The 144,179-nt window shown below is 45.1% G+C and overlaps 1 protein-coding gene across 1 annotated transcript; it reads left to right on the forward strand.

Moving 5' to 3' along the window:
* The first annotated feature begins 25,262 nt into the window (after positions 1–25,262).
* Positions 25,263–94,449, forward strand: PGM2L1 (phosphoglucomutase 2 like 1). The gene is made up of 14 exons (XM_065407950.1): positions 25,263–25,361; positions 51,789–51,956; positions 68,352–68,458; positions 75,032–75,116; positions 77,676–77,759; positions 78,784–78,977; positions 79,606–79,795; positions 79,972–80,069; positions 80,867–81,047; positions 84,841–84,934; positions 87,086–87,215; positions 89,633–89,822; positions 91,511–91,644; positions 94,347–94,449. The coding sequence occupies exons 1-14, from the start codon at positions 25,263–25,265 to the stop codon at positions 94,447–94,449; spliced, it is 1,857 nt and encodes a 618-aa protein (XP_065264022.1).
* The last annotated feature ends 49,730 nt before the right edge of the window (positions 94,450–144,179 follow it).

Consider the following 144,179-nt stretch of genomic DNA (forward strand, 5'->3'; position numbering starts at 1 on the left):
GCTAAAACCCACTTCATCAGATGCATGGAGTGGAAAATACAGTAGGAAGATATATACCGGTATACACAGAGGACATGAAAAAATGGGTGTTGCCATACTAACTATAACAAGCCCACCTTAACTGATTACTCTCATTATAGTTAGTACGGCAACACCCATTTTTCATGTCCTCTGTGTATATATATCTTCCTACTGTATTTTCCACTGCATGCATCCGATGAAGTGGGTTTTAGCCCACGAAAGCTTATCTTTCTGCAAGAAACTCAATGGACTGGTTAGAATCATGCGGTGCAACATTGAAAGACTCAGCAGTTGAAGAAGTGAAGAACTCTCTCACCACATTCAAAACATTTGCATACATGTCTGATGAACGCACCAGTGCAAATGGGCATCGAGTATTAAGTCCTTGCATGTATTATCTTGATGTCAGGGGTAGACCAGCAGATGCATTTCTAGATGTTCAGGTTATAGAAGACACATCGGCTGCATCTGTGACAACCCACGACTTAGAAGAGTTAAATGCTTGTAAATTGGACCCCAAGATGTCTGCTTGTGCGTTTGATGGAGCTGCAAATTTCTCTTGAAGACATAGTGGAGTACAAGCTTTGCTCAGAAAAAAGTATAACCCTAATCTCTCCTATATGCAAACACTTGGAAGGTGGTAAGGTGATAGGGAACAGCCAGCATGGATTTTTAAAGAACAAATCATGTCAAACTAATCTGATAGCTTTCTTCGATAGGATAACGAGTCTTGTGGATAAGGGAGAAGCTGTGGATGTGGTATACCTAGACTTTAGTAAGGCATTTGATACGGTCTCGCATGATATTCTTATCGATAAACTAGGCAAATACAATTTAGATGGGGCTACTATAAGGTGGGTGCATAACTGGCTGGATAACCGTACTCAGAGAGTTGTTATTAATGGTTCCCAATCCTGCTGGAAAGGCATAACGAGTGGGGTTCCGCAGGGGTCTGTTTTGGGACCGGCTCTGTTCAATATCTTCATTAACGACTTAGATATTGGCATAGAAAGTACGCTTATTAAGTTTGCGGATGATACCAAACTGGGAGGGATTGCAACTGCTTTGGAGGACAGGGTCATAATTCAAAATGATCTGGACAAATTGGAGAAATGGTCTGAGTTAAACAGGATGAAGTTTAACAAAGACAAATGCAAAGTGCTCCACTTAGGAAGAAAAAATCAGTTTCACACATACAGAATGGGAAGAGACTGTCTAGGAAGGAGTACGGCAGAAAGGGATCTAGGGGTTATAGTGGACCACAAGCTAAATATGAGTCAACAGTGTGATGCTGTTGCAAAAAAAGCAAACATGATTCTGGGATGTATTAACAGGTGTGTTGTGAGCAAGACACGAGAAGTCATTCTTCCGCTCTACTCTGCTCTGGTTAGGCCTCAGCTGGAGTATTGTGTCCAGTTCTGGGCACCGCATTTCAAGAAAGATGTGGAGAAATTGGAAAGGGTCCAGAGAAGAGCAACAAGAATGATTAAAGGTCTTGAGAACATGACCTATGAAGGAAGGCTGAAAGAATTGGGTTTGTTTAGTTTGGAAAAGAGAAGACTGAGAGGGGACATGATAGCAGTTTCCAGGTATCTAAAAGGGTGTCATAAGGAGGAGGGAGAAAACGTGTTCACCTTAGCCTCTGAGGATAGAACAAGAAGCAATGGGCTTAAACTGCAGCAAGGGAGGTCTAGGTTGGACATTAGGAAAAAGTTCCTAACTGTCAGGGTGGTTAAACACTGGAATAAATTGCCTAGGGAGGTTGTGGAATCTCCATCTCTGGAGATATTTAAGAGTAGGTTAGATAAATGTCTATCAGGGATGGTCTAGTAGACAGTATTTGGTCCTGCCATGCGGGCAGGGGACTGGACTCGATGACCTCTCGAGGTCCCTTCCAGTCCTAGAATCTATGAATCTATGAAAAATACACACTGCAGAGGCCATCTTAAGTTCAGTACCCAGAAAGATAAATGGAGCAAATAATTAAGCATGTTGTATGGGGGGAGGGGAGGAGGGAGGAAGAGCAAAGCCAAGATTCCACCCATTTCCTACCCCTCTCCACCCCCTCCCATCCACCTGCATGGGCTGGGGGTGGAGGTGAAATGCCAGGTGTGCAACTCTTCTCCTTCTCCCATGCCTGCAACTGCAATGTGGAGAGGCAGCAGAGCGGAGTGGGAGTGTGACCAGGGTCTTGCTTCCCAGTACATCCCTGCATAGCCATGTAAGGGTGGGCTACAGTCTGGTCTGTAGTGATCAAATGAAATATTAAAGCAGCCGAAAGGCAGTATTTCTCGATGGATGCAAAATTCTGTTTGCTGAGAATCTCAGACTTCAGCTTTTGTCTTTCAGAAGCTCAGCTCTGTAGAGTACCTCTAGGTGGCACTACAAGCTGGAAGGTGGCACCAGGCACACCCCTGGTGCAACAGAGCATTTCACCTTACAGTGATATCACTCTGTGCCCACAGGCTATATCAGCTGGGTTTCTCAGGCCTGGCCAAAGAGCTGAGCTCAACTTTTGACCAAAGACCACTAAAAAACCTCCCTGGGATAGGGCTGGTTTTATGGCAAAGCATGTGCAGGAGTTAGGAGATGCAGCTTCTATTCCTGAGTCTGCCTCACATTTGCGAGGAGACCATAGGTAAGTCACAAAGTGTCTCTGTGCCTTAGATGCCCCATCTGTGACTTAGGGATAATACAGTAACTCCTCACTTAAAGTCATCCCGGTTAATGTTGTTTCGCTGTTACGTTGCTGATCAATTAGGGAACATGCTCGTTTAAAGTTGTGCAATGCTCCCTTCTAACGTCGTTTGGCAGCCGCCTGGTTTGTCGACTGCTTGCAGGAAGAGCAGCCCGTTGCAGCAAGCTGATCTAATTAACAAGGCAGTGCACTTAAAGGGGAAATGCACATCTCTCTCTCTCTCTCTCTCACATACACAGTGTGTGTCTCTGTCTCTGTCTGTGATGCTGTCTCCCCTCCCTCCATTCCTGCTGCCTTGTAGACTGTGAGAGTTAACCCTTGAGGGCTCAGCCAATTGCTAGTTCATCATTTAGCAGTAAGGCATTCCCTGGAAAATATCCCACCCTCTGACTCCTCCACCTCAACCAAGCTTCACAATCATCATCACTGTGTACCAGTATTAAATTGTTGTTTAAAACTTATATTGTGTGTGTGTGTGTGTATATATAATATAGCCTTTTGTCTGGTGAAAAAAAATTCCCTGGAACCTAACCCCCTCATTTACGTTAATTCTTATGGGGAAATTGGATTCACTTTACATCGTTTCGCTTAAAGTTGCATTTTTCAGGAACATAACTACAACGTTAAGTGAGGAGTTACTGTACTTTGCTGTGTCACATGGGGCCCTGTGCGGCTGCATTCCATGCTGATTGTAAACCGGCAGGCGGAAGTTGCTATAGAAGTTCAAAAGAGTATTTATGTTATTTGTGTTTTATTTATTATCTTCCCCAGGAGCGAGTGGAGAGAACCCATCTCTAGGAGCAGCTCAGTCAGTACTTCTCAGAAATAATCAGATCGGCCAGTCACTTTCAATGCTTCTGTGACGGGGAGCTCGACTCACCACTAGAATGACACCTCCTCTGGCCTTTCTGGGCATTAGCTTCACAAGGTCAATGCCCCTTCCCGCGGTTGCATGTGGTCTCTCCGCCTCTCTGGCCCCCCTCTAGTTCCACAAGCTGCAGCCTGCTCTTGGTGACTTAGCACTCCGGCCAGGTCACTCAGCAGTTTTCCCCTACAGGGTACCAAAGTTCTTCCACACAAACAGTCTCAGCAGTCTTCTCTGGCACTTCCCTGAAGGTGCCACTTCCCCCGTGGCTAGCAGGGGAACCCAGGCCTGCCCACTACTCCAGGTTCCAGTCCAGGAACCTTGCACTGGGCAACTGCGGTCTGCTTTCCCTCAGACCCCGTTGCTCCTCCCCTGGACTCCTTTCTACAGTTTCTGGTTCCTCCCACTGTGGGTGTAACAGCTCAAACTCCCTCCACCCAGGGAGTAACTACAGACTACTGAACCCTGTGACAGACCTCCCGATTCCCAGGGATTCCTTCCCTGTAGCCACGTTCGGCTGCCAACTTCCTGGCTTTATAAACCTGGACCAGCTCCTCCCCCAGCTGGACTTTATCAGCAAATTAGGCCGCAGCACTCCCTGACTCTCCTCCAGATGTGGCCTATGGGTTAATTGGCCTAATTTACCCCTTCAGGCCTTGTAGGGGGCAGACACCTTGTGACGCTCTATACCTCGGGGGAACACCCTGCACCCCCATGTTCATCCTTATAATATGATTGTGTGGTATCCAATGCAAAGTTTGTCATGTTGGGTATTTTCAGAAGGCTCATGATGCACGGAGCATTGTTGTTATAGTAATGTTATAGGTTGTAATTTCATGTATATAGTTATGAGGCTGAAAATGTGTTCTCGTGGCTTAAAAAAAGCCCAGGCAAAACCCTCCAGGAGCAGAGGCCCAAACAAAAACTCTCCAAGAGCAGAGGGGCAGTTCACACCTCATCAGGGCATGTATGGGACAAACCAGCCCAGCCTCAGAGGATCAAAGGACACTAGCCTAGGCAGCAAGGAAGGAGCTGTTGGACTCTCGAGTGAATCAACCCCCCTTCCCTTGGTCAGTTTGGGACTACGATGAGGTAATGCTCACCTGACTCTGAAGTGTGTGCTTTTATTTCATTTGACCAAATCTGACTTGTTGTGCTTTGACTTATAATCACTCAAAATCTCTTTTGTAGTTAATAAATTTATTTGTTCTACCTGAAGCAGTGTGTTTGGTTTGAAGTGTGTCAGAGACAAGCCTGGTACATATCAATTTCTTTGTTAAATTGATGAACGCATATAAGCTTGCAGCGTCCAGTGGGCATAACTGGAAATTGCAAGACAGAGGTTCCTAGGGTTGGGTCTGGGGCTGGAGATATTGGCTAGTGTCATTCGGTTGCACGATCCAAGCAGCAGCTGGCCAGAAGTGCTCACTCATGTAGCTGGGAGCAACTTACATGCTAGAGGTTGTGTGTGAACAGTCCATGAGTGGGGGTTCTCACAGCAGAGCAGGGTAAGGCTGGTTCCCAGAGTTGAGGACTGGAGTGACCTAGCAGATCACTGGTCCAGATAACACCAGGGGAACGTTACACACCCCATCACAGCTTCTATAAAAACATATCACATAGAACTAAATAAGATAATTATTACAAAAGACAGAGAGAAAACAAGTTATTGCAATACTAGATTGTATCTTCATCTAATATTTATTATATAACAGATGCATGTGTGCTGTATGAGTGCCGCATACAAACATAAACAGCTCTATTCATCTTTGATATAACTGATAAGTTAATGGACTCACCGTGTTAAGCATCTCTATATAGCTGGGTTTTCCTTGAAAATATAGAAGACCCTCCACACATCTCTGGAGATATATGGCAATACAGGCCGTATATCAGAGGGGCGATTCAGGAGGGAGCTTAGTAGTGAAAATCCTAGCTGGTCTTCAGGCCAATTGTTTGGTTTTAAATCAGATCTTTCATTTTCCACCAGAAGTTTCCAGCATCCGCTGTAAGGAAAGTTTGGCCTTAACTATGGTCTAATTGTATAACCCTCACTCACGCTGATTATCTAGCTAACTATTGGTTTTACACTACTGCCCATCACCATAGTATCTGAGTAGCTTCCATGTAAAATCAATAGCAACTGCAGAGTCCCTAGAAGACATCATGAAGTCTCTGGATTAGTACCTCACTACGCAGAGTCCCACTTGTTTCAACAAGACAACTTGTTTAGTACAAAAACAATGAGGAGTCTGATGGCACCTTAAAGACTAACAGATTTATTTGGGCATAAGCTTTTGTGGTTAAAAATAAAATAAATCTGTTAGTCTTTAAGGTGCCACCGGACTCCTCATTGTTTTTGTGGATACAGACTAAAACGGCTACCCTCTGATACTTGTTTAGTACGACACTATCTCTGTGAGTAAGGGCAGCACAACTGGTCTCCTCATCGCAGTTTTATTTGTCTTTGGCTGAGAGTTCAGATCTTAGCTAAGTGCAATTGTTTCATATTTTTAACTCCTTGCTCAGACCCATCCTCACAGATCTCAGGTGGAGTCATGTTAATGGTCAAGATTAATATTTCTCATCAGTCATGGCCCTTGCTTCTCATCCTTTTCCCTGCCACTCATTCTTGCTGTTTTTCTGAAGTCTCCCAGGCCGATATCCATTATCCATGAGGTGCCTGCCCTCATGTTTCTTGATGTTGGCTGACACTTTGTCTTGGATGAACTGGTTATGATGCCAGCTTGTCTGGATGGCCCTTTAAATCAGTACTCCAACTCTAAAAAGTGCCAGACACACAGATGATGGAACAATATTAATAATATCCATTTTTCCTTTGTTGCGATGAATTCATCCCAACGTCCTGTCCTTTTGTTTATTTATATAGGTTGATCAAATGCACTCAGACTTCTGAGAGTACAAAATTGAAAGACATTAGCTAAAGTAGCAAATAACAAATTGATCCAATGTTAGTTAAAGGACTGATCTAAAAATCCTGTAAATGTCTCAATAAAATCTGCACCCACAATAAAGATCCTTTCCTCTGATCACCATCACTTCCAGCAAATAAGTCTGCAATTGAAAACAGATGGGGCTTGCAGTGTGCCTGGAAGGTCAACAAACTTGGGGTCTGTCAAACCCGCTGTGGGAGTGTTGCCCGCCTAGGGGCTCGAGGGGACAACAAAGGTCCGTGGCCCGGTGTGCTTAGCACCAATGAAGACACCGAGGGGAGAAAGCAAGCCAAGTTTATTTCAGAGCTCTGAAATGGCACTAGGAGACCAGCATGTCTCAAATCCAGTGCAACAAATACAAACAACGTTTACCTTTTATACTCCAAACTGTTTGCATACATCTCTTTGTCTGGCTGTTCCCCCTCACCCCTCCCTTCCAGACAACTGTTACAATAAGCTCTACATAAGCTTGTGAGAAAACTTTCCCAGTCTCTGTGACCTTGGGTTAGACGCCTGCAAACTAACTACCCCCCCCTCCCTTGCTCCTTATCTCTATTATTTCTGCTAGTGTGAGTGAAACTGCAGCCATCTGCTAGAAACGCTGACCAATACATTTCTGCTTCAGCCTACTTCAGAGCATGTAAGCAGTGAGCATAGAAGTAGGTGAGAGTTCACAAGATGGGGTTTGGGGGTTCAGGTAGGCCCAGAGCAAAAGAGTTTCATCGACACTTTTGGCCTTCCACTCTCCCGAGTTACCTGGTAGCTATGCCTAGTGGACTCCAACAATCCCTCCTTTGAGAACACTCAACAAACCTTTGTCAGAGTTTTCTCATACTCTAAAGACAAAATGCGATTAATCTCCATACAATCAGGATTATCAACGAGAGAATATAAAGGAACTTCTGGAAAGGGGGAGGTACAAATCTTACATATGAGCACTTTACAGCAGATGAGCAAAAGAAAAAAACAAAACATATCACCACACCTGTGAGCAAGATGCGAACAATGCTTCCCCCTATATCCCCTAGTTCCCCTAAACCAGGTATCCAACCCCAAAGGGAATCCAAAATAGTGGGTTCCCCTTTCCTGGGCCTTCCACTGGTTAAAGGCCCGTTCAGCTGACAAGATGTGCTTGTTAATGTCCTGTGAAAACTCTGGGACATAGGTACAACACTCTTCTCCAATAAGGGCACAGACCCCGCCTTGTGAGGCTAACACATAATCTAGGGCCTGGCGGTTCTGCAAAGCCAGCGGTCGAAGCTGGTACAGCTCAGAACTTATGCTTTTCTCTATGGCTAGGGTATCATTGGCAAACTGGGTGAGAAATTTAGAAAGTCTTCTGTAAAGTTGGGTTAGCCGTCCCACCCCATAGGAAGGGAGGGCTAACATCCCAAACCTGTCTCCTTCACTGATGGGTTCCAGGGTAGCTCTCAAGGACCGATGGTACCTGGGACGACCTGAGGGAGCCTTAGGTAGAACGCGGAGGGGAGGAGCAAGATAGCCTTTGTAACAGCTACCATGCCAACCATTAGGAAGCCATTTGTAGGCACTAGTACCACAAACCCAAATACCCAGAAGACAAGAATTGTTGACACTAAACAAATCAAAAAATAACAAGACCAAATACATAGGCCAAGTCGGCCTTCTGTGAGAAAATAAAACCAATGCTCAGGGTTCTCGCGGAGAATGCTGTGACTGTTCAGAAAGATCACAACGCATTCCCAGTGACCCTTACTGTCTTTTGAATAACAGCTTAAGTCCCAAATCGTCATTAGCAGTCTTCTCTGCAGGCTGGACAGTCCACTGTTCAGGAGCGGGCACTGCTTTCAGTCGAGAGTGATGAATCCAGTTCTTGTGTCCTTCGACCTTTGCCGCTGTATGGGTGACAAGCAGGACGGTGTGGGGTCCCTTTCCACTTCTCTTGGAGAGGCTCGTCCTTCCAGGTCGAGCACGAGAACGGAGTCACCAGGCTGCAGGGAGTGGACCGGAGTATCCAGCAGAAGAGGCTGTGAATCTTTGGTGTACCTGTGAAGAGAAGAAAGAACAGCAGACAGAGGGCACATGTACTGAGACAAGAAACCACACCCCACTTCCCATTCCCCTGCCAGAACTGGGGTACCATTCATAGGCCATGCTCTTCCAAACATAATCTCGAAGGGACTAAGCCCTATCCTACCCTTAGGGAGAGCACGAATGCGAAGTAACACAAGGGGCAAGGCATCAGGCCACTTAAGAGAGGCCTCCTGACAGACCTTTGAGAGGTGTCGCTTGAGTGTCTGATTTGTGCGTTCCACTACTCCACTGGCTTGTGGTCGCCAGGGTGTGTGGAGTTTCCAGGGGATTTGCAGAGCACTTGATATCTTTTGAACCACTTGAGATGTGAAGTGTGTTCCATTATCAGATTCCATCCACTGAGGAAGGCCGAAGCGAGGAATGATTTCCTTGACAAACTTAAGAGCCACTGTCTTGGCAGTGTTGTTGCGACATGGGAAGGCTTCAGGCCATCCGCTAAATCGATCCACTAAGACAAGAAGATACCTGTACCCTTGGGTCCTGGGAAACTCAGTAAAGTCTATTTGCCACACCAATCCTGGGCCTGGGGTAGGTTCCAGGGTGGCTGGTGGCACTGCTACTCCTGGTCGAGGGTGATTCTTTTGGCAGATTAAACATTCAGCCTGTACCTGTGATGCTAGGGGTTTAAGTCTAGAGGTTAAAAAATATTTATTCATGAGCTGGGTAAGAGCCTCTCTGCCTGCATGTGTGGTTTGATGCAGTTCCTGCAACACCGGTTGAATCAGGCCCTTGGGCAGGAGGATTTTTCCCTCTGTGGAATAAAGCCATCCCTCCTTTTCCTGGAGACCGAGACTGTCAGCCAGGTTTCTGTCCTCTTGGGAGTACTGAGGGGCTGCAAGCTCCCCCACTGATGGGATAAGGGCATGCACTTGGGCATTCTCCTCAGTTGGTGACTTCAGGGTAGCAGCTCGCTTAGCTTCCCTGTCTGCTCTGGCATTGCCCTTGGTTACATCTTGATCTTCCCTTTGATGGGCTTTGCAATGCACCACTGCTACTGCTGAGGGGAGTTGTACTGCTTCTAAAAGCCAGAGAATTTGAGACCCATGCTTGACCGGAGAGCCTTGGGCTGTTAGCATTCCCCTTTGCTTCCACAAACCAGCGTGAGCATGCAATACCCCAAAAGCATACTTTGAGTCAGTAAAGATATTAACCCGTTTGTCTTTTGACTCAAGTACATGAGTCAGGGCCACTAGTTCAACAAGCTGGGCAGATGTTCCTGCTGGTAAACTCTCAGCTTCCACGGTATCATGAAGAGACACAATAGCATAACCAGCCCTCCTTTGCCCATCCACAACAGTACTACTTCCATCTGTATACCATTCCAAGTCAGCATTTGGGAGTGGCTGATCTTTTAAATCTGGGCGGCTAGAATACTGAACATCTATGATTTCTAGACAGTCATGTTCCTGCTTTTCAGTCTCTGGTAGCAGGGTAGCTGGATTAAGGGAGGGACAGATCTGCAGGGTGACTTCAGGATTCTCGAACAGCTTCCCCAAGCACCAGAGCAGTAGCTGCGACCGCCCTCAAACAGGCTGGCCATCCCTTTGAAACTTGATCCAGTTGTTTAGAAACGTATGCCACAGGACGCTTCCAGGCACCTAATAGCTGAAATGCTCTGTCCGCTTCTGGGGACCAGTGAAAGGGGTCATGATCCGCTCCCTTAACATCTAACTCTCTCCCTGCCTGATGTGAAATCCCAGATATTGAACCTCTGAAAGAGCAATTTGGGCTTTGCTTTGAGATACCCTGTATCCTCGCAGTCCAATAAAGTTTAGGAGACTCACAGTAGCTCTGAGACAAGGGATTAGACCCACAGCAGCAATCAACAAGTCATCTACATATTGCAGCAGGAGGGCTCTGTCTGAATTATCCCACTCCTCCAAGTCTCTGGCCAAAGCCTGTCCGAACAGAGTGCGGGAATTTTTAAATCCTTGAGCCAATACCATCCAGCAAACCTGCCTTTTAACCCTTCTGTTGTCCTCATTATGCCTGGCAGTATTTTGCAGATCTCACAGTTGCTTGGGCACATTCAGGCCCCCCTTTCTCTTGGTTGTCAGCCAAGTCTTAGCTGTGAACACTGTCCTTGGATGAGCCTGCTAGCTGTATTTTCCTCTCAGTTAACTCATTCTGTGCTTTTTCCTCTTCTCCCTTTCTCGGCTTCTTCTAACTTCCAAAGGAGCCTTCCACTCTTCACTCATACACCTTTTCTCCAACCATTAACACATACACATTGCCATCATACACCCTTCCAGTAACATAACTTCTGTGCAGAGCTTTGAAGCAACAAACCAGGACGAGCACACTCACTTCTGAGGATTCCACTCTGTACAACCTCTGGAGTCCAATAGCTTTCCCTTTAAACCTTAAATGCCTTCTCCGTCTTTCCTCCTTAGCCTTGGCTATAACCTGATTCCGCTCCACTTCAGACAACAAGGTTCTCGTAAGTATATTACAGTCATCCCAGTCAGGCTTATGGCTAGCTAGACAACCTTCAAAGATAGAAATGAACTTGCTTGGATTCGTTGAGAATTCTCCTGCCTCTGCCTTGAAAAGCAGCCAGACGTACAGGGTTAAAAGCAACATGAGAATACACAGACACTATCTGTGCTGCCCGTTCCTGGATTCCTGGACAGGCTACCACACTCTCAGTAATCAACGGATACAATCCCACGCGGGGGGGGGTGGGGTACTCTCTGAAGCCTGTGGGGGTGTAGGAGCCAAAGGGGACACCGATTCTGGCATTACAACAGTGGGAGGGTTCTGGGGTTTAGCAGCCAATACTACCGAGCCTGTCGGAGTCAAATGGCACTTGAACAAAATATCAGTCCTATTTCTTAATACCATAAACGTATACGCATAGAGATGTTCATTCCATTCACCTGTTCTCTGACAAAACAAAAGCAACTGAAGGATCATGCTGTAATTAAGTGATCCTTCCGGTGGCCACCTTTCTTGGCACTCCAGCTGATACTGAGGCCAATCAACTGTACAGAATCCTTTTCAATTTACTTTTAATCAACTGATCAGATCCAAACACTTTCCAGTTCACCAGAATGCATTCTAAGGGTGTACACTGTACCCTGCCGGCTGTACTCTGTCCCTGCCCCATACTGAGGGAGACTCTGGGCGTCCCCAGGTCAAAACAGGCAGACACTGGGCGTCCCCAGGTCAAGACAGATAAAGTCCCCACTGGACTGTTCCTACCTTATCCAAGGGTCCGGTTCTGCACCGTCGCCCTATCCACGGGACCGGTTCCCCACCGTTGCCCGCAGCTGCTTCTCCACTGTCTGTGTGCGTTGCACCGTTGTGCCCTCCGGGGTCGAGCAAATCACGTCTCTGCCGAGGCCCCCGATGAAGTCACCGGTGAGCTCTGGGCGTCGGTCGTCGTCGTAATCCGTCGGCCGCCAGGAGGGATCCGGGCAAGGCTAAATTTCAGCCTCGAGCCCACCCAGGGACGCCAAAACTGTTGCCCACCTAGGGGCTCGAGGGGACAACAAAGGTCCGTGGCCCGGTGTGCTTAGCACCAATGAAGACACCGAGGGGAGAAAGCAAGCCAAGTTTATTTCAGAGCTCTGAAATGGCACTAGGAGACCAGCATGTCTCAAATCCAGTGCAACAAATACAAACAAATTTTACCTTTTATACTCCAAACTGTTTGCATACATCTCTTTGTCTGGCTGTTCCCCCTCACCCCTCCCTTCCAGACAACTGTTACAATAAGCTCTACATAAGCTTGTGAGAAAACTTTCCCAGTCTCTGCGACCTTGGGTTAGACGCCTGCAAACTAACTACCCCTCTCTTCCCTTGCTCCTTATCTCTATTATTTCTGCTAGTGTGAGTGAAACTGCAGCCATCTGCTAGAAACGCTGACCAATACATTTCTGCTTCAGCCTACTTCAGAGCATGTAAGCAGTGAGCATAGAAGTAGGTGAGAGTTCACAAGATGGGGCTTGGGGGTTCAGGTAGGCCCAGAGCAAAAGAGTTTCATCGACACTTTTGGCCTTCCACTCTCCCGAGTTACCTGGTAGCTATGCCTAGTGGACTCCAACAGGAGGATCAGCCTGTTCACCCAGCACGGGGTGGTTCTTAGTGAGGCAGCCTATTCCAGTACACCAAGCATAGGACTAGGAGCCACCATGGTCCATCTGCATGACCCAAGTGTTCCCCTACACATGGAGAACCCTCAAGTGGCTGGTTAAACCAGTTTACAGCTGCTGTGTGCGGCTGGAATGGCACAACACTAAGGGTATGCCTACACTAAGGGTATGTCGAACCAGGAAGTGATCGCCGTCGACTGCGGTACTACAGCTAGACGAGAGGAGTACCGCGGCGTCGACGGGGGAACCGCGGCGTCGACGGGGGAGCCTGCCTGCCCTCGAAGGTAAGTTCGAACTAAGGTACTTCGAGGTAAGTTCGAGGTAAGTTCGAACTAAGGTACTTCGAACTTCAGCTACGTTATTCACGTAGCTGAAGTTGCGTACCTTAGTTCGAATTGGGGGGTAAGTGTAGACCAAGCCTCAGGGTATATGGGCATGTCTGACATTACGTGTCTAGTAGCCCCCTCAATGTACCAGACACTGTACAAACACCTGCAAAAAAGGCATGCTCCTGCCTAGGAGATTATGACTCATACCTTCAGATCAGTGCTGCTCCATTGAAGCTGAAGATGTGGCCCATTATTATTATTTTATTTCTGTTTCATATGTATTTTCCTTGTGTATCATTTTCTGCTCATATCAGGGCTTTCATCATCTCCTCTCCTCACAAAGAGCCCAATTATGCCACCCTCTACTACATCTGTCACATTAATTTACTACATTAAGTAGTAAATTACTCTGCAAGAGCCCTGGAGGGCCTGATTCAAAGCCCATTGAAGTAACTGGAAAGACTCCAAAATCATGTTGACTCTTCCCCAACAAATTATGTTCATCTGTGTGTCTGACAATTCTGTTCTTTACTAGAGTTTCAACCAGTTTGCCCGGTACTGAAGTCAGGCTTCCTGGCCTCTAATTGCCGGGATCACCTCTGAAGCCCTTTTTAAAAATTGGCGTCCATTAGCTATCCTCCAGTCATCTGGTACAGAAGCTGATTTAAATGCTAGGTTACAGACTACAGTTAGTAGTTCTGCAAATTCACATTTGAGTTCCTTCAGAACTCTTGGGTGAATACCATCTGGTCCTGGTGACTTATTACTGTTTAATTTATCAATTTGTTCCAAAACCTCCTCTAATGACACCTCAATCTGGGACAGTTCCTCAGATTTGTCACCTAAAAAGAATGGCTCAGGATTGGGAATCTCCCTCACATCCTCAGCCGTGAAGACCGATGCAAAGAATTCATTTAGTTTCTCCACAATGGCCTTATCGTCCTTGAGTGCTCCTTTAGCACCTCGATCGTCCAGTGGCCCCACTGATTGTTTAGCAGGCTTCCTGCTTCTGATGTACTTAAAAAAAAATTTTTTTTGCTATTACTTTTTGAGTCTTTGTCTAGCTGTTCTTCAAATTCTTTTTTGGCTTCCTAATTATATTTTGACACTTCACTTGACAGAGTTTATGCGTCTTTCTATTTTTCTCACTAGGATTTAACTTCCACTTTTTAAAGGATGTCTTGTTGCCTCTCACTGCTTCTTTTACTTTGTTGTTTAGCCACGGTGGAACTTTTTTGGTTCTCTTAGTATGTTTTTTTAATTTGGGGCATACATTTAAGTTGAGCCTCTATTATGGTGTCTTTAAAATGTTTCCATGCAGCTTGCAGTGATTTCACTTTTGGCCCTGCACCTTTTAATTTCTGTTTAATTAACTTCTTCATTTTTGTGTAGTGCCCTTTCTGAAATTAAATGCTACAGTGTTGGGATGCTGTGGTATTTTCCCCGCCAAAGGGATGTTAAATTTAATTATATTATGGTCACTATTACCAAGAGGTCCAGCTATATTCACCTCTTGGACCAGGTCCTGTGCTCCACTTAGGACTAAATCAAGAATTGCCTCCCCTCTTCTAGGTGCCAGGACTAGCTGCTCCAAGAAGCAGTCATTTAAAGTGTCAAGAAACTTTATCTCTGCATCCAGTCCTGAGGTGACATGTACCCAATCAATATGGGATAGTTGAAATTCCCCATTATTATTGAGTTTTTTTATTTTTATAGCCTCTCTAATCTCCCTGAGCATTTCAGTCACGATCACCATCTTGGTCAGGTGGTCAGTAATATACCCCTATTGCTATATTCTTATTATTAGAGCATGGAATTTCTATCCAAAAGAGATTCTATGGTACAGTTTGGTTCATTTTTTTTTTTACTTCATTTGACTATGCTTTCTTTCACATATAGTGCCACACCCCAACCAGCACGACCTGTTCTGTCCTTCTGATATATTTTGTATCCTGGTATTACTGTGTCCCATTGATTATCCTTATTCCACCAAGTTTCTGTGATGCCTGTTATATCACTATCCTCATACACGAGGCACTCTAGTTCGCCCATCTTATTATTTAGACTTCTAGCATTTGTATATAAGCACTTTAAAAAAACTGTCATTTTTTAGCTGTCTGCCATTACATGATGTCATTGAATGGGACTCTTTTTCAATTGACTGTTTCTCATCAGATCCTACCTGTATTTTATCATCTTCCATCCTCTCCTCCTTACGAAGACATAGAGAATCTCCATTAATAGATCCTACCCTAAGGAATGTCTCTGTCCGAACCATGTGCTCCTCCGCACCTGTCGGCTTTTCCCCAGCCCTTAAAATTAAAAAGGTCATAGAGCAGTTTTTAAACTAAGTGCCAGCAATCTGGTTTCATTTTGGTTTAGGTGGAACCCATCCTTCCTGTATTGGCTCCCCCTTTCCCAAAAGTTTCCCCAGTTCCTAATAAATCTAAACCTCTCCTCCCTATACCATCATCTCATCCACGCATTGAGACCCTGCAGTTCTGCCTGTCTAACTGGCCCTGCAGATGGAACTGAAAGCATTTCAGAGAATGCTACCATGGAGGTCCTGGACTTCAATCTCTTACACTAGCAGCCTAAATTTGGCCTCCAGGACCTCTCTCCTATTCTTCCCTATGTCATTGGTACCTACATGTACCACGACCACCATCTCCTCCCCAGCACTACACATAAGTCTATCTAGATGTCTCGAGAGATCTTCAACCTTCGCACCAGGCAGGCAAGTCACCGTGCGGTTCTCCCGGTCATCGCAAACCCAGCTATCTATGTTTCTAATGATCGAATCCTGCGTTACTATTACCGGTCTCTTCCTAATAACTGAAGTTCCCTTCCCTGGAGAGGTATCCTCAGTGCGAGAGGATATCACGACATCATCTGGAAGGAGGGATCGTTTCCCTCTGCTCCAGTTGAATGTTCTCCTTCCCTGAGACTTTCATCTTCCTCAACAGCACAGAGGCTGTCAGACCGGGGTGGGGCGGGACGGGACTGTTCTACTGTGTCCCGGAAAGTCTCATCTATGTACTTCTCTGTCTCCCTTAGTCCCTCCAGTTCAGCCACTCTGGTCTCCAAAGCCCGTACACGGTCTCTGAGGGCCAGGAGCTCCTTGCACCGAATGCACACATATGCCACCGGCCCATAGGGCAGGTAATCATACATGCTGCATTGAGTGCAATAAACTGGATAGCCCCCACTCTGTTGCTGGACTTCTGCCTGCATTCTCTTTCTACTCCTGCAGCTTGTCCCTTTGTTGTTGGTTTTTTTTAATCGGAGGGTATTTTTGGCCTTAAGTAAGTTTAAAGAATATTAGGTGTAAGTACGTCCTCACTCTCCCATGCCCCCTCTAAACTCCCTCGCAAAACTCCTGTTAGCTGCTCTTTTTCGTTAGCTCAGTAGGAACCTATGTGACACAGGAATGCCAGACTGGAGCAGACTCAAGGCCCATCGAATATCTTGTCTCAGGGGAAGGTGTAAGAACCCCACACTAGGCATATGTGGAATAATCTTTTCCCCATATTTAGGGTCCTACCAAATTCATGGCCCTGAAAAACACATCACAGACCGTGAAATCTGGTCTCCCCCTGTGAAATCTAGTTTTTTGTGTGCTTTTACCTATACGATACAGTTTCCATGGGGGAGACCAGCGTTTCTCAAATTGGGGGTCCTGCCAAAAAGGAGTTGCAGGGGGGTCACAAGGTTATTTTAGAGGGGTCGTGGTATTGCCACCCTTGCTTCTGCGCTGCCTTTAGAGCTGGATGGATGGAGAGCGGCGGCTGTTGGCCAGGCGCCCAGCTCTGAAGGTAGTGCCTCTGCCAGCAGCAGCACAGAAGTAAGGGTGGCAATACCATACCATGCCACACTTTCTTCTGTGCTGCTGCTGGCAGCAGCTCTGCCTTCAGAGCTGGGCTTGCGGCCAGCAGCCGCTGCTCTCCAGCTGCCCAGCTCTGAAGGCAACGCCGCCGCCAGCAGCAGTTCAGAAATAAGAGTAGCAGTACCACACTCCCACTACAATAACCTTCAATGCCCCCCCCCCCAACAAATCCTTTTTGGGTCAGGACCTGTACAATTATAACCCCATGAAATTTCAGATTTAAATAGCTGAAATAATTAAATTTATGATTTTTAAAATCCTATGACCATGAAATTGACAATAATGGCCTGTGAATTTGGTAGGGCCCTACCCAAATTAGGCCTTGTCTTGGTCTCTAATAGAGATTGCTTTAAACCCTGAATCGTGAAGTTTGCTATCCCCTCCAAAAATTATTATTAACCAAGATAACTCTGGCTATTCTTGTTATCCATATAAATGTCCAATCCTTTTTTGAATCCTGTTAAGTTCTTGGCCTCAATGACTTCCTGTGCCAAGGAGTTCCACAGTCTAATTACACAGTGTGTGCAAAAGTGTTTCCTTTTATCAACTTTAGATTTCCCATCTTTTAATTTCATTGAATGTCCCCTTGTCCTTGTGTCATAGAGATAGGGGAAAGGAGTTCCTGATCTACCTTCACTAGGCCATTCATTGTTTAATAGACTTTTATCATGCCCACTCATAGTAGTCTCCTTTCTAAGGTACCAAGCCCAGTGTTTTCAATCTGTCTTCATATGAGAGTTTTTCCAGGCCCTTGGTCCTTCTCCTCACCTTCCTCTGACCCCCCTCTAATCTAGGGCACAATCTTGCACTAATCTGGTCAAGCCACATCACAGCCAGGGCTGTCAAAGTGTTTCTAAATGCATGATGGAAAATATAATTATGAAAACTAAGCTTTCTATGCCTGTATGTAAGTGGTGTCTCCCCCGCCCTGCGGTGCGTAATATTGCCAGAAGCTTGTCCATGCAATAGCCTGCACTGGGAAACCAGTGACGCTGGAAATGCCTGACAGAGCATTCCTTCTGGCATCTAAAGCTGTCAAAGATACTTAGTGGAGCAGGCTTCCCCAGGGAGTCGATGCATGGAGTGGCTACGCTGAAGCTGAGTGTGCTTTCTCAGCGGCCTTTCTTGCCCCTCTTGACTTGGGCAGTGAGGGAAAGTATTTGGTTCCAAGCCATTATGCATTGCCACTATTCCAGCGGTGCAGCTCTGCCCCCTCATACACTCCTCTATGTGAATCTCTTACCACCTGGGTGGTTTCTTTTCTCCTTTACCTCATCTCCTCCAGTGACAAAAAGAGGAGCCTCGCTATGGAACCCAGAACACTTCCCATAAGTGGGGGATTGCGGGGAATCCCAGGAGGGAGCGCCTTCTGCCTCCCCACCCCATCTGATTGCCCTGGGAGAGGGGAAGACATTGGGCAACAATTCAGGTGAGGGAGGGTGTGAGGGTTATTGGTGATGACAAGGAGATGGGAGGGATTACGTGGCGAGCTGGGTTTTAAGGAGGAATTTGCAGAAGGAAAGAGATTTCTAGTCAGATGAATCCAAGGAGACTGCTTTGTGCACAGGGGCAGTCTGACAAAAGGCACAGTGCAAAGAGTGAGGGGAAGAAGATAAACGGAGCAGGAAGGAAAAAAGTATTGTATCACCTTTCCACATCATTGTGCCATGATCTGTAACAACCAGCTCTAAATATCCACCTTGCTACGTCTATGCACCTCAGTCATATAACCTACATTACCCCTCCCCCCGCCATTCCACTCCTAGGCCTCTTCAGCAGAGACTGGGCCTCATGCTGAACAGTGTGGTATTTGTGATGTGGACAAAATGGCCATTAAGAACTACATTGCTAGTAAGAGTGTGACTCATTTTTGTGACCTAAACCAAGTCTTCTTTCAGGTCTCCAGAGGTGAAAGGCTAGCACACTAGCCTACTGCACTATTTAGCTCCCTGTAAATACTTCTAGTCCACATATGTGGCCGCTGATTAAAGCCTAGATTAAATACTCAGTCACACTAACCTATAAAATGCGATTTCCTCTAATGGTTAGAGCACAGGATTAGGAGGCAGGGAGATCCTGGGTCCTAACTTCCCTTAACCTGAGGAGTCAGGGTTACATTCTGTTGCTGGAAGGGTTGCAGGTCTGTACGCGAGAGCAGAATGTAACTCATGGTGTTAAGCAAAAAGCAAAAAACCCCAGTTCTCCTGAGAAGTATTGGTATGAGCTGTCAGGAGACATCCTCTCTGGCAGGGTGATTACCAGTATCTAGAAAGCGGATGCGACTGACTCAGAGGCCGGGAAATCATCCCAACCTTCCTTGCAGTCTGGTGGCAGAATATTAACTGGTGGATTCAAACAGGACCTCATATATTCTGTTGGATCTGTGTATTTAGGGCCCAATCCTGCTTTCAGCAAAGTCAGTGGGTATTTTGTCATTAGCTGCAGTATGGGGGCAGGATTAGTTCTTTACTAGGCTGACATCAATAGCCCATCAGAATTAAGCTGCAGAAATCTAAAGCTGTTTCCTAATCCCTCTGCCCATTACTATAGAGTCCTTCACATTTCCCTGCCTCTTCCTTTTGTTTGTGATGCACCCTCCAGGCCTTTGCTGGTTCATTGAGACAAAGCACAGATGATCTGACCCCAGATCAGATTGGAAGCTTCATTCAGAAACCAAGTGACATCAGTCCTCCCTGCAGCATGCTAGTCATTTGGCTGAGATGCTGTTACAGTCTGGGATTAAGGTTGTACTGGGTTTCTGGAAACACATTACTGTTAGAGAGACAAAGAAAGGAACTGTGTTACCACAGTATCATTACCGTGTAAACTGAGAGGCACAGAATGAGCATGGGGCACGCAGGTTAAATAAATAATGATGAGACACAAAAGGAGCACTGCAGAACAAGGGCATGGGTATGTACAGTACTGCTGACCCTGCTGGCATGTAATCTCTCAAGAGACCCACTGTGCTTACCTTGCATGATCTTGATTGCTAAGAAAATCTGAAGGTGGGAAGGGAAGTAAATGGAAACATTATGGGAGGCCAATACTGAATAGGATTTAAAGGATCTGGAATAAACAATATACAGAGGGATTATAATGAAAACACTGGCCATAATAAAAAAAAAGTACCTAGTAAATTCAGGACCAGATTTTCAGCTGTAAATGTAAATCAGAGCAGCTTAATTAAAGTCAATGGTGCTATCCCAATTTACCCCAGATGATGTAGGGATCCAGCCCATAATAATGATTTCCTGGATTACACTAACTGATTTTGCATGTACAACTGAATTTTGACTAACGACCATATCACTGTGTTGTTAATATGTATTACACTTATCGAAAAGTAAAATACATTTTAAAAACTTAAAAAATGATGCATCACTATTCAGAGTGGTTAGTTATATGATACTGCCACCTTTTGGCCTGATTGTAGTCCCACTGAAGTCATGATAAAATTCCCATTGACTGAGGAACAGCAGTAAGCGCTTGTTCACTAGATCATATACTTGCAAATCCTGAAGTTTATTATTTTAAACGATATGTTAGCTTTCATTTTTCAAAAATATTATTTTCTCTGCATTTTAAAACAGACACGTTTTTTTGGCCTAAACGATGGTCACCTACCTCTTTGCAGCTGTCATTATGCTACACACCATGGCCACTCCTAGCTTCATGATGACAAGGCCAGACCTCACATCCTCCTATTGCGAAAATGCAAGCCACTTGCCACCAAGTGGAAGGAGAAGCTTTAAAGGCACTGAACATCCATACAAGGCTCCTTTCAGCCAGCCAGTCTCCCTTTTCATCAGAGTAGCTAGCAATAGGGTGCCTGGTACCAGAGTGATCCAAACCCACAGAAAGCAAGACGTCACACACACACTCTTTTTACAGTGGCTTTACTCCTTGGCAATTCCTGGTGAATGAGAGTTGGCAGCTGTATATTCTGCTCTGGGACAGAGAGTCAATTAACCTTTACTTTCCCAACTACCCAGGCAGGCTGTACATACCTTTTCACACCAATTAGTCTGTTCATGATTGTCTCTAGGGATGTTGCTTCCTTGGCCTTTCTCAGTTAATTGTCCCATTGGACAATTGACTTTACTGTTACATTTTCCCCTCATAGCTTGATTCAGCTCTACAAGTTTATCGTATTGCCAATCTCCAACATTCAGAACCATGTGTCTGACTCCAAAAACTGTAAGATTAGGTTAAAAATCATCAAATTTACAAAAATAATAAAAGCTGGGTTCTTTTTACTTGCCTTTTGGTTTCTGAGCATTTAGCGTTCACTTTTTCCAGCTAAAACCATGAGAGTTTGCAGCACTGGGTTAAAATGAGAGTCAGTTGCATCTCTCTGCACCACTGACCTCACCCACCACACTGGGGGAGGTGTCTGTGGGGAGGGGCAGGGGGTGTTCCTATTGCTGAAGCTCCATTGGTGGAGGCTGTAGCAGAGATATACTGACTCAGCATAATCCCAGCCCCCTCGGCCACCCTACCTGACCAGCATCGCCTTTTCTGGGCAGCACCAGTCCCCTCTGGCTGACCCCTCCCCCTCTTATAGGAATAATTCTTCCAGGGCTTCCAGGCTGCCTCTATTACACCTTTTTACAGGGTGCAGCATACGCTCTGCCTTGAATGGGGTCAGTCCCTGGCTAGCGTGGAGAAGGATCAGGAGCCATCTCTTCCCTGCTTTGGGAGGCTAATACCAATGTGGTCACTAGCCTGAGGCAGTGCTTGTCCTGTTTGAGTGCAAGGACTGTGATTGTGTCTGGCCCCTATGCAGGGCAAGCCAGACAGTGGAAATGCTACATCCTCTGTCTCTCTTGCACATCTACACAGGGACAGATGCAATCTAGCCTTAGGATAGCTTCTTTGCATTACTCCTCTTAACCAGCTTCAGCAATTCCTCCCCCTTTTGGTGCTATTAACCCTGACATATATCGGGCCAGTTGTCATATCCCACATTGTCTTCTTTTCTCTAGGATGAACATATAAAATCCCCATAATCCCTTCCAAGTGCTACAGCCTGAAAGCCTTTTATTTTATTGCCCTGCTTTGGAGTCCCTCCAGATGGCTTTCATCTGTTTTCTACCAGCGAGCCTCAAACTGTGCATGGTACTTCACATCCAAAGCTCTCGAAAAAGAAACCATTGCTCCATTAACAACGCCAAGGGCCATACTGTAGTATTGGAGACACTTGGACGGCTCCCAGGAGTTCCAGACATGACCCTAGATGTTGTGGCCAGTGCTGTAGGTAAGTGCTGTGAGACCCGGATGTCCACGGAGCAAATAAAAAGAAACCGGAGTTTTCCTCTTCCATTGAGTTGTTTTATTTATAAATGACATTCTGCTTTCCAGGTGTTTGTCACATGCAGGCGTGTCACCCCAGGCTCTGTGAGCAAGAAATCAAGGGAAAGGGACGGTCTAGATTTCTGGAGTTTCCTACAGTGGTATGTTTTATTATTATTATTTATATTATTGTAGCATCTTGGAGCCTGAGTCATATACCAGGGCCCTGTTGTACTAGGCAGAACAAATAGACGGTCCCTGCCCCAAGGAACTTACAGTCTAAGTACAAACCAAGAGACAACAGATAGATATAAACAGTGAGGAGCACAAGAAGTCAGAATGACAGGCAATGTTCTCAGCACACCAGCAGCCTAACTGTGTCAAGTTAGTTGTAGGGTGCGTGTGGTAGCTTCCCCCAGGATTTATAACTTCAGCTGACCAAAATCCTCCGGCCTGACTCTGTTGCCACAGAGTACCAACTCCCATTGCCTTGAATGGGAATCAGTTGTATCCAGCAGCCAGAAAACAGGGTGTCTCAGGAAGCTGACTCAAAATCCTTGAGACTGGTCCAAACCACTGTAAAATTAGGATAGCTCCCTCCTATATCTCAAGCTTTTAAATAGCTTCTGTTGTTATCCTGGTAGATATTATTTAACTGAAGCTGCCTGCCTCCCATTTGAGTTGTCTCACACATTTCTTTGGTCCTGTTCCCTTCTTCTTCCACCCACACTGCATCCCTCCATTGTCTCTCCTCCCTACTCCTCTCATTCTCTAGCCCCCCCACCCATGAATTTCTTACACCCACAACTGTGATATCCCCGTTCTTTTTTATCTCCCTTGATTTCAACCAGTCCCTAGACTGACATTACCAGGTCAGGCTTTTGTTTCCCTGTACAGCTCATAAACCGCAATCGTCGCCTCCTGCACGGATGGTTTGGGCAGAGACTGAAACCATCACATTTCTCTGCAGTCAGTGCCTCCTATCGCTATGGAAACAGAAGCAAGGATGTGCTGCAGAGATGTGATCACTACAATGGCTTAGTGGGGAATTGATAGGGCATGTGAGCAAATTCAACCTGAGCAGGGGGGTGGAGGGGACATCAGTTATACTTTTCTTTTTGTGGTGGTTTAACTCCAGCTGAGGCACAGCTGGAAATGCTGCTGAACAAAGGGTTTATTCCTTAGATGAAGGGCTTTTTCCTCACTTGCTGGGAGGCGGATGAGAACAGTCTATTTGGATCACAGAGCTGTTCTAGGGATTTGCAAGTAGAACAGATGACAGTGTAACTGGCAATAAATGCTCATTTTCCTTAGCTAGCAACTGGCTACTAAGTGTTCTGAGCCAACATAAAAGGAAGGAATGATGAAGCAACTGGAGAGGATTTTCTTTGCTCATAGATGTGGCTTTTCCGGACATAAGAATGGCCTACTGGGTCACACCCATGGTCCTGTATCCTGTCTTCCAACAGTTGCTGGTGCCGGATGGTCCAAAAGTAATGAACAGAACAGGGCAATTTATCAAGTGATCCAACCCATTGTCCAGTCCCAGCTTCTGGCAGTTGAAGGTTTAGGAACACCCACAGCGTGGGGTTACATCCCTGACTATTTTGGCTAATAGCCATTGAAGGCTCTATTCTCCAGAAATTTATCTAATTCTTTTTTGAACCTGATTCACTATTCACTATTCTTTTGGCTTTCACAACTTCCCCTGATGAGTTCCACATTTGGACTGTGCATTGTATGAAGTACTTCCTTATGTTAGTTTTAAACCTGCTGCCTATTAACTTCATTGGGTGACCCCTGGTTCTTGTGTTATGCCAAGGGGTAAATAACTTTCCTATTCACTTTCTCAACATCATTTGTGATTTCATAGACCTCTATTATATCCCTCCTAGACACACACCTCGATACCCAGGCTCAGGGCACCTGCTGGGCAGGCATGCTTGTGAGAGGAACAGCTATGCTTTACTTATGGCAAACCCTTCTGCTTTCCTTCTTAAGTGGGATGGGCTCTTGGAATCCTGCCTGCCAAGCGCTGAGGCCACTCAGCTGCTCTGTGACCTGCACTTCCTGTCCTAAACTCTTGGCTAGTGCTCAGCAGCTGCTCCCTGCCCCAGAGGTGGCTGCCCATCATTGGTGGTGTGTGCACTTGATTTAGTTGGGGCTTGGTCCTGCTTTGAGCAGGGGGCTGGACTAGATACCTCCTGAGGTCCCTTCCAACCCTTCTATTCTATGATTCACTAGGCCCCATCCTGCTGCCATCAAGGTGGGGTTTGCCATTGGCGTCACTGGGAGCCGGAGAGGGCCATGGCTACGTGAGATGGTCTCTGACCAAGAGGGGAACACACACTTGGTGGGCACCCACAGTGGGTCAGCCCTAGCCACCTAAACACTGGCGGCGTCCAACTCCGAGAGAGAGAGCCGGGACTGCCGGGAACTGGAGTCCCTTACTCTCCCGATTCTCCTCCCACATCTCGAGCCACGAAGGGAGGGAGAACTACATTTCCCGTGGGGCACCGCGAGAGGGGCAGTCCAGGGACGGGCACTCAGCAGCGCCGGCCGGAGTCGGAGGCGGGCGGGGCGCGGGGCCAGGAGCGCACGTGCCGGGATGGTGCCGCTGGCTCTGGGTGGGCGTGGCCTGGAACGCTGCTGCGGCGACTGTTGGGGCGGGGGCGGGGCCGGCGAAGGGGCGGGGCTGCGGCTGGGGGTGTTGTTGATAGTGCTCGGCTCGCGGAGTGCGCAGCGGAGGGACCGTTACTCTGAGGCGACGCAGCCTGGCGACGGGAAGGCGCGTGAGGGCCGGGGACCGCACTGGGTGGGGTCTGTCCCCGCGCCCGCACAACCCCCCACTCCGCAGTGCCCGCCGCGTGAGCCCGGCTCGCGCCGGGGTCCGGGTCCCTGTCCCTGCGCCATCGCCGCCTCGTCCCCGGCTGAGGCACCGAGCAGCGCCCCCCCCCCCCTTCCCGGGCGATGCCCTGGGCCGTGCTGGGCGCCGGCAGGTGATTCCCCAGCGTCCGCCGCTCGTGCGATCCGCCGCCGCCGCCATGGGGGACGGGGATGTCAACTCCAACCTGCTCATCGCCCGCAGCACCGGGGACGCGCAGCTGGACAGGGCGGTCGGGCAATGGCTCAGCTGGGACAAGGTGGGTCTCCGATGGGCGGGGGTGTCTGCGTGCGTGTGCCCTGCCCGGGAGCGGCCGGGGCTGAGCCGGGGGGGGCGCGTGTCTGGGGGCTGCCGGGGGGGGGGGGCGTGTGTCTGGGGGCTGCCGGGGGGGGGCGTGTGTCTGGGGGCTGCCGGGGGGGGGGGGCGTGTGTCTGGGGGCTGCCGGGGGGGGGGGGCTTCATGCCAGAAGGCAGCACCAGATCCTCTCGTCTGACCCCCTGTAAATCAAAAGCCACAGATCCTCCCCCCCCCGTTAGCCCTGCACTAAACCCAGCCACCCGGAATTAGACCCGAGTATGACCGCCCGCAGGGGTAGACTGATTATGCGCTATAGGCAGCGTGTCTGCCTTTGGGAGTGACTGGATTGCGCCAAAGGGCATCATGCCGTGTTCTCAGATCGCTGGTTATCACATCATTGGCCGATAGCTCTCCGATGGAAGGTTACATCCCCCCACCCACCCTTTGCAGATTTTATCCCACTAAGGTGCACTTTGCTGTTCCTTAAAAAGTGTATTTTAGTCACCACTGGATACTGCTGTCTTGAGACATTTAAAAAACAAACAAACATGACCACTCGGTGTGGGTGTCTTTGTTCCCTCGGAGGACACATTAATTTGGCATTAGTTGGCTTTGCCCTTGGTAATGTATTTATCCTCCTCATCTCTCTTGTTTTTTGCCAATAAGTGTTAGATCTGGTCTCGGGACATCTCATTCCAGTTCTCCTTCTCCCTTGCCCAGTAACTGATGCTCCTTTTATGAGGTTGTCCGACTGCTCCGGCGGTGATGAGCTGAGCTCTCATGCAACAAGGGAGAAGGGTGAGAGCAGTCATTTGAAAAATATATGGGGGGAGGAATGTGGCATATGAAGATCCTGGAATCACAGATGGGAGTAAACACTATGTTCTGTTGTAATCTGTTTAGCACATAATGCAGCCTATAAGAAGATATTAAGGGGGATGTTGATGATTGGCAATAAATGCATTGATTGGCAGATAAATTACTGAATGCATTGCTTTATGTGGAGAAGCGAACACTTCAATGGTTTCTTTTTTCAGATAAATCCCAGAGAGAATTAATCTGGCCCTAATGTAGAAGGACGACATAAGAAACTCTTTGTGGTGATTTGACAGGTTCTGAGGGGGGCATTCAATATGAAAAAGGCAAAAAATTTAAATGGGCAAACATATTTTTAATGCAATGTGTAACTAACCTAAAGGAATACACTACCGTAGAATATAGTGTTGTAAATGCTAAAAAGGATTAGGCATCTATATAAATAGGGATAGCATTTACACTTACTCTGTCTAGCCTAAAAAAATAAAGGCTATAATACTTCATGGCACAAGCTCACCACCAGCTGGGGTCAATGAGCCAGAGTATCCAATGGTATTACATAATTAGATGCATTATGGTGTTGGAATGCTTTCATCTGAAGCATTGAGTATTAGCTGTTGTTCTTGATAACAGACTAGATGGCTTATTAATTTGTTTTGATATGAGCGTTCCATTGTTAGGCTTGATCCTGCAAAGACCTGTCTCCTGCTGAAGCCAAAATTGCATACATGTGATAAGCTTTTGTAGGATTTGGCTTGTTTTAGGATATCAAAGCTCTTATAAATTTCATTGATTGTAAGAACTCTTTGTAAAGAGACTATTTTGGCTAGTACTGAATGTAGTCACCTGAAACCTAGCAACTGCTTAATAGCACATGCACAGCTGCTTGGGACAAGAAGTGAAGAATACCTTGTATTGACATTAAAGGAGTTTAAAAACAATATGCCGGTAATTATCCATGTTCCTAAAGTATATTTACACTGAATTATGTGAGGCCATTGTAACTTTTTATTTGTCTTGACTTTCTGAATCGAGAAAACTAACGTGTAAACATAGACTTACGTCATTCTTTCAACATTAAACATGGAGATTGGAGTTCTAGCATGCTATTTTAAAAATAGAACGAGGCACCAAAAGGGCTGCACAACTATTCCAGTTTTCACAAAACACTAAAATTTAATTCTAGAATGTAGTCGGAATCCAATATTGTGGCTAATAATTTTTCATGTAGAGATTCATCAATTCTAAAACCAAAAGGGACCATTGTGATCATCTAATCTGACCTCCTGTATAACACAGGGCATAGAACTTCCACAAAGTAATTCCTAGGTACATTGTCAGGTTAAAAATTGTTTGCTTTTTAAAAAGCTTCCTGACCTGTGTTACTAAATACCTAAGATTAATAATGAATTTTTAAAACATCTAATTTGTGAAGTTTACACTTTTAATTTTAGACAGTGGGAATAAAGTGTCAAAATCACTTGGTTTACACTTGCTTTTTAGGTCAGTTTCACTTTGTGCTAGTGCCTGATTTCCAGAATTCTCATGCAACTGCAGCCCAAAGTGCAACATCTTAAAATCCAAACACCAGGCCTTATTCAACAAACATCTCCTTGAATGAATGTATTTGAACAAAGCATGAAGGTAAAATGTGCAGGATTTTTGGTTCTTGTCTCCTGAAATGATGCTAGATAGAAGAACATTAAAAACAGGTTTTTTAAATACTAAATTTTAATGGGAAAATATTTTGATAAGATTTTTTGCTATTGCAGCTACGTAGTATGATATCCTTATCAAAAACGAATATAGTGAATTAGATTTTTTAAATTAGAATCTTTATATGTATGGTCTCTTTTGTTGTTTTTGCTTTTAAACTTCTTAATTATGATAGCTTTCCTTTGGCCAAATGCCAAAGACAAAGCAAAACATGCCTTGCACATACATGATTAATTTACTTCTGCGAAGCTTTCATCCCATAGCATTGTCATTGTAAACAGATACTTGCTGTCTCCATTTTAAAACCAGTTTTTGGAGCCTAATTAATACACAACCCTCAGCCTTTTGGACTGTTATCATTTTAGGTTTTTAATGTACCTGCAACTGCCTGTGGCTAACAGAAACACCCACTTTAGCCATTAATCTGCAATGCCCAAGAGGAACAACAGGAAACCATTTGACTCCAGGCTAAATAGCACTAGCTTGCTAATATTGTCTTTTCCTTTTTTTCCTCTCAGATTAAGAGCTGTAGGATGCTTTCCAAAGAATAACATCACACGTAGGCATTTGTATAAAGGAAACTTTCACTAATCTAAATTCTGTTTCTATCATGGTTTTCCATTTGTTTCCTTTTCTGCTCATTTACTTTTTCCTCAGTTTCCTCTCTTTTGTCAGGTTTTTGTTGTTGTTGATCCCTGTCTCATATTTCTATTGCTGAGAAATTAGCTCTTTCAAGTTTACAAGGTACAACAGCATCCTGTTTCTCTTCCCCCCCCCCCCCCCAGGTCTTCACTCCTCCTCATCTGTAGACCACATACTTGACTAAATGAAACACTAGCCTATTCTGCTATGAGCATATCCCCCCCTCTTCTTGGTCCCATTTTTCATGTCTGAATTCTTTTTATTTTCTCTTTGCTCTCCCAAGATTGAGTTTGGGCATGTACAGACTTCTCAAAAAGGGGTCCCAGGACAGGGTTTTTTTGAGCAGAACATCTCCCACATGGAGTTCACTGTAGGGTCCCAACCTCAGTTGTGAGTAGGTGGGCTGCGTGTTTTCATTAGCTGACTTTATATAGTGTCGGAATATGCTTCTCGAGTGGTATGAAAACAAGATTCTTTCACTGAAGATCTGATATAATCCTCTTATAAGGCCCCTGTCACCATAGTGTCTGAGAACCTGTTGTGGAGAGCAATGCTCCAGCCGAGGAGTGGGGTTGGGTGCTTGCCCCGCTCCGTGCGGCTCCCGGAAGCAGCAGCATATCCCCCCTCCATCTCCTATGCATAGGGGCAGCCAGGGTGCTCTGCACACTACCCCCACAGCTCCCACTGGCCAGCAACCACAGCCAATGGGAGCTGCAGGGGCAATGCTCCAGCCGAGGAGTGGGGTTGGGTGCTTGCCCCGCTCCGTGCGGCTCCCGGAAGCAGCAGCATATCCCCCCTCCATCTCCTATGCATAGGGGCAGCCAGGGTGCTCTGCACACTACCCCCACAGCTCCCACTGGCCAGCAACCACAGCCAATGGGAGCTGCAGGGGCAGCGCCTGCGGACAGGGCAGCGCCTGCGGACAGGGCAGCGCCTGCGGACAGGGCAGCGCCTGCGGACAGGGCAGCGCCTGCGGACAGGGCAGCGCGCAGAGCTGCCTGGCTGTGCCTCCGCATAGGAGCCAGAGGGAGGACATGCCACTGCTTCCGGGAGCTGCTTGAGGTAAGCGCCGCCCAGAGCCTGCACCCCTCATCCTCTCCTGTGCCCCAACCCCCTACCCCAGCCCTGATCCCTCTCCCGCCCTCCAAATCCCTCAGTCCCAACCCTCCTGCACCCTCATCCCCAGCCCCACCACAGAACCCGCACCCCCAGCCGAAGCCCTCACCCCCTCCTGCACCCCAACCCCTAATTTCGTGCACATTCATGGCCTGCCATACGATTTCCATACCCAGATGTGGCCCTCGGGCCAAAAAAATTGCCCACCCCTGCTCTAATGGATGTCTGATTACTTGAGCATGCTCAGTGGAGTAGTCCTAACTTGATCAGTGTTGGCTATATGTGATCTTAAGTTCTGGGGGTGGGTAAATGGAGAGTGTCCATAATGGGAATATGGATCTCATTCTGTGCCTGAGAAGAGGGATTATTGTACTGGTGTCAAGCAGCACAAGACTGCAAAGCTGCTATCTGAACAGCAAGTGGCGAAAACTTGCTTGACTTGTGGTACTGCAGCAATTCTGGATGTGCAGCCCCCTGTGAGCAGTCCCATTGATTTCAGTGGGGCTCTGCCAGCACAGTGGTGAACTTGCCCCGAGCTTATTGCAGAATCGGGCCTTGGTTGGTGGCTATGATCCTTGATGTGGACTGGTAGTGGTGGCTGTGTGTACACGGAAGATTATGACAGATGAGCTGATTCACTTCGAATAGATGCTGCAGTGCAACTGTACTGTAGTTTTCTTCTTTTTGTTGTTGTAAAGTTGCATTTAAAGATGAAACTAAAATAGGGGCATTGATGAAATTGTCTTCTAAAGGCTGACAGTGTAACTAATATAAGATCTTTCTCCTTACAAAACCTTTAAAGCACGCTTCTCCAAGCAACAATGACAAATTGAGCACAACTAATTGTCAGAAGCCAAAGAGAAGAAATATTCTGAAATCACTCCATATGCGTTTCAGTGGCCAAAGAAGATTATTATAAAGTTGAAGGACAAAAATCCTAGCCATAACTCGCTGCAGGTGTATTTTGGGGATAGCAAAAGCATCTCAAAGTGCAAATAAGGCCATAGGGAATTAGCAGCTCAATTAAATAAGAGGCTGTAAGGTAAGGCAATACTTTGGTATTAGTTTCTTAAAACTGAACCTAAGATGTACTGGCAACCAAGCTTCAAAAAATTAAAACCGCTACACTGTTAGTATTTGTTAGTGAAGAATCCTTGGTGCTATTTAAGCCAGACTTGTGGAGAGGCTTGAAAAATGCATTACTATGGTCTATTGCACACTGGAGTGTACAAGTCAACAGATGTCTGCCATGTCAACTTAGGCAAACATGTTGATGCTTTGAATTATTTCTGAGGTAAAAAGGACAAATGTCAAATGATATGTAACAGAGTCCATAAGGATCCCTGGTTAAAAGAACTGCTGTTCTGTGTAGATTCAGGTGATGTAGTGAACTAAATAGCACTTCATCTCTGAGGACATCTTGTAACAGAAATAGAAAATTTATATTTTTTCTGGGAATGGCTGAGCCATTACAGACATTGAATCTATCTCCCCTTGTAAGTATTCTCACACTTCTTATCAAACTGTCTGTACTGGGCTACCTTGATTATCACTTCAAAAGTTTTTTTTTTCTCTTACTTAATTGGCCTCTCAGAGTTGGTAAGACAACTCCCACCTGTTCATGCTCTCTGTATGTGTGTGTATATATATCTCCTCAATATATGTTCCACTCTATATGCATCCGAAGAAGTGGGCTGTAGCCCACGAAAGCTTATGCTCTAATAAATTTGTTAGTCTCTAAGGTGCCACAAGTACTCCTGTTCTTTTTGAGAAATAGAAAAGGTCTACAAAGATCTTGTGTGCAAGGAGAAACTAAAAAGAGTAGAATAATTTAGCTTAAACAGAATAAGGAAGAGATGGAGGTATCAAGCTGACTAGAGTAACTTGAAATAAATGTAGGAGTTGAGATACTTTAGTTTTGATCGACTTAAACTGTGTATTATTTCTAACAGGTGAAAATACTAGAAAAAGCTAAAAAAAATTAAATATCTTATTTGCTTTTTAAGTCTTTATGCAACTTCCTTTTTCATTTCCTTCAGCTCTTTCAGTGAAAATCAGTGAAATCAATTTCCCTTTCATTGTTAATTTCATTTCCAGGTTCTCAATACAGCAATGTTTAGGTTTTGCTGAGATCCTAAGAATCCCTCTGGTAAAGGATTCATTGTTCTGTAACAGTACCTTCTGGCACATCTGACAAACTCACTACACCCGACATATTGCTCTCATAGTATTTATCCAAAGAAGGTAAAGTGTGAGGCATCTAATAAAAATTTGTCATACTGATTCTCGTATTCATTGCAAGATGTATGTACATGGGATATTTGAGTTGTGTATATGTACTCAAAAAAAGCTTTAAAATCTGCAGGCAAACAGGTTTTGCCAGACAAATGGATGTAGATTCAGCTATCGGCCTTGATTCATATGTAGATTAAGCATTGGAAGCTTTGTTTTGTATATGGTGTCAAAAGGAGGATGTGAAAACAACTTAAAGTCAGCACACCAGGAACGGAATCACTGGGGGTCATCCTGACCATGGGGACAAAAACAATGAGTTTTGGGAAATGCACAAAGTCATTTTGTTTTCATTCGCTGAGGAAGCAAAAAGAACAGTGCATTTTGCATTCATGAGATAAGCTGTTTTAAACAAAACTTTAGTAGGCTAAAAACCTAACTTTAGATCTTGTAGTATTGTGCAGGTGCAAATGCTAGTAAGTTGAGATGATTAATAAAGAATAAACAGGTCTTTGGATTTTTTTCTACAATAGAATTTAAAAATCAAGAGCGTGGTAAGTGGTACTACTATCAGGGCTTGGATTCTAACTATATGTTAGAGATTAATTAGTTGTTGTGTCACTGAAAATTCTAAATTTCCTGTCGCTCAGGAACATTTATAAAATACTTTCCATACTACAGTCATACTGGATTTTTAGGGGCTGATCCTGCTTCCATTTGAAAACATTAATAAAACATCCATTGACCTGCAATAATTGCAGGAATTAGCTCTACCTTCGTAGCAGGAATTGTAAGTTTTGTATAGGCTGGTGGCCATGGATTTATGTACTCTGAAATGCTGTGGCTGTGGAATTTATTGTAGAATTGTGTTCCAGAATGAGTATTTTTTTATTTAAAAAACAAAAAGCTTCCAGTCCTTTATGGATGGGAAGAAAACATAAATGCGAACAGTGTATCTAATGCAGTGTTTGCAGAAAGATAGGAACAATAGTTCTGAGGTGTGAACTATTATCTCAATTAGTGTTTGTTTTGAAACCTAATTATGGCAGTTAAAAAGGCAACTTTCACTGCTGATCATGTTGGCATCACTCACTTTCTCAGGTGCCAAAAGTCCCAACTGTCTCCTCTGCTTCCAAAACTTTCAGGTTTCCCCTGATTTTTATACTTCATCGATTTGTCTTCAGTACAAATTGTGCAGCACATTGAAAATTAAAAAATGGAGTAGCAGAAAACTGAATTCAACTGAGGGTATATTCTGATTGTACTATTCAATTTGATATTCAGTAAAATCTTACTTTGTTAATCTAGTTGAAGATGTCACAGAATTTCCAACCCTGGAACATCTCAGGGTTCTGTGGTTTTGCCATGGAATATGTGACTCTGCTTGGGGGGTTTCATAAGTGGGCACTTAAACCTGATATGTGTGTTAGGAGGGAGAAGGGATCTATACATCTACTGTCAATTGTAGAGTAACACTTCAAAATTAGTTCCACAATACCTACAATGTAAGCAAAAGTAATTTTGTATTGAAGAATGAAAACAGTAAGTCTGCTCCTCCTGATCATTAGTCTTGGAATAGTGCTTCAGAATGTCAGTCTAGAGCAGTATGCCATCTGCAAATGTTCTAACTTCCCTGGACAAAATCTGGATGTGTAGAGGATACAGAGGATTTAATATCTTCCTACATAGAGAACACTTTCAGGTAATGCATATCTTTCTTTTTGTAATACCTTCTTCAAATCCAGGAACAAGGTTGTATCCTGCCACTGATCCTCCTGCCCCATGGTTTTTTTTTTTTTTCCATTTCATGTGCTAATTCATTCCCCTGCGCTCTTCTGTTTACAACAGACCTGAAATTAATAATGGTCTGTTGAGAAGAAACTTCTGCAGCCTTTTTCACACTGTCAAGTAGCAAGCTTGGTGAAGATGCAAAATGCTTCTCTTTCCGGAGTTGACGTTGGAAGATTTTTCTGAGCATCCTTAGCCGAGTCCACTTGAAATGAGAGACTAAAAACACTATTGCTTAGTCAGTGAGGTGGAGTAAAAGGCCAGAATCCTCAATTTGCAGACCTCGGGGAGAGAATCTGATGAAATTTGCAAAGGATCCTGATGTCAGTAGACCTGAAAATTGTTTTGGAAGGGGTAAAACTTTGTAGATTCTAACAATGGTTGAATTATTGTCTTTGCTTTTACTCTCAGAATACCTGCTCTTGTAACAACTATTTTGTCTTTAATATTAAATCTTTGTCAGTGTCTGATAAGACCAATAACGTCATTTGAACTAGAAAGTGCCATGCAAACTGAATTGAATGTTAAATTCAATTAAAATTAGGTTTAGTTAAAATGGGTTTAAGACACTTTATCTGGTTTGTCCAGTCTGGTTTAGAAAACAATTTGAGACGAGATCCTTCTTAATATATATAAAAAAAAGATTCAGGGCTAGTCAACAGTGGGAACTTACATGGGCATAGCTACGTCTCTCAGGGGTGTGAAAAATCCACACCCTTAAGAGACATAGCTACACTGGCCTATCCCTCGATGTAGACCGAGTTAATTCGATGGAAGAATTCTTCTGTTGACCTAGCTACTACCTCTTGGCATAAGTAATCCACCTCCCCCAACTGGAGAACCTCTCCCATTGGCATAGTGTCTATGCCGACACACCACAGCAGCACAGCTGCAGCTGGGCCACTGTAGCAGTTTAAGTCTAGACAAGTCCTTAGAGTTAAAATGTTGCCAGCTGTGCGTACAATGGTGTAATGGTTTTTACCTTCAAGGTATGTGTAATGTTGACCATAAAATCATAGCTTTAATTGCCTTTGGATAAATTGATGTAGATGACTCATTAATATAACAAATCTTTCCATTTTTAAACCACAGTACGCTGGTCTAGTGGATGAGAGAAAGCAGTAGATGTGATTATATGTTGGTTTTAATAGGCTTTTGATACATTGCTTATGAGAATGTCATGTAGGAATCTGGGGAAATGTGATCTAGATGAAATTACTGTAAGGTGGGCACATATCTCTTTGAAGAATCCTATTCAGAGTAGTTTATTAATAGGACTTACCTAGTGGGCTCCCCTGGGGGTCTGTCCTGGGTCTGGTACTGGTCAGTATTTTCATTAATGACTTGAATAATGGAGCGGAGATTATGGTTATAACAGTTGCAAATGACACTAAGCTCTGAGGAGCTGCACCTTGAAGGACAGGATCAGAATTCAAAATGACCTTGACAAATTAGAGAATTGGTCTGAAATCAACAAGATGAAATTCAATAAAGACAAGCGCAAAGCACTATACATAGGAAGGAAAAATCAAATGCACAACTACAAAATGGGGAATAACTGTCAAGGTAGTAGTTCTGCAGAAAAGGATCTGGGACCTATAGTGGATCAGAAACTGAACATGAGCCAACAATGATGATTCAGTTGCAAAAAAGGTTAATGTAACAGGAGTGTTGTATGTAAGCTATGGGAGGTAATGGTCCCCCTCTGTTAGGCATTGGTGAGGTCTCAGCTGGCGTACTGTGTCCAGTTTGGGGCGCCAGACATCAAGAAAGCTGTGGACAAAGTAGAGAGAGCCCAGAAGAGATGGTAAAAGGTTTAGAAAACCTGACATATGAGGAAAGTTTGAAAAACAAACAAACAAAAAAACCCACCTGGGCATGTTTAGTCTCAAGAAAAGAAGGCTGAGGGGGGACTTGATAAGTTTTAAAATATGTTTATAAAGAGGACAGTGATTGATTGTTCATGTCCACTGAAGGTAGAACAAGAACTAAGGCTTAATCTGCGATAAGGGAGGTTTAGATTAGCTATTAGGAAAAATTGTGTAATTATAAGGGTAGTTAAGCACTGGAATAGGTTATGAAGGGAGGCTGTGGAATCCTCATCATTGGAGGTTTTAAAGAACAGCTTGGACAAACACCTGTCAGGGATGGTGTAGAACGGTTTACATGGCCCTGCCTCAGCGCAAGGGGCTGGATTAGATAAGCTCTTGAGGTCCCTTCCAGCCAGAGCCGTCCCTAGGGTATGGCAAATCGGGGCGACTGCCCCGGGCCCTGCACTTTGAGGGGCCCCATGCTTTGTGAGGAGGAGGCGGGGGGCAGGAGAGCGGGGGTGGGGGTGAGGAGGAGCCCCCCACCAAACTCCTCCTCTCCCCAGTGCTTCCTGCCTGCCAGCAGCCCCGCCAATCAGCGCCTCCCTCTCCCTGACTCCCAGCACCTACTGCTAATCAATTGTTTTGCAGTGTCTGGAGGTGCTAGGGGGGAGGAGCGAGGGTGCAACGTGCGAGGGGGCAGAACTGGTGGGGAAGAGGTGGGGTGGGGCCTTGGGTGGATCCGGGTGGGAGCACCCCCTGGCAGATAGGCCCAGAGTTTCTATGTCCTGGGCCCCGTACCCCCCTAGGGCTACGATAAACATCTGTTGAAAGCTTTGGGATTTTCTAATTTTTGGCTCATAACTGGTAAATTAAAAAATATTCTCGTAATCGCCTAGCTATTGAACAAGACCCTAACAAATTTAGAATTCATTTTGGAAATTCTTGGCTGCTTTTCTTTCTGTGTAATACACATCGGATAATTCCTTTTTGGTGCACCAGCATTATTGGTTTGAGCACGCTTTTGTGGGAATGGCACACTTGTATTGGTAAAATATGCATTCGTGCTATGGTTTAAGTTGCAATACTAAAACCTAATTAATTTTACAGAATGTACTTGTGACTGTAAGAGCACCCTAGTGCCAGATAGCAAAGGGCTCTCTGGTATTTAACAGTGAATCTCAGCTGGCCTGGCCAGCTCAATGCACCTCACACTGTTGCCATGATATTCATTTAAAAGTTGTCTTGTAAAATATCATTTGAAAACTAATAACACATTGGTTGCTGATATCACTGGGAAATGTATGTAATAACATTGTGTGTGACATTATGGATGCTCTAATACTGTGTTTCGGAGACTGTAAACAGACAAAGGAGGCAAACCAGGCTTTTTTCCAGACAAAGGAGAAGGGCAAAAACCTCTGTCTCAATTGCAAACAGAGCCAGGTGTGACCAGGGACTGGAACAATGGGCTGTGCACTTGCTTGGGAGATTGCAGGAAGATATAAAGATCTGCTTGAAAGACTTTCGGGGGATCTACCAACTGAGAGAAGCAAAATGCTACGTTCTTTGACCTATGAAAGATGGGTTCTCCTGCTAATCCAGCTGGAGAATGCTGACCCCTTGATGTGAATAAAAGAAACTAGGTTAGGCAAAGATGTATCTTGCTAGAGTTAAGTTTTAGACACTAGAAATAATATTATTTTGTTTATAATCCATTCATATCTCTTGCACTTTAAAAAAAATCTCTTAAATTTGTTTGTTAATAAACCTATTCTTAGTTTTACTACAAATCCTCTCAGTGCTGTGTATTGGGGTGGAGTGTATAACTCCAGCTGAGTTAACAGGTTGGTGTGTGTACTGGCTTTTTGGAGGTAGTGAAATTGGTGTTACTGAGCCCTCCGAGGTAAGAGGGACTGGACGCTGCAGGGGAGACAGTTTTGGGGAGAATTGGGACCGGAGGAGGTGTTGGGGTCACCCTGCAAGGAGTAGCTGGTCTGGTGGAAGCAGGGGTGAAACCATTGTGCTGTGAGCATGCTGCTTGTGTCAGGATTCTGTGCCAAAGCTGCGCAGCCCAGAGGCACCCAGAGTTAGAAGGCAGGTGGGACAAAACCTCTGACTGGTCAGGGTGAACTCCCAAACTGTCTCAGTACTACAGTACATTTACTAGTATACTGTAAAGTTTTATGATAAAACTAAAGTATTTATCAGAATAAATGACTAAATAGTATTATGTGATGTAGCGTCTTTCATCTTCTTAGGGTTGACTGGCTTGCAGAACCTTAAGCAAGCAAAAATGTGGTAATCTGCAATGAGTCTTTCAATTAGCATGAAATGAAATTCTCTTTTAGCTCAAAAGTAAAACCCTCTTCTTTGGTACACCTGCCGTTTGGCCAGTATTGGCTCTGTCCCGGCAACCAGTTCAAATAGGAAAAATGAATCTAAACTAGATTAAATTCCTTTTTGGTGCACTAGCATTATTGGTGTTGGCACACTTTCGAGGGGAACTAGCTGTTGCTGCACAGTCAGCTGAGAGAACTCGCGCACTCTGGCATTCGTCTTTTTGTGCATTTAAACTAAACGTTACATTATTCTCTACCGTTCAGGGCTTATTTCCCATTGGTTGAACAGTCTAATGAAGGATCATTAGTTTTGGTTGGAGAAAAATGTTAGGCTATTATTTTAATCCTCTCTACAGCATTTCTCTTAAGTGTGGCAGAAGCCGAGCAGTGCCAGGCAGTGCTAGCTCTAGCAACTGGCTGACCTTTGTGTGGTAAATGTCAGCGGTGCTCACTCAATCTTTCAGATTCCAGTTGCCTTTTTTTAACCTGTGCTTAGGACACTGCCTTAAGCTACTCTCTGAAGAACCGCTTCTCTAGTCTAAGCCATACTGTACCCAGTGTATACGTACCGTTGGGCTGTCTGATTATCACAAGACTTAATTGTGTTTATAGCTGTGTATTAATTGTATTACAGCTCAATCTGCATTGTTGGTGAGTCAGTTTTGAGTCTTGGGTTGTGTCTACACTACAAATGCTGCAGTGGCGCAGCTATGCTGCTGTATTACTGTCGTGTAGACCTTTACTACAGCGATGGGAAACCCCTTCCATTGCAGTAGTAATGAGTACCCTCCAGTACCTCTTGAGAAGTGGTAGCTAGGTTGATGGAAGAATTTTTTCCATCAACCTAGCAGTGTCTGCACCATGACTAAGGTTGGCTTAACTATGTCTCTTGGGTGTGAATTTTTCACACCCCCTAAGCAATATAGCTAGATTGACTGAAGTTTTAGGTAAACCAGACCTTGGATACAGCTTTCATAGATTGACATATTTCCAAGGCCAGAATGGATCCCTGTAATCATCTAATCTGACCTCCTGTATAATACAGACCATAGAACTTCCCCAAAATAATTTCTAGTGCAGATCTTTTAGAAAAACATCCAATTGTGACTTTAAAATCATCAGTGATGGAGAATCCACCACAATTCTTAGTAAGTTGTTCCAGTGGTTAACTGCTCCAGCCGTTAAAAGGTATGCCTTATTTCCAGTCTGTATTTATCTATCTTCAACTTCTAGCCCAGGGGTAGGCAACCTATGGCAAGTGTGCCAAAGGCGGCACGCGAGCTGATTTTCAGTGGCACTCACACTGCCCGGGTCCTTGCCACCGGTCCGGGGGGCTCTGCTTCTTAATTTAATTTTAACTGAAGCTTCTTAAACATTTTAAAAACCTTATTTACTTTACATACAACAATAGTTTAGTTATATATTATAGACTTATAGAAAGAGACCTTCTAAAATCGTTAAAATGTATTACTGGCACGCGAAACCTTAAATTAGAGTGAATAAATGAAGACTTGGCACACCACTTCTGAAAGGTTGCCGACCCCTGTTCTAGCCATTGGATCATGTTATACCTTTCTCTGATAGGTTGAGGAGCCCTCTATTAAATATTTATTCCCCATGTAGATTCTTATAGTCTGTAATCAAGTCTCTGAACCCTCTCCAGTGTATCAACATCCTTCTTGAATTGCGGGCATCAGAACTGGACACCGTATTCCAGGAGTGGTTGCACTGTTGCCAGCTATAGAGATAAAATAACCTCTCTACTCCTACTTGAGATTCCCCTGTTTGTGCATCCCAGGATTGCATTAGCTCTTTTGGCCACAGCATCACAGTGGGAACTCCATGTTCAGCTAACTGAAAAATGATTTGGAGGTTGTGGTGGACAATCACTGCTTCCAAAGATAGAATTCCCCATTCTGTACGTTTTTGGCTCACTTTCTCTCTCCCCCCCCCCCCCCCCCGTTTCTAGATGTACACATTTACATTTAGCCATATTAAAAACACTGTTTGCTTGCACCCAGTTTACCAAGCAATCCAAATCACTCTGTATCAGTGACCTGTCCTCTTCATTGTTTACCATCTGCACATTTTCAGTGACTATTGTTTTCTTCCAGCTTGAGAGAAATAACTGTCAAAAATTACACCACCACATCCAGTTCAGGGTGTTCACTGCTCAACTGTGTTGAAAGGGCTTCATTACTCCATGCTCTCTTTACAAGATGCCTGGAAGGAACTTTCATTTCTGTCTCTTGAACTGGTTCTCCTCTGTATTTGAGGGCTAAAAAGCTTTGCAAGGTGCCTCATAAAATAGAAGGATCCTTACAACACTGTATAAACTAAGAAGTCTGAACAGTGCTATAAAAGTCAGACGACCAGTTTTCTACTTTAAGTATTTTATAATCTAAGGGTCTGATGATCTGTAGTTTTGTTTGGGTAAATGCTAGACTCCAGGGGGTAGAACCTTTTCTAGGTAGTACCATACAAATCGGTGGTGCTATAATCAATATAACTTTATAAACTATTAAATCGTATATAATTAGTAATCGCAAACTAGGCGTTCCCCAGTGCGATATGAGGCACCACTTCTGAGTGGATGTTTAGCAATAGTAAGGGCCACTGTGGTGGCATGGCTCCTGTAGTGAGCTCTAGGAGGCAGTGCACAGGTACTGAGCCTCCTTGCTACCATTCATAAAATCTGTCGATTAAAGGACTGAGCCCCATTCTAGACTCTCAGGGAGGACAGTCCTGTCCTCTCCTTGCCCTGGCATATGAGTAGGTGAAAACTGGAAGTACAAACTCAGTTTCCTATAGCTTATGGAGGTCATTCTCATGTATGGGGCAATTCTGCCCTAAGTAAATGGGCAGGTGTCCTTTTCAGAGTCTCATCTTCTTACTCCTCAGATCTGCTTCCTGTGTTGTCACTATATCCACGTTTACAACAGTAGGAAACAGAATTTTGAACAGTTAATTTAAATAATGTTTTCAACCTTCTTTCTGCCCTGACTCTCCATATCCTGTTAATCCAAGGACACTCTAGGTGAGAATGCTCTGTGATCAGTTTGTCCTTCAACTTTCCCTTCAGCATATTTCTCTAAATACTTTACTTTTTTCAGATAGCTTTGTCCCCTGCTGATGTAAAAGAGGGAGTAGTACCAAGGGATATGGCGGCAGATTTTGCCACTTGCTGCTGCTGAATATGAGTTTTGTGGGACAGGGCTCTTAATACATACACATGAACATGTTGGGGGGGCCCCCCTCCTCCTCCAGCAAAAGATGTGGGGGAGGAGGAGTGCTTGAGCATCATATCCTTTGCCTCTTTGATCATCTGCCTCAACGCTGTCCTTATGCTGAGTTTCTGAATGGATGGGGCACCTCAAACAGCCCTGACTGTCCCTTGTTACCTGCAGTGTTGTTTGCAGAGGGCTGGAGAAGCAAGATTTTTAAAAAAATCCCCCTCCCAACCTACTTTCTGTAATAACTAAAATAATAAACTACAAGCAAGCACATTTCCATACTTCAAGCAAAAGGCCCCCCTGAAGCAGACTTCTGGCCATCCTGGCAACATATTCTATACAGTATCTCATTTCATAGAACAGAACGTGTCACTGGACTTTTAAATACAGTAGAACCTCAAAGATACGAACACCAGAGTTACGGACTGACCGGTCAACCGGACACTAAGTGAAGCCATAAGTAACCAATCAGGCAGCAGCAGAGACCCTCCCCCCTTAAAAAAAGAAAAAAAAGGCAGCAAATACTGTACTGTACCTGTATTACATCTTAAAGGTAGGCACATCTGGGCCATCTGTCTCCACCCCGCTCCCACCCCCACGCACGGGGCAGCCACTTACAGCAAGACACTGGGGTTGCCAGTCCAAGGCAGCCAGAGCCAGCCAGCCGAGCAGGAGCAGCGCTGGGTCTGCATTGCTTTCACCCCACCTCCCGCCGGGGAGGGGGACAGGCTGTTTTCAGACACACCTCTGCAGATGGGGGGACAAGCTTGCAAACTCATGCAGGGGCTGAGTAGGGAGCAGCTCAGCTGCTGCTGAAGCGTGGCCTGGAGTGTCAGCTGCTGGATCTGGAGCCTGTACTGTGCTTTATTCAGAGTTACAAACATTTCAAAGTTACGGACAACCTCCATTCCCAAGGTGTCCGTAACTCTGAGGTTCTACTGTAGGTATTCTGAGCAAGTTGAGGCTTTCCATAGCATCTGCGCCCTCCCTCCCCCCGCCCCAATCACATACCTTTCTATACCCAAAAAACTTGCAGAGACTCCTCCACGTATCAAATTAAGATTCAGCCTTCAAGAATGTTCAACTCTCCTTTCAAGGTACTTGTCCACTGATCTCAGTGTGGGGGCCACAGTGGATGGACAGCCAGAGGAGGCAAAGAATTCTTAACAGTGATCAGTGAAATAATGAGGGCTTAGATTGCCTAGCTTAATGTCATCAAGGGAGGATAGGGGAGGGCCATTATAGTTCATTTAAACTGGCCAATGTAATTGCAGCAAATTAAAATTCTTTTTTACATTTAAAAATGTACTCTGCACTGCATGCACACCCAGATATCTCAAATTCTTGAATACATGTGACATTCTGTACCTCGAGGGAACACCCTGTACCCCCATGTTCATCCTTATAATACGATAGTATGGTATGCAAAGTTTGTCATGTCGGGTGTCTTTGGAAGGCTCATGATGCACTGAGCATTGTTGTAATGTTATAGTAATTATTGTTATAGTAATGTTATAGGTTGTAATTTTATGTATATAGTTGAGACTGAAAATGTGTCCTCGTAGCTTAAAACAAGCCCAGACAAAAACTCTCCAAGAGCAGAGGGGCAGTTCATACCTCATCAGGGCACGTATGGGACAAACCCAGCCCAGCCTCACAGGAACAAAGGACACTGGCCTAGGTAGCAAGAAAGGATCTGTTGCACTCTCAAGTGAGTCACTGCCCTTTCCTTGGTTAGTTTGGGACTGCGATGAGGTAATGCTCACCTGACTCTCAAGGGGGGGGGGCAAAGCCAAGAGCTAAGAAAGAACATGATAAAAGGGAGAGACGTTTGCCATGCTCTTCCTCTCTCTTCCACCTCCATCTACAGACATCACCACCAAGCGACTGAAGCGCTGATCAAAGGGGAAAGCCTAGCTGAAGGGCAACCAGCCAGCCTGTGGTGAGAAGCATCTAAGTTTGTAAGGACACTGAAAGTGTTGAGATCAGCTTAGAATGCGTTTTGCTTTTATTTCATTTGACCAAATCCGACTTATGTTTTGACTTATAATCACTTAAAATTTATCTTTGTAGTTAATAAATCTGTTTATTCTACCTGAAGCAGTGCGCTTGGTTTGAAGCATGTCAGAGAGTCCCCTTGGGATAAAAGCCTGGTACATATCAATTTCTTTGTTAAATTGACGAACTCATATAAGCTTGCAGCGTCCAGTGGGCATAACTGGACACTGCAAGACGAAGGTTTCTAGGATTGTGTCTGGGACCGGAGATATTGGCTAGTGTCATTCGGTTGCACAATCCAAGGAGCAGTTTACATGCCAGAGGCTGTATGTGAACAGCCCAGGAGTGGGAGTTCTCACAGCAGACCAGGGTCAGGCTGGCCCCCAGAGTCAAGGTTTGGAGTGACCTAGCAGATCACCGGTCCGGATAACACCAGGGGAATGTCACACGTAAGGAGGCTTTGCAATACTACAGCTTGAGTGAGCACTAACCAGAGGTCAGTTAAAACCAGTGTTGGAGTTATGCCAGGTCTTGTCTGCCAACTGGTGTCTAGAGTTAAACAGCAATTATTAAGGCATCACACATGGTGGCTAGACTCACTAACTGTTTAGCTGAAATTTTATACTGAGATTCACCGTGGTGTGTTGACCGCAGCCATACTAAGTGAGACAAAATGGAACCTCCTTCTAGCCATGGGCTCTGTATTAAACTTGTCTCCACTGGAAGCTGGTCTTTGTATATGTTACACCCAGCAGGGCTGAGCCCTGACAGTTCAGTACTCTCTGGTCTCTGGTGATTTATCTGGTATCCTGAAAGGTGGTGGTAAAGAGGGTGAGACTAGTGCTGGCAGGTGAAATCCAATACTGATGTAACATTATTCATGGAATTCAGGGGTAAGCCCAGAAGCTCCTTGGTGTGAATTCATCCTTGGACCAGCACTACTGATTTCAGTGTACTTACAACTGGGATGGATTTAACCCTGCTGTCCAAAAATCAGAAATAGATGTACGGTACTGCATTTCCTGATACTCACACCGTCTTTGTAGAACCTTCAGTATAGGTGGGCTCTGAAGCACATCAGTTATTTTTATCCAGCCACTTCTCCCAAAATAACCTACTGTACTTGGATCACTTCCAGTCTGACTTCCACCCTTTCACAGCACTGGAACTGCCCTTCTAGTAGTGTTCATTGAGCTCTTTTTGTTTTGACCATGGCTCCCTCCTATTTTTTCCTTTTAACCCATTTTATTCACCTGTTTCCTTCACTTTGTGTATGTAATACTTTATCTGCAGTCTGTCCAAGATAGCATGATGGGGATGAATGTGACTCTGTCTTCTCTTAGTTTGTCTGATATAGATAACAAAGCTGAAACTGTCCAATCCTCACCTCCTTTCATACATGTATTTTGACTGTACCAAATGTACTGTAAGCACACTGACCCTGATTAAGAATTCCAGAGAATGTGCACTGAAGGACTATCCCTGAAGTGGACAGATGCCAATTCAAATACTGCTATATCCGATGAAGTGGGCTGTAGCCCATGAAAGCGTATGCTCAAATAAATTTGTTAGTCTCTAAGGTGCCACAAGTACTCCTGTTCTTTTTGCGGATACAGACTAACACGGCTGCTACTCTGAAACCTGCTATATCCTAGTGACCTAGAGGAAATCTACCACGGACAAGATCCTGATGATCTTGTAGAGCATATGACCTTGTGGGGAGAGGTGACTGATTAAACTCTTCTCTTGGGGAGAGCGAGAGAGAGAAAGGGGCAACCCCAAAGAATTTTCCGTATTCACCAACCATGGTATTTCTTCAGTGTCTTTGATGCCAAACCTCAGGAGGTGGGTGTGACGTTACTGATATAATCTGGGACCATATAGATCATTGTTGCAACCAAGGTCCTGTAGTGGCACCCAAATCTTGTATAAAGGGGGTCAAATGGGGTGTCTAAGACAAGGTTATGGATTACTGGTTATAATTATGCTGTCTATATGTGTGTATCAGTGTTATAGTTGAAGTTATGAATATTGGCTCTATACTGTCTGTGTTGCAAACTTATGCTATGCTTCTGGGTGACATCCCAGACAAGCTGGTGTTAGCTCTGCCTAGCCTGCTTGATGGCCCATTAAGAACCATCAGCTATACAATGGACTCATTGAGAAAAGGCAAATATGCCTTGAGACTCAGCAAAGTATGCAGGGACTGGCCCATGTGACTCCAGACTCCATTTTGCTGTAATTTTCCACAGTAAGAACAAAGGGGTGTTCTTACACCTGGAAAAGACTATATAAGGCTAATGCCTCATCTCCATTGGGTCTTCAATCCTGCTTCACACCTCTGGAGGAACTTTGCTACAAGCTGAAGCTTTGAACAAAGGACTGAGGACCCATCCCAGCGGGGGATGTACTCCAGAGACTTGATTGGAACCTGCAGTTTATTCTATCGCTGCTGCAAGCCTGAACCAAGAACTTTGCCATTACTGTATGTAATTGATTCCATTTAACCAATTCTAACTCCCATCCCTATCTTTTTCCTTTTATGAATAAACCTTTAGATTTTAGATTCTAAAGGATTGGCAACAGCGTGATTTGTGGGTAAGATCTGATTTGTATATTGACCTGGGTCTGGGGCTTGGTCCTTTGGGATCAGGAGAACCTTTTTCTTTTACTGGGGTCTTGATTTTCATAACCATTTGTCCCCATAACGAGTGGCACTGGTGGTAATCTGGGAAACTGGAGTGTCCAAGGAGATTGCTTATGAGACTTGCGGTTAGCCAGTGGGGTGAGACCGAAGTCCTCTTAGTCTGGTTGGTTTGGTTTGCCTTAGAGGTGGGAAAACCCCAGCCTTGGGCTGTAACTGCCCTGTTTGAGCAATTTGTCCTGAGTTGGCACTCTCAGTTGGGTTCCGCCAGAACCGCATTGTCACAGTGGGGAGAAATCTTTAAGAAAGTCTTGGGAAATGTCAAGGAAATAAACTAGCTGCTCTTTCAGCTGAAGTGTATTCAGAATGCCTTATTGACGTTCTTTAAAAGTCTGTTAAAGGGGCCCAAATTTTACATCAAGGTTCACCGAGGAAGTAACTTCTTGGCGTAAGTAAGTTTTTAAAGGTGTTCCAAGCACCTGCAGCTCCCATTGAAGTCAGTTGTAGCAGCTCTGAAAATGGGGCCATCCATATTTATCTTGTGCATAGAATAACTTTAAAGCAGTGTTTTTCAACCACTGTTCCGCGGCACACTAGTGTGCCGCGAGATGTTGCCTGGTGTGCCGTGGGAAAAAAATATTAAACCATGCTTGAATGTCGGAACTGGTTACTAAAATTTTTGAATCCCACCACTGATGTTAAGGACTATAAATAGCTCAGAATATCAGCTTTGTGTTCAGCCAAACAGGCCCAGGTTGCGCACTGAATAAAGTATTTTATAATTTTTCATATTTCTGTTTACTTACTATTTCATAATAAAGTAATTATAAAATACTTTCTTTGTGTTTATTTGATTCCTATTCAAGAGAATTACTTTATATATAGTCAATATAGGCACAGAGTTAAATTTTTTAACATTTTCTAATGGTGGTGTGCCTCGTGATTTTTTTTCATGAAACAAGTGTGCCTTTGCCCAAAAAAAGGTTGAAAAACACTGCTTTAAAGGACAAATGGTGTATGTGCGTTGCAGGGGAGAAGTGAAGGCCAAGAAAGGCCGGTGTAAGGCTGAGATGAAAACGGGGGGAGGGGAAGCATTGGAACAAATAGCCAGTTAGCACGGAGTGGAGAAGGTCCAGTCAAAACTAGAAAATTCTGATGCTATCAGCGTCTGTGGGTCCCTTCTTTGGTTACTTTTACTAGCTGGAGTCTCTGGCTGGCTCCTCCCTGTAGTTTGTTTAAAGTATAATGTACCCGGGTCACTGCATCCACTTTAATTTGAATTTAATGTTTCTGACCTTGAACATCTTTCTGAATTGTTTTAAATTCAGGTAGGTAGGGGGAAAAATCCAGTCTTAACTTGAAAATTCACTTTGCTAAATGCCTATTAAAAATTGTACCAAGCGTTAACAAAGTGTACTCTTGGTTGACAACTAATAAAAATGGAAGTCTCCAGTTAATTAATACCACACTACTTCTTGTTGTCAGAGTGCTTTGTCTGAACAGCTGCTCCAGGCAGAACATCAGTTTTTGAGAAAGATGTTGCTGTCTGTGAGAGTCCTGGTGAATGGGTGCTCTGTAGTAAACATGCTGTGTATCAAATGCTTAAAGGCAGCTAAGCTCAATGTAATTACTTGTAGGGTTTTTTCATGTTCAGTGCTATGGTTGATGCTGTGGGAAGATACAAGATCCCAATCATTTAGTCCCCTTGCATACATGTATATAACATCCATTGTTTGACTACAGGGGGGACAGTGAATCTAATTTTTGGATAATAGAGCGAATAGTCAATGTTATAGGTCATGTCCTATGATACCTATTTCAGAAAGCAGCATTTTGGGTAATCTTGGTAGCACTGCATTTGTATAGTTTACCCATTCATATCTGACTTGTGTTTAGTGCAGCTGAGTTATTGTTGAAGTTGGAACCATAACTTTGACTTTCCTCACTTCAGTTCTACCACAGCGATAATATTGCACAAGCATAACTTGTTTGTCTTTAAACCTTGGCTTAAAAACAAACAAAAAAATTGAGTCAAACCTAATTTGTGTAGTAAGTGACAGTTGGTCTCTGAGACTATGTGGAATATCTCAGTGAAAGTCATGAGCTTCCTCGTTCTGGAGAATGAAACAAGAGGTTGCTCTTTAACTGGGTGTCCTGAACCACAAATCGCAATGTTGCTATGAAGCTATTTAGGCACGTTGCGTGGCCGACTTCAGAATGTAGAGGATGTAGCAGATTTCTTCAAACTTCCCCCTGCCATCAAGGTCCATCATCCTGTAACTTAAGTCTTCCATTACTGTTACCCTGCTCTAATGTGCACAAATTAGAAAGCTTCTTGAGTAACAATTATGTTAGCTTTAGCCAACAGATCTGCTATCAGATCACTTTTAGAGTCCATTGAACTAGTAGGGCTCCAGGTGGGTAAAAGGGCCTGCCTGTGAGGATACAACTGCAGGTTAGGTACAGTATTTAAATTATGCTCTTGATAACTCCAAATTAATGCCTCTTTAAGAAAGAGGCTTTTGTTGCTGACTTCCATAGTAACAAGACAACAAACCTACTTCTGTGTCATCCAATTCACTTGTAATCATAGACGATTAGGGTTGGAAGAGACCTCAGGAGGTCAGTTAGTCCAACCCGCTGCTCAAAGCAGGACCAACCCCAACTGAATCAAACTTAAATTTAAAATAGTTAGTTGCAAAACATGCTGGGCAGCTGACTTCATCCAACTACTGTTTATTTAAAAGGAAGTTGTTTCTGTATTCTTGTGGTTTCTGTAGAAGTATGCTACCATAGATATTCACGTATTGACTCTGCATCCAGATAAAACTCATGGATACTTGGCCTCGTAGAGACTAGGCCATTTAAAAAAAATCAACTTTTAATCTGATTTGCCTTTAATTTTATTGCAAGCCTTTCTAGTTGACCTTGGAGAGTGTGTCTACACAGCTTCTGGGAGCAAGTCTTGTAGCCTGCGTGGACAGACTTGTTTTAGTGGGGCTTCCACTAGCATGCTTACAAATAGCAGAGTGGATGTTCGGGTTTGGCCTGTGGAGCCTAGGGAGCCCAAATGTCAAAGCAGTGCCTACACAGCTATTTTTAGCACACTAGCCCAAGCCCTGCAAGTGGGAGTCTGTCGAGACTCGCTCCCGGCAGCTGTGTAGACATACCATAGAGTCCTTGGTAAAATGCGCTGCATTTAATTTCACTCGTATCCCCAGTCATTTCAGCAGTTGGGTCTAATCTAATTCCATAATAAAGAAGCAACAAACTAGACATTGTTAGTTGCCATACAGATAATCCTAGCAGAGGCAGAAAAAGGTACTGCCAGCAGTTTAAAAACAGCAGTGGGGACCTTGACCAAATAAAAGCAGTTTCAGCTTTCCTGGGGTAGATTTGTACTGGCTTTGAGGAATCAGGTAGGGAATATATCTAAGCCCAGTTAAATTATTTAGATCTAACTGGATTTTTCTGTCATGGAAGGAAAGTATTTTGAAGGAAATATCCTCTCAGAATGTACGGAGGAATGAGGAGCATGTCAATTATTGTTCAATAGCCCTATTGATCATCAGCATGAATCTTTGAAATAATGGACCACTTGTTGGCAAGCATAATGATGAGTCAGTTCAGCCTCAATCAAATGGGATTTTTCCAAATAACAGGTTGGACAATGGATTGGAGGCTTTTGACCATGAGAGAGAGTTTGACACTGTCTTCAGTTGTATGATGGTTACATACAAGGACCTCTGAGTCATTCTTCTGGTTAAGTGTCAGTGCCCATACTAGAAAGACAAGGTGCGAGAGGTAATTGGACCAACTTCTGTGAGAGAAGTTTCAAGCTTACACAGAGATCTCCCATCTTGTCCGTCTTACATTATAAATGGCAAATATTTGCATAGTCTCTAATTCTGACCTGGATTTTCTGACCTATTTAAAAATATTAAATTGTCTGGGTACTGTTTGTATCTATTATAGTTCACTTGGTACATGGCCAGTGAGGAATGCTAATCTTATTTATTTTTTTCGATCTCTGAATTAAAAAAAACGCCACAAAATATCTCAGCACAATGATTTGGAGCTATTAAATTGTGCATATGGTTAGTCTGTGACCATATACCCTTATGATTATCTAGTTCATTCCTTTCTTTTATGCCCACTTGTTGCATCTTGTTTTAAGCTAGTTTGTAAGCTCCTCATTGCATGAACCACCTCTTCCTATATGTTCAGATAGCACCCTGATTCTTATTGGGGCCCCTGGATGCTACTATAATATAAATAATGGCTATGGGCCCAATTCTGCAAACACTTCAAGTCTGGTGGGACTACTCATTGGTAAAGTTAATCATGTGCATAAGTGTGTGGCTAGACTCTAAAGTTACATACTAGTTTCAATTACATCTTTTTTTATATATATAGAATTTTCTAATTGGCTTAAAGGGACATGATTTGAAAGATCATTTTCTGAATGTTGTACGTACTATAGTGACAGGTCACACCTAAAAGTACTGTAATTTAAAAGCTAGCAAAAAAATTCTCAATCTTTTTTATTTTGTGTCTAGTCAGTTTCATCATTCCTCTGCAAAACTTCTCCCTTGCAGAAAAGATTTGCATAAATGTAAACAGGGGAGAAGAAATACGCTATAAAAGGAATTGGAGACAAAATCAGAGCATGCTGTTTAAGTCTATTTTAGAGAATTTAAATTGGCAGCATTCTTGTAAACTTCCCATACTGGTCTCTACCCAAAGTCAAATTTAGTAGTAGTTTTGTCACTACTTAGAGACACTGAAGCTGCTTGTGCATTCATATTTACATTCCCCTACATAAAAACATCTTGTCCTAACCTTTTTTTGACTACTGTAGGTACTCACAGATCCAAACACATTTCTGAGGCTGAATGTAACTTGAATATCCCGCACATGTCCTGACTGTGACACCGACTCAATTGTTGCTTGACTCCTCTGCTTGTCTCTCTCACCAACAGAAGTTGGTCCAATAAACCAGTATCATTTCACCCACCTTGTCTCTCTAATATCCTGGGACCAACACAGCTACAACAACACGGCATATCCTCTGCTTGAGTAACTCAAAGCTAAACTGGACAAAGCACTAGGGAATGGTTCTGCATTAGCTGCTAGAAACAAATAAGATTACCTAATACTGTAGGGGGTAGTGTTTTGAAAGGCACCCTTGGAGCCCAACTCCCATTGACTAACGGTGCCTTTGAAAATTTACTCATAAGTCTTTTTTTAAATTCCCAATTCCTGGTGCAGCTGACAAGCAATTTTGTTGCAACTCTTTGAAATATAAACTACTCTAAGCTATCTGGTTCTGGGTCTTAACTTTGGAAAGGAACATCTTCTGGAGTACAGTTCACTTCCTTAATAATTAAGTCATGCATAATTAGACTTGGCAGAATTTGACTTTGTCAGTTTGATGGATAATATAAAAAATGTTTGTTTTTAAGCATTTTTCTGACTTTTATTTATAACTTTGCACAGCTGCAGGAAATTACGGGGTATTTCAGATAATAGGAAGGTCAGCGAATAATTATTAATCACAGTAGATGTTGAGATTCAGAAAGTCAAAGCTTTGTAACCGCTAAAACACAACTAGTCAACATCATGTGTCAAAATATACAGAGTAAATTTGAGCCTTGACTCAAATTCTAGCACGTTCTCAAGCAGCATTTTTCTTTCTTTGCCTATATGTACATTTTGATTATTATAGATGGGAATATTTGTGTTGATTTGTGTGTATATGGTGAAATTGACATTTACCAATAAAAATCTACTACTTCCAAGCCTATGCATAATTAAATATGTTTGAATAGAGAACATGTTAGAAGTGACAAAGGTTAGAGCAAAGAGTGATCCTTTCTTACACCAACATAGAACTTGTATTCTAAAAGAGCTTGGGTTGTGGATACGGTGACCACTTCTTCCTATCCTGTGAATTAGTGAGAATTATTTTAACACAAACTGCACTGCAGCAGTAATTGTTCCATCAGATCCTCCTTGAGCAGTGGGAACAGAACCTTTGTTTTTCTTTTGCAGAACCCTAAAACAAAGGAGCAGATTGAAAACCTGGTACGGAATGGGATGAACAAGGAGCTGCGGGATCGCCTCTGTTGCAGGCTGACCTTTGGGACTGCTGGACTTCGTTCTGCCATGGGGGCAGGCTTTTGCTACATTAATGACCTTACAGTGATCCAGTCAACACAGGTAACTTGGGTAGCACTATACAGTCAGACTTTTTGTTTATACTTTCATAGTAATCATCTTGATCACTTCAAATTATGCCTTTCATCTTCAAAATTCACAATGCATTTAAACTTACTTGAAGCTATATATATGAATTGCGTCACCCATCACTGAAATCCAGCCTCATGGGTGGAATGTGGCAACTGTTCAACAGTACGCAGCAACACCAAAAGGACAGGAAGTGTAAAAATACTCCTCCAGCTAAACCTGCCCAAGGCATCTTAGGTAGGCCAGATGTAATTACCTAAAGTGAAGTTTTGGCAGTGAGCTAAAGCTTTTTGTGTTAACTTCAGGGGACTCATCTGACATTACATGAGCAACCAAAATGCTCTTGTTTGCAAGTCTTTGAAAGATATAAATAATGAGAAGGAATTTTCTATATTCTCTATTTTCAGGGTTTCTATACCCCTCCTCCCCCATCATGTGAGCAGCAATCTAGGGAGGGAGGGAGGGCGCTTGCCCTTTTGAGAGGGTCTGAGTGTGATGAAGTGGGAATGTTTCTTAATATTTTGTATGATTACTGTGCATACCTCAGTTTCCCCTATGTGCTGCATATTGAACTAGGTGGTGGGAAGAGTTGTTTACTCTGGCAGAGTCTCAGCAGAATATGGCCACTCTGATGGCTGGACATGTGGTGCCTGGCAACTATTGACCCTGGACTGTCCCCAACCCCCGCAGGAAGCCAGCTGGTTTTGTCCAGGTGCGGGACAGAGAGCTAAGGTAGATAACCAGGTGACCTTGTTCAGACCAGGAAGAGGAACAAAGGATGGAGGAGAGACCCTTGGGGTTGTATAGTGTGGGCTGCTGGAAGCAGGAGACACACTTCTGGACTGGGGACAAAGGAGGAGGGGCAGGACTGACCCAGGTGGACTATGCTGTAACTTTTTCTATTCTCGATGCTAAGTAAGGACTTTCTATGCTGTGTTCCAGACATGTAATAAACCCTTCTATTTTTACAATGCTATCTGAGTCACTGAGGTTGGGGGTGCATTGCTTCCTTTGAATGTGCAAGTCTCCCCCCAGGTGGCCAATTCGAGTGGACTCACTGAGTGAAATGGATGCTGAAGGCTCTGAAGTTCGGACCCAGGAGGCAGTGAAGCTAAGGGGTTAACACTCTAAAGGGCTTCTCCCAGGGACTGTTCCAGAGCTGTGCAAGAGCACCAGACCTGTGGAGCCTTAACATTGAGGTTCTCTCCCTGCCCCTCATTTGAGCCAGCATCTGGAAAAGTCCTGCCCCTTTGGATGGGGAGCTGAGAACATGCATACTTCATGCATATCACAAACTGTAAAGCAGGAGGTGGATGGGAACACACATTGAGATGCATGGAGCAATTCACATGTCTCAGATCTATTGTTTTAGATTATATTCATCTCCGTGGGGTGTTTGCATGCTGAGAACATCACATTGAAACGAATGTGCCACTTCACACCTTTCAGACCCTCCTATGCTGTCAGTGGATGTGTAAAGGAGCCCTTCCCATCCTCCCTTCCTCTTTAAAGGACACTTCTGACTGCTCTAAAATCTGCATGCTTGCACTGGGTTTCTTGAAATTACCTATGACTCGTGGGAGTGCAGAGTAGGGTTGGTGACTCAAACTTGGGGTCATTTGAACTAGGGTTTCCAGAGATATAACCTGGGAGGGGAAAATAGCCATTTTTCAAAAAATTGGTGTGTTTTGGGTTTTTTTGTGCCGAGGTAGAGATCAAACTGTTGCTGTGATGCAGGTCAAAATGGTCTCAGTCAGTTTTGATCTCAGGTTTTGCATGGCACCTGCTAATTCTCTGGGGCACTCTGGGAAAATTGCTGCCCTAACAGACCCACTCCTTTGCTGTATTTGGCTCTGCATCAACTTCTGCCTTAATTTCCCCCACCTTCTTTTTGCCTCTTCTGTGTGTAGTAGTGTCCTGGCTACTTCCTGATCTCTGGACAGATGAATGTGGTGTTTCCAAAGACACACAGCATGGAAGTTGATCGCTGAGGGAAAAGAAATGTGTGCGCTGCCTGAGTTGGCAGCATGTAGATTCTTGGTGATTCCTGGATCATGAGGTTGCAGAAGTTTGCAGGAGAGCAAGAAGTACACCCTGGCATGGGGAATGCTGGCTACAGGCTGATCTGGGTGAAGAGAGTTGGCTTGCATTAGCATCATGTTTTACCCACCCTGCAGCATCTAACTGGTGACTTAAGAGGTTGTGATCTATTGGACCTCATGGTGATTCACTCAGGTGGAAATAATCTGTTTTTTTTTTTATTCCTGGTATACACCTCAAACCATGTCTGATAGCAGATTTGGACGGCATCAGAAATGTGTGTCCAGGAGCTGTGTAATAGTTTTCTCTGATTTGGCTGAACATTTGAATAATCAGTACAGTGACAATATGAAAGCTGTTAAGAGTCAGAACAATATTAATCAGCAAATGGGCAGGTGTGTGGCTACCCAGTAAATGTATATTGCAGGGGTCGGCAACCTTTCAGAAGTGGTGTGCCGAGTCTTCATTTATTCACTCTGATTTAAGGTTTTGCGTGCCAGTAATACACTTTAACGTTTTTAGAAGGTCTCTTTCTATACGTCTATAATATATAACTAAACTAATGTTGTATGTAAAGTAAATAAGGTTTTTAAAATGTTTAAGAAGCTTAATTTAAAATTAAATTAAAATGCAGAGCCCCTGGGACCGGTGGCCAGGACCCAGGCAGTGTGAGTGCCACTGAAAATCAGCTTGCGTGCTGCCTTTGGCACACGTGCCATAGGTTGTCTACCCCTGGTATATTGTATGACACAAAAACATTCTTCTTTGAGTGATTGCACATGTCCATTCCACTTTAGATCCGTGCATGCCTTGTGCATGGCTGTTGGAGAACTTTTCCCCTCCCTGGTACCGGTTGAAGCGGTTTGAGTGTTTTGTCGCTGCACGCCACTACATGCTGGTGTAAGAGGGCAGAGCTGCCCCTGACCCCTCCCAGTTTCTTCTTACCATCAGTGATGGTATTGGAAGTCTTGCTATTGTCAGTTTATTTCCCTCACTCTTTGCATAAAGTCTGTTTCTTGTTCAGTAGTTAGTTACAGTGTATAGTTAATGATAGGTTTTAGTTTTTGGTCTCTTTTGGACCAAATTTGATTCTCTGGTCTGGAACTGGTAGAGAGAGTCATACCTCTCTCTCTTTGGGGTTTAAGTCATAAAAACATAAAAATGGCCATACTGGATCAGACCATAGGTCCATCTAACCCAGGTTCCTGTCTTCCCACAGTGGCCAATGCCAGGTGCTTCAGACGGAATGACAGAACAGGTAATCATCAAGTGATCCATCCCCTGTTGCCCATTCCCAGATTCTGGCAAACAGAAGCCAGTTACACCGTCCCTGCCCATCTTGGCTAATAGCTATTGATGGACCTAGCCTCCATGAATTTATCTAGTTCTTTTTTTGAACCCTGTTATAGTCTTGGCCTTCACAGCATCCTCTGGCAAAGAGTTTCACAGGTTGACTGTGTGTTGTGTGAAGAAATAGTTCCTTTTGTTTGTTTTTAAACCTCCTGTTTTAAGTCCTGCTAGCCGTGTGCCAGGCCAGTGCCGGTCAGTGACCCACACCCCAGCTTCCTAAAATGTTGGGAGTTTCACATCAGTGAGAAGTATCACCTTTATAGATGGTTTTAAACCTCACTCAAAAAAAAATAGAGCTGTGAGACTTAAATATTTCCTTATGGAGGCAGCACTTGGTCCTCCATTGGAGCTGTTGGGTTCAGAGTGCACTCCAAGTGCGGCACCATCTGTACAGAGTGTACCTCCTGAGAGGCCTTGGCACTGTGTTCTGTATCTCTAGAACTGATGAAGAGACCCAAATCTGCCAAGGACATGGTATGTTGTCCAGAAAGACCTTCAGTACCCAGGCCATCTAAAAGCAAGAACTCTGAGAGGGACTCTGAAGGGAAGCATTCTCCAGCATACTCATCTGCTGCAAAGGGGGGGTTGTCAAGCCCAGAACCTGTGCCAGATCTGTTGAGGCCGATTCCTGAAGTGTCTGTGTTGGACCCAAGATCCAATTTTGATATTGACTACACCAGAAGGGTACACCGCCACTAGAGAATTACCGAACCTCTTGGTACCAGTGTCCCTTGTGGTTCAGGAAGGGTTTCAGCCCTCACTGGAAACTGTGGTCTCTACACCACCTCTGCAAGAGCATACAGTACTGATGCCACTTCTGGTGCCTAGGAGGCCTGTACATTTTAGGGGCTTGCCACTGTTAATATCCCTGTTGCCAGCATTTCTGGGTTTGGCTTACTGGTCTCCTGTCCACAGGGTTCTGCTCCACCATTATCGCACGACTGAGTCATCTTTGCTGGATTTGGAAATGGGTTCTATTGTCCCCCGTACCAGGTGGGAAGCTTTCCCTGCATCAGAGCAGTTGGGTCTGTGGATGTCCCAGCAGTGGGCACATCTCAAGGGGCAATGGCCTGTGTAACCATGGGGCTTTCCATCACCATGTCAGTGGCTGTTCTGGACATGGTGGGGTGTCTCTCCTGCTGCTAGGACTTCTCCTCACTTGTCTGAGCTGGCTTCATCAAAGATCATCTGCACTGCAGACAACATTCTATGACCAGGCCCAGGACTGAGCAACTGGAAGATGTTCAGACAGCTCCTCCGCTACAAGAGGCAGACTAGCCATTGCCTCAGTGTCCTGGTGTGTTTGTGTTCCTCATCACCAGATGAGGTGGTGAACTTTTCTTGACCACAAGAAGATTACAAGGCTCACTAAGAACTGCTTAAAAGGATGGCAGCAGTTTTACACATTCAAGGGAAGAGATCTGCAGACCCTCCACTTAACAGCGGAGATGCTTTGTGGATAACACCAGTAGAAATGACTTGCTTGAAAGATATGAAGGAGGTGCTTCTGAACAGCAGAAAGCTTCAATTAGGCATGCTTATCTGGCCAAATGGAAACGTTTCTCTATTTGATCTCAGCAGAGAAATGTGTCCCAGTGCATGCTTCCATTAACCACATTTTGGATTATTTGTTGCACCTAAAACATCAAGGCCTGACAGTTAGTTCCATTAAAGTACATTTGGCAGCCATTTCAGCATTCCACCCTCCAGTGGGTGAGTACTCACTTTTTTCCAACCCCATAACTATCAGATTTCTAAAAGGGTTGGACAGATTATAGCCTCAGGTGCAAGTATTTGTTTCCCCATTGGATCCTAACCTGGGCCTAACAAAATTAATGGGGCCTCCCTTTGAATCTTAACTGTGCATTTCCTGGTTCTCAGAAGTTTGAGTTTTGCTCATTTCAGTATTCTGTAAGGGGATGATATACTGCCAAGCAATCTTAACTCTGCATTAACATTTTTTTTGCCATTGAACCTTGAAAGTGTTACACAGTCTGGGCCCAGGGTATCGAAAAGATTGTCTAAAGCTCTAGGCCAAAGGCCATGGTTGGCACACCGGAATTCTCAACCGTAAGAGTATAAAGATTATCTGTGCGGGAGACGGAATCTTCTCCAGGAGTGGTCCAAGACTGGGAAATGAGCTCCCCCAGGAACTAAGAACCGTCACAAACTGCACAGCGTTTTGCGTGAAGTGCCAGGTGCATTTCTTGACCTTGTCTTCTCTAATGTAAATATATAGCAAAAGGTATATTTGGTTAATTTAAAAAAAACTCCTACCAAAACAACACTCCACTGCACACACTTCCTTCTGGGGAGAGAAAGAGCGAACAAATACATGACCGATGTATAGTCATGTTGCTTAACACACTTGCTGGAAGATGCTCAGATACTATGGCAATGAGCGCAGTATAAAAACTTCTGTAGAGCAGAATCCGTGTTGGCACTTGGTTTAGCTACAGTAGTGATAGGGATGATGGAACTTCTGAAGGAAAAAAGTCTAGTGGCCTTGTTTGCAAAGGAAGTTAATTAGTCACTTCACTTTTTGACCTGTGTGGTGTTGAGTTTGGAGCTGTTCACGCTCCAAAGGCCTGAAAACTGCATGCTGCCTTTGTGTTTTGCTCTGCTGAAAGTGAGAGTGAGCTTGGATTGGCTGACAGAATAAATGGTCTTGGCAGGAAGTGCAAAGTTTCATTTTATGCACTAGGGAATCAGTCTTTTTCTAGTGCTGTATCGTGTGAATTATGTTTTGTGTGTGGGTTATTGAAAGTCAAACTGGTTGGTATTTACTCTGTAAAGACTGTTTTTGGTTGTTTACTTTCTGTGGTTAGGTATGCTACTGTGATGATCTCGAGGAGCCAGCTAAAACTTACTTCTGAAGCAGAAAGGCTTTTGATTTAATCTCTGTTTGCGAAGTACTTTCAATCTTCTTTGCTTTGGGATTTTAACTACAGTACATTAGAGATAAGGTATAGTGGGAGTATGTTAAATGGGTAATCCTGATTTACTAAAAAATTTTAACTTCTTCATTCCCATAGCAGTACTTTAAATGGCTTTTAGTGTAATTAAATTTGTTTCCTTTTAAGGGTTCCATTGAAGTCTTTGTTCTAAGTATACCCTGTACTCCTTGGCACTGAGGTTTTGTGACTGAACTGGAGGTCATACAATCACACAAAGGCCTGATCCAGAGAGGTGCCTGGCACCCACTACTATTCGCTGTCTTGGGGGATTGTGAATGTTTATCACTTTTCTGAATTAGGCCCAGGAATGCAGTATAAATCTGCAACAAGCATTAGTTTCTAGGCATTATGATTACATTTAGTATGTTACTGAAATCTACATCCAAAGACTCTTCCAATAGTGCTAGAAACACTATTGCTCTTTTAAAACTAAGATCAGAAACACAAAATGCTGAGCCAAATTGGGGTTGCCTCAGAGTAGGAGAAAATTCTAGCCTGTGTATGTCTGGATAAACATTAGATACTCAGCAAATCGATATTTTCCAAAGCTACCTGCCCTCATGTATGATCAAATGGCTTTGGTGCTCTAAGGGCTTCAGTGGTCTCTGATCTTACACCACTTTGTGGTACACTGAGAACTGTAGTATCATAACTAAATGGTTAACGGTCCATATACGGTAATTATTATGGAAGTGTTTGAAAACGGTCAGCGGGGATGCTGGGAATGGAAAGCAGAGAGAAGTTCCAAAAGGGAATGGGATTTCAAATGATTCTTGTAGTTTAAATAGTGGCGATACTCTGGGCTCTCCCTGTCAGCTTTCTCCTGTAGCACTGGCACAAAGTACAAATGTTGACAAGGTAGGAGCGATTCAGTCAACTCAAATCTCAGACTTGGGGTCTCTTACTGGCTAAATGATATTTAAACAAGGTTGTGAAAAGACTTCCCTTATAGTGGATATTGTAACATGTCATAAGTGGCAGGTAAAACTCCCACCTGACTTGTAAAGATATAAAACAACTGTTGTTTTACCGCACAGTGAATGTGCTCCATATGAAAAGTTTTAGTAGGTAAACAGTTCTTGTAGGTTGAATCTCTAGTCTGTAGAAGTAGGTGCAGTATGAAAAACCTGCCACACTTTGGAGGAGAGTGTTATCATTTAGATTGTGGTAGTACCCAACCGTGCCAGGGACTTTCCAAAAACAGACGGAGATGAGCTCTCTGCCCTAGAGAGCTCATACTCTGCAAAGACTAAGGCCTGGTTTACACGGCCAAGTTTTTTTGCTAAAAGGCTGCTTTTGGCGATGAAACAGCAGAAGTGTACGTGCTGCAAAGCCACCTTTTGCGACGAAACTCCTCCGTTGCAGCGCTATAATCAAACCATCTCCATGAGAGTGATAAGGCTTTTTGCGCAAAGGTTTTATTGCCAAAGTGCCAGTGTAAACACCTTGTTTGCTTTTATCACTGTCATTGTCCTCTGGAGATGTCCCACAATGCCTGCAGTGACGGCGCTGCTCATTGTTTTGAACTCTGCAGTCTTGCAGGCATGTGTCTCTTCCCTTCTGACAGCTGGCGTGCTGTGCTGCTCCTGGAATCATAGAGCAAATCTTTAACGTGGAATGTTCCTGCTGTCTCCCACAGTACATACACAGAGGCAGGCGTAGGCGTGTGTGTGTGTGTGTGTGTGTGTGTGTGTGTGTGTGTGTGTGTGTGACATGCTGTGCAGAGCCAGAGAGGGAGCCAGGGGCTGGTATCAGGGGTTTCCCCCTGCCTCAGGACAGTTTGCTTTTGGCAGCTGTCTGAACTTAAGACACAACCATAGGTGCCAACTTTTCCAGGCGCCAGTGGGTGCTCACCCCCAGCCCCGCTCTGCCCCACCCCCATCACAACCCCTTCCCCAAATCCCGGCCCCGGCCCCGTCTCTTCCCCAAGCATGCCGCGTTCCCCCTCCCCTCCCAGTGCTTGCTGCCGTGAATCAGCTGTTTCGTGGCGGGAAGCGCTGGGAGGGAGGGGGGAGAAGCAGAGCCGCGGCACGCTCAGGGGAGGAGGTGGAGCGAAGGTGAGCTGGGGCGGGGGAGGACAGCCCCGGAGCACCCACGGAGTCGGCGCCTGTGGACACAACATTCCAACACACTCACTCTCCCCCAGCACACACTGTCTGTCTCTCCCCCTTCATGCACACACACTCCGTCACACCCTCTCTTCCTCCCCTCCCCCGCCCCCCCGCACTTCAGTTAAAAAGTGGCTGGCAATCTAGTAGGATGCCCATGGAACAATGGGATTGAGAAACCTGCATCATGAGATGCTGTACCTGCCCCATGAGGCATTGCAAACCGTTCCCAAAGCACCCTGCAGCCAGTTGCACAGTGGAATAGCTACCACAGTGCACTGCTTTCTTTGTCATTGCAAGAGCTGCTAGTGTGGATGCGCTCCAGCCAGGGCTGTCCCTAGGGGGGTGCGGGGCCTAGGACAAATCGGCCTCCTTGCCGGCCGCCGGGCCGTCCCTTGCCTCCTCACCTGCTGCTCTCCTCCTTGCTGTCCGCACACCCGCCTGCCGCTCGTCTCCTCACCCGCCTGTCTGACTCTCGCCTCCCCGTTAGTTTCCTCGCCACTTGTCCAGCACTCCACTAGTCCGCCGCTCTCCCCCTCGCCGTCCGGCCGCCCACCCCTCCCCCTCCTTACTCCTCTTCCACCTGCCTGCCTGCCACTCGCCTCCTCACCCCGCTCACCCTCCCACCTCACCTGAATATTGGGACAAATGGCGTCCCGATTGTACATCGGTCAGGACGTGGGACAAAGGGCTAAATATCGGGACAGTCCCTATTTTATCAGAGCACGGGGCCCCCCAAAACGCAGGGCCCGGGGCGGTTGCCCCGATTTGCCCTACTCAAGGGACGGCTCTGGCTCCAGCGACACAAGGAGCACAGTGTGGACATGCAACAGCAGTTTAATTAAAGCGGTTTAATAAAAGTGGTCTAACTTTTGGCGAAAAAACTTGGCAGTGTAGACATAGCCTGAGGCAGATGTGGGAGAGAGGAGAGGGGATGTAACATACCAGGCTAGTGATAGGCCCCCATCATTCTGCCATATGTGCAAAGAAGGATTTGAAAGCTGGGAGTGGCCTAAGGATGCTGGAGCTGGGCATTGCTGGGTGGAAGGAAGCAAAAGGGATAAATGGTGGCATGCAATATAGGGAGGGGAATTTAGGCCATGTCTAGGCTACCGCTTATGTCGGCAAAACCTATGTCACTCAGGAGTGTAGAAAAAAACCACCGCCCTGAACGACAAGTTTCACCAGTCTAAATGGTAGCATGCATCGCGCTGCGTCAGCAGGAGAGCTTCTCCAGCCAACATAGTTACTGAAACTCTTGGAAGTGGTTTTATTATGGTGACGGGAGAGCTCTTTCTCGTCGGCAAAGAGCAGCTACACGAACGATTTTACAGTGGCGCAGCTGCATTCGTACAGCTGTGCCGCTGTAAGCTTGCTAGTGTAGACATGGCCTAAGTGCAATTGTTAATGGCAAATTCAGTTAATTTAGAGATTACCTAAATGGAAGTGAGCAATTGCACCACTTCTCCTAGTGCCCAAAAATCGCCTAATACATATTCTCCCACTGCTATAGAGTAGCAGCACTGTCAATCCCAAGCATTCAAAAATGAATCAGTTCCCCAAAATCATAAGAAAAAAATTGCTTTCTGGGCTTTTGCAACTGTAGGGTTCACTTTTTAAAACTGTTACTTGCATGGAAGCTGAGATTCTCACAATCCCATGACTCCAGGAGCTGGGGCTTTAAGAAAACCCAGAACGTGGAGGTTCATCATAATCACAAGAGTTGGCAGCACTCAAATAGATGAATGCAATTGTCCCTTAACCAAAGCAATTTAAAAAACGAAACCCCTTTGTGAGAGAACATACATTCATAGTGCAGTCAAGAGCATGAGAAAGATAAAAGCTGTGTGAACAGAACATACTGAGCATCAGATAAGCATGTTAACTAGCCCGTCAGAAATCCCATGACTGAAATTTGTGCTGGCTGAACTATCCTGAGCTTGTCAGCATCTGTGCTGTGCCAGTTTCTGCATGGGGGAGGGAGGGCAGCTGATGTACAGAACCCTGAACATATCAGGGTTTTTTAAGAGTTCAAGGAAAATCTCAGTCCAAAGACTGCAGAGGCAAGGATCTCAGGATTTATAAGTGTGAAATGGAAATTATGTATCATTGTGTCAGTTATGCAAAGATGGGCATTTTACCTCTGAGTTTGACTAAAATAAATGTTAGACATTGTCTCTGCATTAATCTTCCAATCTGTTGGGTTCTGTAGGAGCTACTTTAATATAATGCAAGCAATAATACGTGGTGCTGCTGACCTGCCTATGCGATCTCGTTTGGGTGGATGGAGTCAGGTTTAAATTAGCTTTGCTCATTTCTCTGACAATTTCCAGTGGGTCATGATCACCCCCTTCACAGCTAAGTGAAAATCCTTTACGGAAGTCGAATGGGGCTCAATCTGGACACTGCTTCTATTCAGCCTTTGTGAAGCTTCAGAGGGTGACTCTGAGATGTCGTGGCCGACGATTCCATCAGTATGCAGAAAGACCATAACTTTCTTCTTCGCATATGTGTTTGTGTGAATCCCAGTCTAGGTGCACCTGCACATTATGTGCATGAGATTGGGATCTGTGAATAGCAGTGTCAATTGGGCCATGCCTGGCCATGAATGTTACTTTAAGGGCAGAGCGGCTGCAACTATCCCTCTCTTCTCTTACCACCTGTGGCGGTAAGATGGAACAAGCTGTGTCCGTCCAAAACCCCTTAGCAGAATTACTCTCATAAATTGGGATTAATTCCCTTCAAATAGCTCCCTCTTTGATGTGAGTTACCAAAAACCCCCACAAAAGATTTAAATTTAAAACTTTTCCTCAGCTCTTTGCATCCCTGTCTGGGCCTAAAATGGTACATTCAAAATCCTTTGGTTTCAAACAGTGTCTGTTCTGCCAAGGACTCATTCCTGTTACAGACTGCCACAGCAACTGTCTTTATCTTGGTGAGAGCCATGTGCCAGATTGTCCTGGTTGAAAAGGAACCGTGTTACACCGAGCAGCAAAGTCTCGGGACACTCAGCTTAAGCTATGCTTTCTCAAACAATCAATAAGGGAATTCAGACACGAGCAAGGATCAACCTCCAAATGGATCTGATCTCTTCTGTACCCTGATATGGGACCTCTGAAGACCACCTTGGTACCAACAGCCACTCAAGCATAGAGGACCAGTACCACCACCTCACCGAGGCAAGGGAAATCTGAACATCGGATAGATATGGCTCCTTGCACTGATCCCCCTCCCATTCTTCCCACAAGAAGTTCAAACCCTTGCTCTCCTCTGAGATACAGAGCACTAATCCCGCTTATTCAGTAGGGGCAGAGGATGCTGGCTCTATCTCCAGCTCACCATTGAAGAGGCACAAGTTACTTGGTGCCTACACTTGACAATACTAGTGGCAATTAGCCATTGGCACCTGCATAGACACTGTACTGTCACCAGTACAGACAATGGAAGCATGAATGGTACCGGCTAATTCAGTGTTAGAGGATGTTTGTCATGTCTCTGACATCGCCCTTAGCACCGATGACACTACACTTGCCTCTCCAGCATTATGATACAGAAGTCACCTCAAAGATTGGCACCACCTCTGGAGGAAGCTTATTGCTCATCTCCATCACCAGGGACACACCTTCTCTCTGCTGTCTAGCAGGGAGTCTTCTCTTCAATCCTAAAGCACAAGGGAAGGTCTCTGCCTAAATACAGGGACACTCCAGAGCCTCGACTCATCTGCCTTAGCCATGGTAATGGCCTGGTCAGCCTTACCAGAACCATCTTTATCCCTACAATGCTCCACCTTAGCCATAGGCATATACTGGGGATCTCAGTCTAGAGCAGCCAGGAGGCAGTCTCCCTCCTACCATGTCAGCAAATAGAGGTCACACTCCCCTTCTGCTGGAGGAACAGACAGGTCTAAAGCGTCCTGAGCAACACCCTTCTTAATCTTCTCCCAGAGACCCATCGCTGTCCTCTCCTGACAAGTTTCTTCAACTCCTGGACTGATTTCTGATGACTTTAGAGCATTCCATGAAGCTGCTACCCTCATGTTGCAGAGACACTCAGAATAGAGACCCAGTAATTGAAGCAAAAACTTGTGAGCTTTTTGAAATACTGTATTCTTCCACTCCTTCAAGAATAGCACTGTGAATTAATGAGGGCATCTTAGAACCAACCTAGACCCCTGTGGCAGATACCAGCAACTTTACCACCACCAACTAAGAGCAGAAATGAAGTATCAAATACCACAAAATGGTTGGAGCATCTGTCCAACACTGGATTCTTTAGAGGTCTCTGCAGTCCAGGACAAGACCAGTGTGCAGCCACCCAAAGAAATTAGCTGTCATTGAAAGAGAGGCTTATTTGTCAGCAACACTCAACTTGGTCATCAGTTATCAAGCCTTATTTACAAAATACCCTATCCTAAATCAGATAACTGTACCCCCTTCTTGGCTGAACTTCAGGAATCCAGAGTTAAAAACCATCATTGCTGAAGGCCAGCTTGTGGCAAGAGCATCTGTACAGGCAGCCATAGATCCTGGATCATGGTGGAGACTTTTATGTGCAGAGAATCATGGTTACAGGCCTCTGGAATCCCTTGGGAGCTGCAAAATACAGTTGAGGACTAACCCTTTAAGAGCACGGACCCTTACGTGTGCACATACAGATGAAGTTACATTTCTTAAAAGGCACCAGGGCTACACTTTGCTCATTGGGTATCTACATCTCTACCCCAAATTGCAAGCTTTTAAATACCAAGGGCAATCTATACAGAAGACACCTGCATACCCTTAGCAATGGTTTTCTGCATACCCACCTGGAAAGAAGTAGAGCTTCTCTTGGAGGAGACCATCTTTCTCAGTTTCTGGTTAACTTTCATCTGCTTTTCAGACTGCAGGCTTGATACCGATCAGACAAGCAATCCCCAAATCCTACCTTTTGGATATTGGCTTGCTTTCTTCCATCAGGCTGCAGTAAAAAGTGCTGAAAGTTGTCTCATAGGACTATTCCATCCAGTTTGTTCCTTGCCTCCTACCCATCTCTCTTCAGGGACCCTTCTGATGAAAATAAACTAAAAGTGGCTTCTCTGATTCCTCTAGGAGCCCTAGGAGAGGTACCTTTTTGGAATTCAGTGGACGTTTTCTGTTCTTGATATCTCCTTATTCCAAAGAAGAAAGGGGAGCCTTGTCTGATCCAGTTTTGTGATTCAGAATGGTACAGTTTTCCGCCATATGTTCTCTTCATACTCAAGACTGGTTTGTGGCTCTCTGCCTCCATGACACTCACTTTCATATCTCAATCCATCCAACCCATGGTAGATCATCTACAATTCACAGTAGGGCCCAGTCATTACCAATACGAAGTGCTGCCATATGGTCTCTCCACAGTAAATTTTTTTTATAAAATGCCTAATTGTTGTGGCAGCACATGTAAGGAGAGATGACCTTCACATTTTCCATATCTGGATGATTGGCTGAATTCAGACAGCTGAGCCACATGGTAAACTATGAAAAATCTCTCTGCGTATATCAGTTTTTAGAAACGTCAATCTATTCAAAATCAGCAAAAATATATTTTCCCAAGTATAGATTTTGCTCTATCCAGATGATTGACACCACAGAAAAAACCTGCCACAAACTTCTGAGCCACATGTTAGCTTGCACATATGTGACATTACTAAGCAGACTTCATCTATGTGCATTAAAGGCTGGCTAAAGTCAATGTATCACACTGCAAAACATCAAATAAGCATGCCAGTTCTACTCTGGGCTCCCAGTCTGTCAGCACCGAACAGGTGGTTAAACCAGCTGGTACCCTTCTCCACACTACTGCCTACAAAGACATTGATCACAGCTGCATCAGGAACAGGGTGCAGTGCATACCTGGACCACCTCCATATACAAGGACCTGCATCCCAAAAGGGCATGAGGCTACACATAAAACCTTCTTGTCATGACCTGCCCCTTCCTGGGCACACACCATATTTATCAGGGTCTGTGGATCACTAGTGCAGCCATTTAACCTCCCTAGTCTTCTCGGGATATGTGCCTATCTTGGCTGCTTACCCTAATTCTGTTTTCGAGGGCCTAGCAACTCCCTTCCAAAACCCACCAACTGACTACACTTCCAACTGCTTGGTTTGATAAACAGTAAATTTATTTAACCTGACTAGACATAACACAAACAGAACAATGGTCAGTAACCTTTCTAGTTCTTGCACTGAAAGGGACATTCTACGCTTTAGAGAACCTAGTGGAGCTTCCTCTCATCACAGAAACCAGCCAAAGAATCTTCTTTCCCTCTCTCAGGAGTCAACTGCTGATCCTTCAAATTAACCCCCCACCCCCCAGCACCGAATTACAAGCTGTCATGGCTGACCCTTCACACAATATTCTGTAAAGATAAGGTGGTTGTTGAGACCTCATCCCAAATTTATTTCTGAACTTGTCACACTTATTTGAACCAATCTACCTGTCTTCATTCCAAAACCCCATTCCTCTCCAGTGGAGAAGAAATTCTCCCACTTTAGATGTTTTTAGGCCTGTGATAGGACAGAGCCCTTCAGACACTTCCTGTCTTTTGTTGTTGTTGTTTTTGTTGTTGCCATTTCTCGTGCTTCTAAAGGACAAGAAGTTTCCGAGATAATATCTGAACCTAAGTGGATTACAGTGCATTTCAGGCTGCTATCACATGGCTGGTATTAAAGCTTATTCCACTAACGTGTGCTTTAGAAACATCCACATACCTGAATTTTGTAAGGCAGTTAGTGGCAAGCAGGACTCCTCAATTCCATCTTCCAAATGGGCCTCTGCTCATCGGTCATTTAGAATTGGAGATGCATCTTAGCTGACATCTTGAAGAACCACAGTTACTATAAGGTAAGTAACCATTCTGTCTTCTAGTGCAGGCAGTGCCCTCTCCCATATCCTCCACTGTTTGAAGGAAACTGGAAGTTTTGAGAAAAGCAGTTGGTTCAAGCTAGATCCAATAAGATGGTGACATTATAGAAAACACTTTGGAATTGGCAGCTTTTCATTTTCATTCTAAGAGAGGGCCTCTCACCACTGGGGATCAAAATGGTGCTTACTGGATGCATCAGTGCTCCTAGATACATTTGCTACATAGCAACAATTGCCATAAACAACTTCTAATATCTAAATAGTAAATAACTTAATATTCAGACCATGCTAGACATATTTTTAATGTTAGCATTATCAGTAGTAAATATCCTATTAAAGATAAACAGGGTGAACTAAATACACGTATGAGATAACTGCTTCACCATTGGGGTAGGTGTGTAAATTCACTTGTAATGAAAGACTGTTGTATACGGAGTCACATTTTCTAAAGTAATGTGCAGTGTTGAAAGGATAATTATCTTTAGATAAGAAGTGAGAACTAGTACATATTCTGTTCCGTAGATTGTGCTCTAAACACAAGCATGAAGACTTAAGTGAACTACTTATATAACAAAGGTAGCCCTTTTGTGTGTGTGAATTATTCAGATTTTTCTTTTATGAATTGGTTCATTATTTACAATTATCTGACAGATGGTTTGAGCATGTTTCATCCTGTGGATTAATCTCAAGTATTTGCTGCTTCAAGGATTTGTTACCTAATTTTCTGTCCATTCTGTCTGGTCATCTGTTTCTGCTCCCTGACTAGATTCTCATGGGTATTTGCAACCTTTCTCTTCCTGTGAACACTCTAGGAACAAAAATGTACTTGTACTGCAAACACCATTAAAGCAGATTTTCTGTCTATTTGAACCAATGCTTATTCATGCTCATTTTTTATCATTAACCCAGCTCTAGTGAAGCAAGTCTTATTCCCATTATTGTGGCATAATGAATTCTAAACAGAGTAATCTTTGAGCTGTGTGCACTATCATGGACCTAACTCTTCATGCTTCTGTTTTGCTGCAGGGAATGTACAAATACCTTGAGAGGTGTTTTTCAGACTTCAGGCAGAGAGGCTTCGTTGTTGGATATGACACGCGAGGTCAGGTGACCAGCAGCTGCAGCAGTAAAAGGTATGAGGATTGATTCCATTTGAAAGACTAGAATTTTAAGTGTGGCTTAGAATGTTTCTCTTCATATGGGGAATTTATCAGGAATTTAGTGTATTCTCTCTTTATATTTCCGTAGTGCCTAAGAGTCCTAGTCATGGACCCCTAGTGCTAGGCGCTGTACAGACCCATAACAAAGACAGTCCTTGCCCCAAAAGAGTATACCATGTAAATGCACAAGCACTCTAAACAGCAAGATAGTCACATGATGCAGAAATCACTATATGTGTGTGAGATTTAAGTGTGAAAGGAAACTTAAAATACTAAGCCCTTAACTTGAATACATCAAAAAATTGCACGACTGGTTATCAGTGTGTCTGTATTGAGTTTTATTGCAAAACTGTAGTCCTAACTCTGTCAAACTACACATCTGATTTAAACTTTCACGTGGAAAAGGAGTAATTCCTCCTTCAACCCTATGTAACTATTGTGATACCTCTTGTAGCATCATACACTGATTTGTCTCAGCAGTATGCAGGCATTAACACGGTCACACAAATGAGTCTTTTCTAATTTCATGCTTAAAAAAAATCCAAACTTCTACAAATATAAAGGTGCTTAATGGTGCTGATTTTACTAAAATAGCTCAGCCAGGCTGGTAGACTACTTCAAAAAAACTGATTTAGTATCCTTGCCTTTTTTTTTTTTTTTTTACTTGGGTAATATATGGTTTGAAATGCAGAAAGAGAATTCCTGTAACATGATTAATTCTCACTTGATCATATTACTGGGACTCTTGCTTTACAATGTTACAGTACACTTACTATTACACTATCATGTGATTAAAAAATTAAATTACACTTCACTGTCAAAAAAGTGAACAAAGTAAACATGGTATGTATGGATCCTTAATTTTCATAGCCTGTTTGTTCATTTACAATGACCCCCCTCCCATCATTTTTAATGATCAAAGTGCAAATAATTTTCTGGTTATAAATACCTGTGAAGTTGTTGTTGTTTCAAAGACAAAAAACTGTTTGTTGAAATTGAACTAAAGTTCCCGCTAGCCCTAATGAAAGGATTATTTTAAAGTAAGTTCTGTCTGTCAGTAAAGCTAATGACTGTGTGAATTTCTGTAGCTGTTTTTAGACTGATTGATTGGAATAAGGGAGATTGCTGGCCTATTGAAGTTTATTTTGGGAGTAGTATATTGATCTACTTTATCGGAATCATCTGAAACTGCTGAACAGCATTAAAAACCGCCAACCTGTGTTGGTTACCAAGATCTATTTTTACCCCTCGAAAGGCTTTTGTTGTAGGAATTTGGCATTTTTGAAACGTACCATGGAGCTTAGATTTGTGCTTCTGTGATCAGATATGGTTCTCAAACAACCGGAGGCTTTGAACCTTTGTATGTCTTTTGACTGTGATGTTGATTGCAAGGCGCTTTACAAGCAAATAAAATGACAAAACACTGCTTCAAAGAGTTTACAATCTAATTATAGGCATGTCGCAGTTAGTGAAAGGATCAAACAGTGGACGGAAGTGGGAGACCAGTGAAGTGAGGGTTACAATAATGTCATATGACTATTTAGGTTTGTTATGTGGACTTATTGATGGTTTCATTATGTGTTATATTCATGTTAGATTCAAAGCTGAATATATGAATAGGGCTGATTTAATGAATGTTGTATGTATGTTATAATACACACATGAATGAGATTAAAGAGGGAATTAGAAATCAACATGCATGGAAAACACTTTATCCATTCCAAGATGATGTAAATTATGTATGCTCTATATCACAACTCTTCCACAACATGAAGAAAAATGAAACCCAACTTCCCAGTGACATTGAATTCTTGAGCAAATGCAAGAAACAAAACATCATCCCCAGAGGAGTCACCATCTATAACCCTCTGATCCTTACATACAACTTCAAATATGCTGAACAGCTCTGCAGAAGGACTTCAGAAAAAACTGAGGAACCATCTCCTGTACCTCACATCTCCAGAAGGAACTACCTCAAACAAGAAATCATTACATGCTTCCCACACACTGGAAGGATGACCAAGGAAACCTGCCTGGAGATTATGCAAGAAACCCAAAATATCAAAAAACCTGATGACAGCCATCCAACACAAAAACAAAAAGGGGAAACCAACTACAACAACTCCACAACCCACAGAACACCATCTCCGAGAGAAACCAGGACTCACCACATGGATGCTAAGCGACACCCTATTATCATCAACTTATCAAGAAAACCCCTAACTAGAACCACATTCTGTGTACTCGCCAAGGGACTGATCATCTGCTCCATCACAGAACCTGATACCATACTAACGTGGAGAACTAGAAGAATTCTTTCACAACAAAGACTACATCACCCACAACTACCACGTCCCCACTGATAGTCATAAGAAAAAAGAAACATCTGACTGGACTCCTCACAGAGAACGAAACCACACACTTGATCATTACGTTGATTGCTTCAGGAAAAAAATTGACTGAAATTGTTAACATCACATCCACCACAATCTCTCCACTGCTGAGAGGATAGCTATACAATCCATGAAATCCAACCACAAGATAGTGATCAAGCCAGTAGATAAGAGGTGCTATTGTAGTTCTCAACCTCAGTGACCTACATCAACAAGGCCAACCGACAACTCTGACATCACCTACTATAAAGAAATCAAAGAAGATTGCACACTACTATTCACCCAGGAGTTTAAGGATGTCATCAAATCCTTCCTTCCCCCAAACCACTCCAAGAGAATCTCTACAGCCTCGCCCTTCGTGAACCCTTTTCCCTCCAGGGACCTATTACATGCTTCCCAAGATACACAAATAAGGAAAACCAGGCAGATCCATCTTATCTGGCTACAACACTCTTACTGAAGGAATATCAGGACTCACAAAAAACATCCTCAAACAGTTCACCACACAAAGGGCCGGTTTTATCCAGGACACGCCAACTTCCACCAGAAGCTCCATAACATTAACAGCCTCCTTCACAACACTGTCCGTGTCACCATGGATGTCACCTCCTGTCCATCAACATCTGTAACCCTGATTGCATTGCTGCCTGCCTCAAATATCTGCAAGACCAATGAACAACTCTGATATCCACCTCAAACACATTGCCAAACTTATCCATTTCATCCTCACTTACAATCATTTTACATTCAACAGACACTTTGTTCAAACCATGGGTACTGGGATGGCTCCCAAATATGCCAGCCACATAATGGGTCACCTCAAGGAAGAATTTCTGGACAAATGCACCATGAAACCAATTGTATACTTGAGATACATTGATGATGTGTTCATTCTCTGGACAGATGACCTAAATTTCCACCATAACTTCAACAACTATCTATCAAACTCTCTCCAACGCTCCCAAAGCAGCGTCAACTTCCTGGACACCATGATCAACTTCAGCAATGGAACCCTACAAACACTATATACAAGAAACCTATGGATCACCACACTTACCTTCACAGATCTAATAACCATCCCCTCACACCAAGAAATGTTACCTACAGCCAGGTACTCAGGTACCCCAGAATATGCTCCAAGGAGAAAGTCCAAGACACGCCCTTAAACCACCTTCTTCAAACAAGATATGATACTCAATACCTCAAAGTATCACCCTGGAACCCCCATATTCACCACTGTGATATTATGGTGGGTTTTGTACAAAGTATGCCTTGTGAGGTATCATTTTGTAAGTCTTGATCTGTTGAATAATAATAATAAGTGTTGGGTTGTATGTACTATCATTGTATGTGAATTTATGAAGTATTACTATATATGTTACTGACATATGTTGTGAGGTTGGGAACACCCACAGCCAGCCTTATTTATAATAAAGGAGAAGCCATCAATAGCCAGACAGCATTAATGGCTCATCAACACACAATCCATTATCCTAAGACTTCTCGGAGAAGGCATGTACGCCATGGGGGTGGACTAACCCACGTCACAGCAAAGATCATTCCAGCAAGCTGGAAGAAAGTATAAAAGAGAGACCGTGACATCACTTGGCCTCTCTCTAACCTCCCCAACTCAACACTTGGAAGAACGTCTGAAGGACAAAGACTTGGAACTGGGGAAATTTTTGGTTCCAGGATGGAAGGTAGTCCCAGCCTGTGTATTGAGGAACTGTAACCTGCTTGTACCATCTGTCAGGGTGAGAAAAGCTGTTTGCTTCAACACTTGCTTAGACTAAAAGTTGAGGTTTTAGAAAGCATGTTTATTTTTTAAGGTAACCATTTCTGACCTTTATGCCTACCACTTATAATCACTTAAAAGCTATCTTTCTGTAGTTAATAAACTTATTTTAATGTTTTATCCTTACCAATGAGTTTGTCTAAAGTGCTTGGGAAATTGGCTCAGGTTACAAAGGCTGGTGCATGTCCACTTTCCTATGAAGAAGTGGCAAACTAATTGCTAGATGGTACGGTTCTGGGGTATAGAGCTGGAGCTGGGGGGAATTGGCTGGCGCCTCTCTATTGGTTCATGAGTGGCTGCGAGATCATTCATGTAACACAGTAGTTGGGTGTGTCCCTGCCTGTGGATGTCTGTGTAAGTGCAGTGCCTTTCAGAAGTTTGTAGCTTGACCTCAGCATCACAGTGTGAGGGGCAACCCGGCTTGGTGGGTTTGGAGGACATCAGTGGTCCTGCAATCCAGGTTGCACCCCAGGACCCCGTCACACAAGGACACTCCACCAGAGAAGTAGATAGCATCATGGAACAGGCCACCCAAATAGTCTATGGGAACCTACTTTGATATGGGAAAAACCCTCAGACCATATCCCTCTGAGTCATAGGCGCCGACTTCTGCTCCCACTGGTGGGTGCTCAACTCCCCTCTGCCCCCGGCCCCACCCACTCCTGCCCCACCCCCATTCCAACCCCTTCCCCAAATCCCTGCCCCAGCCCCATCTCTTCCCCACCTCCTATCCCTCCCTCCTAGCAGCCCCGCCCCCAGCAAGGCAGGAAGCGGTGGGAAGTAGGCGGAGGAGCAGGGACATGGCGTGCTCAGGGGAGGAGGGGGAGATTGGGTGCAGAGCACCCACTAACTTTTCCCCGTGGGCGCTCCAGCCCCGGAGCACCTATGGAGTCGGCGCCTACACTCTGAGTTGTCACCTCCCACCCCATACAGGGTATCATCAAAGAGTTGCAGCCCATACTTGATGATGACCACATCCTGAAAGAGATCTTTCTCAAACCCCCTTTTCTGGCCTTCAATCAACCCCCCCCCCAACCTTGCTAAGCTCATCAGAAGCAAGCTCCCCACAGACTGAGACACATCATCTCAAAGTGGCATTAGACACTGACAGAACAGATGCAAAACCTGTAGACATATCTCCATTCCTACAACATTCAATTCTCTTCTCTCCTCCCCCACCCCCAAAACACACCTTTCAAGATCCATGAGTCCTTCACATGTCTTTCACAACATGGTATATCTCATCCAGTGCACTAAATGCCCCAACAGCAACTACATGGGTGAAACCAGACAAGTACTTTTTCGAATGAACTCACACTGAAAAATGTTAAGACAAAAACACCATATCACCTGTGGGTGAACAATTGCCACAAAATGCGTCTGACCAAGTGGGTATTCACCCACAAAAGCTTATGTTCCAATACGTCTGTTAGTCTATAAGGTGCCACAGGACCCTTTGTCACTTGTCACAAAATGATCATTCTATATCTGACCTATCAGTCGTCCTCCTCAAAATAAACCGTCACAACACCTTCAAAATTTAAGCCTGGGAGCTTAAATTCATAACTTTGCTAGACAAGAATAATCATGGACTGAATAAAGACACTGGATGAATGGTTTATTACTACAATCTGTAACCTACTAACCAGCCCTCTTTTGTTGGGTGTTTTTTTGAGGTGTTAACTGCCCACTTTACCCTAACTCTCTCATGTGAAACCATCTATTCTACCTTGTGTTGAGCTGTGACAGTACCTTTCCCAGACCCGAAGAAGAGCTCTGTATAAGCTCAAAAGCTGGTCTCTTTCACCAATAGAAGTTGGTCCGATAAAGATATATTACCCCACCTGCCTTGTCTCTCTAGCAGCTCCTTAGACACTCCCTGTCATTCGAGCTTTTTAAGAACAGGTTAGACAAAGCACCTGTCAGGGTTAGCTAGGTATACTTAGTCCTGCCCCAGTGTAGGGGGGCTGGACTAGATGACCTTTCAAGGTCCCTTCCAGCCCTACATTTCTATGATTCTATAATAAGAACATCTTGAGAGAAGGCAGAAAAAGAACTTGTTCTTTGGATTGGGGCTTTTAGAACAGTATTGTGGATAATAGAATCATAGAATATCAGGGATGGAAGGGACCTCAGGAGATCATCTAGTCCAATCCCCTGCTCAAAACAGGACCAATCCCCAGACAGATTTTTTTTTTTTTTTTTTTTTACCCCAGTTCCCTAAATGGCTCCCTTGAGGATTGAACTCACAACCCTGGGTTTAGCAGGCCAATGCCCAAACCACCGAGCTATCCCTCCCCCCACAAACCACCGAGCTATCCCTCCCCTGATTCACTGAATATTTTTCCTGTTCAATAGACTTGCAAAGCTTACTGCAGCAGTCCTGCTTGCGAAAGGTGTACCTGTGTACTTGTTTTCAAAATACGTTCCTACGCCCTTTGTGGTAAGTTTTTTACACTTCATTCATTCTAACACCGCTAATGTTTTTAGCATTTCATCAAGACTGTCATCTTAATTTTAGCTAAATATTTTTCTTGTCAGAATGCCAGAATGCAAATGGAAGAATAGGCTAGAAGTGGAACATTTCATAGACTCATAGACTTTAAGGTCAGAAGGGACCATTATGATCGTCTAGTCCGACCTCCTGCTCAGCACAGGCCACAGAATCTCACCCACCCACTCCTGTAACAAACCCCTAACCTATGTCTGAGCCATTGAAATCCTCAAATCATGGTTTAAAGACTTCAAGGTGCAGAGAATCCTCCAGCAAGTGACCCGGGCCCCATGCTGCAGAGGAAGGCGAAAAACCCCCAGGGCCTCTGCCAATCTGCCCTGGAAGAAAATTCCTTCCCGACCACAAATATGGCTAAACCCTGAGCATGTGGGCAAGACTCACCAGCCAGACACCCAGGAAAGAATTCTCTGTAGTAACTCAGATCCTACCCCATCTAACATCCCATCGGGCATATTTACCGCTAATAGTCAAAGATCAATTAATTGCCAAAATTAGGCTATTCCATCATACCATCTCCTCCATAAACTTATCAAGCTTAGTCTTGAAGCTAGATATGTCCCCACTGCTCCCCTTTGAAGGCTTTTCAAGCACTTCACTCCTCTGATGGTTAGAAACCTTCGTCTAATTTCAAGTCTAAACACTCCTTAGGAAGACTTAAGAAATCATAGGGCTGAATTCGGTTTTGTTACACTAGTATTAAATCCATAGTAACTCCATTGATTTAAGTAGAGTTACTGCAGTGAGAAATGTATAACTGAGCAAAATTTGGCCCATAATTCAAGATGGAAAACAGGTCCCTTATACCTTTTATTGTACAAATTATTACACACATAAGTAGTTCTGCTGAGTTCAATGGGTCTACTTGTGTTTGAGCATTCTCAGGATTGGGACCTGTAGACTCTTCCCAGGGGTTGGTAGAGGAAATGAAGGATTGTTCGCTGCAGTGTATTTTTCATTTTAAACTTCTAAATATCTTCTGCACTGGGGCTTCCACTTGGATCAGCATTTGTAATGTGCCCGTCATTTTAGTGACTGGGCCCCAGTTTGTGGGTATGACTGGTACTATGGGTACTAATATTCCGATTAGGTTTCTCAGTTTCCTGAATTTTGCTAGTGTGTTTTTATGAACTCCATTCCTAGTATATTGAATTTAGGTTACACAGGTGGTAGCAACCACAAGCATCTATAACCTTGGTATTATCAATTCAGAGGTTCTCAAACTTTTTTTTGTCCCCAGACCACTTGAAAATTGCTGAGGGTCTCGGAGGACCATTTAGTGATCTTTCCAAATGATGTTTGTACCGTTAGCTAACTATTATAAAGCACTTTGGATAAAAGCCCTAATTAAAAAAGCTTAATAATAAAAGCTGCTTTTGTTCTACAAATAAAAGCACACCACTCATATTTTAATATCAGTAGTCTTACCTTTCTAATGAGATGGATGTGCCCTCTCTCCCCAGCTGTGGTAGCCCCCAAGCTGGGGCTGGGAAGGAGGGGTCTCTCCCTCTCTCTCCCCCGCTGCGGCAGCCTCAGAGCTGGGGCAGGGAAGGAGGGGGGTCTCTCCCTTTCTCTCCAGCCGTGGCAGCCCCCAAGCTGGGGCTGGGAAGGAGGGGGGTCTCTCCCCGGCAGCCGCAGCCCTGGAGCTGGGGAAAGTCGCCTCGTTCTCTGAGTGCCACAGCCCTGCATGTCCAAAATTCTCCCCACCCCTTCTTCTCACCCCACCGCCCCCTCCCACCTACCCTCTATTCCCCTAAGGCCACCTTATCTTACATGTGCGTCTTCTCCAGGGTGCAGGCATCTAATTAGTGGAGCCATGCCTGCGTAGCTCCACTAATTAGATGGGTGGCCCTTTATTCTCTCATGTGCAGCTGCCCAGGCGCACACCTTAGAGGGAACTATCCGCGGACCACCTGAATACTGTGGACCACAGTTTGAGAGCCTGTGAATTAATTCCTCCATACTGAAGAACAAAATTACTATTGATCCGTGATGGATGGCTTCTCTCTGCCTTCTGGATTGTGATTTTCATTTCTATAACTTTTAAAATCTCTTTTTAGCTGTATGTATTAGCTTACCAAATATTTTGGTGAAGTCCTTCATGGATACGAATGGTTTTTGACTTCTTGATAGTTGCTCCAGTCTTTTCTGTCCTCCTCCAATATGTGCAATCTAAGTGGAGGCTTTTCTTCACCATAAGACATTAAAAAGTGTTGTGCTTGGGAGTACTTCCAGGAGACTATCTGTTTTGAACGTTTAATATGGGAATGTTAATTTAGCAGAGTAACTCTGATCATGCTTTCTCTTGCACAACCCATTGCTGATAACAGGACACACAGGGAGCTGGTTGTCCGACTGTTCAAATGAGACCTTTGAAATCCGCTTGTGAAATTTTAAGAACCTGTATTACTTGCCCCTTAACTGACTTTATACCTTTATGTATTTATGTCAGCTCAGAAGCAGTGAACTTAAATTGCTTTTGTCTTTCAGCCCTATGCTGTTCGGCAGCTCAAAGCTGCAGCTGGTGTGATGATCACAGCATCCCATAACCGTAAGGAGGACAATGGATACAAGGTAAGCCCTGTGCTCGTTTTTTTTTTTTTTTTTTTTTTTTTTTTTTTCCAAATTTGTGACAGATAAGTTGATTTACCAAGTATAAACTGTATGTCCCCTTGATCAAGGGTTCTCACAACACATTTTTTGATGACCTCAGAGTGTGGCCACCAACTCTTACTGGTGGCCGCGCTGACAATTTTTCCTAAAATTCTTAATTAACTTTAGGAAAAACAAATAAATATGCACATGTCCAAATCATTGTAATTTATTTATGTAGGGTAGTAAAAATAATTTACAGTTGTCTCTCTTCTTTATGGGCCTAAACAGAATAGAAACACAAATAAGGTGCTTTGCATGTTCTTGTCTTTTTATTGTTGTTTCTTTTGCTTTTTAGGTTGCGCTTTTTTTTTTTTTTTTTCTTCTAAGACTTGCTAGCTGGTAAGTCTTCTGCTGTGAAAAGTGATCTTTGTACATTTGTTAATATCACTTTTCACAGCAGACTTACTCAGCCCCGGCAAGCCCTGGGACAAATTAAGCCCTGGATAGGGAGGGAGGCGGGCAGGGAGGCAGCGGGGCCCAGGGACAATGGCAGGGCTGGTGCGCCTGGGGCCAGAGCCTGGAACCTGAGCCTGCCAGTGCGTGGAGGGAGCCTGAAGTTGCTTTTTTTTTAAAGGAAGTAGGATTTTATAAAAGTGGTAGTTGGCTTTCTTCATGCAAGACTTTGAGGTTAATATTTTAAAACATAGGTACCTGACTTTAGGCATCCATAGTCTGATTTCAGTGGGGGGCCTGGGTGCTCAACAGCTCTGAAATCAGGTCACCTAATTATGAATTTACATATCTAAAGTTAGATACTTGAAAACTTTGGCCTGAGTGATCCCAAAAAAGTTCCAGAGAACTAAACCAGTCTGATACTGTGCTTTGCTACAAGTTTCTTGCTTACTATAGGACCTTATGTAACCATAAGATCATGTGGCTTTATAAAGGGTCAATTTCATCCATGTAACATGCAGTTCTAAGTGTCAGGTTTTTTTTATGCCAGGTTTATTGGGAAAATGGGGCTCAGATCACATCTCCTCATGACAAAGAGATCCTGAAATGTATAGAAGAATGTGTTGAACCATGGAATGGTTCCTGGAATGAGAATCTAGTAGACACCAGTCCTCTTACACGAGATCCTCTGGAGGAAATTTCTAAAATCTATATGGAAGACCTGAAAAAGATCTGCTATCACAGGTGCTGTATGAGAAGAATATAACATAACTCCCACACTCTAATGCAGGGTTCACTTCAGAAACTTGTCAAAGTGTAATGGTTTCTGACCAGCAATGACAAATGTAGGTCAAACTTTAAAAATAAGCATTGGAAAAGTACTATATGCAATCAACTTGGAGTGGGGGTAAAGGATGGACTAAATTAAGGGGATTTTATACATCTTTCTGTGATACATTTTTTTTGCCCCATATGTAGGTGATTTCATTACCTTAAACTAGGTGATTTAGCCCTTGCCTTCTGCTTTTGCCAGGCACAGCAGGCTGATCACTCTTTCCGATAAAGAGCCCGAGTCTGATGCAGAGGGAAGTAAATGTCTCATTTTTAGGAACTTCCAAGCAGCAGAGGTAGAGTAAAGATCCAAGTTTCCAGAGAGAGGAAGAATGAATTGAGCCAGCAATCTTTATTGAATGCCTACAGTTGAAGCTTTTCTTTTTCACACTTTCTTTGAAGACATATTAGACATCTGCAGAAAGGCAGCTTTACTGTAAACTTCAGTCGCATTGTCTTGGCATTTCACCATGGTTCATGATGTCGCAGCATTTTGTGAAATAACCTATAATGTTAATTGAAGGCTGCTTTTCTTTTTCAGGGAACTGAACACAAAGACCAACTTGAAGTTCATTCATACATCTTTCCATGGCGTTGGTCATGACTATGTGCAGTTGGCTTTTAAAGCATTTGGCTTTAAGCCTCCCATTCCAGTACCTGAACAAAAGGATCCAGATCCAGATTTTTCTACCGTTAAATGCCCAAATCCTGAAGAAGGAGAATGTGTGCTGGTATTTATTTCTTTAGTTCAGTCACTTTGTTTTTTAGTTGGGTTTCCACTTGTTTTGAAATGTTAATGTAATAAAGTCAGAGACCTGGGTGTGTGGAATTTCAGCAGAGTTAATACACTTGAGGATTACAAATGAATTTGACTATCTGCATATAATGGCTCAATCGCCTTTTTCAGGAGTTGTCTCTGAGGCTTGCAGAGAAAGAAAGCGCTAGGGTGGTGGTGGCCACTGATCCTGATGCAGACAGATTGGCGGTGGCAGAACTACAAGAGAAGTAAGACATGGGACCTTTCTTTTTAACCCTGCCTTTGAGAGAAGAGGGGGAAGGGGAACTAACTGCTCCATCCTCTGATGTTGATTGTCACTTAGTTTTGCCACTTTATTCCACCATCCCTAACAACGTGACATTTGATCATATTAAGATTTTTTTTTTTTAGTCTTCATCTTTTTTCTTACATTTTTATCTGAATGATGCATTTTAAGCAAGATTAGTTAAATCCTTTCACTAAAGATCTGTCATGAAAAGTGATTGTAAGCAAAGCCCTTTTGATGATGATCTACTTTTACTACCTTTTGACTCCTGCACGCTCTGCTGAATCAATCCAGCTATGGGTGAGTGAGCTGGATGCTATTCAACATGCTTGAATTCTCAACAGAATTGTTAACTTCGTTCCAACAGCGGGGCCAAATCCTGGGCCGCCCCTTCGCTTGTGCAACCCTATTGAAGACAAAGGGGTTGCACAGGTGTAATTGAGGGTGGAGTGTGAATTGCCGATGCATTATTATTGGTGGTAGGTTCTTTCTGGTACATTTATCTTGCTTGAAGGGCTGGTAACAGGGAGACAACACTTTTTTACTTGTAAACAGCAAATTTGGTCTGGAAACACTGAGACAAGGTAACAGAGCCCTGTTAGTGTGCTGTTCGTGGAGCTGCTTTTCAGGGTCGAATGACATATTCGATTGTTCACTGTTCCAGTGGTTGCAGAATATGTTGTACAGTCTTTGAATCTTAATGCAGGCTCCTGAGAAGCTTGAAGGAACTGTTTGATGTTGTTTCCATCCTGTTTGCAGTGGTCGTTGGAAAGTGTTCACCGGCAACGAGCTGGCAGCTTTGTTTGGGTGGTGGATGTTCAGGAGCTGGAAGGCGAACGGTTCCAAAGAAGCTGATGTGAAGAACGTTTACATGTTAGCAACCACAGTCTCCTCTAAAATTCTGAAGGCGATTGCACTTAAAGAAGGATTTCACTTTGAAGTAAGGGTGGCTTGTGTGTGTTATAATCCTCAGGTGTTATATTCAGGAAGAATATAATAGCCATTGCTATCATAACTGATTGCTACAGGTTTTTATGTAGCCTCATTACCTCCACCTCCAGAAAAGTCCAGACACAAATTACTCTTTGCTGCTGTTGCCTGAGGACTTTTACTCAATGTTTCTTTTGGCACTGCCAGTTTACCCATTAGATCTCATCTGTCTACCTTGCAGATTAGCATGTGCTGTGCCTGCTAATCCATGTTGCAGAGTATGCAGACTGTAATGTCTGTCTGTCTGAAGAGCTGGGAGGTGGTCTTGTGAGGCAGTGTGATGCCCCCTAGCCTTAAAGAATTGCAAGGTTAATTTTTAGGTCCAGTATCCTAAAATGGGTCTAATAACTCAAAGCTTTGCCTTGAGGAGGGGAATCCCTTTTGATTGTGTTGGGTGAAGGAGAGAAGCTGTGGCATTTCCAGAGTGCAAACTGCAAAAACTGTTGCCTCCTTAGATCTATGACATGAAACCTACTCAGTGGGGTTTAAATTGACTTGAACAGTACTTGTATTTTAATTTGGCACGTGAGGTTTTTGAACTAGATTTTAGTTAAAAATTGTCATAACTTGATTAGGAATCTTCTACAATATAAATACCTTTTATTTTGTGTCACTTCCTCAAAAAAATGTGGGGGTGCTGTGAAGGGAACAACTTTTCTTGTAGATCCTACACCAACAATGGATCTTGCTCAGATTCCTAGAGCTCTGTGAATATCAGCAGGCACATAAAAAATACAAGCACATAAAAAACAGGTTTGACATAATATACTAAATAAGAGTCAGGTCTTGTTTAATATAGTTATCAGTTGAGACCATATGAAAACCCTGGAAAGTTTTTTCTATCAATTTTTCCAAACAATGAAGAGCAAAAAAATCCTAAAAAATGTATAAAATGACTGGACTATTGTGCTATTAATCAACTTAAGTTTTGTTGCCCTCTAGTGAAAATTTTGGAGTCTGTTACTAAATACTGTATTTTGAGTTGGGAAAATATTGATTCTAGAAATATATGTGACCAGGCTTTAGTATTTTTCAACTCTTGAAAGAAATTATAATCTGGTTTGAAATTTTTATCCTTCAATATCAGTCATGATACAGAATTTTCCCTTTTTGTACATAGAGAGTAATATTTCTCTCACCCAGGACTGCTACTATATCATTACCACTGGTCCTTCTGTTAATCTTATACATCTGTCAGATCTCTTAAAAGGAGATTTTAGCTTTCTATTGTGCATGTTTGCCAGCTCCTGTTCCACCAGGCTCCTCATAAGAGCTAAATCTTTTTCGGGGGGGGGGGGGGGGGTTATAGCAAGTATTTATTTTTGTGTTTGCTTACATATGCAGTAGTGAATGCTATTCTGAAACACTGTGCCTTAGATTCGTAATCTAAACTGAGTGTGTTGGCCTCTTTATTTGCTGGTTTTAAACAGATTTTGCTGGGTTTAAGAATGGTTAATTGACATGACAGCTTGGATTGGGGTCTCTTATTGATCTTAATCTTAGCTTTAGAAAGGAGCATAAACTCTGGCAAATCAAGTATAAAAGTATAATAAGGCAGGCCAAGAAAGAATTTGAAGAGCAACTAGCTAAGGACAAAAACTAACAGCAAAAACTTTAAGTACATCAGAAGCAGGAATCTTGCCAGTCAGTGGGGCCATTGGTTGATGGAGGTGCTAAAGGAGCACTCAAAGAAAATAAGGCTGTTGCAGAGAAGCTAAATGAATTATTTGCATCTGCAGTTAAGGCCAAAGATATGAGGGAGATTCCCACACCTCAGCCATTTTTTTAGGTGATAAATCCTAGGAACTGTTCCAGATTGAGGTGTCCGTAGAGTGGGTTTTGGAACAAACTGATAACTTAAACAGTCACCAGGACCAGATGGCTTACCCAAGAGTTCTGAAGGAACTCAGATATGAAATTGCAGAACTACTAACTGGTATGTAACCTATTGCTTAATTCAGCCTCTGTACCAGAGGCTGAAAGGATAGCTAATGTAACACTGAATTTAAAAAAGCTCCAGAGGGGATCCTGGCAATTACAAGCCAATAAGCCTAAATTCAGTACCAGGCAAATTGGTTGAAACTGTAGTAAAGAACAGAATTATTGTTTTTCACCTGTGTGTCAGATATGTTGGAAGAGTCAGCGCAGCTTTTGTAAAGGGAAATCATGCCTCACCAATCTATTAGAATTCTTTGAAGGGGTCAACAAACATGGACCAGGGTGATCCAGTGGATATAGTGTATTTGGACTTTCAGAAAGTGTTTGACAGGGTCCTTCACCAAGGTTCTTAAGCAAAGTAGGCAGTCCTGGGATAAAAGGGAAAGTCTTCTCATGGATCAGTAACTGGTTAAAAGGTAGGAAATAAAGGGGTAGATGGGAATAAATGGTCATGTTTCACATGGTCATGGAGAAAGGTAAATAGCGGGGTCCCCCAACTATCTATACTGGGACCTGTGCCAGTCAATATATTCATAATTATGAGCTGAAAAAAGGGGTAAAGAGTGAGTTGGCAAAGCTTGCAGAATAGACAAAATTATTCAAGAAAATTAAGTTCAAAGCTGACTGCCAAGCCTTACGAAGTAATCTCACTAAAATGGGTGACTAGGTGATAAAATGGCAGATGAAATTCAATATTGATAAATGTAATGTAATGTATATTGGAAAACATAATCCCAACTATACATACAAAATGATGGGGTCTGGATTAGTTGTTACCACTCAAGAAAGAGATCTAGGAGTCATTGTGCATAGTTCTCTGAAAACATCCACTCAATGTGTAGCAGCAGTCAAAAAAGCAAACAGAATGTTGGGAATCATTAGGAAAGAGATAGATAATAAGACAGAAAATATCATATTGCCTCTATACAAATCCATGGTACAGCCACACCTTGAATATTGCATGCAGTTCTGGTCACCCCATCTCAAAAAATATATATTAGAATTGGAAAAGGGAGGGGGGGAGAGAGAGAGGCAACCAAAATGATTAGGTGTATGGAAGAGCTTCTGTATGAGGGAAGATTAAAAAGACTGGGACTGTTCATCTTATAAAAGCGATGACTAAGGGTGCAGGTATGATAGAGGTCTATAAAATCATGAATGGTGTGGAGAAGTGAATAAGGAAGTGTTGTATCTAACACAAGAACCCAGGGGTCACCCAATGGAAATTAATTGGCAGCAGGTTTAAAACAAACATAAGGAAGTACTTCACACAACGCACAGTCAACTGTGGAACTTGTTGCCAAGAAATTTTGTGAAGGCCAAAAGTATAACGGGTTTCAAAAAAGAATTAAATAAGTTCCTGGTGGATAGGTCCATTAATGGCTATTAGCCAAGATGGTCAGGGATGCAACACCATGCTCTGGTTGTCCCTAAAACTCTGATAGCCAGAAGCTGGGACTGGTCAACAGGATGGGTCACTTGATAAATTGCCTTGTTCTGTTCATTCCCTCTGAAGCCTCTGGTACTGGGCTAGATGGATCATTGGTCTGACCCAGTATGGCCATTCTTATGTTTCTTTGATTTTACCAGCATTCTTTGGTCCTGTTGATCATGAGGTCCTTTTGCATCATTTTACCTTTTCCAGTTTTCTGACATTCCAGGCCTCATACTTAAGACTTCTTACAAGAAAGTATCTGGGGGAGAAAGGTGTTATTTTTATGTGAAAGCAGCAAATGTTCCCCTTGTTCCATGATACTGTTGTATTGAAAAAGTAGCTTTTACAGTGTGGCCTCTTCATTTTTCAGGAAACACTGCCTGGTTTTAAATGGATTGGAAGTAGAGTAAAAGATCTCCTAGACAATGGGAAAGAAGTTCTTTTTGCGTTTGAAGAGTCTATTGGTATGTACAATAATATATTCTAAAATATCTTAATGTGGAACGCTAGTAAACAATATTTTCTGTGCTAATGTACCTTGGTTGTGACAAGGAATCGTGTAGGATTTGTTTCTCTTTAGTTTTCCTCTTTGCATTTTGTTGAACTGCATGTTGTTGTCAACTTTGGTTAACAGAATGGCAGTCACTGTCATATCAAATGCTGTGTGGATGCTCCTCGTTGAGTCACAGTGGAGGACTGTGGCACTGTTTAAACTTCTAACAAGACAATCAGAAGATCTGTAGCATTCATACAGAATCCTGATGGACCAGATTGAGCTAATGTCCAGTCTTCAGTTCACTTGATGATAACATTCTCTGTAATGGATGTTGAATTTTTGCTTTGCTTTGCTTTTTTTAAACTTTTTGCTTACCAAACCACTTAAGGACTCTATTTTTGATCACCTTACTGAAAAGTAAATTAATCTACTTGCCAGATATGTTCAGGTACCATCACTTAACACAGTCCTTTGAGAGGACTTTAGAAATTTGTAGTGTCTGACAGTTGATGTATCCTCCCAGAACTAACTGTACCCAACAGTACATAACTAACTGCCAGCTCAACTAAAGCTCCATACCGGTGCATCCTTGTGTTAAGTTCCTGTCTCCATTGCAGGGTCCACTTTACTTTGGAAATTCCTACATACTGGCTCATATTAGTGATCCATGTAGTCTAGTATCCCATCTCCAACCATGGCCAGTACCAAATGCTTCAGAGCAAGGTGCAAGAAACCCAGTAGAGTACAGTTATGAAGTAGCCTGCTCGTGGTAATCGGGCGGGGAGGTGGCGTATTTTTTTTTTCTACACAATAATCGTTTAGTGTTTGGTTAATGCCTGGTATTTTCAAATAAGCTGAAGGGAGTATTCCTTCCAAAAACTTATCTAAGGTTCCAATGAATAGCAGACTGCAGAGTAACAATGTTTGTAAAGCACTCTTTAAAACATAAGAATGGCCATACTGGGTCAGACCAAAGGTCCATCTAGCCCAGTACTCTGTCTTCTGACAGATGCCCCGGAGGGAATGAATAGAACAGGTAATCATCAAGTGATCCATCCCCTGTTGCCCATTCCCAGCTTCTGGTAAACAGAGGTTGGGACACCATCCCTGCCAATCCTGGGTAATAGCCATTGATGGACCTATCTTCCATGGAAATACTAGAGAGACAAGGTGGGTGAGATAATCTTTTATTGGACAAACTTCTGTTGGTGAAAGAGAGAAGCTACATGGAGTTGGACCTGAAGAAGAGTCTGTGTAAGTCAAATGCTTCTTTCATCTTTTCTCTCTAATATCCTGGGGCCAACACAGCTATAACATCTCTAAAACACTGTTAACTTTCTGTTAGGTAATTTATAATCCCTTTATAGTTGGCAATTCTTCTATAGTACCTTTTGTCTGAGGCTCTCTGAGCACTTCACAAAGCCTGTTGATAACCCTTAGAGGTAGATAAGGACTACATAGGGTGCACTTCAGCTATGGAAATTCATCCACCTCTTAAATGGAACATGGCAGCTGATTAGCAGCACATAGTAACATATCAGTTTAGCACAGGAAGTAGATCCAATTTAAAAGTGAAAGTGGAGTTTAGGGAAGCAGATTGCAATTATCCAAATTGGATTGAACATCCCTGATTTTACATAAAATGTAGAGGGATCTTTAACAACTGTAAGGAGTCAAGACCTTGATTTTAGATGTCCTCCAAAAGATTACACATCTGGCAGCACTGTGGGGCATTGATTCATGATTGATTTGTGGGACTAGTGCTGCTTACTAAATCACCGGCAACATTCCCTGCAGCACACAAGTGTACTTGCTCAAACTAACCCTGCTTAGTGTGTGAGATCTGAGGGGGATTGTAACATAGCATGGTGAGGCTATAGGCTTCTGTCTACCTGAAACCGATAGGTTGTTCCATACATCTTCCCTCTCCCATAACTCTTAGGCTGGCTAGCATACTGCGTAGATGGGTGTAGCATATGCATAGATAGAGTGGCAGCAGTTGGACACGTGTTTAGTCTTGTGTGCACAAAGGGCATCTGAAGTTTAACACTTCATCCGAGTAAAACAAATGGAAATCTATGGAGAGAACTGCTCTGAACACTAGTCTTGTGATTGTCAGGTTTCATGTGTGGCACATCAGTGTTGGATAAGGATGGCGTGAGTGCAGCTGTGGTTATAGCTGAAATGGCATCTTACCTGGAAACCAAGAACTTAACATTGGCACAGCAACTAACTGAAATATATGAAATGTAAGTTGTTTTTTAACATGCTCTACTTTCCTTTATGATTTCTTTTCTGAGCTTTGCGTAATCAAACATAATTTCCTAAGCACTATCAAAATCAGAACAGTATCTGTCACTTGCTAATAGGACACATTTTCTTCTGTACAAAATAAGTCAAAATAAAACATTAATACCATATAAATGTAAACTGGATTAATGTACATTAAATGTGTATGCACTGTTCAGAGAAATACGATGCCTGTCAACTGTTTGATACAGATAACATGGTGATTAGGAGGGGGAAAATGGGAGGATATAAAAACTTGGCTGCTAGAATAAATATCAGAAAGAGTCCTTGTGTTTTTAGTTAATTGTCATCTTAGTCAATCTACTGTTAAATGAGTTAAATTATACACTTCTACCTACTAATTTTTGCTTGTTTAAACATCTTGCAAAAGAAGTTCTGACCTCTTGTTGAGGTTCTTTTCATGTTGTGTTTAAGGAGGGAGGGCAAATGAAGTATAGAAGTCCAGGCAGAATCAAAAGGTGTGGAGGGACTAAATACAATGGCATATTTAGAGTATATTTGTGATTTCCAGAAAATCACAAGGTTTTTTAAATTAACCATGAGCTCTGCATCTGAAAACTCCTCTCTGGGTCACTTCAACTCTTCCTGTCCTTGAGGTAGATACAGAATTGCATACAGGTCACGTTGGAGGATAGTCCTTAAGAATGGAGGAAGCCTAGTCAGCTCTGAATTGGCATCTTAAAAAGTTGTGTAAGAATAGAGGTTTGCCCTGGGTCTGTCCCGAGAAAAAATGATTTCTTCTCCCACTGTTCGGTTATGTGTTGGTTATCCTCCCTTCTGTATTTTAGTGGTGCTCTGCGTATATGTTTGTAAAGTGTTTGGAGTGTAAACTAACTTGATTTATGCTCTTTATTCCATGCGGACCACAGGACCTTCATTGCTGCCTTCCATCTTTGACAGTCTCTTGCTGCAGGCATAGCTTTTGCCCATGTCACTTTAATAGCTTTCGGTTCTCCTTCATTGTGCTTTTCTAAGCTGTCCTTGGTTTACCTCATTGTCTTTTTGCCCTTGGGATTCCAGTCCAGCATCTGTCTTGCTATGTTGTTTGGTTCTTTCCTCCCTGTGTATCCTCTCCATCTCCATTTTGTTCCATCATTTCCCATCCTATCAGGGTTTAAAGATGCTATATCAATATAAAAAAAATACCCTGGAGGGTGCTAAGAAAATACCTCTTTATTTGAAGTGTTTGCTAGTTAGATTGAAACAGCTTGACTTAGATTAGTTAGGCTCTGCTCCATGGCGAGCTAAGGTTTATCACTTAAAGGAATAATTGAAAACCTTGGAATTTGCAGTTAAATCCCAGGGAAACTGATGCATTTTTTGTTTCAAGATCTGAAATTCTGGGTTTGTATCAATATTTGGTTCCCTACAACTTTTCACGAGTATCTTACTTTTCTCATATACCCAGTCCTGCTTGAGGCTCTGTTATGCTAGGAGCAATATAAACACATTGGTCTAAAAAGGAAGTGGTAGTCATCTGTTTAATTTGAAAATCAAGTTGCTGTCTTTGCTATGGCCTGTGGATTAGCCTTTGTTTTTAAATATCTCCCATCACAGTGCTGCTTCTGGCCACTGTTCTGACTGCTGCTGGACTGAGTTCACTCTGTCACGTGTAGATTGTGGCAGGACTAACTCAGCGCAGAGCAGGTTTGGAGAGTACTGGCAAGGGGCAACAGAGGTAGGAAATTTACAGTGTCTTTCCAAAGGCACAGTGGGGAAAATGGAGGAGACTGTAGTAGAAGGTGAGGAAGAAGTGATGTGGCAAGAATTAGGCTTCTCTGTGGGTCCAGAAAGGAGCAGTTAGAGGAGTGTGTGGAGGCTGGGGGCCCAAGGAAGAATAGAGAAGGCTTATGGATCCAGACCAGGGATAGCAACATGGAGGTAGGCATTGGATCAGGTCTCCGCTCCAGGCACGATTTTTCAGGCTCCAAACAGGGATCCTGTATTTTTAGTGGCATAAATTTCAAGTTCTTCTCTCAACTGGATTCAGTCCATTTCTGTGACTATGAAGGGTTACTTGCATTATTGTCCTTCATTACTGACCCTCACTTTAGGGTGAATTGGTGAAGTTCAGTGGTTTTGGGTTTGCAAACAGGCTGAGACCATCCTGCATCATTTTACATTGTCTAGGCTATCTTTTAAAATCAGAAGGCCTTGAAATATTCTAAAAAGTAAGCTTGGTTTTCAAAAAATGCAGTGAAATGTGCTTGAAAGATCCAGTGTCTGCATAATACTGTGTGCATGCTCATGAATATGGAGAACCATGGTCACTGTTCTGAATAACTGATCACTCTGGAGACTTAAAGTGTGCAGAAGACTGAGACTCTTGTAATTAAAATAATATTTTTCCTTGTAGGTATGGATATCACATTTCAAAGACCTCCTATTTCTTGTGCTATGAACCTCCTACTATCAAAAGAGTATTCGAAAAGCTTCGGAATTTTGATTCTCCAAAATCTTATCCAAAGTCTTGTGGCGCTTATGGTATATTACACGTACGGGATGTTACCACTGGCTATGATAACAGCCAGCTTAATAAGAAATCGGTGAGTTACACAATACTTTGAGAAAAAAATTAGTCTAGTGGCTAACATTTTAACCCTTTGACAAGGTGTTTTCTGAGCCTGTGAATGAATACATTAAGTTGATTTTATGATACAGAACAATGCCAAACATCCAGTATTTGGGATATAAACATAGGGCTTGTCTATGCTTTAAAAAAACCACAGTGACATGGCTGTAGCACTTCAGTGTAGACCAGGGGTGGGCAAACTTTTTGGCCCGAGGGCCACATTGGGGTTGCAAAACTGTGCCTCCCCAAACAGCCTGGCCCCCACCCCCTATCCGCCCCCTCCCACTTCCAGCCCCCTGACTGCCCCCCTCAGAACCCTCCACCCATCCAACCCCCCCTGGTCCTTGTCCCTAACCACCCCCTGACCCTAACCGCCCCCCAGGACCCCACCCCCTATCCAACCCCCCTGCTTCCTGTCCCCTGACAGGCCCCCCGGGGTCCCACACCTATCCAACCCCACCCCCACAGAACCTCCACCCCAACCAACCGCTCCCTGTCCCCTGACAGGCCCCCCGGGGCTCCACGCCTATCCAAACCCCCCGTCCCCTAACCGCCCCCTGGGGCCCTCTGCCCCTTATACAACCTCCCGGCCCTGGCCCATTACCACTTACCATGCCATGCAGAGCAGCATGTCTGGCTGCCGCGCCGCCCAGAGCAAGACCCGCTGCCTCTCTGCTTGGTAGGAGCGCGCAGCTCCGCCGCCTAGAGCGCTGCCCACACGGCAGCGTAGCTGCGGGGGAGAGGGGGACAGCGGGGGAGGGGCCGGGGGCTAGCCTCCCCAGCCGGGAGCTCAGGGGCCGGGCAGGATGGTCCTGCGGGCCGTAGTTTGCCCACCTCTGGTGTAGATACTACCTGTGTTGACAGGAGGGATTCTCCCATCAGTGGAAGTAATCCACCTCCCCGTAAGGCAATAGCTATGTCTGTGGAAGAATTCTTATATGTTGTATGTTTTCTCGAAAATACAGTGATGCAGACAATTTAAATCTTTCACATTAATTAAAGTCTGTCCTATGCCCTTTCCACATAAATAAAGCTTAAAGTACTGACTTTGTTATAATGTAACTGAACCATGTTTGGGGAGATACGAACAAGCGTCCATCCTGTGAAGTTTTTCAGCTATGTTCCCTATCCAACTTTTAAAAGCAAATAGCTGTAAATGAAACGCAGAGATTTACAACCAATTTTTTATTCAAGATGCTGATTAAAGGAAGCTCATTTAAGTTACAGAAAAGCTCAATAGCTTCAAGGTAATTTAAACACCTTTGATTTAAAGGATACCATCAGTGGATAAAATCTTTAATATTAATTAAACAATTGAATTATTCGCCAAAGATTTTTTTTTTTTAATTTCCACTAAGATATCCATAATTTAATTAAAATTAGTTTTACACATGGATAATTAAGGCCTGGTCTATATTAGAAAATTAGATTGGTTTAACTACATCGGTCAGAGGGATGTGAAAAATCCACACTCCGGAGCAGTGTTGTTAAATTGGCTTAAGTCCCCATGTAGACAGCACTAGGTCGTCGGAAACTAATTTTTATATTGATCACTTGTTCGCGTTGTGTCAGAGTTTGTATGCAATGCGTAATACTTAGTATAGCAGGGAGGGGAGATGCATGTTGATTGTACAGATTAAAATGATGATGATGTTCCATTAGGTGTTGCCTGCGAGTAAAAACAGTCAAATGATCACCTTCACCTTTCAAAATGGGTGTGTTGCCACCCTCCGGACAAGTGGAACTGAGCCAAAGATCAAGTACTATGCAGAGATGTGTGCGCGGCGTGAGCAGAGGTGAGGGTTTCCACTTTTCACATTGTGTCAACGCTTGGTTTGCTGAATCTGTGTCTTTTCTGTACAATCTTTACTCCTTTCGCTTGACTTTTGCATGGTGAGTATTGGAGCTGCACCCGTCTCATTCAAAATATTTTCACAGACGTGTAGGTGAACAGGCATTAGGAGAGACGCATTCTCCAAAGATAAAAGCTTCCCCACCCTAGTTGCTGGGTGTAATGCACATGACTTGACAGACAGGTGTGGAGGGTTTCGGGCTGTTAAGCTGCCTCCCCAGCCACTGGCGTGCATGGATCGGCTCATGAGGCTTAATGCTAGCACTCTGTTAGCAGTGGATAAAATGGACAAGAGTTGAATTTCACAAGTCTGCTGCTGCAAACCCCCTCCCCACAAAAAATTTTAATCCTGGAGCAAAGACTTTTCTTTCGCTCCTAGTCAAGCTCTGCTCATTCGGAGAGGTCCATGAACTGTAGTAAACACCCACACTATTGCACCCTAGGTTATCTGGCGATGAAATCTTTGTGTCGGTAAGTTGCGCATATGAAACTCTCCTCCCTCTGATAGCCAATCTGGTTCATCTCTTCCCACTTCTTTAAAAAAACCCAACACTCCTCTTTAGTGTCCCAAGTGCCTTTTTGGGGGAGAAGTGTTTTATACCACCACATACCATCTATATCATCAGTGTTTATTGCTCTTGGAAGGAAGGGGTTTAGGGTGGCCACACTACTCCCAAGTGAGAGCCACGCTCAACACTTAATTTTACTTTTCAAACTTGGGAGGGTCTTAAAGACAGACACTTCAAGTGGCCTTATTTTCAGGGTACCAAGCATGCTCATTCCACGCAGTCAATCAGAGCAATGGATGTTCTGCCCTTGGGAAAGTCAGGTCAGTTACTTAGGCACCTACATTCAAATTTATGCAGATACTTTTTGGTCCCCAAGTTTGAATATATTTAACTTCCAGTTTACACATTGCAGTTAGTAGCTGTTTACCTTACTGAGGTCCTTGAATAGATTTTCTGTTTAACTAGCGCCGGGGCAATAGCAACTCGAAGTGGCAGGCATTGTGAATGCTAATTTTCTGAATGTCAGCTCTTGCCAGTTCTTTGATTGGTGCATGTGGTCTCTTTCTATGTACTCGTGTGGATGCTTTCTCTTAATGCATGTCAGTTTGGGAGTTCTCAATCTGTTTAAGACTTTTTCTTTAAAGCTGGAACTGGGCCAACAGTCTGACTTTCTTTATACTTCTGATCTGTTTTAACTGCTCAAAAGAGGAAGGTGCAGAAAATAACTAAGGCAAACTATCTTTGTATACCCAGTAATCTGCCAGCAAAGGCACTGTGCCTGCCCTGGAGAGCATATTGACATACGTGGTGCCAGTGAACAGCTTAGAGAGGAATGCCAATAAGCCAGTTACTTAGGTAAAGCCTGATTCAAACCCCACTGCAGTTAATGGCAAGACTCCATTGGCTTGTTTGGGCTTTGGCTCAGACCTCTAAAGTGTGTGCACATCTTGCTGGTTTTTGTTTTTTGTTTTGTTTTAGTAACCAATACAAAGAAATAGTTTAATTTTCTGTAAAGGATTATCCATTGAAATGGATAGGAAGAATATCTGCATTTACTCTCCAGGATAGAAATTAGAAGGACTATCAAGCCGTTCTACTCCAGAGCATAAGATGATCAGCAGCTGCTGACCAGAAAGGCACTTCCTCCCCTGATTGTAATAGCACTGCTCAGCTAGGTGAATGATAGAGGTTGAATGCTTCCCTCTGAAGCATTATTCTTTGGTCTCTATCAGGAACTGCGTACTATACTATGCTAGATGATGTGCTCTTCTGTTTCAATGTTAGTTTATATTTTAAGTTTTCAAGGGTTAAAGAGCAACCAGTCTCTTGTGAGTTCCTGGGCATGGTCAAAATGGCCCAAACTGATCTAAACAGGACATAAATTAATTTGACCTATTTCTACTTAATATCTGATTGAGTGAGTCAGTTCCTCTTGCGTCCAGTGGAAATATACTGTACAACAGGGAGTAGCAGGAGAGAGACATGCTGTTCCGTTTAATGGATTTGGTCTTGATTTTCTTCCCTTGCTGCTTTCATTAATTAGATTTCATAGGAGTTAAGGCCAGAAGGGGAACATTACATCATCTGTTCTGACCATCTGTTATCACAGGCCCTTAAATTTCACCCAGTTACCACTATGTTGAGCCCAGTAACTTGTTGGACTAACTACAGCATATCTTCCAGAAGGTCTTCTTGATTTGAAGACTCCAAGACACTGAGAATTCACCACTTCCCTGGTAGTTTGTTCCAATGGTTAATCCCTCTCAGTGTTTCAGATTTGTGCTTAATTTGAATTTGTCTGGCTTCAGCTTCCAGCCATTAGTTCTTATTATGCCTTTCCTTGCTAGATTAAAGAGCCCTTTAGCACATAATATTTTCTTCCCAGGAAGGTACTTGTATACTGTAATCAAGGTCACCTCTCAATCGTCTTTTTTGTAAAGTAAACAAATTGACTCTAAGTCTGGAAGCTCAGCAAGTAGGAACATTACAATTAGCTGAATGGCAAGAAGTCTAATAAGGGACTTCTGAGGTTTTTGAAATCTAATCAAACGCCGTTTGTTAAAGTGTTGGAGCTGCCTTTTTTGGGATAGAGTAATATCAAGTGATCTAACTTCAGCCATTTGATTTCTCCCTCTAGTGACAAAACCTTTCTGGAAGAACAACTACAGAAAGTCATTGAAGCTTTGATTGAGAATTTTTTGGAGCCCAGTAAGAATGGACTGATCGGGCGTTCCGTGTAGATCTCCTCCAACAGTTGGTTATAGAAGTGACTCTCCTTGTGCTGTATCATGTGGAACAAAGGAACCAAGATCAGAACTCCATTTAGCATTAATTGTGTGTGCGTGTGTGTGTCAGTTACCTAACTGGCTAAATTCTTAAAACCAATAAAGAGGCAGCATCTTTTTGTCAGTTTTCCAGCAAAAAGCTATGGCTGGCAAATTGATTTTGGGGGAGTTAATATCTACAATTTCATGTTCTTTTGACCAAAAGACACATGTACATTAGCATAATGAAGTCAACTCCCATAGTTCAAAATGTAGCACTCCAGAGGGTTAAGACTGCTAAACTCTGCTGTAGCGGAAGTCACTGAGTTTCATGTTGAATGAACTAATACCTAGCACCTTTGATTTGAAAAGACTTGAATTCAAAAAGTTCTGTTAGTTCTAAGTGTATTTGAAGGGAATTAGCAATCACATAAGACTGACAAAATGAGCCGGCTTCTTCATTGCTGTGGAGTGTGTTGGTATCATTTACTGTTACAGGTCTTAATTTACAAGTATGTTAAAATAGAGTTTAGTATTTAAAATGTCTAGTTTAGACAAGTTGTTCTAGTATATGGTTTTCAGCCATTTAAATATTCTAGTATTAGAGGGGCTCTTGCTGCATTGTATTTTTTCCTGTGTATCTTAAAATACTGATGTTTACTTAACGGTGAAACAATAGTGGCAATTCCATGCAATTTGATTTGCAGCTTGGTTTTTGACTGATCAAACAGTGCCTTTCCAGGATGTCCTAATCAGGGGAAATAATCTCTGTGTCTTGTTTAAATTAGTGATTCTAACCACCAGAGGCCCATTGAGCATAGTTTAATCAGTTAGCTTTCTTTCATTTTATAAAACTCTCCCAAAATATTCTGGATCTCATTCTACATTATCTGAAATTAAAACATCTAAAAGCAGGCTGTTCTAAAATATAGATGCCTTGTGAATGCAGTTTTGGGAGGACTATGTGAAAATCCAGTTAATATTTCTCTAACATCTTGAAACTACAGTGTCCATGTTCTCTGCTCACTTATGAGAAAGGAAGCTAATGGAGGTGAGACATGGGCTCTGTGTATTCACCCCTTTATTCTCACTTTTCTTCACTTACAGTTGCATCTACAAATTAGCTCCTGATGTTACCTGCCTGCAAATATTCAATCCTTCCTCTAAACTCACTTTAATTATCTGTTTGTGTAAGTTTTTAGCTGTTATTCCTAATTATATAATTCCTAACTAGTCCCTTACTCTGCTTTGACTAGAACCTGGTTTTCTTAATGTGGAAAGTCTTCGGAAGGTTGCTGTGAGCACCTGGTCTGGGAAAAGTGTATTTTAAAAAGCATACTGCTTCCCTGTTCGGCGTCCTCTGGATGCTCATGTCCCTGGGTGCAGACTAATGCTTGACACTTTGTCTTTCTAAACTGGTGATAGAAATCTCTAAAATAAGAACTGTGATGCTCTGGACATCTAGCCACTATGGTACTAAAATAGACTAAGTAGAACAATTGAACACACAACTACATACTATGGTGTCTAATGCCCAAACATGGTTATAGGACTCTAATCAAAAAAGATATTACTAATCAGCTCCAAATCCGTGATTAGCGGAGTTCATAAATCCCAAGAGGCGCTTGTTTAAACCATTGTTTGCCACTATTGTTAAACCTTTGAATTTGTCCTCTATTATACCCTTATAGCTAGGTTCTGTAGGACAGTGCAGAACGATGCTGTACATATCTCAGCTAGGCAGATCTAAAGGACAACATGTTTTCTGTTTCTGTGCAGATATTGGATATGTCATGCTGACAGAGGCTTTGCACTATGACCATAAATACATATTTTAGCTATAGATGAATGTACATGTACTGCAGGAAGCTGTCTGTGTCGCACAGATTCTTATTTACAAGCAATGTTTATTTATTTTTTTTATTTTATGTGAGATTTCCAAGTTGTCCACACAATTGAGTGAAATTTCTCTTATGCCAAAAAGGGTTCTTTCCCTTGATTATTGTATATTTGTGAGTGTGATGGTTGGGGGGAGGGAGAAATGGGTGAAAGCAATGAAGCTTTACTGCTTTCACAATATTGCACAGAATTGGAAGGTATCCAAAGATATGTGGGGCAAGTCTTTTTAAGTTGCTGCTTGGACTTTGCATTTTTTTTCCTGATGGAAGTTAAACTTCAGACCTGATTCTGGTCCCACTAAAGTGAGTGGAAGTATTGCCATTAATTTCATTGGCAGCAGGATCAAGTCCTTGGGGGTTTGAATCTTTTTTTTTTTTTTTTTTTTTTTTTTTTTGGTAATTCAGAAGAGAACAATTCATTTTTTGTGTGCGTGGTTTGAACAAAGCTAAACATTAAAGGTGTATGGAGTTGTGTATGTGGATAGGTCAGCTCTGGGTATGGTGTAGCACATACAATTGTGTAACGCTTTCAGATCTGCTTTCCTAGTAGCTGGTTAGCTGAGCCTGGTCTGAATTAGGGATGCAAAAGTTTAACTGGATAACCAATAAGCTTGATGCTTATCGGTTTCAGTTAATGATTAAACTCTGCTGCCGCCCTGCGTGCCTGGGAGCCCGGCTGCTGCCCTGGGGTCCTGGCTGCTGCCCCACACACCCAAATGCTGGGCACCAGCGGCAGCCGGGGCACAGGGCCAGCAGTCGGGACCCCACAGAAAACATGGGGTTGCTACAGCACCCCCCTGCATCCCTAGTTCTCCGGTTAAACGTTTAATCAATAGAATTTTAATAGGTTACACGGTTACTTTTTTTTTTTACACGCTATTTACATCCCTAGTCTGAATCTCATCCAGTATTAGGTAAATCTTAACATGAGCACCAGGCCATTGAACACTTACAAGATGCAGGTTTTAAAATGCTTTTGAGACTGGATGAATCTGGCGGAGCTGAGTATCTGGTTTTCTTAAACTGATGATTAGGCCCTTAGTTCTTAAGCAGTACATCGTGGATGAAGTGCTTTTGAAAGGTGGGCAAGTGGGGCACCAGAATGACTGTATTCTAAGGGTATAATAATTACTGCTGTTTGATCTGCTGCTACCATTGTTTTCCATTGATGTGTCTAATGCTTGAAGTATCCCTACTATTCCATTTGGAGAAGTTGTTTTCTTTCCTTTCTCTGCATTCCCTCCCCTACTTTTGTTACTGTGAAAGATGATCATCTTGTTACCTCACTGCTGAGTAACTTTTTGCTGTACCTACTTCCTCAGCACTTTGAACTTGTGCACAATCTAGTTTCAGTTATGGGCGTTTTTAATAGTTTTGTTTGCATTGTAGAAATATTTAAACTGTGTGTGGGGAGGGGACTAATTCTAAACCGAACCAGTTCTTTTCTGTCTGGATGTTTACTGACTTATGGCGCTTCCTGTTAAGATGCATTTTTAAAGGTTGGTGTGGAGCGATTCATCAGGTATGATAGAGCCAGTGATTATTTGTGTCTAGCATTTGAGTAGTTTCATTCATTTTTTTTTTTTTTTTTTTTTTGCACTGCTGCATACAGAGGCCTAATCTCTATCCCATTCAAGTCTGTGGCAGAACTTCCATGGGACTAGGATATGATCCTTTAAAGCATAAGAAATTTGCCAGGCAAGTTGACACTATTTATAATACACCTCTTCTATTTGTGTTTTGTATAAGCACCATCTTCTTCCGAATGTGAAGTGCTTGCTGTTCAGTTAGTAAAAGGAAATCAACAGCTGTTCTCCACCTCCCTCAGTGGTAATATCACTGCTTGGCACAGCTCTGGAGGAGACTTGGAGCTGCAGCAGGAGTGGAAAGCAAAAGCTGTTAATGCGTGCGTCCCCTCTCTCCTGCAGTGCAGCACTGAATGACTACAGGTATGTCCTAAAGCAAAACGTAGGTGAACCTCTTACTGTAGTCAGAAATACAATTACTTCCTCTTCTGTCTTTGCGGTCAGGATGCTTTCCCATGAAAATGGGACTGAATAAATGGAATACACTAAAATGATCTTTCTCAGCTGACGGCTGAACCTGATACAGTTCACCTGCAGGGTTCACGGCTCATGTTTTGATTCAATAAGACTTGAACGGGAATTAAGGAACTTAACCTGGGGTTTTGGCAGAGGGAAGCCCACAAGAGAAGGCGTATACTGATGCGTCCTTGGAATGCAAGCCCAATCACGGACTCCCAGGGTTTTTGTCTGTGTATATGACAGAGGGCTTCAGTGAAGGGAAGCGACCTGAGGAGGAGCCAGTCTTCTACTGGGTTGATCTTGTAACCCATTAGCGACAAGATTGCTCTGCATTTGTATGTAGTGAGATACCCAGTTTCGCTTTGTGGCTTGAGAAGAGGGCATTTCCTCCCTCAGTGTGGTTGGCGCAGGCTGGTTAAATGCTGGCTAACTTTGCTTTGAAGTCTGGGGTAGTCTATGATAACATACAGCAGCAACATCCCCTTACCAGCAACATGCAGCTCTGGAGTGGGCTTAAGCGTTGCATTCCTCCATTCACAGGGTGCCTGCCCACAGAGGTGCCAGCAATAATGCTATCCCTGGTACTGCAATGCTCAGGTAGCACCTTTATCCCCCCACTCTCACATAGGCCAGGATACCAGCAATTTCAGTTCTCTCTTTTTTTTTTTTTTTTTTTTTTTTAATAAAAGGGGAAAAAATAAGGCCAAAGAGATTGGAAATTTTTAAGAAAACGGCCATGTGTTTAACTGGGGGAACATGCCCTCTCCTCCTCTGAAATTCTTCTACTCTCAGCCAGTGCCCCCATAGTATTCCTGAACTCTGCCTCTCCAGCGGTGTTGGCTTTTGCTCCCTATAGCTGGGGGTGAGGGATGTTTTATGAAGCACCTTGAGTTCTAGGAACTTCCTTGAAACTTTTGCATGGAAAGCAAGAGCATGGTCGCTGCTAGCTTCAGGCAGGGCAAAGCCCCTAGTGCTAAGTAATGAGTAAAGTTTAGGCCTACCCTTAAAACTGGCTGTGTGTGGGCATATCTCTGTTCCCCCCACAGCCCCGTTAAAGTGAGATGAGCCTCCCCACACACACACACTGTAGGATCAGGACCCTGTGGGTTTACGGCTTCTTGCTTTGGGATGTATTTGAGACTCCATCTAGACAGTGTCTAACCTGAAATGGCAGAGGCATTTGCCAAGACACTGCTCTTCTACCACAGGAGCAATTCCTTAGGATTTGGCCCTCGATCTAAATGCAATCTCCCTTTCTCCATGAAAGGCCCCAAGCTCAGTGTTCTGCTACAGGGAGGTGTCTGGAGCTTGTGAGTGGGCTCTCAGCTCCCCACACCAGAGTGCAGCGCAGAAGCAGTGATGGCAACTGCAAAGTCTGGGTTGTAGGGAGTCTGCTGTCACTTCAGAGCCTGAGGGACAGAAGGATCCCAGTCCTCCACGCCCAGCCCAGCTAGTTGGCCTCAGCACAAGGGGGAAGATTTTTGCCATTGTTCAGGAAACTATTGATCCTAAAAGATCAAGTGAGGAGTTGGTGGATATTTCTTTCATTGATTTTTGACCTAGAACTTTTAAAAGGCACAAACATTTGTGAGCATTTCTTACCACGCCCAAGGGAAGAGAGGGGTGCTGTTTGCAGGGGGAAGCTTGGGCATTCCGAGCGCCTCAGATTCCCAGTGTGAGTATAGTAGCTTTTCCCATGAATGCTCAATGGCTGATTCTTCCAAGATGATTGCACCCGCAATACCTCAAGTCATTGCTCTCGATTTAGAACCCAGGAGCGTTTCAGATCGGTTACCTAGTCTGGTTCCATTTGTTACTCCAAATGCCTTTTCTTTTAAGAAATCGGGGTGTATTATAAATACAGACTGAGAATTTGCACTTTTTTTCTGAAGTATTTCTGTATGGATTACTATGTGGATTTAGCTGAATGAAGTGTTGTAACTAATAAAGCATTCTCTTCGTAGTAGCAAATCTCCGTGTGATTCTTTGGTGTTTATTGAAGCGTTTCTTTATTCAACACTGATTCACACGCAGGATTAATATGGGTTATTTAGGAATGCTTTTTAATTGATCAAGGGGGAAAACTGTCATGTAAACAATTCCTAAATATTTGACCAGCTCCAATCTGAGATACAAGATTATTTACAGTGGTGAAAACAGAATTTATTCTCGATACATCTGTTTTGTAATAGTGGAGGTAATTTTAAAAGCTTTGGTACTTGTTACCAAGCAAACAAACATGCACATAACAGACATAGTTGACTTTCCAAAAAAAATAGCACATACTCTATCATTTCCTGGTTCAGGTCTAAGACTGGAATAGCTTGTAATGTGAAGTGGTGGAAACCCCTATCAATGGAGTCATTTTACGGTAGGCTGGACAAAGCCCTGCAAAAGCATAGGGAACAGGGAGCTGGATTAGATAGCATGATGGGTAAAATTGTGTCCAACTCCCATTGAAATTCGGTGAGACTTAAGCATGTTTGGAAATTTTTCCCAGCAGGTCTCTTCCATTTCTGCCTTCTGATTTTCGTTTAAACTGGAAGGCAGTGGAAAATGGACACAATGTCTTATTCTCAACCCAAGGGGAGGGTTTAGTGATCTTAAGCATCAGGTTTGAAATATTTAGATTCCCAGGATCAACTGGTTCAAATCCCAACAGGATCTAATCAACACATCCTCCCCTCTGATCAAGGTAAAACCTGTTCTGTGAAGTTTAATATAGTAGGCTATTTCATTAGAGACTGTAAATTGAGGTCTTGGGACGGTAGTTTGCCATGGCACTTCTTCCAAAATGTTTTCATTTGGGGCTTCTGGGCACTACTGCAATACAGGCAAGAATCAGGAGGTTTCATTGTGCTAAGCACTGTATGCACCCAATGAAGACAGACCCTGCCCCAGAGAGCTTACATACCAAATAGGGAAAGGATTTGCCTTGTATTCTCTACTGAGTCGTCCTCCCTTCCACTGCTGCATAGCACGTACTGACTCAGACGTAGCCAGTTGTTTGATTACACTCACGGTTCGCTCGTTAAAATGTTGAAGAGCCCAAATAACCAAATATATTGTACTGTTTTGTCTTGAGCTAATACAAAAAGGTGACACACATACTCTCCTTCTGGGAAGCAAATTCTTGCAGTGTTTCTTACACAGAAGGTGTACTTTGGAAATACGCATTTAAACTAGCTATATTTATGGTATGGTTTGACAAGTTACAAAATTCCTGATACCTCCCTTAAAATCCAACCCGCCAGTTCATAACAGTCCCTTGTCTTGTTTTGTTCTGCACTTTTCTAATCTCTTTTAGATACTACATTCCAGATACCGGTCTGCAAATGTACCTCCCTCGCTTGTACTGAGGCAGAGCACTGATGTTTTGCCTTGTCGGACAAGTTTCCTGTTTTCTAATGCCAAAGCTGACTTCAGCTTTGCACAGTATTGAGGGATACTTGACATGGGTGAACAGAATTGTAGGGCGAGCGTAATACATTGTTAGCATATGTGGGGAGGGATAGCTCAGTGGTTTGAACATTGGCCTGCTAAACTCAGGGTTGTGAGTTCAATCCTTGAGGGAGCCACTTAGGGATCTGGGGCAAAATCAGTACTTGGTCCTGCTAGTGAAGGCAGGGGGCTGGACTCAATGACCTTTTGGGGGGGGGGGGAGGGATAGCTCAGGGGTTTGAGCATTGGCCTGCTAAACCCAGGGTTGAGAGTTCAATCCTTGAGGGGGCCATTTAGGGATCTGGGGTAAAAATCTGTCTGGGGATTGGTCCTGCTTTGAGAAGGGGGTTGGACTAGATGACCTCCTGAGGTCCCTTCCAACCCTGATATTCTATGATAACTTCCCAACACTTTTTTGTATATTAATGTGGCGTATACCACCCTAGTATATGTATTGGCTAACGCACATAGTATGCTAGTGCTAGAAGTGTCTTAATTTTTTGTGATGAAATGATTTTTGTCACACTCTGGGCTGAGCCGAATGCTATAATAAATGTAAGACTCTCACATACAAAGCTTACCACCTTGACCAAAAGCAAAGCAGCGATCCAGGAGTATCGTCACATCTGAGCCTCGTCTAGTGAGAATCCTTCTGCCCATTGTGATCTGCGTTCTCCTCTGCTTCTCTCTCGCACCAGTTGTAATGAGCTGAACTTGAATTAGCAGGAAGCATTTCAGTCAACACCAGAGAGACGGATGTTGAGAAACATTTAAAGAGGAGCGACAAATGCTTTAGGGGGCTGAAGGGCTGGGATGAGCAAGAAAGAGCAGAACCACTGTGTGTATAAAGATGTTTGTTTCTTCCCAATCAGATGCAATCATATGTGGGGGCAGGGGAGGGAGAAAACTGATTGGGATCCTCTGCCCTGAGTTCCTGAATGTAAATTATAAGGTCTCATGGCAGCAGATTAGCAGCTGTTTACTGGGAGATGGAAGGAAGGATGATCTCATGGAAGAAGGAAGGATAGCGGTCAGGGCACTGGGACTTAGGTTTTGAACTCAGGGCTCCCATCGCCCTAAACTTTCCTTAATGACCATGGGAGAGTCACTTAATCTTTCTGTGCCTCAGTTCCCCTTCTGTGAAGTGAGGCTGATACTGAACTACCTTAGAAGCCACTGTTCTTTTTTGGGGGGAGGGGAAGGAGGAGGAATGCCTAAAAGCAGAAACTTTTCTCTGGGAAGCTGGATGTTTTAATTTTTTATGGCAAATGCTTGAAGCTGCTCCAAGAGCTGGAATGTTCGAACGAGGCCCTGGGGGTGGGGCCAGGTGGGTGGGCCGAGTGCAGGCGAGGCAGATGCAGATGTGCGATGAATACAATTTGTCATGTGGTTCCACCAGTGATCACACAGATTGTAACCCACCACGCAGGCGCTAGCCCCCATAACATTGGTACAGACCAGGATGAGGGCACAAGTGGCTGAAAGAAACATCCTCTGGGACTTTGGAGTTTGAAAACCCTCCAGATGTGGTACGTGGAGAGGCTTTGATAGAAGCAATGAGAAACAGAAGAGCAGGGTAAAAATGAAACCAACTCTGTCCTTCTAGGGATGAGGGCTACATACATCAGGTGATGTAGTTACTAGAGCTTGTAGTTCATGCTTCTCTTCACTGCTTGGCGCCTTTTTGACTCTGATCGGAGCTGATTTGCTTTACGGCCAGGCTGGCCCCGAGAGTTGTAGCCAGGCTGCACTCTTCCCCCCCCCCCCCTTCCCCCCCCGCACTCCATGCTCTGCAGGCTGGAGTGAAGCGACCGATCGTGTGATTGCCCAGCGGGGCTGCCTCCTGCTTTGGCTGAGGTGATAGGAAAGTAGTTTTGAGTTGTCCCAGCATTCCAACCATAGCTCTTACAGTCACCCATCCTCTGGGCAAGCACACCCCCTTATTCCATGGGCTTGACCTCTGGCTCTGGGTTAGGCTCCTGTTCAAAGATGGGCTGCTCATCACTACCACCCCATACTCCAACCCACCCCGAAAGGCTGCTCAAATATATCTGCTTGCTTCAATGTGGCAACGTGCTACTCTGGGCTGTGAGGCCCTGTGTGACCTAGCTACTCAACCTCTCAGCTCTTCTCTCTGTCCTCCTATCACCACACACCCCCCTTCTCTGGCCTGCTACATCTGGAAGCCCCGTCTGCAAGGCCTTCAAAACTGCTCCTGTGGGGAAGGGGGCCTGCTCCTCTCTTCAGATTCTCTTTAAATCTTGAGGCCCCACCTCTTCCGGATGAGGCCACGCCCCCCTTAGGACTCCGGCAGTACCGGTACGTCCTGTACGCTACTTTCACCCCTACCCTTAAATTACTGACATGTACACTCAATCTTAACTCCAGCTTAATTATATAACAAACTATCATGTGTTCAGGGTGGTGACTGAAACTGAAGAACATGTGATAAGGACAGCACCCATGCTGCTGACTTTGATTTGCCTTTACAAGCTATCCCCACTTCTGCAGCATCTTGTCATGGCCAGGTCATGGGCCACCAGACCTAGTAGTCAGAGCAAGGGTGGTGGGTATTACAGGCCAGAGGAGGCTAAGCCTTCCCAAACATAGACAAGATACTGTTCCCACAAATACACGCAGAGCTGTGTATACACCTGCTTCATCCCACCCTCAGCCATGCATGTTCTGCTGGGCCCCTGCCCTGTCACGTGTCCATTTAGACTGCAAGTGCCTCAGGACACGGACCGTGGGCACGTTCAGTGGTGAAGTGCCATTTACAGCTTGAGAGAAGCATTCCAATAACGATGGAACCCTGCGAGACGGAGTCTGGTTTCATTGTTTCCAGTGTAAACAGGGCAATTCCAGTAAGCTTAACTCACCAATGCCAATGAGATCCGAACGCAACCCTACACCTTGCACTAATGTTACGCTAGGGTTTTGGGTAATCACTGTAATGCTGATGTGCTTTCAAAGGGTAAGACCGACACAATTGCAAGGATTCTCTAGAGCAGGGCCGGCTCTACCATTTTTGCCGCCCCAAGCAAAAAAAAAAAAAGCTTCCCGTACTGTGCTGGATGGAATACCACCCCTTAGCATGTGCCGCCCTAGGCATGTGCTTCCTCCACTGGTGCCTGGAGCCGGCCCTGCTCTAGAGGCAGCTCCTGGATATTCATAGCTTCCAACGCCATGAGGGATCATTGTGATCTAGTCTGACCTATATATCACAGGCCAGAGACTTCCCCCAAAGAATGGCTAGAGCAAATCTTTTAGAAAAATGTAAAGTCTTGAATTAAAAATGGTTAGTGATGGGGAATCCACTGTACCAAGGGCTAGTTACCGTCACTTAAAAATGTACACCTTATTTTCAGTCTGAAACTTAAGTGTATGTTACAGCTACTGACTCAGTCCTTGGCAGGGTTGGCTCACTCCCCCATCCTCAGTAAATTGACTTTTCAGCCCCTCCCTTAACATCCTCACAATTGCACTGTTTAAGGATCCCATGTTGGCAAAAGTCTCTTTATGCCAATGGTGTATGTTGTTCGCATTAAAGCTGCGTCTGGAAACGCTGACGCAGATTGGGCCCCTATTGGGTTAGACACTGTAATGTGACAGTCCCTGCCCCAGGAGGCTTACAGTCGTAATAGGCAAGACAGAACAGGGTGGGTCCCCCCCAGGGAAGCAAGTGGTAGAGCCAGACACAGAACCCAGGTCTGCTGAGCCCTAGTTCTCTACCCACTGGATAACACTGCCTATGCCAAAGTCTTAGGTGGATAAACTGGCCAACTTGCTCAAAAAGGTCATGAACCACTGAAAGTTAGAGTAACCAGAGGTGGATTAAAAGCCTTGTTGGTCTTTTCATAATTCATTTGAAAATACTGTAGAAGGCAGAAAAAGTAACCGTGTCCTGTTTTTTAAGTAGCATACGAATAAGGGACACTTTAGGACAGGAGGACAAGCCTGCTTAGTCTGGTAATTTGTTAGAAGAAAAGGGGTCTCCTTTATCAGTCTACCAAATTACCTGTATCACTCCTTTTTCTTGGTGACAGGTTTCAGAGTGGTAGCTCCTACGGCCAGGTGTCACACAGTTTTAAAACACAATCTGAGATTCAGTAAATGAACAGAGTTCAGCAAATTGTTCCACCCAGCTGCTGCAGTATGAACTCAGACGTGTCAATTTCCAGCTGATCAAACATCTGTACATGCCCCATGAAAATCCAACCTGGTGCAAAAGAATGAAGGACCCCCTAGGAAGAACAAAAGCTTGTATCTGGCCTTTACTGGGGCACGTTTTGCATTTCCTCGCCTTTACCATGACAAAGAGCAATGTCTTATTCCCAGAGGAAGAGAGAGTCCAAAAAAGCCCCCTGAGAAACTCTATATGCATCCGAAGAAGTGGGCTGTAGCCCACGAAAGCTTATGCTCTAATAAATTTGTTAGTCTCTAAGGTGCCACAAGTACTCCTGTTCTTTCTGAGAAACTGAGGGATTTATGAAAAGGCCCAAACATGGTATCACTAGCTCTTTCCTCTAATCAAAGCTTTACAGCCTTCTCCAGGGGGATTTTTTTAAATGTATCCAACGTCCCCATCCTGGCAGCAAAGTCAGGAGGAAATGAAGGATAGGGGATGGCAAACATTTCATTACACTAACAGCTAACGCAAGGATTAGTTTCTTGCAAGCCTGGATGTAAGTTAAAGGAATACAGTTCAATAAATGCCAGTGACACAATCAAGGGCATTCTTTTTAAAAGGGGACTGCTAGTATAAATAGGAAGGGGAAGGGTGGCTTTTTCTTGTTGTTGTGTTGTCATTGCTAATTTCCACTGGAGCCAGTTCGTTAAACATCCGTTTAAGGTTTGCATTCATTATACCACAAAGGTCTGCCAGGAGGAGATGGGCCAGCTCAATACACCCCCCCAAGAAGCTCACTGGGTTCAGGGTTTGCGGGAAACTGCAGCCCAAGGTTTCTCTGGGGTTACTTGAACGAAATGATTTTTATTTTGTGCATTTCACCTGGTCTCTCAGGAGTGATCCCGGCTATGTCAGCACAGGAGCTGGGCCCGTGCATCCCAGACACGCGCTAGGACTGCCCGAGCGGATGTGCTCAAAATCCTGTGGCCCCAGTAGCACGGGCGACAGCTCAGTCTAGCCACCCCTGTGCAGGCCCAGGGCGTCAGGCAGGATTGGACTCACACACCAAGCCCAAGCTGCCGCCTGTGCATGCCCATCGCCATAGCATCTGGGCCCGTTGTAGTCAGCTCATTGTACAGAGAGGAGCAGGGCAAACAACTCCCCTCATGTGCTCTGAAAGCAGGTCTCTGGTCCCTAACTCAGGGGCTGGGTGGTAGCACGTAGAGTCGCTGCCAGGGCAGCGTTCAGGGGGCTGCTGGTGTTACTGACATGACTACAGGCCACGAAGCCTCACATGTAAACACCAGGGCCAACATTTGCAGAAGTGGCCATTGACCTTATGACCATGTTTATTACGGTAGTGCCTAGCGACCAGCCAAGAGACGAGCCCTGTTGTGCCAGGCGCAGTAAAACTAAAGCGTAGGAGACAGTCCCTGCCCAGACGAGTTTACAGTCTAAATAGATGGGATAAATGAAGGGCGGGGAAAGGGTTAGAGCTCCCAGCAGGGTGAACAAAGCAATGATGGCAAATACCGGAGTGCCATGGGGGTGGGGAGGCGAGTGAGGAGGGGAGTAGCTCAACAGGAAGACGAGGGACTGGGGGGGAGGGGCTCAGGGCAGGGCAGAAGAGGTTGGGGAGGACAGTATCAGGGTTAGGTGTGGCATGAGGCTGAGAGGACGAGACAAAGGCCTAAAGGACGTTACAGCAAACAGCCAATCAGTCCAGGGCAGAGGAAGTCCAGGCAAAACTGCGGAAGGTATTGTCAGGGTCTGTCAGGTCCGGCCTAAGCCGCTTCTGCCGCTGCTCTGCAGATTCAGGGCTCGTCTGCACTCACAGACTGTAGCAGAGTGCAGACGGCTACCTGTGCCAACGGGAGAGCTGCTCTTGTCAGCGTAGGGATTCCACCTCCCCCAGAGACGGTAGGTCTGTCGGCGCGAGACGCTCTCCCAGGCCCAGTGACGTAGCGCTGTCTACACTAGGGGTTAGGTCAGTATAACGACGTGCTTTTCCACACCCCGGAGCAACGTCGTTCTACCCACGTAAGTAGGGGGTGTAGACCAGGGCTCAGTCTCTGGCTGGCTCCTAACAACCAATGTAATCACGTTGTTAATGCCTCGCTTTCAAAGGGCGCAGCTCAAAGCGGCGAAGTCATTTTTGTCATAGACATTCCCAACTGGAAACCTCCCGGCGTGGTGTTCTGCACGCTCAGAGAGCCAGAGCTCACCTAACCCGCGCGCTTTGTGTGGAGTCTCCCCGTGAGCTCGTTTCCGGGTTCAGGAAAAAAGTGAGACCCGAGGAAGCCAATTTCCAAAACCATCTGTTTTTGTTTCCAAAATATTTGCAAGTGCCCGACGCCCCCACAGCTCCCCACTGCGCAGGAAATGCAAAGCCCTCCTACACGCTAGTTTGGATCCTCTGGTGTTTTTACTGAAGCTAAATATTTAGCAGATGTTTTTCTTCCTCATTAAACACAAGTCTCTGACGCGACCTTAAACTATGGCTTTGCGACCACTCCACTCTCATCAAAACCAGGCACAGCACAGGGCAATGGTTTAGGTCTGGAAAGATGCCTGGTGAGCACAAGATGCTTAGAAGGAACTGGTTATACAGGGAGATGTGAAAGAGGAGAGGAATTGTCAAAGAGACGGTGAGAGATTCAGAGTGAATCAAGCCCAGAGGGCTGTGAGGACCTGAGCTGGGTCCCTGGGCAGCACCATGGCCGATGGAGTTCAGTGCCAATCCATGAAAAGGAACGCACGTTGGAAGGGAAAGTTTGAACTATTCGGACACTACTTGACCCTGCCTTTCTCCACTGTAATAACAGAGCTAATTTAGACTCGATTGAGAGTCTTGTTACATGTTGCAGAGCAGAACTCACTGATACCTAGGTCTAAGTATTAGTCCTGCTTTGGGACAGTGTCTCTGATGCAAGAGAGAGCTGTGTTAATTAGGGGGCCCTGAAAACATTTTGGTGTGGCCAGAAGGGTGGCTGGTGAAGAGGTGGGGCCAGCAGGGTGGCTGGCGGAGTATGCCAGAGTAGAGCCCCGCAGAGAGGGGCAGCGAGTGAGTGCCCAAGCAGCGGAGTGAGTAAGATGCCTCCTTACCCTCCCTCCAGGGTGGGAGGTGAACTCTGCAGATGCACCATCCCAGGACAGCAACTATGAGAGGGGTGCAGAGAAGGGATGGACATGCTAAAGGGACTTTTGGGTTGCTGGATTTAAGAACCGGAGAGGAAAAAGACACTGCCCAACTTACTTGGGGGTGGCTCTTTTGATCATGGTTTGTTTATAAACCCTGTTTGCGGTGTTCCCCCAAATTAATGCCACATTATTTCCCTCCTTTTATTAATTTTTTTTGCTACACTCAGACTCTGTGTTTGCAAGAGGGGAAGTTTTGCCTCTCAGAGGTGCCCAGGGGCTGGTGTGTAATTGTCCCAGGTCACTGGGTGGGGGCTCGAGTGACTGACCCTGTTCTCAGCCAGGATCTCTCCCAGAGGCCCAAAGGTGCTGGTATCTTCTTGGGTGAAAGAGTTGACGTGCGAATCTCTGCCCCCTTTCTTTTATACTTCAGTGAATCTTTGAAGTGGATTCTTCTGAGGGTGGCAGGTGGAGTTGACAGGGGAGCGGCAGCAGTTGACTCACCGCGGTGAAGACACCACAGTAAGTAGATCTAAGTACGTCGACTTCAGCTACGTTATGCACGTAGCTGAAGTTACGTAACTTAGATCGATTTCCCCCCCCCCCCAGTGTAGACCAGGCCACCCCATACTCCAACTCACCCTGAAAGGCTGCTCAAATATATCTGCTTGCTTCATTGTGGCAACATGCTACTCTGGGCTGTGAGGCCCTGCGTGACCTAGCTAGTCAACCTCTCGGCTCTTCTCTCTGACCTCCTATCCCCACACGCCCCTCTTCTCTGGCCTGCTACATCTCTGAGGGTGACCCTTCAAAGCCAAGTTTATTCAAGCAGTGAGGAAGGCACATGGAGACTCGGGATGAAGGAGGCCCCGTGCTCGGTACACACACGCTTCTATGTTTGGGATAGGCCTGTTTAATAACTTTTGCCTAGGCAGGGCTGGATGGGTTTTGAACATGTGCTAATAACATCATACAGGGGAAATTCATAACTTTAGGCATACTGTTGCTTCGTACATATCACCATGATGTCATTGACCAGGGAATTATTCATTTCCAGATGATCCCTCACAAGGCATATTTTGTACAAAGATGATTACACTAGCGTGCAAGGTGTGAAGATGGGGGAACTTTGCGTCACACCCTCAGCTCTTGCCATCCCAGGACTACATCAGACTCTGTAGTTTTTGCTGCCTTTTCAAAACTTGATTCTCCTGCCCTAATTCCCGTGTCCTCGCTGCAGTGTTGGCTCCCTGGGTCTCGAGACAGCTTGAAACGACCGCTCGGAGGGGGCTGAAATGCCTCATGCTCTTCAGTAGGGTGTTAACACCAAGGCCCATCACTCTGGGTGCGCCACTCAAGCAGGCACACCCCAGTTGTTGGAGTAAGTATGGAGAGCCCGTCTGTTACTGTCCATCCGTCTCTGGGGGCAGGTGGGTGAAGGGACCAGTGTTGCTGTCCCTGTCTCTCTGGTGGGGAAAGAGGACCTCTGCTGCTCATTTCTGAGGAACGGAGACCCCATGCTGCTGCTGCGCCTGCCCCTCCTTGGGTAGGGGAGGCCATTTCCTAATGTCAGCCACGTGCCGCCTGGGACCAAGGCATGGGGGCAAACCACAGGCGCAGCTTGGGCAGCCCTCGATCAAATCACAGAGTATCCAGGGCCCTGGATTGCCTGAATCTGGCCCTGCCCACAGCTGGAAACTCAGCTCCGGGTGAGAATGAAATTTCAACCCAATATTCATTTACCATTGACAAAGTAATGAAGGCAACTAATAGATGTGAGAGGGAGAGTGCTCACCCCACCCCAGTGCGAAGCATCTCTTTCTCCTGAACAGATACACAAACAGCCAGAGGGGGGCAGTATGATCTAGACAGACAGGGGGCTGAGCTACAGGTCTAGATCCCAGGAATACCCCAGACTTTGAGGTGAAAGCTAAAAATCAGGATCTGGCTCCTAATGATGCCTGCATCCATCTCTAGGCCAATTGGCTAGCGGAGAGAGACCTGTTCTATCATCAGTGGGATCTAGAGCAAACCCTGAAAGATTAGGAAGTTTCTAAGGAACTGAATAAACGTTATGAGCTTTGGGCCTAGGCCCGTTTTGGCAGAAGTCAATAGCAGTTTTGATAGTGATGATGATTAATGATAATAAGAAACATGATTATTTTGGTAGTGCCTAAGGGCAACCAAGAACGGGGCCCCATTCTGCTAGGGACCTTAATGCTCCAGAGGCAGCAAGCTGGCTAGAAATTACTCTGTGCTGAGTGACTTCTTACTTAGAATGACTAATGGGGAACGTGTCAGAATGGAAATGTGTAAAACACACCTGCAGGCTTTCCTGTCTTCAGAAACATTTTGATTGAACATTATCAACTGAGCCAAAAGGAAGATGATACAAAGCTTGTGGGGTCACTAGGTCTCTGGAAATAGGGTAAGCTCTGATACACCTGGGCCAACGCAGGAGAGACAGGGTACCAAGAGAGACAGTCCCGGCAGAGGCAGCAATCTGTAGGAAAAGATGCGGGAACAGATCCTCTCTTGGACATATTTACCTGTAATTACCCAAGGTGGTCACTGGGTGTCACTACAACCCCATAAAATGTACAAGTGTAACTGCTCTAATATTAGCAAAAAGGAGGAGGAGGAGTACTTGTGGCACCTTAGGCTATGTCTACACTACTGGCCGGATCGGCGGGCAGCGATCGATCCAGTGGGGGCTGATTTATCGCGTCTAGTCTAGACGTGATAAATCGACCCCTGAGCGCTCTCCCGTCGACTCCTGTACTCCAGTGCCGTGAGAGGTGCAGGCGGAGTCGACAGGGGAGCGGCAGCAGTCGACTCACCGTGGTAAGTCGATCTAAGTACGTCGACTTCAGCTACGTTATTCACGTAGCTGAAGTTGCGTAACTTAGATCGATTCCCCCCCGTGTAGACCAGGCCACCCCATACTCTAACTCACCCTGAAAGGCTGCTCAAATATATCTGCTTGCTTCATTGTGGCAACATGCTACTCTGGGCTGTGAGGCCCTGCGTGACCTAGCTAGTCAACCTCTCAGCTCTTCTCTCTGTCCTCCTACCCCCACACGCCCCCCTTCTCTGGCCTGCTACATCTGGAAGCCTCGGCTGGGCCCCGTCTGCCAGGCCTCCATCAAATCCTTCCTTAAACACTGCTCCTGTGGCGAAGGGGGCCTGCTCCTCTCCTCAGAGGAGCATTATCAACATAGACAAGGTACTGTTCCCGCAAATACACGCAGAGCTGCTTATACACCTGCTTCATCCCACCATCAACCATGCATGTTCTGCTGGGCCCCTGCTCTGTCACGTGTCTATTTAGATTGCAAGTGCCTCAGGACACGGACCGTGGGCACTTTCAGTGGTGAAGTGCCATTTACAGCTTGAGAGAAGCATTCCAATAACCATGGAACCCTGTGAGACGGAGTCTGGTTTCATTGTTACCAGTTTCAGAGTAGCAGCCGTGTTAGTCTGTATCCGCAAAAAGAACAGGAGTACTTGTGGCACCTTAGAGACTAACAAATTTATTAGAGCATAAGCTTTCGTGGGCTACAACCCACTTCTTCGGATGCATATAGAGTGAAACATATATTGAGGAGATATATATACACACACATACAGAGAGCATGAACAGGTGGGAGTTGTCTTACCAACTCTGAGAGGCCAATTAAGTAAGAGAAAAAAAACTTTTGAAGTGATAATCAAGATGGCTCAGTACAGACAGTTTGATAAGAAGCAAGTGTGAAAATACTTACAAGGGGAGATAGATTCAATGTTTGTAATGGCTCAGCCATTCCCAGTCTTTATTTAATCCTGTGTTGATTGTGTCTAGTTTGCATATCAATTCCAGCTCAGCAGTCTCTCGTTGGAGTCTGTTTTTGAAGTTTTTCTGTTTTAAGATAGCCACCCGCAGGTCTGTCATAGAATGGCCAGACAGGTTAAAGTGTTCTCCCACTGGTTTTTGAGTATTATGATTCCTGATGTCAGATTTGTGTCCATTAATTCTTTTGCGTAGAGACTGTCCGGTTTGGCCAATGTACATGGCAGAGGGGCATTGCTGGCACATGATGGCATATATCACATTGGTAGATGTGCAGGTGAACGAGCCCCTGATGGTATGGCTGATGTGATTAGGCCCTATGATGATGTCACTTGAATAGATATGTGGACAGACTTGGCATCGGGCTACTCTGCCTAGATCAATCCACACAAGCGGTCCATTTCCTGGACACTACTGTGCTAATAAGCGATGGTCACATAAATACCACCCTATACCGGAAACCTACTGACCGCTACACTTACCTACATGCCTCTAGCTTCCATCCAGGACACACCACACGATCCATTGTCTACAGCCAAGCTCTAAGATATAACCGCATTTGCTCCAATCCCTCAGATAGAGACAAGCACCTACAAGATCTCTATCAAGCATTCTTAAAACTACAATACCCACCTGCTGAAGTGAAAAAACAGATTGACAGAGCCAGACGAGTACCCAGAAGTCACCTCCTACAAGACAGGGCCAACAAAGAAAATAACAGAACACCACTAGCTGTCACCTTCAGCCCCCAACTAAAACCTCTCCAGCGCATCATCAGAGATCTACAACCTATCCTGAAAGATGATCCTTTACTCTCACAGATCTTGGGAGACAGACCTGTCCTCGCTTACAGACAACCCCCCAACCTAAAGCAAATACTCACCAGCAACCACACATCACTGAACAAAAACACTGACCCAGGAACCTATCCTTGTAACAAAGCCCGATGCCAACTCTGTCCACATATCTATTCAAGTGACATCATCATAGGGCCTAATCACATCAGCCATACCATCAGGGGCTCGTTCACCTGCACATCTACCAATGTGATATATGCCATCATGTGCCAGCAATGCCCCTCTGCCATGTACATTGGCCAAACCGGACAGTCTCTACACAAAAGAATTAATGGACACAAATCTGACATCAGGAATCATAATACTCAAAAACCAGTGGGAGAACACTTTAACCTGTCTGGCCATTCTATGACAGACCTGCGGGTGGCTATCTTAAAACAGAAAAACTTCAAAAACAGACTCCAACGAGAGACTGCTGAGCTGGAATTGATATGCAAACTAGACACAATCAACACAGGATTAAATAAAGACTGGGAATGGCTGAGCCATTACAAACATTGAATCTATCTTCCCTTGTAAGTATTTTCACACTTGCTTCTTATCAAACTGTCTGTACTGAGCCATCTTGATTATCACTTCAAAAGTTTTTTTCCTCTTACTTAATTGGCCTCTCAGAGTTGGTAAGACAACTCCCACCTGTTCATGCTCTCTGTATGTGTGTGTATATATATCTCCTCAATATATGTTTCACTCTATATGCATCCGAAGAAGTGGGTTGTAGCCCACGAAAGCTTATGCTCTAATAAATTTGTTAATCTCTAAGGTGCCACAAGTACTCCTGTTCTTTTTATTGTTACCAGTATAAACAGGGCAATTCCAGTAAGCTTAACTCACCACTGCCAATGAGATCCGAACACAACCCTACACCTTGCACTAATATTACGCTAGGGTTTCCGGTAATTGCTGTAATGCTGATGTGCTTTCAAAGGGTAAGACACAAGTGCAAGGATTCTCTAGAAACAACGCCTGACTATTCATAGCTTCCAAGGCCATGAGGGATCATTGTGATTGTCTAGTCTGATCTGTATATCACAGGCCAGAGACTTCCCCCAAAGAATGTCTAGAGCAAATTTTAGAAAAACAAAATCTTGATTTAAAAATGGTTAGTGATGGGGAATCCACTGTGACCCTTGGTACATTGTTCCAAGGGCTAGTTACCCTCACTTCAAAATTTACACCTTATTTTCAGTCTGAAACTTAGGTGTATGTTACAGCTGCTGGCTCAGTCTTTGGCAGGGCTGGCTCACTCCCCCATCCTCAGATAAATTGACTTTTCAGCCCATCATAGGACCTAATCACATCAGCCACAGAATCAGGGGCTCGTTCACCTGCACATCTACCAATGTGATATATGCCATCATGTGCCAGCAATGCCCCTCTGCCATGTACATTGGCCAAACCGGACAGTCTCTATGCAAAAGAATAAATGGACACAGATCAGACGTCAAGAACTAGAACATTCAAATACAGACCTAAAAGTGGTAATTCTTCAACAAAAAAACTTCAAAAACAGACTCCAACGAGAAACTGCAGAACTGGAATTAATTTGCAAACTGGACACCATTAAATTAGGCTTGAATAAAGACTGGGAGTGGATGGGTCATTACACAAAGTAAAACCTATTTCCCCATGCTAATTTCCCCCCCACTGTTACTCACACCTTCTTGTCAACTGTTTGAAATGGGCCATCCTTATTATCACTACAAAAGTTTTTTTTTCTCCTGCTGATAATAGCCCACCTTAATTGATTACTCTCGTTACAGTTGGTATGGCAACCCCCATTTTTTCATGTTCTCTGTATATATATATCTTCCTGCTGTATTTTCCACTGCATGCAGCCGATGAAGTGGGTTTTAGCCCTCGAAAGCTTATGCCCAAATAAATTTGTTAGTCTCTAAGGTGCCACAAGGACTCCTTGTTCTTTTTGCAGCTACAGACTAACACGGCTACCACTCTGAAACCTGCTCTAATATTGCACCGTCTGGAGCAGCTACTCTAACCCGCTTGCCGCTCCCACTGGCTGCCTGCTCACCAGCTGCCCGCTCGCCGCTCCCACCGGCCGCTCATCAGTCACCTTCTGCTGCCACCTTCCTCTCTGCTGTGACCCTGCCGATCAGTCTTTTAGGCTACGTCTTCACTACGGGGGGGGTCGATTTAAGATATGCAAATTCAGCTACACGAATAGTGTAGCTGAATTCGACGTATCCGAGCCGACTTACCCCACTGTGAGGACGGCGGCAAATCGACCTCCGCGGCTCCCCCGTCGACGGCGCTTACTCCTACCTGCGCTGGTGGAGTACAAGCGTCGATTCGGGGATCGATTGTCGCGTCCTGACGAGATGCGATAATTCAATCCCCGAGAGATCGATTTTTACCCGCCGATTCAGGCGGGTAGTGAAGACGTAGCCTTAGTGATTGTCAGCTCTTAGTGATTTTTTAGCCCTTAGCAGGCTGGGCAGAACCATGGTCCCACCACAAGTGATTTCAACTCTGGTTGAACATTTAAAATAACAAAAAGGCTCCTAATGGAGCCTATTTAGCTTTATCTTTGAGCAGTGGGGAGGAACAGTTAAACCAGACCGGGGACCTTTAGGGAGCATCCACTACCCCTGCATCACCAGCCAAAGTTGATCACTTTGAGCAACACAGCTCTATCTGCTGGATATCTAGGCAGAGTAGGTGTGTTCATGTAAATAAAGGCTCTCCCCCTCCCAGCTAGCGGTCAGGGGAGAACTCATTCAGACCCTGCTTACATGTGTATTAAATAAAGGGGCACATTTTCAGAACATTTTTTCCTTGAAGGGGTGGGGGAGTGTCTTTACTTTGAGTTGTGCCTTAAATGTGTATTTCTAACTTCTCTCCGATCATATTCTTTTTGTTCATGCGAGCCCCGTTCAGATCTGAGCCGCAAGCAAAGAGAACTTGTCATAGCCACATTGTTAAAGACTCACTAACATAGCACCAGCGTGATTACAATTTTTTCCCCTACTACAGCCACTAGAGGGCTCCAGCCATCTCTCCTGAGATCACTCCGTGTCCCTGTTAAAGGCCTAGTTCCATCTCCTCATAGATCAGTGGTACATAGTAGTTGAGAATATACCGAAATACAGAAAACTATAATGACACCATGGGTGTGTGTAATAGCTCATTCCCTCTGGGGCACCTGGCATTGGCCACTGTCAGAAGACAGGATACGGGGCTAGACGGACCTTTGGTCTGACCCAATGTGGTCATTATCCACTCAACTGTAGGTAAAAGTTTTTTCAGAGAGAAATGTGTTTTTTTCCCCAGCGAACAGTGTCCTTTTAATTGTCACCTCGGCGTGTCTCTTTCCAAAGCTGCCCTGGGAGGGCCCTGGAAAGAACCCTGACAATGCAGCTCTGGAACTCCCTGTGACAATAGGATACATCGGCCACCCAGCTGGGGTCCAAAACACAAAGTACATCCATCAAAATACCTCTCTAGTGCTGCCCCTTCTCCCAGTTGATGACACCATTCCTGTTGTGACCCCATTGATTAGGAGCTCCATAAGGCAAAGCACTGGGGCCCCATAGTGAGATACATCACTGAGTGTTTAATTGCCCATGCCTGCACCCTACAAGCAGTTGCATAGAACTCCCTTTAGGCCTGACCTAGCCTGCAGTGGGCACTGTGCAAAATGGTTTGGATCTTCTGAGGCCAAGTTCTCCTGGGGTTCTTCCAGAGTCCAGGGATCTGGCTGGATGTCCCCAGGGCGTTATGGTTCTTAGGGGCTTTCAGTGGCACATCCAAAGCACAACCGCTGGTTCTGAGGGCAGGCACCCCAGTAGCTACAGAATTACTTCTGCTCTCAAGAATGAATTTCTCAGTGAAGAGTTGAGATGAGGTTTCCTAGCCCTGGGTGGTTGTTTAACGACCATTTTCCCAGCTTCCCCTAAAACAGTTCTGCTGATGAGGTTTCACATCTCTCATCGAGCCTCCTGTCTCTCTTGGATTCCCCCTTGTTGTTGGGTCTGCTTCACTCCCTGTGCTCAGTGCTCAGCCGTGATCTAGTTTGCATGGGCTAGGTAATAAGGAGCCCGTGTGTCACTGCTGCCTTCTACTGGATGGCACTCCAACTCTGCTAGCTGTGTGTGAGCGTGTCCTCCAGCGTACGGACTGAACACATCTGAACTTGTAGGAGCCTGTCTGTCTTTTTGAAACGGACGGGGCTGAGTTCTCCCCCCAGTGCTGCATGGGAGCAGAACGGCTGGCTCCTGTGAGTGCCTAGACAGAATCATAGGACTGGAAGGGAGCTCAAGAGGTCATCTAGTCCAGTCCCCTGCACTCATGGCCAGACTAAGTATTATCTAGACCACCGGTTCTCAAACTTTAGCAACCCGAGGACCCCCATTTTGATTTAAAAATTTTCAGGGACCCCCAAGTCCCCGCACTGAGCCCTTGACCTGCCCCCTTCCCCGTGGTCACGCCCCTGCCTTGCCCCTTCTCTGAGGCCCTGCCCCCACTCACTCCATCCCCCCTTCCTCCATTGCTCACTCTCCCCCACCCTCACTCACTTTCACCAGGCTGGGGCCAGGGGTTGGGGTGCAGGAGGGGGTGCAGGCTCTGGGAGGGAGTTTGGGTGTGGCGGGGGTGTGGGCTCTGGGAGGGGGTGTGGGTGTGGGGTGTGGGCTCTGCGAGGGAGCTTGGGTGTGGGCTCCAGCAGCTTCTGGGGGGGGCAGAGGGTCTCCGTGCGCTGCCCCTGCCTGCAGACACTGCCCCTGCAGCTCCCATTGGTCACAGTTCCTGGCCAATGGGAGCTGCGGAGTCAGGGGCAGTGGGGTGCGGAGACCCTCTGCCCCTCCCAGGGGCCGCAGGGATGTGCCAACCACTTCCTGGAGCGACGTGGAGCCAGGGCAGGTAGGAAGCCTGCCTTAGTCCCTCTGCACTGCCTGACTTTTAGCGTGCAGACGGTACTGGGAGGGAGGGGGAGGAGTTGATCAGTGGGGCCTGCGGACCCAGTTTGAGAAACGGTGACCATCCCTGACAGGTGTTTGTCCAACCTGCTCTTAAAAATCCCCAATGATGGAGATTCCACAACCTCCCTAGGCAATTTATTCCAGTGCTTAACCACCCTGACAGTTAAGAAGATTTTCCTAATGTCCAACCTAAACCTCCCTTGCTGAAATTTAAGCCCATTGCTTCTTGTCATATCCTCAGAGGCTCTGGAGAACAATTCTTCTCCCTCCTTCTTGTAACAACCTTTCATGTACTTGAAAACTGTTATCATGTCCCCTGTCGGTGTTCTTGTCTCCAGACAAAACAAACCCAATTTTTTCAGTCTTTCACTGTAGGTAGGGTTGCCAACCCTCCTGGTTTCAATGGGAGTCTCCCAGAATCCGGCTCTATTTCCTGGAGGTTACTGAAGCCAAACTGGGAGATTTTAGGCCACCAGAAGTCTGGCAGCACAGCGGTGCTAAGGCTCCCTGCCTGCCCTGGCCCCGCGCCGCTCCCGGAAGCAGCCGGAATGTCTCTGTGGCCCCGGCCTTAGCCCTGCTGTGCTATCGCCCGGGAGCTGCCCGAAGTAAGCCTGCACCCTTCATCCCCTCCTGCATCCCAACTACCCTGCCTCAGCCCTGAGCCCCCTCCCACACCCAAACTCCCTCCCAGAGCCCGCACCCCTCACCCCCTCCTGCACCCTAATCCCCTGCCCCAACCCTGAGCCCCCTCCAGCACCTCAACCCCCTACCCCAGCCCAGAGCCCCCTCCTGCACCCAACCCCCTACCCCAGCCGGGAGCCCCTTCCTGCACCCAAACTCCCTCCCAGAGCCCGCACCCCTCACCCCGTCCTGCACCCTAATCCCCTGCCCCAGCCACATGTCTGGGGTCGGGGCTGCCGGAGCTCCGGGGTAGCCGGTCAGCCCCGCGTGGTGGTGCTCCAGGGTTCGGGGCTGGCAGAGAGGGGCGGTGAGCAAGTGCCTGAGCAGCGGAGCGAGTAAGGTGCCTCCCGACCTCCACCCAGGGTGGGAGGTGAACTCCCCAGATGCACCTCTGAACTCTGGGTCTGCACTGACCAAGGACAGCAACTGTGAGTGGGGTGCAGAGAAGGGGCAGGTGCGTTAAAGGGACGTTTGGGTTGCTGGACTTAAGTCCCTGAGGGGAAAAGGACACTGCCCAACCTACTTGGGGGTGGGTCTGTTGCTCATGTTTATGGACCCTGTTAGCGGTGTTTTCCCAAGTTAACCCTGAGTTAATTCCCTCCTTTTATTAAAAGTTCCTTTTCTACACTCAGACTCTGTGCTTGCGAGTGGGGAAGTTTTGCCTCTCAGAGGCGCTCAGGGATGGTATGTAAATTTCCCAGGTTACTGGGTGGGGCCTCGAGCTGGTTCTGTGTTGTATCGATGGAAAGGAACCTCTAGATATTGAACCCGGCCCTGGTTGCTGCCGGCTCTGCCTGGCAGGAGGGTTACATAATAAAGGCACAAACAGCCTGTAGTCACCAGCTTCTGCCCACCCCCCGCTCTGCCCTCTCCCTGGGTTTTCCTGCTCCCTTTGTGGCCTACCACAAACAACTCTGTCCCCATGCTGCCCCTGCACCCACACATCCTCCCTGCCGCTTTGCCCACTCTCCTGCTTCAATCTCACTCCTTTGGCTGGCCTGCCACCCCTGCCTCTGGCTGCTGTCAGCCTTTGTTCTAGTGTGGGTTGGTCTCTTTGATGTACTAAGACGGTGTGTGTTTTATACGGCACATTTAGTCCAGGATCACTTACTGTTGTAACCCTTTGGCTGTGTCTGTCTCGGATACTGCGTAAGTAATCTGTGCCCCGGAGATCAGAGCCCCTGTGTGGCCAGAGGAAGGATGGTCTAGTGGTTAGGGTACGGGGCTGTAAGAGACCTGGGTCCAAAGCTGCACAGCCACAAACATCCTCGGTGACCCTCCTCAAGCCACTGAGCCTGTCCGTGTCTCAGTTTCCCCTCTGGACAGTTGGGATAAACAGCACTTCCCTACCGCGCACTGTGAGGAGAAATACACTAAAGATTTGTGAGGCCCTCACATACTGTGGTAAACTAGATAGATCTAAATACCATATTCCCATTAACCGGCATTGTCATTGGTATTATATTCATTTGCCCTTTCTTCTCGTCTTCCTCCCACTGGTATGATTTCCTGTTTTCCTTTCCTCTTGGCCCTCTTGTGGGCCAGGCTGAAGGAGAGACAGCTCCTGGGAGAAGGACTCAGAGAGGGGAATCTAGCATTTGGATCTGTTAGGGCCAGACTGGATCTAGTCTCCAGTGGGATGTTCCATACCTGGGGACCTGCTCCTATAGCCCCCTCACTGCCCTCTGGCTATTGTGGGGTGTCATGTCTAACTTAGCACCTGATCCTGCAGCCCTTGCTCACGGGAGTGGCCTCACTGAAATCGTGAATAGTGGGATTGGGCCCTTGAAGTGAAGCATCTTGGGGCAGGGCACGATCACGCCTAGGCGGTAAGTGCCACGCACACCTCTGGGGCTGGACTACACTAACAATGCTACAAGGGAAGCAGTGAAAGCTCAGGTCTCCTCTTAATGGCTGCAGCAGATAACGTTGACAGGCCCGGGTGGGGATGCTTCCAAAGTGCACGGAGCGGGGGTCCTGGGCTGCTCTCAGGCGAGGCTTCTTTCCACCGTGACCATGTGAAAACCAGCCACCTTCCAGGCCCTTCTCCTCCGGCGTGGCTCCAGACTGGGCCGTGTCCCCACTGCCCTTCATGCCCATCTTTCCAGCACGTGCGGTTACCTGGACCAGGGAGAGGGGGAGCTTGGAGGACTCGCCCGTTCAGCTGAACGACAGCTCAGGGTGCCACTCGGAGCCCCGCAGGTGTGGGACGTGTCACACTGCAGCGGGCTGGAGGCAGAGGCCAGGGTTGGATTCAGGCCGTATTATTTTAAGTGTTAATTTAGCAATTAAATGAATTATAAATGCCTGGGTCAACCCCGGCCAGCGTGTCCCCTCCCTCTGGCTCAGCCCGATTCGAGGCGGAGTTTCAAAAGAGCTGAGACTTTCCCTTTAGATATTACTGGCAGGGTCCAGGAATGGCCCTGAGTCTGGTCCCCAGTGGTGCTTTGGGGCCTGATCCTGCTGCTCATACCTCTAGCTGTGTGGACTGAGCTGATTCTCCCACACGCCACTGGAGAGCAAGGAGTCACAGTGATGGTTTTTCCTCCTGCATTCACCAGGCGACTAGCAAATGGCTCCGTCAGCCTGTAGTGATGCAGTGAGCGTAACCCTGCCTTCCTGAGCTGGGAGCCGAGCCTGAGCCCCCGGAGCCCCAATCCAGCCAAGGGGAGCAGTTGCTGCTCAGCACCATTCAGGCTCTGCCGCTGGAGAACCACAACACTGGAGATTGTAATCTCCCTTTGCCAGCGGGGTCGGAAAGGGCAGCTCCCCTCGCGCTCTCTCCAGCTCCCTGTGTCCTCTGTAGGGGGAAGATGTGCTTTGAAATGCCGCACGCCTGATTTAGTTAATGAAATAATCCCTTCAGTTGTTCCATTTCCAGTGTCTCTAAAATCACTGAGGGAAATCTGCTTTATATGAGCAATTATATTTGCAAAGGGCATTTTACGGAGCACGGCTTTCAGCTCCCCTCTCCATCGGCACTGGGGCCAGCAGCCACACTGCCAAACTGGGTGCTGTCGTGTGGCGGGAGAGGGGACTTGCCTGGTGGGTCTGAATTAATAGCAGGAGTGTGGAGGCCAACTGGGAAAAGGACGGCTCTGTTAAAAGCTGTGTTCAACTATCTGCATCGGAAAGAGCAGAAATAGTCAGGGGTTTCTTATATTGAATGACAGTACATTCAGCCAATGAAATGTAAGATGGAAGCTTTACATCATCAGCGCAACTTACAATAAATAACCACACCTAGCTCTTATATCAGACTTTTCTTCCTTAGATCTCACAGTGCTTTACAAAGAATGCCAGGACCATTCTCCCCATTTTACAGAGGGGAAAACTGAGGCATAGGGAAAGAAGTGATTTGCCCACGGACACGCAGCAGGCTAGAGCCAGGCACTGAATCCAAATCTCCTCTGTCCTAGTCCAGTGCTGGATCCACTAGGCTTTACTACATACCGGTTGGTTAGTGATTCTAAGGACAGACACTGGTATTTAACCATGTCTGAGCTCTCACTAACCCTTTTATGGATCACCTAATACACAGTGCTGCCCAATTACTGCAATAAAAGTAACCTGCAGGCAGGGAGCAATTTCGGCCCTGCCTGAACTCTTATATAATTCTTGACATCTGATTTGTGGAAGGACAATCCCTCACTCTCACAGACCTTGGCAGACAGGCCAGTCCTCGCTTACAGACAGCCCCCCAACCTGAAGCAAATACTCACCAGCAACCACATACAACACAACAAAAACACTAACCCAGGAACCTATCCTTGCAACAAAGCCCGTTGCCAACTCTGTCCACATATCTATTCAGGGGACACCATCATAAGACCTAATCACATCAGCCACACCATCAGGGGCTCGTTCACCTGCACATCTACCAATGTGATATATGCCATCATGTGCCAGCAATGCCCCTCTGCCATGTACATTGGCCAAACCGGACAGTCTCTATGCAAAAGAATAAATGGACACAAATCAGACGTCAAGAATTATAACATTCAAAAACCAGTCGGAGAACACTTCAACCTCCCTGGACACTCAATTACAGATCTCAAACTCTCAATTCTTCAACAAAAAAAACTTCAAAAACAGACTCCAACGAGAAACTGCAGAATTGGAATTAATTTGCAAACTGGACACCATTAAATTAGGCTTGATTAAAAGACTGGGAGTGGCTGGGTCATTACACAAAGTAAAACCTATTTCTCCATGCTAATTTCCCCCCCCTCCCCCTACTGTTACTCACATCTTCTTGTCAACTGTTTGAAATGGGCCATCCTGATTATCACTACAAATTTTTTTTTCTCCTGCTGATAATAGCCCACCTTAATTGATTACTCTAGTTATAGTTAGTATGGCAACACTCATTTTGATGTAACTTGATGTAAGTAAGAAAACTGCTTAGGCAAAGATTGTAACTTGCTAAGATTCAGTTTTAGTCATTAGAAAGCTCATAAGAGCATGAGAACATAAGAACATAAGAATGGCTATACTGGGTCAGACCAAAGGTCCATCCAGCCCAGTATCCTGTCTACCAACAGTGGCCAATGCCAGGTGCCCCAGAGGGAGTGAACCTAACAGGTAATGATCAAGTGATCTCTCTCCTGCCATCCATCTCCACCCTCTGACAAACAGAGGCTAGGGACACCATTCCTTACCCATCCTGGCTAATAGCCATTAATGGACTTAACCTCCATGAATTTATCCAGTTCTCTTTTAAACCCTCTTATAGTCCTAGCCTTCACAACTTCCTCAGGCAAGGAGTTCCACAGGTTAACAGTGTGCTGTGTGAAGAAGAACTTCCTTTTATTTGTTTTAAACCTGCTGACCATTAATTTCATTTGGTGGCCCCTAGTTCTTATATTATGGGAACAAGTAAATAACTTTTCCTTATTCACTTTCTCCACACCATTCATTATTTTATATACCTCGATCATATCCCCCCTTAGTCTCCTCTTTTCCAAGCTGGAAAGTCCTAGCCTCTTTAAACTCTCCTCATATGGGACCCATTCCAAACCCCTAATCATTTTAGTTGCCCTTCTCTGAACCTTTTCTAATGCCAGTATATCTTTTTTGAGATGAGGAGACCACATCTGTATGCAGTATTCAAGATGTGGGCGTACCATGGATTTATATAAGGGCAATAAGATACTCTCCGTCTTATTCTCTATCCCCTTTTCAATGATTCCTAACATCCTGTTTGCTTTTTTGACTGCCGCTGCACACTGCGTGGACGTCTTCAGAGAACTATCCATGATGACTCCAAGATCTCTTTCCTGATTAGTTGTAGCTAAATTAGCCCCCACCATATTGTATGTATAGTTGGGGTTATTTTTTCCAATGTGCATTACTTTACATTTATCCACATTAAATTTCATTTGCCATTTTGTTGCCCAATCACTTAGTTTTGTGAGATCTTTTTGAAGTTCTTCACAGCCTGCTTTGGTCTTAACTATCTTGAGAGTTTAGTATCATACTGAAGCAAAGAATTCATTTAGTTTCTCCACAATTACTTTATCGTCTTTAAGTGCTCCTTTTGATCGTCCAGGGGCCCCACTGGTTGTTTAGCAGGCTTCCTGCTTCTGATGTACTTAAAAAACATTTTGTTATTACCTTTTGAGTTTTTGGCTAGCTGTTCTTCAAACTCCTTTTTGGCTTTTCTTATTACATTTTTTACACTTAATTTGGCAGTGTTTATGCTCCTTTCTATTTACCTCACTAGGATTTGACTTCTACTTTTTAAAAGATGCCTTTTTATCTCTCACAGCTTCTTTTACATGGTTGTTAAGCCACGGTGGCTCTTTTTTAGTTTTTACTGTGTTTTTTAATTTGGGGTATACATTTAAGTTGGGCCTCTATTATGGTGTCTTTGAAAAGTGTCCATCCAGCTTGCAGGGATTTCACTCTAGTCACTGTACCTTTTAATTTCTGTTTAACTAACCCCCTCATTTTTGCGTAGTTTCCCTTTCTGAAGTTAAATGCCACAGTGTTAGGCTGTTGAGATGTTCTTCCCACCACAGGAATGTTACATATTATTATATGATGGTCACTATTTACAAGCGGTCCTGTTATAGTTACCTCTTGGACCAGATCCTGTGCTCCACTCAGGACTAAATTAAGAATTGCCTCTCCCCTTGTGGGTTCCTGTACCAGCTGCTCCAAGAAGCAGTCATTTAAAGTATTGAGAAATTTTGTCTCGGCATTTCGTCCTGAGGTGACATGTACCCAGTCAATATGGGGATAATTGAAACCCCCCACTATTATTGAGTTCTTTATTTTGATAGCCTCTCTAATCTCCCTTAGCATTTCATCGTCACTATTACTGTCATGGTCAGGTGGTCGATAATAGATCCCTACTGTTATATTCTTATTAGAGCATGGAATTACTATCCATAGAGATTCTATGGAACATGTGCATTCATTTGTTTTGTTTTGTTTGTAACCAGACCTGCCTCTTTTTCTCTTGCTTAGTATCACTTAAATCTCTGTTCTTTGTTCATAAATTTATTCTTGTTTTCTTACAAAACCATATCAGTGCTGTGTATGAAAGTGATGCAGGAGTCGTCTGCTACCCTGGCAGGCTGGTGTGTGCTGTCTCTTCGGATTCAGCAAACCTAATAATTTCTCTGAGTGTCTAGTGAAAGGAGAAGAAAGGGGAGGCTGTCAAGGCTGAATCCCCTCTCTGTCACTCTGAGTGCAGAATGTGGGGGCCTGCAAGGATTTTAAAAATTAATACATGCCACTCCAGGCTTGCATTACACTCCCAAGGTTACAGCTTTTCTCTGACCTTGGCTTGGTAAATGCTGCCACCACCCAAAAAAACCCCTTTGAACCCAGGAAGGAGCACTTGGGAATTCCTCCCTGTGGGGTACCCTCAAGCTCTTTTGTCCCCCCAGGGAAGAGCTGAGAAAGAAAACAAAGGAAATTAGCTGTGGCTATCAGCTAATCAAACAACATGCACAAACCTTTTAGGACACCAAAAATCCAATCCTGTTCTTAAAAAAGGTCAATTTTATTTAAAACAAAATGGGAAAAAATACATCTTGAACTCAGGCCTTGTGCTAGATCTTAACAAAAACAATTACAAAAATTAAGTACCGAGAATAGCTTTCTTGGGGGTTCAGCTTAAAGGTTACAAGGAAACAAAAGCATCTGGGGTTAGCACAGAGGAGATCCACAAGCCTTAAAAAATAAACAGAAATAAACCTGATCGCGTCTAGCTAAACATTCTGATCTACTTACACCTTTGGAGTTCAGGTAAGTAGTTCTAGGTCTGATCTGCTGATTTATGATCTTACCTGGCTTAAAGTTGCTTATAGCATGGCTACTCTGTCCCTCCAGCCCAGAGAACAACAGACAAAGGGAAAGTTTCTTTTCCCCTTTTTAAAAGTTCTAGCCTTCCCATTGGCTCTTTTGGTCAGGTGCCCACTTTTTTTCCCTTTACCTGGGGGACTTTTTAACCCTTTACAGGTAAAGCAAGTAAAGAACAGCCACCAAGAGGGATTTTACAGCTAACTGGCTGGTTGGGTGTCCATCAAAGGGAGCTATCCCCCCACTTTATTTATCACAGGGGCACTTGGCAGACAGGGAGGTAGTGGCAAGTACAGGGGATAACATGGCATAAGATGAGACGCTGAAGCTGGAACAACAGAAGAGGACTTGAATGGGGTTTTTCTGATGGCCTGAGGGGAGGAGCAGTGGGGAGACTGGAGAGAAGGTTAGAGTGATCAGGTGGGTCTGTGACGAGGTGAAATGTCATGCTGGCCCTGTTCGCACTGAGAGCTGAACCCAAATCACCAGATGAACATTATGGGCCAAGTTCAGCACAGATGCTGTAGATCAGCAGGTGCAATTCATGTGTCCATCCTTCCTGGCTCACTGTCTTGGGCTATCCAAATGCCAGCTAGTGGGAAGGAAGTGACAGCCTTCCACTCTGCGTTGTCATCCTCATGAAATAGGAATGTTTCATTCCTACAGTCGCTACTTGTCATAAGCTGGGCCCTGCTGGCCAGCTGTCTGGCCATGTGCTCACATGCTCTGTGCTTTCATAATCCAGATCCTGACCCCTGGCACTAGGCCTCGTGGGCTGATCAAATGCTAATCTCTCCACCTTCATTTACATTGCCAGTGTGGGAGCAGGGAGCTAGCAGGCCTTACAACTCTCCATCCCAGTCATGAGCCAGAAGAGGGATCAAGAGAGGACCAAGGCAAGATCCCTGGGGTCTAGGACCCACAGGCGGAAGGGGCACCAGCACAGTGATGAGCAGCAGGGAACAGGGCAGGAGTCACTGCTCAGCTGTCAGTGCAAGATCTAGGGAGGAGAAGAGTCACTTGGGGGGTCCATGGTGCCCCCTTTAACTCAGGCTATATCCATCGCCTGACATGGGTGAAGGGGATGACACAGACAGGCAGTAGTTAGGAGTCCCATGATTCTGATTCAGCCAGCATATGTGGCACAGTCTACTTGTCATCCAAGGGGGAGGGAGGAGAAAGATTTGGTGTATGGGAGCCAGGCATGATCTCAGTCAACTCCCAGCTGGCATCCACTGACACTATGAACGAACACAGCTGCGTGTGGCAGTGTGAAGCAGAAGACGTAGTAAATGCTCTTGAAGTGGAACGCCTGTCAGCTGCCAGTTGTGGGCAACACGGTAGCACTAAAATACAGGCTTGAGAAGCTGGCCCAGTACGTCTCACTTGGTTTCAAATACTGGCAGCATCAGCTCAGTCCAAGGCAGATAAGCCAGGCTCCGTCCAGACAGGGTCAGGAGGTCTCTCAGACCGTGGTGGCTGTAGCTTGTGTCTGTTGTGACTTGGTTTCATAGAATCATAGAATATCAGGGTTGGAAGGGACCTCAGGAGGTCATCTAGTCCAACTCCCTGCTCAAAGCAGGACCAATCCCCAACTAAATCACAGTTTCTGCACAGTGACCCTTTACATGTCACAGAGCTTGCAGTCTGCAGTGGCAGGCGGCCATTTTCACAGGCGATAGTGAGCGCAGACTGCTGCTGAGAGGGCGGGGGACACCCACGCTGCAGGTGAGTATGAGCTTGCCCAGTGGGGACTGTGCCTTCAAGAGGGTCGTACTTGTAATGGTCCTTTGTGGGTATAATTTGTTAAGCATTTTGGTATGAACAGTTCTCCAGGAACTGTATTAGATTTGACCTGCCAGCTCCATCCATGTTAACTCATAGATTTTTAAGGCCAGAAGGAACCATTATGATTCCCTACCCTGACCTCCTGCATAACACAGGATGTCTAATTTCACCCCCTGATTCCTGTAGTAGAGAGAGTTCTTCGAGGGCGTGTCCGTGTGGATCCTGCGGTAGGTGCACATGTGCCTCGTGCACGCGAGATTGGAGCCTTTTGAATAGCAGTGGCCATCAGAGCTGCACATGCACCGTGTCCATCCTCGTACTCGCCTGTGAGGGCACAAAAGGCAGAACAGCCATTGCTTTCCTCCAGTTCCTCTTGCTGCCTGTGGCAGTGAGATGGAACCTAGCGAGTGGCCGACCTGCTAGTCCTTGGCGCTGGCTAATCTCTAAACCCTGAAAAAACGATCAGAACTCCTCAATTCCAACCTATAGAAGATCTGCTCCAACCTATAGAAGATCTGCTCAGGTTTTAAGCCCTACCCTTTCTGTGGCGAGTTGATCCCATTAAAAGATGGGCGCAGCAGATGCCGGCTCTGTGTAGCAGGGAGCCGTGTACTGGACAGATGCTTGACAAGCTGGTTGTTCTCTTTCAGGACCCGCAAGTCACAAGATGCTCCACTGAAGCATCACCTGCTGGAGCAATCTATGAAGGTGTCTTCAGATCCTGAAGAGACAAGTATGACTCCAGGAACCACACAAGGCAACGTCCTGGAACGTCCCATCTGGCGGCCACTCGATTCCAAAAGTGTCACTCGATCTCCAGTGCAGAGAAGCCTGCACGGAAAGACCAGCTGCCAATATAAATGCTACCAAACCCAACAACATCAGCACTGAAGCCCCACACTGGGAGAGGCCACCCTGAATTCAGGGTCAGAGACTCCAGATGGAGCTCTGTTCCTTCCCACCTGTAAAGACCATGCCATGTAAGGCCTCCAGGGACAAAGCCACTGAGCCCCAAGCAATGTAGTGAACCATCTCTCATCAAAGCACAGAGAAAAAGCTCCCCGGCAATGACTCCAGCACTGGCAAGGCAACCTTTGGCCTCAGTACTGCCAGCAGAGTTTGCTGATGCTGCTGGACGTATCCCCCCCAAAATTGTGAATGACCTTGGTACCAAGACAATACTGGTATTGGTGCGGAGCCTGGTACCAAGAGTGCCATAGTCTTTGGTACGGCTCCTAGAGAAAAGTCTACTCCTCCTGTCCATCGCTGACAGTGGTGGTGGTGCATATAAGTAGAAAGGTCATTCACATCTACTCATACTTAAATGAGGGGGATGATCAGAGGCAGATCCCAGCAAGAGACTGCAAAAGCCCTGGAGTACGTCTTCACCGAGCTCAGCCTCCAGGTTAACTACAAGAAATCATCTCTAACCCCATCCCAGACGATAGAGTTCCTAGGGATCCTGATCAACACTCATTCAGTAAGATCTTACTTCCTGGAGGACAGGTTCTAGTCCCTCCGGTCAATGGTGAATGACCTAAGATCAAATCTGACGATGATGGTGCATACCTGTCTAGGGCTATTAGGTCACATGTTGGTGTATACATACTTGACACTACCAGGCTTCACCTGTGGCCTCTATAACTATGGCTGAGGTTGGTGTATTCCCTTGCCAAACACCACATGACTAAGACGTCCGAGTCCTGCCCAAGCCCTGTGAGACTCAGACTGGTAGCTGGACTCAGAGAACGTGAGAAAGGGAATTCCATTATTGGCCACCTCAGTGATGATGTCAGCTGCCAGAGACACTCCAGGGACAGGTTAGGGAGCCACCTGAACCATCTGCAGATGCATGAGACCTGGTTCCAGGATGACTTGAAACTACATATGAATGTCTTGGAGCTCACCACCATCAGATTGGTCTCCACAATGCAGACCTTGACAGACAACACACCCGCAATGCACTCCATGAACAAGCAAGGAGGCACTCGTTCATCCTCTCTCTGCCAGGAAACCATTGAGCTATCGCCATGATGTCATCAACATAGAGTAACTCCATTGGCTCTGCACCTTGCAGGAATGAGCAACAACCTGGCAGACTTCTTGAGCAGACACAAGATAACCAAACATGAGTGGTCACTTCAGAAGTCCCTCATACAGCAGATAGTCCATCAATGGGGAATTCCCACAATAGACCTGTTCAGAGGACAACAGCAAATCCTCAAACTCCTGTTCCAGAGAAGGCATGAGCCCAGGCTTATTGCCAAATGCCTTTCTCCTATGATAGTCTTGAGGACTCCTATATACCTTACCACCAATTCCTCTGATCCCCAGGGAAATATCCCAGATCAGATGGGATAAGGCCACAATGATCCTAATAGCTCCTTACTGGCTGAGACAATTTTGGCTGTCACACCTGTTGCAGGTGTTCAGGCAGCTGTCCATACATCTCCCGCCCTGTCCAGACATCATATTTCAGACCATAGCCAGATTCTGCACCGAGAGCTGCAGTCATTACACTTGACAGCTTGGATGATGGCTGGTTGAGCACTACTGACACAGCCTGATCCCTACAGGTTCAAGAGAGTCTCATACCCAGTAGGAAACTTTCCACTAAGAAGACCTATTCTCCATATAGGCAGCCCAACACAATCTAGACCCAGTAGTGGGCCTGATACCAAAGTTCATTGACTACATGCTGCACTTGAAACATTCTGGACTAGCATTTAGCTCTCAATATCCACCTTGCAGCAATATTGGCAAGTCATGCTCTGGTACAGTCATGCTCTATCTTTCCACATCCAATAATATCCAAATTCCTCAAGAGCCTCCTGCATACTCACCCACTGGTAACAGACCCAACTCCCATGTGGGACCTTACTATTGTCCTCCTAATACTCATGGAGTCTCCTTTTGAGCTGCTGTCGATTGCTCAGGACCCCATCTGACACTCAAGATGGTATTTCTAGTGGCTATTACCTTAGCACAGAGGATAGAGTTCTAAACCTTCGGACCAGACCTCCTTCCAAAGATACAAGGTGGTGTTCAGACCATACCTGAAGTTGGTCCCTAAAGTGGTCTCAAAATTTTACCTGACCCAGTCGATTAACTCGCCTGTCTTCTTCCCGAAGCCACACATGACACTGGGAGAAAAGACGCTACGTACACCTCTACCTCGATATAACGCGACCCAATATAACATGAATTCGGATATAACGCGGTAAAGCAGTGCTCCGGGGGGACGGGGCTGCGCACTCCGGTGGATCAAAGCAAGTTCAATATAACCCGGTTTCACCTATAACGCGGTAAGATTTTTTGGCTCCCGAGGACAGCGTTATATTGAGGTAGAGGTGTACTTCGGACATATCCAGAGCTTTGCTTTATTGCCTCAATGCAGCAGTTTTCAAACTTTCTGAGCTACGCCTCCCTTTGAGTTACAACTTTTGGTTGCGCCCCCCAACCCAGACAAAAAGAGACACATGCAAAAGTGTGCTTGATAGCCTACTCATAAACCTAAAAGAGACCTTAACACAACTTTAATTACATTACCTACACATGTAGGTTTCAAATACACAGATACTTACCAATTAATGTGAAGGGTGTGGCTTTTTCTCTGCGGACAGTTTATCAATGTGTGGGTAGATTTTTGAAACTGACTCTCTGAGGTCGGGCTCCATTTCCAGGCTCGAATGGTACTTTGTCTTTAGCACAGCCAATGGTGAAAGAGCTTTGATCACACACTTTGACAAAGCAGGATGTTCTGAGCCAACTGTAACTTTTTTCAGAGTAGCAGCCGTGTTAGTCTGTATCCGCAAAAAGAACAGGAGTACTTGTGGCACCTTAAAGACTAACAAATTTATTAGAGCATAAGCTTTCGTGGCTACAACCCACTTCATCGGATGCATATAGAGTGAAACATATATTGAGGAGATATATATACACACACATACAGAGAGCATGAACAGGTGGGAGTTGTCTTACCAACTCTGAGAGGCCAATTAAGTAAGAGAAAAAAAACTTTTGAAGTGATAATCAAGATAGCTCAGTACAGACAGTTTGATAAGAAGCAAGTGTGAAAATACTTACAAGGGGAGATAGATTCAATGTTTGTAATGGCTCAGCCATTCCCAGTCTTTATTTAATCCTGAGTTGATTGTGTCTAGTTTGCATATCAATTCCAGCTCAGCAGTCTCTCGTTGGAGTCTGTTTTTGAAGTTTTTCTGTTTTAAGATAGCCACCCGCAGGTCTGTCATAGAATGGCCAGACAGGTTAAAGTGTTCTCCCACTGGTTTTTGAGTATTATGATTCCTGATGTCAGATTTGTGTCCATTAATTCTTTTGTGTAGAGACTGTCCGGTTTGGCCAATGTACATGGCAGAGGGGCATTGCTGGCACATGATGGCATATATCACATTGGTAGATGTGCAGGTGAACGCCCTCGTGGCCAAGATGGAGTCTGCTCTGCAGGCAGCTCTGGCCAAGAGAAGACGCGCGCAGGAATGCAGCAGGAGAAATCCCTTCCACCCCAGGGGAACCTGTTCTAAACCCCCCAGAGTGAACACACACACCCACAGGAAAAGTACAGTGGATGTAACAAGGGAAATATTTATTTACAGAGGGATGAGAGGAGAAAAACAACACGGGGAAATATAGGGGGAGCAGTAAGATAGGGCTGTATCCAAGCCAAGGCCCCACAGGCCCAGTGGTAGCACAATCTGGAAGGGCAGATACTGAGCAATGTGTCTGCACACAGAGTTCGGGAGTCCTGAGCAAAGTTCCAGTCCGGTAGTGAGTCTTGAGTGCTCCTGGTCGTCTTCGGCGCCAGTGAACTTTCCCCCAACAAACCCCTCCGGTGCCCTCTTCTGCCGCTCTCTGCAAAGCCACACAGAGCGACCACCTCCCCACTTAACTAGCTAGCAACCTCCCTCCTTGTCCCCAATGCAGAGTCACAAGCCCCAGTACTCACAGCCCCATGCAGCTCTGGGCAGCAGTGATACTGGGTCCAGCTCCGGCCTGTCCTTCTCGGGCGATTCCCCTGGCACAGTGCTGCTCCTGGCTCCTGTCCTGGGGTGTCCCCGATCGGCCCTGTCCGTCTCAGGCCTCAGGCAGGTTCTCTCTGCTTCACTTTTCCAGGGCCTGCAGGCTGCCTCTCCCCCTCCCTGGAGCTCCAGCGCTGCCCCCTGGAGTTTCCCTCCTTTTTTCTTACTCTCCACCTCCCCCTTAGGAAAAAGATTTAAAGGGCCATGCTCTCTAAACCCCAAAGGGGTTACACAACTTTCAACCAAAATACCCCGAAGACTTTTTTTAAATTGAATGTCCAGTGTCCTCTCATTCTGAAGTTCAATCAGCTTCTCCTGAATGTCAGAGAGATGGGGCAAGGTCACTGCCTCAGCTACAAAAGGTTGGATAATCCAGTCATTCAGGGTGCATTTCCTTTGGGAAAATATCTACCCAACCTGGCTCTGAGAGAAGTCAAATGATTCTTGATTGGCTCCATCACATTCAATAGTTCAGGTTCTGTTTCATCGACAGTGTCAGCTAACAATGTGAAGGGAACGCTTAAGCCAGTTTTGATCTTTGTTTTCCAGAGATCTCGCTCTCTCTTGAATGCCGATATCTTGTTGTGCAGGTCAAAAATGGTACTTTCTGCTCCTTGCAATGAGACATTTAGCAAATTCAGTTTGTCAAAAATATCAGCAAGGTAAGCCAAAAGCACAAGCCAGCGGGAAATCGCATGGTGTCTCGGTGTTGCTGAAATTCAAATCCATTAGGAAAAGTTGAACTTTGTTTCTCGGTTCATAAACGCGTTGCAACACTTTCCCCCTGGCTACCCACCTGACTTCCACGTGAAACAACAAAGCATTGTGCTGCGCTGCCATTTCTGTACAAAACATTGCAAAGAGACATGCCTTTGTGGGCTGTGTCTTGATAAAATTCACTATTTTAATAGCAGAACTCAGGACTTCAGTAAGTTCCTGATCCATGTTTCGAGTTGCAAGGGCTTCGTGATGTATCATACAATGAGTCCATGGGATACGTGGAGCAATTTCAAACACTTTGGCTTTCAAGCCTGCCCTACCTCCAGACATAGAAGGGGCTCCATCTATGCAGATTCCGATGCAGGCTTCTCACTTCAACTTGTGAGAAGTTAGGAAGCTGTTTAAAAAGGTTAAACAGTTCAGATCCAGTTGCATGCATCTTAATTGGCTTGCAGAACAAAAAGATCTTCCAATATTGATGTTTTGCGAGAGTACCGAATGTAAGCAATTAAAGGAGCTTCTTTCAATATATCTGTTGTTTCATCCAACTGGATTGCAAATAAACTGGATTACAATTGAGAGATCAGTTGTGCATTGATATTTTCCGACATGTCAGAGATTCGGCGGCTGACCGTGTTGTCTGACAGCAGGATCATTTTTAACTTCTCTGCCACAGTCACCAAGCATCGTCCTGCAAATGTCAATTGCTGTTGGGAGAATCAGTTTTTCCCCAGTTGTGTAATGCCTTTTATTCTTGGCAATGTGGTACACAACTTGTTATGATGCTTTTGAAGCACTTGCAAGGCTGGATACCACATTTTTCATTGTGTTTTTTGTTTGTTAGTTCTTGTAGCTTTCATTCAAAAACATCTCTGTTCTTTCTTACCAGTTCACTATGTTTTGGTTCTAAATGGCATCTTCATTTTGTTGGCTTCAGGCTATCGTTTGCTAAAGTTACTGCACACACCCCACTGAGGCCTAATTTCTCCGTTATCTGCAATGGAAGTGAAACCAAATCCCAATATGTTTCATCAGGCTTTCTTGTTTTTGCAGATTTGTTCTCTGTATCGACGTTAGCCGCTTCAGCTTCTGCCTTTCGTTTCGGAACACTACCATCTTTTGGCGATAAGTACCGATCCATTTTTCACCACGTAATGATATGATATGAAAAAAATATCAAACTCACCAGCGGAATAAGCACTGCACAGCTGCTTGTTGTAACGACAGGATAGGATATACTAAACTGGAAGGCGGGAAAGGTAGTTGTGGCTATAGATATGATCGTTGGCTTATAATTAATTATAATCAGCAGCCTTGTATTGGCCAAAAAAGTCCATCTGATTAAATCAGCTGCAAAATGTTTACCCATAGTACTTCAGTGTGTGTAATTGTCAATGTCTTGTTCTTATTATGCAATAATAATTTTTAAAAAGTAAAAAATGCCTCGCACATTGTGCCTCCCCTCAAAAAGTTCCTCCCCCTCTCCCCCCACGGGTGCGCGCCCCACAGTTTGAAAAGCTCTGCCTTAGTGGGACCAAACCTTTCAGGCTCTCTCACTGCCTCTTTGTCGCCATATCTGGCCCATCAAAAGGCCAAGCTATCTTATCAGAGAGCCTCTTGAGTGTATTTTCACCTGCTATCACATGGCTGGCAAACTTCTCCCTCTGCCAGGCACCATCCACTATGGCCCAGGTACATCTTTAGCCTTCTTCAGAAACGTGCCAGGCTCCGAGAGCATGCAAGGCAACAATATGGAGCGACCCATTTACTTTTGGTAAACATGATGACCTTGATGTGGTAGCCAGGCTTGATATTAAATCGAGAAGAGCTGTACTGCAAACACGGTGACTGATACAGCTGGAAAGCCTCATTTCCACCAACCAGAGGGGAGGCTGTTCGCCAGTCTCTGCCAGTGAGAGCCACACAGTTGTTAGTGAGGTGCGGTGTTGTTGCCGTGGCGACATTGTTACAGCTGTTCGGTGCTGCTGTTCTTGGAGCTTCTGTGTTCACTGCACGAGCAGAGGACGCAGTTTACTGATTCAGCAGAACATGGAAACAGTAGATTAGTTGGAGGAAAAATAACAAGACTGAAGTTAGTCTGAAAAGCCCCTAACAACTTGTAGTGTTTCATTGCCAGACAAAAGACAGACAGACGCTGTTCCTGAGTAAGGATGGTCTCTGAGACTGAGGCAGAGGGGGACGTCACTACAAACGTGTGGCATGAACTCCATTTACAGCACCCTTGGGGGGAGTGATAGCTCAGTGATTTGAGCATTGGCCTGCTAAATCCAGGGTTGTGAGTTCAATTCTTGAGGGGGGCCATTTAGGGAACTGGGGTAAAAATCTGTCTGGGGATTGGTCCTGCTTTGAGCAGGGGGTTGGACTAGATGACCTCCTGAGGTCCCTTCCAACCCTGAAATTCTATGATTCTTGTGACCATCCTGTTTGCTTGGAGAAGCTCAGACCAGTCCCATTCAGACTGACTTAACTGAGTGGAAACAGAGAAATGTCACTGGTGGACTGAGGGACACCCAAGCTGTGTGTGGTCTTGGTTGCTGTGGGGCTTGTCATGTGTCTTTCGATTGGGTGGCAGGTAGTGTGGAGGGCTAACAGTCTCTTGAGAAGAGGATACCATGCTAGACGTGGGGAAAGAGAGCATTTGTTTTTCTCCCCTTCTTATAGCTTGTGCGTCTCATTTACGCATGGCACCTATTGAATGAAAGTCAATCAGCTCACAGGGACATTTGTCCAAACAGAATGAACACTGTATGGAAAACGCCTCGCGGGGTTGTCATGTGGTGGAATCCCAAGATGCTGAACAAAAAAACTCGCTTTCGATGTTAAATAATGTGCTGTTGCAATGGAATAGTCCGGCGGTTTTCAAACTTTTTGAGCTGAGACCCCTCTTTGAGTTACAATTTTTGATCTCATCCCCCCAATCCAGACTAAAAGAGGTGGGTCGGGGTGGAGGTGGCAATCCTGAGTCCCATTGTGCTGGGCTGAAGTCTGAGCCCCGCTTTGCCAGGCTGAAGCCCGAGAGCACCTGGTGTTGCTGCTTCCCCCCACAAATGTTCCTCTGTGCCCCCCTACAGGGGTGCACCCCAAAGTTTGAAAACCTCTGGAATAGCCAGATCTGTGGTCTCTTCCTGGCTCTGTTGACCTATTATATGACCTTGGACAAGTCTCTTAGCTTCTCTGTGCCTCAGTTTCTCCAGCTATAAAATGGAGATAATATTTACCTACCTTTTTAAAGAACTTTGAGATCTACTAATGAAAAGCTCTATAGAAGTGGGTCAGATCCTGATCTCAGTTACTCTGGCATAATGCATCCCAATGAAGTTACTCTGGATTTATGTCCCGCTAAGATCAGAATCTGTTCCACTGCGTCGATAAGGAGTTTGAATAATTAGAAGTGACAAAGATCTTCTAAAAATAGGAATTGATAAAAATCAAGCTGGTGAATTGGAAAATGTGAACATGTCTGAATGAATGGTTCTGAAGGATAATCCTTTCAGAGAGTCGTATCTGTCAGTCATGTTCTTAGACGAGCGCCCATCACACTACGATCGGAACACCTCTGATCTCTCTGTCTGAGAAATCGACAAAAATTGCACATGAGGTGAAAACCAGAAAACGTCAGGTAAAAAACAGCTGCCACAAACTTACAAATATCCATTGCCAGATGCATTATCCAGACTCCCAGTTACCCTATCTAATTTATTATGTCTAGGCTCTTCCTCTGATCCCATCATTGTGGTATCTGAGTGCCTAAGAAATTAGAGAACACGGAAGGTGTTCTTTTAATATCTAACACTATATGGATGAACCAAGTATATTGTCTTATCTGTATCTAGCTTTGTTGTGTTTATGTACTGAAAGGTCATGGAGGTGCAGGGGAGTTACTAATGCTACACATTAGTAGCACCACAACAGGCCAGCAGCAAGGTGAACATGATAGAAATGGGGGCGGGGAGGGGAGGGGACAAACCCAGCCACCTGCTGGCAACCTGAAGGCAAATGGAACTTGTTCCCAGCAGTTGTGAAAATCCAACTAACTTTTATGCCCATCCTTTGTGACAATTTAGTTCACAACTACGTCTAATCGTCTTTAACTCTCTCTTCAAAAAAAATTAGACCTTTTGAGAGGACGACGATAAAACCATTCCTGATGGAGTCTCCACAACAAGGTGGGAGGAACCCAAATAAAACAACAAGCATACCTGCAGACAGGAGATTATTTTCCTCTTTCTCTCCATTTGCCTCCCCTCAGGATCCATCCTCACAATATCCCAGAATTCCACCTATTCCAGATGTGCAAAAAACGTGCTTAGAGGGGCCACGAAAGCAGTTTTTTGAAAGATAATCCAGATCAGAGCTGGATTAGCAAAGACACATCCCCTGGCCCATCTGCCTGAATGGCATGCTGCCTGTAAATTGGTTGGATCCATGCCCTAGAGCACATGTGCCAGGAAGTGATGGGATTAGAAGAACGGCCTTCATGATGCTGTGAATACCCTTCCTTCGGTAACCCTGAAAGGCCTTCCTTTCAGCCAGTGCTGGCCCCTTGCTAGACAGCTCTGTGCACTCGATCACATCTGCTGATGCTTGTAAGTGCTCCAAAAAAGAGAACCTTTACCATTTATAGAATCATAGGGCTGGAAGGGACCTCGAGAGGTCATCTAGTCCAGTCCTCTGTACCCATGGCAGGACTAAGTATTATCTAGACCAGGGGTTCTCAAACTTCTTTCACTGCGACCCCCTTCTGACAACAAAAATTACTACAGAACCCCAGGAGGGGGGACCAAAGCTGAGCCCACACCAGGTGGAGGGGGGGGTAAGGGGGCGAAGCCAAAGCCCAAGGGTTTCAGCCACAGGCGGGGGGGGGGGGGGGGCTGTAACCTGAGCCCTGCCACCCAATGCTGAAGCCTTCGGGCTTTGGCCCCGGGCGGTGGGACTTGGGCTTGGGCTTTGGTACCGGGTGGTGGGGCTCAGACTTTGGCTCTGGGTGGTGGGACACGGGCTTCAGCTTCGGCCCTGGGGCCAAGCATGTCTAACACCAGCCCTGGCGACCCCATTAAAATGGGGTCGCGGCCCACAGTTTGAGAACCGCTGATCTAGACCATTCCTGACGGGTGTTTGGACACTTGTGATTTCTTTAAAAACAGGCTGCATTGAATGATGTGGAAGATCATGCAGGAAGATCAGCAGCGTACATCTTTCAGTAACACTGTATAAAGACACAGACCCATGGAAAACAATCACATAAGAAACAAACTGCCCCAGGAAAGGGTGAATCCACCATCCTGGATTGGTGAGCAACCAGTGGGGGCAGCATCATTCCAGACTGTGACCAAGACAGAGCATGCAGTGCACTTACACCTAGAGAAGTGAGATGTTGCTCATGGACTGCGGGCTTCAGAAACTGCCTGGCTGGCTGGAAATAAGAGCCTCTAATGAGCTGATTTCACCTACTTGCCACAATCGGCCCTTGGAGACTCGCAGAGCAACACAGCATATTCTTAGAGCCACCGGTTCAAGCCTGGAAACATTGGATGGAGGACAAGCAGGCAACGAAAACCCTTTAAAGGGGGCTGGCTGTGCTGCCATTGCCACTTGCATTCCCCTCCTGCCCGTTCCCATCCCGCCTGCAGGCACTCTCTCTGAGCCGTCATCAGCTGATGTAAATCCTTGTAACTCCATTGATTTCAGTGGACCTACACCAATTACACCTGCTGAGCATCTGGCCCTACACTAGCTAGGACAAAAATGTCAAGGGCTCCGGGTCCTCATGCTTCAGGACACAAACCGATCCTTAGTTTGGATCAGATACAAAGGTCCCCCAGGCTTGGTCCACACTGGGTGGGGGGGGGATCGATCTAGGAAATGCAACTTCAGCTACGAGAATAGCGTAGCTGAAGTCGACGTTTCCTAGATCGAATTAAGTTTACTTACTGCGGGTCCACGCGGCACAGGCAAGCTCCCCCGTCGACAGTGCTTCCTCCTCTTGGCGAGCAGGAGTTCCGCAGTCGACGGGGGAGCGCTTCTGGAATCGATTTATCGCGTCCAGATGAGACGCGATAAATCGATCCCAGAAGATCGATCTCTACCCGCCGAATCAGGCGGGTAGTGTGGACCTAGCCCCAGTCTCCAGCTGTCTGGGTGCTCTCTGCAGGCTTGGTACCTTTCTCTGAAGCAGATGGTATCCCGGATCCCAGGGGAGAGTCTGTTCCAATATGGACGTTTCTAATTGGGAGATAATGATGCAGCCCGGAGTCTAACTGCCACAGACAGGATGTAGCGGGGTGGTCACCTGCTCCTGCCTGGAAGGGCTTAAGACAGCCCTGGAGAGGGCTGGGGCAGGGGGAAAAGCTGGGCTGATTGGGGAAACAGTCTCAGCTGTGGCCACGCCCCAAACAGACCCAGCTGGCCCTATAAAGGCCAGGGAAGCCAGGACCAGAGACAGTCTCTCTCTGCTTTCAGAGAGAGAGGGGGCTGGTTGCTGGGAAGCTCAGGGTAACTAGAGTAAGGCAGGGCTGTGGAAAGGCCAGAGGGGCTGGGGAGCTCCAGGCTGGCAACTCCCCAGGCTGCAGGGCCTTGTCCAAGGCACCACAGAGGTACTGGGCTGCAGAGAAAGGCAGCAGGTCCAAAAAAACCCTTGCCTGTGATGAGTGGCTTATACTGCAGTCTGCCCCAGGGAGTGGGGGCTAGTTGGTGACTGGCAGTAGCCTACGACTGAGGCGAGGTGGGGATAGAGGGTGGGGGGTTCCCTGGGGAGGGGTGACCCTAAGAGTGAGGGGTTACTGCCAGGGGCAGCACCCCAGATAACAGGGCACTGGGGTCTGGGAGGGACACTGGGCCGGAAACAAGCGGGACACCGGCCTGCAGAGGGCGCCCAGGCTGGAAAAGAGCTAATTCCCTGAGATGACCAGCAGGAGGCGCCGCAGTGGTGAGTCCCGCACGTTTACACAGGAGATACTGAAAGGCCTTTAAACTTGAGTCAGTGGCGTTGCACAGCAGCCGCGCCCTGGAATCTGAATGGGGAATTCCACCACCAAAGCCTGAATTCAGCTACATTTATAGGGCCAAACTAATCCCTGTTGTAATGCCATTGAAGCCAGGGGAGATAGAGCCAGGTTGGCCCATGCTGCAGGAGACAGGAGGGGGTTTTTGCCCCTAGGGGTTCACTCCAAGATGTTGACATATCAATGCCGTGTCTATACAATGCAAGTACCTCGCTCCAATAGGCTCGTAATGTCATGGTCTTCTCCATGGTGCCTCTGCAGGAGGAAATAGCGAGGGAGCCAAACACATAGCAGGGAAGGGTTAGCAGCAGATCATAGAGCGAGAGTCCGACCTCTTTGGTCAATCTGTGTGAGAAATAGGACCAGACCTCATCTGCTGAACCAACAGGTTCCAAAATCTATGCCAAAGAACATCCACTGATCAAAACACTCTTACATCTGCTGGCCATGTCTGTCACCGAGACTCATTCCTGCCAGCACCTGGCATCCCCTTTCCTTCATCCACTCTCCCGGCTGGAACCAGATGTGGCTGAGATCAAAACAGTCCCATCAGATCTGGGTCAGTGATGTCACCGGGAATTACGATATTGGCAGATCACAGATTTTCGAAGACTTGTCGCAACTTGTTTCATAATGGCCCCTGATGAAACGACGCCCAGGGACTGCGCTTTCATTTGAGATACCTGCTGTCATGGGCCGGTGCTTCCTGCACTCATCTGTGACAGCCTCCGGCTGGGGGGGAGTTCCAGAGCCAAGCTGCAGGAAGCCCGCTCCTTTCTCTGTGCCTGGCCAGCTTTGCTCCTCTGCCAGCGAGTGCCCCCAGCATGCTAGGAGGGAGCAGTTCCTGTGCTCAGGAGAACACGGGTGCTCCTTGTGCCTTCCCCTTGCCCCTTACACATTCACACAAGAGTCTGGTTCAATCTACAGTAGCCCTTAGTTAAGAGTTTGCAGTGAGTTATGGGTAAAGTCTGTGTTTTCAGATGAAAGCTGCTATGTAAACGCAATAAATGCTGCTTATTAGTTCACAGATTTGGGGCCAGAATTCTAAACTCTGGCCCCCATTTTTGCAGTTGCAATTATTTGCTGGCTCCATTAGCATCTCTGAATATCCAATTTGTAGGTGAATGCAGGGAATTAAGTCATTTATGTATCTAAATTGCACCCACAAGCAATCACAGGGGTAAAATGTGTGTGTCTGTTTGAAAATCGGACCTTGAAATGCACCTGGCTCCATCTGCAAATCAATTCCTTCGATACCTAAACTGCTCCAAATTGCATTTGGGAAATTGCCATCATAATAAACAGGGGTCTGGTTCAGTGAGTCTAAAACTCTGACCCACAGGGGGGAAAGTGTGATTAAAAACTTGTAGGATTCCTCTGAAGACACCACTTACAAGTGTTCCCGAAGGTCTCTTACACTTGTTCCAAACAAAATGAAAAAGCTACCGAATGAAACCAAAAGTCAAAAGGGAGAAACTTTCTGTCTCCTACGCATTTCACTCTGCAGCTCTTGCTATCGCTGGGTGGATAAATCAATATGCCACCGCTGTGCACAGCTATTTCAGACGAACAAATCTTTATGGCTAATCGCAGGAACATAATGTTTTTAAACCAACGTAATGCCCCAGCCAACTTTGCACCTATATGCCGCATAGCTGACATCACTCCGGTCATCCATAAAATATGATGTTCGGTGAACGGTGGCGTTTGATTCAGACAAACAGTTCCCAGCGATCAGCTTTCCCCGTCCTCTTGCATTCTGGATCTCCCAACTCCCACTGTGCCCACACCACTGCGTTATGCCACAAGGACATGGCTGCAGATGGTGTATGCTAGTCAACTCTTTCGGCTGCCAAAGCGTATCACTCATTTGACACTCAGCTGTGCGTTGTCTCACGCTGACGTGCTGGTATCTCACTGCTTCTTTCATTGTCTCCTGCCATATGGAACCTTGAAACTGAGGTTACAGGACACCTGGGCGAGGTTAAAGGCAAGACCCCACCATCATGTCAAGCTTCCACCATCATGTCAAGCTTCTGTGGCTCTAATTTTATATGCCAAAGAGGTCAGTGGTGGGAATTTGGAGCTGCAGTGAAGCCAGTGGTGAATTTGGCCCCTTGCATTTGTTCTCCGGGTTCACGACCTAGCCCTCCTTGTCTTTAAAACTCTCTGTGGGCTGGCTTTAGACCACTGCCCCTCCCACTCCCTCCCAGCCCCCTCACTTTTCCATCCTACAATTCCAGTCCTTTTGGTGCAATAGTCGTCTCCCCAGCAGCGTTTGCCATCTGGAACAGCCTTTCTGAGTCTCTCTGCTTCACCAGCTTTCTGACGCTTTACAAACCTTGTCTGAAAACACCTCTTTTGTCTCTTGTCTGTACCTCTCTCTTTTCCCCTGTGACGGATCATTGGCATCTCTTTGCCATGCATTGTCTTTCTATTGCTGTTTTCTGTCATTTACACCATATACCACCATTAGTCTTGTAGGGGAAGCATTCTGGGATACCACTGGGGGTGGCAAAGGACGCTCTCTCGTAACCTTCGTTCTCATTTTAAGGCTCTGCACACAGCCTTCAGAAGTTGAGAAAACGTTGACTGGGCCAGGAGGTATATGGACGTTCCTTGAGGTTCTGAAAGTAATTTGTGACACCCTCTCTTGTGGGGAGAGAAGAAAAAGTATAGACTAACTTATTTTTGTTTCACTCTCTTCCATAAGTCCTATAGAATTTAATAGGAATAAACCCAATAAGAGGTCTTTCAAAAGTGCTTTGAACCCTACGGAATTATATTCCTGCTATATACCTGCTATAGAGTTTTTAACCCATCCAGTGGAATGGGGTGTCATTCTGGGAAGTTTTGGAATATTTGTTA

The sequence above is a fragment of the Emys orbicularis genome, chromosome 1, assembly GCF_028017835.1.
Source record: "Emys orbicularis isolate rEmyOrb1 chromosome 1, rEmyOrb1.hap1, whole genome shotgun sequence".
Lineage (NCBI taxonomy): Eukaryota > Metazoa > Chordata > Testudines > Emydidae > Emys > Emys orbicularis.

What these genes read in the sequence shown, in the direction of transcription:
- PGM2L1 (XM_065407950.1), top strand. Translation starts at nt 25,263, where the DNA reads ATGGGGGACGGGGATGTCAACTCCAACCTGCTCATCGCCCGCAGCACC. An exon ending in GCCAGCTTAATAAGAAATCG is followed by an intron (nt 89,823 to 91,510) that starts GTGAGTTACACA and finishes ATGTTCCATTAG; the next exon opens with GTGTTGCCTGCGAGTAAAAA. An exon ending in TGTGCGCGGCGTGAGCAGAG is followed by an intron (nt 91,645 to 94,346) that starts GTGAGGGTTTCC and finishes TTCTCCCTCTAG; the next exon opens with TGACAAAACCTTTCTGGAAG.